Source organism: Phaenicophaeus curvirostris, chromosome 22 (genome assembly GCF_032191515.1).
Source record: "Phaenicophaeus curvirostris isolate KB17595 chromosome 22, BPBGC_Pcur_1.0, whole genome shotgun sequence".
In the NCBI taxonomy this organism is placed as follows: Eukaryota; Metazoa; Chordata; class Aves; order Cuculiformes; family Cuculidae; genus Phaenicophaeus; species Phaenicophaeus curvirostris.
In genome coordinates, this window is record NC_091413.1 from 6,165,775 (window position 1) to 6,298,479 (window position 132,705).

The 132,705-nt window shown below is 54.1% G+C and overlaps 13 protein-coding genes across 18 annotated transcripts in view; 8 read left to right on the top strand and 5 right to left on the bottom strand.

The window, feature by feature from the left end:
- Positions 1-565: 565 nt before the first annotated feature.
- On the top strand, positions 566-14,485 carry LOC138730104 (ATP-dependent RNA helicase DDX19B). Its single transcript, XM_069874938.1, has 12 exons — positions 566-701; positions 1,854-1,902; positions 2,328-2,381; positions 3,813-3,948; positions 5,586-5,678; positions 6,647-6,749; positions 7,477-7,591; positions 7,754-7,931; positions 8,422-8,659; positions 9,893-10,055; positions 11,352-11,543; positions 12,601-14,485. Exons 1-12 carry the CDS (start codon positions 645-647, stop codon positions 12,660-12,662), a joined length of 1,440 nt encoding a protein of 479 aa, XP_069731039.1. The 5' UTR covers positions 566-644; the 3' UTR covers positions 12,663-14,485.
- A 1,166-nt stretch (positions 14,486-15,651) lies between these two features.
- UBXN10 (UBX domain protein 10) lies at positions 15,652-17,248 on the bottom strand. The gene has a single exon (XM_069874505.1). The coding sequence runs from the start codon at positions 17,149-17,151 to the stop codon at positions 16,378-16,380; it is 774 nt and encodes a 257-aa protein (XP_069730606.1). The 5' UTR covers positions 17,152-17,248; the 3' UTR covers positions 15,652-16,377.
- Positions 17,249-22,303: 5,055 nt separating this feature from the next.
- LOC138730033 (phospholipase A2, membrane associated-like) lies at positions 22,304-24,370 on the top strand. The gene is made up of 4 exons (XM_069874745.1): positions 22,304-22,355; positions 22,714-22,858; positions 23,098-23,204; positions 24,080-24,370. Exons 1-4 carry the CDS (start codon positions 22,319-22,321, stop codon positions 24,223-24,225), a joined length of 435 nt encoding a protein of 144 aa, XP_069730846.1. The 5' UTR covers positions 22,304-22,318; the 3' UTR covers positions 24,226-24,370.
- Positions 24,371-27,546: 3,176 nt separating this feature from the next.
- LOC138729915 (basic phospholipase A2 homolog blK-PLA2-like) lies at positions 27,547-28,878 on the top strand. The gene is made up of 4 exons (XM_069874508.1): positions 27,547-27,610; positions 27,888-28,032; positions 28,143-28,249; positions 28,332-28,878. Exons 1-4 carry the CDS (start codon positions 27,571-27,573, stop codon positions 28,454-28,456), a joined length of 417 nt encoding a protein of 138 aa, XP_069730609.1. The 5' UTR covers positions 27,547-27,570; the 3' UTR covers positions 28,457-28,878.
- Positions 28,879-29,065: 187 nt separating this feature from the next.
- LOC138729917 (phospholipase A2 crotoxin basic subunit CBb-like) lies at positions 29,066-31,371 on the top strand. Of its 2 annotated transcripts, none has more exons than XM_069874509.1 (5): positions 29,066-29,158; positions 29,571-29,627; positions 29,832-29,967; positions 30,565-30,671; positions 30,880-31,371. In XM_069874509.1, the coding sequence occupies exons 2-5, from the start codon at positions 29,588-29,590 to the stop codon at positions 31,002-31,004; spliced, it is 408 nt and encodes a 135-aa protein (XP_069730610.1). In that variant the 5' UTR covers positions 29,066-29,158; positions 29,571-29,587; the 3' UTR covers positions 31,005-31,371. The 2 variants fall into 2 exon arrangements, with proteins under 2 accessions (XP_069730610.1, XP_069730611.1); XM_069874510.1 differs by lacking the exon at positions 29,066-29,158 and adding an exon at positions 29,272-29,389.
- A 3,222-nt stretch (positions 31,372-34,593) lies between these two features.
- On the top strand, positions 34,594-43,455 carry PPIH (peptidylprolyl isomerase H). Of its 2 annotated transcripts, XM_069874996.1 has the most exons (10): positions 34,594-34,681; positions 35,163-35,227; positions 35,938-35,961; positions 36,582-36,626; positions 37,038-37,080; positions 38,589-38,681; positions 39,238-39,325; positions 40,864-40,904; positions 42,154-42,240; positions 43,256-43,455. In XM_069874996.1, the coding sequence occupies exons 1-9, from the start codon at positions 34,616-34,618 to the stop codon at positions 42,220-42,222; spliced, it is 534 nt and encodes a 177-aa protein (XP_069731097.1). In that variant the 5' UTR covers positions 34,594-34,615; the 3' UTR covers positions 42,223-42,240; positions 43,256-43,455. The 2 variants fall into 2 exon arrangements, with proteins under 2 accessions (XP_069731097.1, XP_069731098.1); XM_069874997.1 differs by lacking the exon at positions 35,163-35,227 and having other exon boundaries at positions 34,595-34,681.
- A 1,179-nt stretch (positions 43,456-44,634) lies between these two features.
- Positions 44,635-53,832, top strand: YBX1 (Y-box binding protein 1). 2 transcript variants are annotated; one of them, XM_069874965.1, is made up of 8 exons: positions 44,635-44,941; positions 45,574-45,637; positions 48,370-48,403; positions 50,565-50,654; positions 50,880-51,182; positions 51,463-51,545; positions 51,640-51,917; positions 53,454-53,832. In XM_069874965.1, exons 1-7 carry the CDS (start codon positions 44,776-44,778, stop codon positions 51,884-51,886), a joined length of 987 nt encoding a protein of 328 aa, XP_069731066.1. In that variant the 5' UTR covers positions 44,635-44,775; the 3' UTR covers positions 51,887-51,917; positions 53,454-53,832. The 2 variants fall into 2 exon arrangements, with proteins under 2 accessions (XP_069731066.1, XP_069731067.1); XM_069874966.1 differs by having other exon boundaries at positions 44,636-44,941; positions 51,652-51,917.
- A 1,207-nt stretch (positions 53,833-55,039) lies between these two features.
- LOC138730127 (claudin-16-like) lies at positions 55,040-57,478 on the bottom strand. The gene is made up of 5 exons (XM_069874991.1): positions 57,343-57,478; positions 56,978-57,080; positions 56,171-56,335; positions 55,827-56,018; positions 55,040-55,134 (listed from the first exon to the last, which is right to left on the bottom strand). The coding sequence occupies exons 1-5, from the start codon at positions 57,454-57,456 to the stop codon at positions 55,061-55,063; spliced, it is 648 nt and encodes a 215-aa protein (XP_069731092.1). The 5' UTR covers positions 57,457-57,478; the 3' UTR covers positions 55,040-55,060.
- A 3,081-nt stretch (positions 57,479-60,559) lies between these two features.
- CLDN19 (claudin 19) lies at positions 60,560-66,696 on the bottom strand. The gene is made up of 5 exons (XM_069875006.1): positions 66,477-66,696; positions 65,152-65,316; positions 64,864-64,951; positions 63,774-63,920; positions 60,560-60,900 (listed from the first exon to the last, which is right to left on the bottom strand). Exons 1-5 carry the CDS (start codon positions 66,694-66,696, stop codon positions 60,849-60,851), a joined length of 672 nt encoding a protein of 223 aa, XP_069731107.1. The 3' UTR covers positions 60,560-60,848.
- A 4,938-nt stretch (positions 66,697-71,634) lies between these two features.
- P3H1 (prolyl 3-hydroxylase 1) lies at positions 71,635-80,976 on the bottom strand. Its single transcript, XM_069874914.1, has 15 exons — positions 80,531-80,976; positions 78,623-78,775; positions 77,519-77,708; positions 76,900-77,031; positions 76,490-76,629; positions 75,286-75,375; positions 75,123-75,175; positions 74,656-74,777; positions 74,306-74,433; positions 74,106-74,201; positions 73,847-73,997; positions 72,704-72,821; positions 72,446-72,521; positions 72,157-72,297; positions 71,635-72,075 (listed from the first exon to the last, which is right to left on the bottom strand). Exons 1-15 carry the CDS (start codon positions 80,957-80,959, stop codon positions 71,956-71,958), a joined length of 2,139 nt encoding a protein of 712 aa, XP_069731015.1. The 5' UTR covers positions 80,960-80,976; the 3' UTR covers positions 71,635-71,955.
- A 1,203-nt stretch (positions 80,977-82,179) lies between these two features.
- Positions 82,180-87,039, top strand: C22H1orf50 (chromosome 22 C1orf50 homolog). The gene is made up of 4 exons (XM_069874998.1): positions 82,180-82,323; positions 83,200-83,286; positions 85,071-85,202; positions 85,396-87,039. Exons 1-4 carry the CDS (start codon positions 82,201-82,203, stop codon positions 85,573-85,575), a joined length of 522 nt encoding a protein of 173 aa, XP_069731099.1. The 5' UTR covers positions 82,180-82,200; the 3' UTR covers positions 85,576-87,039.
- Positions 87,040-88,685: 1,646 nt separating this feature from the next.
- CDC42 (cell division cycle 42) lies at positions 88,686-111,923 on the top strand. 2 transcript variants are annotated; one of them, XM_069874994.1, is made up of 6 exons: positions 88,686-88,799; positions 102,482-102,623; positions 103,977-104,049; positions 104,613-104,722; positions 104,826-105,023; positions 110,555-111,923. In XM_069874994.1, the coding sequence occupies exons 2-6, from the start codon at positions 102,519-102,521 to the stop codon at positions 110,642-110,644; spliced, it is 576 nt and encodes a 191-aa protein (XP_069731095.1). In that variant the 5' UTR covers positions 88,686-88,799; positions 102,482-102,518; the 3' UTR covers positions 110,645-111,923. The 2 variants fall into 2 exon arrangements, with proteins under 2 accessions (XP_069731095.1, XP_069731096.1); XM_069874995.1 differs by lacking the exon at positions 110,555-111,923 and adding an exon at positions 109,179-109,553.
- A 20,103-nt stretch (positions 111,924-132,026) lies between these two features.
- WNT4 (Wnt family member 4) overlaps positions 132,027-132,705 on the bottom strand; it is a 16,813-nt gene continuing 16,134 nt past the window's right edge. Inside the window, exon 5 of one of the 2 annotated variants that reach the window (XM_069874961.1) lies at positions 132,027-132,689. In XM_069874961.1, the coding sequence (XP_069731062.1) occupies positions 132,222-132,689 (468 nt within the window). In that variant the 3' untranslated portion in view covers positions 132,027-132,221. The remainder of the gene's footprint in view (positions 132,690-132,705) is intronic. The other variant, XM_069874962.1, reaches the window with a different exon arrangement.

A 132,705-nucleotide genomic window follows, 5' to 3' on the forward strand; every position in this document is an offset into this window, starting at 1 on the left:
CCAGCCCCACGCCACATAGGGTCCCAGACCCCAGCCCCACATCATACAGGGAGTCCCCAGCCCCACACCACATAGGGGGCCTGGACCCCAGCCCCACACCATGCAGGGAATCCCCAGCCCCACACCACATAGGTTCCTGGACCCCAGCCTCACACCATACAGGGAACCCCTAGCCCCACACCACATAAGGCCCTGGACCCCAGCTCCACACCACATAGGGGGCCTGGACCCCAGCCCCACACCATACAGGGAATCCCTAGCCCCACACCATACAGAGAGTCCCCAGCCCCACACCACACAGGGTGCCTGGACCCCAGCCCCACACCATGCAGGGAATCCCCAGCTCCACGCCACATAGGTTCCTGGACCCCAGCCCCAAATCATACAGGGAATCCCCAGCCCCACACCACATAGGGGGCCTGGACCCCAGCCCCCAAGCTCGCGGTGCCCCCTTTATCCCCCCACGCCTTCCCGGAACCCTCGTGCCCCGGAACGCTCGGCTCAGGGCGCGGTTTCCGGAGGGGGGTGGTTGGTGTTCGCGGAGGGCGGGGGGGGCGGAGCCCGCGGCGCACGCGCCCTTCCCGCGCGCGGCGCCATTGCGGCGGGGGACGAGGAGGCGGAGGAGGGCGAGCCCCGGCCCGGCCATGGCCACCGACTCCTGGGCCCTGGCCGTGGACGAGCAGGAGGCGGCGGCGGAGTCGGTGAGCGGGGACCGGGGGGAAACCGGGGGCCGCGGCCGCGCTGCCACGTCCTCCTCATCGCCTCCCTCCTCACCTTCTCCTTCTTCCGCCCCCCTCTCCTCCTACTCCCCTGCCTTCCTCCTCCTACCCCCTCTTTCCCTCTCCCCCTCCATCCCATCTCCCCTCTCCCCCTCCATCCCATCTCCCCTCTCCCCCTCCATCCCATCTCCCCTCTCCCCCTCCATCCCATCTCCCCTCTCCCCCTCCATCCCATCTCCCCTCTCCCCCTCCATCCCATCTCCCCTCTCCCCCCAATCTCCCCCCTCTGCCTTCCTCCTCCTCCACTCCTTCTCTCCTCCTCCTCCACTCCCTCTCTCCTCCTCCTCCTCTTTCTTCTCCTGACCCCTCTCTTCTCCTCCTCCTGACCCCTCTCTTCTCCTCCTCCTGACCCCTCTCTTCTCCTCCTCCACTCCCTCTCTCCTCCTCCTCCTGACCCCTCTCTCCTCCTCCTCCTGACCCCTCTCTCCTCCTCCTCCTGACCCCTCTCTCCTCCTCCTCCTCCTGACCCTTCTCTCCTCCTCCTCCTCCTGACCTTTCTCTCCTCCTCCTCTTCCTTCTTCTGATCCCTCTCTCCTCCTTCTTCCTCCTTCTTCTTCCCCCTCTCCTCCTCCTTCTTCTTCTGACCCTTCTCTCCTCGTCTTCCTCCTCCTTCTTCTCAACCCTCAACCCTCCTTCTCCTCCTCCTTCTTCTTCTTCTCCCCCCTCTCCCCTCCTCTTTTTCTTCTTCTCACCCCTCTCCCCTCAACCCTCCTTCTCCTCCTTCTTCTTCTTCTTCTCCCCCCTCTCCCCTCCTGCTCCTTCTCACCTCTCTCTCCTCCTCTTTTTCTTCTTCTCACCCCTCTCCCCCCGCTCCTCTGAAAAACTTTTGAGCAGCCTGATCTAGCGGGAGTGGAACTGGATGGGCTTCAAGGTCCCTTCCAACCCAGACCGTGCCATGATTCTATGAAAACAAATTAATTTTGCTGTCTTCATCTCATTTGCCTTCAAGGACTGGTTTCGCTGCCCAGTAATTTCATCAGCCTTGAGGAAAGCTCGGGTTTTCCCGACTGTCAGTAAAACACAGGTACAGTCACCTTCAGGTGGCCCTGATGTTGTGTTTTTCCTCACTTACAGCTGAGCAGTTTACACCTGAAGGATGAAAAACCCAAACCAGATGCCAATGGTGAGTTCTAGCGCTGAAATGGGGTTAGAAAGGGCATCAGGCATTTCCACTGGGTTGGGAGTGTTGCTGCCAAAGGAAATTCCCATTTAGTTAAAAAAAATCGAGAGAAGGGAAACATAAAGCTGAGATTAAGCAGCAGCGTGGACTAAATATCTGGCTTGTTCACTTGTTCTGCTAGCCTGAGTCTTTGAAATCCCATTTTGCTGCGTTCAAGGAGCAAAATCGATCGTTGGGTTGATAAAACTTTAGTTTAACTTCCCAGAGCAAGCCATAACTTGGGATCCTCTGTGTAACAAAAGAGCAGGGCTGTTCCCATCAGGAAAATGGGCTGTTCTGTAGCTTTTCACACAATATTCAACACCTAAAACTGGGTGGGTGTGAGCTGACCTTCCATCCCACCCCCAAACCTGTTTGTTTTGTTGCAGGTGCTGTTATCAAGGTAGATGACAACGTCGAAAAGACAGAGGATGAGGAGAAGGGTAAGTGCCTTCTGGAAAAATGGTTGGATGATGAATGTTGAGAAGAAAATTCACTTAAAATGAGCCTGCCTTATGTCCCTGGATGGATGACCCTGTATCTCACCCAAAGGACTTAATTGTAAAACGTGTCCTTCCTCCAGTGGGTCCTGTAATAACATGGGAGGCTCCTGATTTAGGGTGGAGAGAAATAAGGAGATAGCAGTATCCTCAAATGCAGAACTGAATACGGAAACAGTTGGATAACCTGGAGCTGGGATTGCTGTAGCACCCAATGTGTTGCCTGTATGAAATGGCTGTGAAGAGGGGGCTCTTAATCCTTCAGAAAGTGGCATTGGAAAACAGATTTATTAGCAGAACCCCAGAGTGCAGTGGTTTAGCTTTTGGATTCGATCTCAATTATCCTCAGCTCCTGCTGCTTTTCAGCTCTGGAATCTTTAAAAGTACCGATTGCCCTCAAACTTGCTTTAAAAAGGAGAACCCTAAATGGTGTCTGCATATGTCAGATTTAAGGGTTGAAAAGGCTTTCAACCCTGTATTGCCTTCCAGGTAGATGCAAAGCTATAATCCCTTAAATAAGAGAAGTTTAGGTCCCCCTTAAAACATTGCTGCCTTCGGTTAGATGTGAATGTCTGGGATATCCTGCTAAGTGTTTCCTTCAGGAAGTTTTGAGCTCTTTTATGACATTGCTCTGTAATAGAGAATTTGGAATTTCATAGAACAGTTAGGTTTGGAAGGGACCTTAAAGATCATCTAGTTCCAACCCCCCTGCCATGGGCAGGGACACCTCCCACTGGATCAGGGGCTCCAAATCCCATCCAGCCTGGCCTTGAACCCCTCCAGGGATGGGGCAGCCACGACTTCCCTGGGCAACCTGGGCCAGGGCCTCCCCACTCTTATAGTGAAGGAATTCTTCCTAATGTCTAGTGTAAACCTGCCCCTCTCCAGTTTATACCCATTCCCCTTTGTCCTATCACCACAAGCCTTTATTAAAAGTCCCTCTCCAGCTTTCTTGTAGCCCTTTTCAGGTACTGGAAGGTCGCTATAAGATCAACAGGTCTCTATAAGGTGAACAAGCACGACTCTCTCAGCCTGTCCTCATACGGGAGGTGCTCCAGCCCTCTGATCATCTTTGTAGCCTCCTCTGGACCTGTTTCCAACAGCTCCGTATCCTTCTTAGGTTGAGATTCCAGAACTGGACACAGTACTCCAGATGAGGCCTCACAGGGGAGGAACAGAGGGGCAGAAACACTTCCCTCCATATGCTGGCCACACTTCTTTTGATGCAGCCCAGGACCCAGTTGGCCTTCTGGGCTGCGAGCGCACATTGCCGGCTCGTGTTGAGCTTCTCATTTGGATTCACCTCATCCTTTGTAACCAGCTTGGTACCGCAACAGGCTGAGATTTATCAGTTTTAACCTCCTTTTCCCCCAGAGGACAGAGCCGCGCAGTCCCTGCTGAACAAGCTAATCCGCAGCAACTTGGTTGACACAACGAATCAAGTGGAGGTGCTGCAGAGGGATCCCACGTCGCCGCTCTACTCCGTGAAGTCTTTCGAGGAGCTGCGGCTGTAAGTCCTCTTCGATTCCCTGGCTGTGTAGGAGGTAGCGCTTAAAAGTGCAGGGGCTTCTGCTTCAAGTCACTGCAAGTTTGTCATTAATTAGTTTATTATTTAAATGCAAGGAGAATTATTTTATCTCAGTGCCTTGTGAAAAATTCTGTCTGAAAGGAGCTGATTTTAAATCCTGTGATGGTTCAGCACCAGCAGTGAACAGCACAAAAGGAAAAGCTTATCTTTTCCCTGCCAGCCAGAGTGGATTTATGTACTGGAGACACTACAGACGCTGGTGTTTTCTGACCCTTCCTATTGAACACCTTTAACTGGGGGGCTTTGAAGCAACAATAGCTGTATTTAAGGCATGATAGATTTATACACAGTTTTGATGTGCTGAAGAGGCTGTTCTGTGTGGATTGTTGGTTGTAATCATGATCCTGAGTTTGTGACTCTTCTGTAAGCCAGGGAGATTGGAACCCATGAGACTTCTCACCCTGAAATGTCAGGATGTCATTTCACTTTGTTGATGTTAGTGGTTGCACATCTGAAAAAAACCCTGAGGTCCTGTAGTGCCTGTTTGACTAATTGCTGTCTTTCAAAAGCCAAACAATCCCAGTGAGTTAATGATGGGGCAGCCAGACTAATTGCATCTTCATATTGTTATGACTCTGTGTATCCTTGGCAACTGGTGCCGAGCTGGGCTTTGTGTGTCCTTGCTTCTGAGCAGCACAAGGTTGCGTTTGCAAAGAGCTTTTGTTCCAGCCGCCATCTGAAAGTAATAGTTGATCTTTAAAAAGTGAACTGTGCTGAATGGGAAGTTCTTAACAGTGGGAAGTGGTGGGTAGGGAACCTGTAACCTGTGCTGAGAGGAAATCCCTTACTGCTAACAACACTCCAGCAGCTCTTGGGAGGTCACTGGCACTGCAGCCTGGATTTTAGGCTCTCCTTGGATATACACAAGTGTCTGCTGGGCTGGGGAAGCTTCCTTGAGGAGAAGCAATCAGCGAGCATTTGAGGACACATGGGGTTGTGACCGTGGATCACTTGGTGATCTGAATTATCAGTTATTTCCAGTTCCGTGCGCTCAGCTGGGTTCGCACTGAAGTTTTAAAGTCTGTGTGTGTCACAGAATTTGTCACAACGCACTGAAGTCCTCTTAATGATTTCAAGCTGGGACACTTCATTCTGTTCCCCGCATACTAGGCTCACTAGGTCCTGTATTTGAGTCTTCAAGGAGTGATAATTTTGGCACCAGGATAAGGTACGGCTGAGGAAAAGGGATTGGCCTAAAGGGCAGGATTAATGCTCTTTGCTCTGGGATTCCTGGGATTGTCTGCAAAGCTGCTTTGGAACCAGCAGCCCTGTGCTGTCCTGGAGCTGCAACACAGGGTTTTCCACGTAGCTGTGAAAAGCAAGGATGCAGGCAGCCGTTCTGAACCAAAGGGGCTGGCAAAGCTCCCTTTCCAGACTTTCTGCTGTCGCTTGTAGCTTCCAGACTCTAATCGCAGTCACCTCACCAGCGCGTCTACAGTGGGTGCACAGAAAGGGGCAGCTCCCGGTCTGGTTGTGGGTTTTTTGCTCACCTTTTTGTACGCAAATGAAAACCAAATGTACTTTAATAGGCCGCGGTATAAAAACTCCTCTGTTTTCAGGAAGCCACAGCTCCTGCAAGGAGTCTACGCCATGGGCTTCAACAGACCATCTAAGATACAAGAGAATGCCCTGCCCATGATGCTTGCTGAACCGTATGTACACACGCTTTCTAATCCCTTCCAGGATAGGAAAGATGCCCTTTCAGAGCTTAAAGGGAGCCTACAGGAAAGCTGGGGAGGGGCTCTTGATCAAGAGTGCAGGGAGAGGATGAGGGGGAGTGATTTTATGCTGAAAGAGGGCAGATTGAGATGAAATCTTATGGAGAAATGTTTTCCTGTGAGGGTGGGGAGGCCCTGGCCCACGTTGGCCAGAGAAGTGGTGGCTGCCCCATCCCTGGAGGTGTTGGAGGTTGGATGGGGCTTGGAGCAACCTCATCGAGCGGGAGGTATCCCTGCCCATGGCAGGGGGTGCAACTGGCTGGGCTTTGAGGTCCTTCCAACCAAAACCATTCCACGATTCTATGATGTGAAGAATTTAGCGTGCTAGAACTGATCTGTAGAGGGAGGATCGTGGTGGGGTGAAGGTTTCTCATGCCACAGTGCTTCTATAGTCACAACCTATGTGACACCAGCCCTGGATTTCTCCTTTTCCCAGGTCTGGTGCTGAACGTGTAGTGCTGCAGCGTTCAGCTGAGGTCAATCCAATTTTCCTAATCGACATAGAGGAGAAATAATAAGGCTGCTGTGGAACCCAGCTCCAGGATACCTGTGAGGGTGGGCATAGTCGAGGTGCTGTATGGCTGGTTTTTGCCTGAGCTGAAATTTGTGGAGTATTAAAACACTTGGAAGAAATGTGCAAAATGGAAAAGTACTGACAGATAATTGCACTTTTCCTTCCCAATCTCCGTAATCAAGAGGTGCTGAAAGAGTTGATAGAGGACAGAAACTTAACTTCTGCCCCGTGGAGCGTAGCTGGTCGAGTTAGGCACCAGTCCAGAGCAGTGGTAAATCTAAAAGGTAGCAAAATGCTACTTGCTGCGTTTTCTCTCTCATTCATCCCCGCGAATGTGTTGTTTAGGTAGTTCCTCTGGTTGTGCTCATGTTTGCTGTATGTTCTGCAGCCCCCAGAACTTGATCGCACAATCTCAGTCTGGTACTGGCAAGACAGCTGCCTTTGTCCTGGCCATGCTCAGTCGCGTTGAACCTGGGAACAAGTATCCACAGGTAACGTTTCTTGGATATAACTGCTTGGGGGAGAGTTACTCGGGGTGCAGGGCCACCAAGTGAAGAGGCTGGGCTTCTCTGACACCTTTGGTAGTAAATTCATAGCTTGATAAAGCCATCTCTGTGATGATGAAGGGCTTCGTAGGTGATTGAGGGATCTATCAAATGCCTTTAATGCCAAAGATGTGGGGTTTTCCCACAACTCGTTCCTGTCAGTCCCTGCATTCTGTCACTCAGGATGCTGTTGCTCTGTGAGGAGTTAAACTGGGGGGGATGTCATTCTGAGAGAGATTAAATCGGAGAAATATTGTGGACTGAAGGGGGTTAAGTGGGATTTGAGCTGGAGGAGAAGTTATCTGTGACAATAGAGCAGACAGCACCTGGAAAGGGGCTTTTTTAACCCAATTTCCTTATCAGATAATTGAACACTTTTACCAAGGCTAGAGTTCTGTCCTTAAAATACACTGTTCGTAACATTTAGTGTAGGCATTAGGTTCTGTGTCGCTGCTGTCCAGAGGTGTCCCCCAGCAGAGTATCTGTGCTCTCAGGGCTGAGGTGCAGGATTGAACACAGCCTGTGTCCTGTCACTGCCCTGGTTTCGGAATGCAGAGCTCCGTGGTTCTTCCTCTCCAGGAAAGCTTCAGTAACAAGGATTTTTAAAAGCAAGTGCGATAGCATTGCCAGGGACACTGGTTTCCTCAAATATGTTATTCTTCTGTCTCTCCAGTGTCTGTGCCTTTCCCCAACGTACGAGCTGGCACTTCAAACAGGAAAAGTGATTGAACAGATGGGAAAGTTTTATCCAGAGCTGAAACTTGCATACGCTGTCCGAGGCAACAAATGTGAGTAATGAGAAATGTTACAAACATGAGATAAATGAGCCAGTGGTGTTCTTCAGGAACAATAGAGCAGTCAGATGGTGAAATAGGCTCATTCAGAGAGGGGCAGAGTGTTTCTTTGCCTGCCCAGCCACCTTATGAAAGCTTTCCCTTCTGTATTGGCAGTGGAGAGAGGGCAGAAGATCTCCGAGCAGATTGTAATCGGCACACCCGGCACTGTGCTGGACTGGTGCTCCAAACTGAAGTTTATAGATCCCAAGAAAATCAAAGTGTTCGTCTTAGATGAGGCTGATGTGATGATAGCGACCCAGGGCCATCAGGACCAGAGCATCCGCATTCAGAGGTGAGGAGTTGGTGGACAGTTTTTCTTTCCATTTTCTTTTTTCTTTCCATTATAGCCATTTTGTAATGTAGGGAGAGCAAGGCTGGATTCTTGACTGGCATCTTGGTCGATAAAGCAACAAGGTGATGATGATCTATTTAGCTCTAATCCCGAGGGTTAATAAAGACTCTGTGCCAGGGGGTGATGAGCAGGTTCATTTTGTTACAAAATTAAAAGCCTGTCCCTGGAGCAGGGTTTATTCATTCTTAAGAATGCCAGTCTGGATGCCACTGGTTCCTGAGGGAAGGATCAGGTGTTGATACGATTAGCATTCATCTCTTCAGCCACTGAAATAACTGGTTCTGAGGCTGTTGATCTGCATTGACTGTGGCGTTAATCCCATGAGGATATCGAGGGTGGCAGCGTTGCGTGGGAATGGACTCGATGATCCGGTGAGTCTCTTCCAACCTGGTTATTCTATGAATGCTCCTCATTTTCCTTTCTCTTGCAGAATGCTCCCCAGGGACTGCCAGATGCTTCTGTTTTCTGCCACTTTCGAGGATTCTGTGTGGAAGTTTGCTCAAAAAGTTGTTCCTGACCCAAATGTTATCAAACTAAAGCGAGAGGAGGAGACACTGGACACTATTAAGCAGTATTATGTTCTGTGCAATAACAGAGACGAGAAGTTCCAGGCGCTCTGCAATATCTATGGCGCCATCACCATTGCCCAGGCCATGATCTTCTGCCATGTGAGTCCTTCCAGAAAACGTTAGTCCTAACAATCCCGTTAGCGTTTGCTAGTGCGAATATCCTGGCCAGGAAGGCTTTTCAGAAACATAGGAAGGACAGGGATCTGTGGAATGAGTCCAGAGGAGGACACGGAGATAATCTGAGGGCTGGAGCACCTCCCCTATGAAGACAGGCCCCATCCGTGGAGGTATTGAAGGCCAGGTTGGATGGGGCTTGGTGCCCCTGATCCAGTGGGAGGTGTCCTTCTCCTGGCAGGGGTGGAACTGGCTGGGCTTTGAGGTCCCTTCCAACCCAAACCATTCTATGATTCAAAACCAAGGACACAAATTGCCCTTTTCTTTGGCTTTTCTGGCTCCTGCTTTGAGCCAAATCATGAGTGCCATGATAGCACTTGCTAGTTTGCATCTCTGAGGTTTTCCTGTCCAAGAGAGCACAACAGTCATTTTTGCTCTTGGATTCCTTTGAAGCAGTGATCAGAGCAATGCACAATTTTCCAAAACAAATTATAATTCAGAATTACTGAAAAAAAAAAACCGAGACATTCCAGCTGAGACTGGAAAATGGATAAAAATAGGGCAGAATGAAGGATGGGGACAGCTTTTAGTTTCTTTAGCTTTCCCTGGGACTCCCGGTTCCCTTGGGTAGTTGGTGATGCACCTCTGGGGTCTCCCTGGGAATTGTATGGAGGCTTCTTTTTATTTCTGGAAGCCAAACCCCAGTGCTGACAGCACCAGAACAGCCAGATAAAGTGAGATCAGGCAAGGCAAAACCTCTGTTTTAGGGTCTGCTTTTGGGCTGTCACAGGAGGTGTTAATATCAAATGTAATTGCTGCTCAGAAAACCATCATAATTGGAAACTCATTCTAGATGCTTAAAGCCTCTGTTGGATTTCACAGCTACATTCAGCTCAAACCCTGACATTTTCCAAGCTGGGAAGTTTTGGTTTCTTGATTTAGCGTCTATGTGTAATCCCTCACATAGTGAAAACTGAGGAGGAGAGCAAGGAAAACACCTACTTTCCTTAAGGCAGGGTTCTTGTGATGGCAGATCCGCACTTTCCTATTCTGGATGGGAGAGCTAGGAGCACAGTTTGTGATGGAACAGGGGTGGACACAGCGCTGAAGCTGTTTCCTAGAAAAACAGAGCAGCCACAGAACTCCCAGTCGACCCCAGAGAGGTTTGTTCCTGCCTTAAAACATCCTCCTAAAGATGGGCCTGGCTTTGTATTTCAGACTCGGAAGACAGCCGGCTGGCTGGCAGCAGAGCTTTCCAAGGAAGGCCATCAGGTGGCATTGCTGAGCGGGGAAATGATGGTGGAACAGAGAGCTGCTGTGATCGATCGCTTCCGAGAGGGCAAGGAGAAGGTGCTGGTGACCACCAACGTCTGTGCCAGAGGTAGGGATGGTGGAGCTGGGCCAGAAACGATGATTTCTCCTTGAATCCTGTGTTCAGTTCTGGGCCCCTCACCACAAGAAAGATGTTGAGGCTCTGGAGCGAGTCCAGAGAAGAGCAACGAAGCTGGTGAGGGGGCTGGAGAACAAGAGGAGTGGCTGAGAGAGCTGGGGGTGTTTAGGCTGGAGAAGAGGAGGCTGAGGGGAGACCTCATTGCTCTCTCCAACTCCCTGAAAGGAGGTTGTGGAGAGGAAGGAGCTGGGCTCTTCTCCCAAGGGACAGGGGACAGGACGAGAGGGAATGGCCTCAAGCTCCACCAGGGGAGGTTCAGGCTGGACATTAGGAAAAAATGTTTCACAGCAAGGGTCCTTGGTCCCTGGCAGAGGCTGCCCAGGGAAGGGGTTGAGTCCCCTTCCCTGGAGGGGTTTAAGGGACAGGTGGACGAGGTGCTGAGGGACGTGGTTTAGTGCTTGATGGGAATGGTTGGACTCGATGATCCTGGGGGTCTTTTCCAACGTGGGGATTCTGTGATTCCTGTGATAATGTGCAGCCAGCCAGCTTCCAGAAAGAATCCGCATCCCCAGGTGTTCCTGTCAGGACAAATTAGGGTCTTTTAAAGTAATTCCTAGACTTGCTTTATGGCTGGACTTGATCGTAAAGGTCTTAAGTGATTCCATGACCATGTCTGTGCATATAAAGATGCCTGTGGACAAACACAGGGCTCCTTGTAAGCTTCCTGCAGCTTGAGATGGAAAAGTGCATCCTGTGGGAATGTTATCTTCCTGGTGCCAAGCGTGGCTTGTCTGGCTGACCCTCGGGGTTTAAAATAAACACATTGTGAAATACGGAAATCTGAAAAGTCCTGAACTCCAGTAGGAATTTGTGTTGCAATTTGATATCCTAGGACAGTTAAGACCGTGTAGTTCTTGGGGAAAAACAAGAGGCCTTTACAGAGAGGAGGGAGTTTCTGAAATAACATCACTGCTGGCTACAGCTGAGCAGCTCCGACTGTTTTTCTCTTCGCTGTTGCAGTGGGATTCTCTGGGGTAACAGCTAGATAGTTTCTATTTCAAAGTATGTTGTAAGGATACTGTGGAAAAGACCCCTTTCAGCATTTTGGACTGGCTATTAACTCCTCTCTCAGTGTGGCCACAGCTCCCTGAAAGCTGTTGAAAATCCTGCTGTTGGAAAACCTGGATATGGGGACCAAACTGCCTGTGGGCCAGGCTGGAGGGGACTGTTCCTACTGCACGGGGGTTTAAAATGTCCTTGTGTAATCGGATCCTTTCTTTTCCTCAGGGATCGATGTCGAGCAGGTCTCTGTTGTTATCAATTTCGATCTCCCTGTGGATAAAGATGGAAATCCAGATAACGAGACCTACTTGCACCGGATCGGGCGCACAGGTCGCTTCGGCAAGCGCGGACTGGCTATCAACATGGTGGACAGCAAGCACAGCATGAATATTCTCAACAGAATCCAGGAGCATTTCAGTATGTACCCGCAGGCTTTCTTCTTCCTCTAAAATTAGGTGTTGTTCCTGCAGGATTTTGACTGGCTGGATACTGAGGAGATCCGTGTAGAGACCTAAACTGGCAGCAGAGAACACATCAGGTGCAGCTTGTATAAAGTCACGTAGGATTCAGAACTGCTGCATATGAGGGGAGCGAGAATCAGTCGTGGTGTCTGCTGGCCACCTGGATAGTCCTTAAAATGGATATTCCAGAGATGGGCAACATTCAGACTAGGAGAAGTCGGGCTGGAAAGCTGCCTGGAGGAGAAGGACCTGGGGGTGTTGGTTGAACATGAGCCAGCAGTGGCCCAGGTGGCCAAGAAGGCCAGTGGCATCTTGGCTTGGATCAGAAACGGCGTGGCCAGCAGGTCCAGGGAGGTTCTTCTCCCTCTGGACTCGGCACTGGTGACACCGCTCCTCGAATCCTGGGGTCAGTTCTGGGCCCCTCACCACGAGAAGGATGTTGAGGCTCTGGAGCGAGTCCAGAGAAGAGCAACGAAGCTGGTGAGGGGGCTGGAGAACAAGAGGAGCAGCTGAGAGAGCTGGGGGTGTTTAGGCTGGAGAAGAGGAGGCTGAGGGGAGACCTCATTGCTCTCTCCAACTCCCTGAAAGGAGGTCGTGGAGAGGAGGGAGCTGGGCTCTTCTCCCAAGGGACAGGGGACAGGACGAGAGGGAATGGCCTCAAGCTCCACCAGGGGACGTTCAGGCTGAACATTAGGAAAAAATTTTTCATGGCAAGGGTCCTTGGTCCCTGGCAGAGGCTGCCCAGGGAGGGGGTTGAGTCCCCTTCCCTGGAGGGGTTTAAGGGGCGGGTGGACGAGGTGCTGAGGGACATGGGTTAGTGGTTGATGGGAATGGTTGGACTTGATGATTCGGTGGGTCTCTTCCAACCTGATGATTCTATGATTCCAGTACCTGGATGAGCTGTGTTACAGTTTTAAAACCTGACTGAATGTTTCACGGATAAACCTGAACTCCACAAAAAGTAGCTTTCCCTTCTCTGCTCTGTTTTACGACTCGTTTCTTCTCTTTCCCAGACAAGAAGATAAACAAATTGGATACAGACGACTTGGATGAAATTGAGAAGATCGCAAACTGAAGCCCAGCTGCTGGAACTGGTGCGGACCCTGCTGTGGAAGCTCTCCCACTCCAATTGGATCAGCGCTCGGATTGGCACGCCTCTCAGCTCGTCCCGAAAAGGACTCTTAAAGCATGAGTACACGAACACAAAAATTACCTCATTTTAACAATCGCAGTTGGACTTCAAATTGTGCAACTATGGGGAGGAAGAGGAAATGTTTACAGAAGCTTTTAACATTTCTTAGTTTAGCCTTAAAATGGGGAAGATCTTTTCAATTATAAGAAATACGCTTGCCAGAAAAAAGGGCAGTATGTGATTAGCTAAAACAAATCTTTTAAAATATAAAACTTTATGACCTTTATTTGGAATCCAATTCAGCATTAAGCTGATCAGTTCAAATTCAACAAACGGATAATGGATGTGAGTAACGAAATAACAAACACAAAACCACCCAAAGGAGGCAGCTGGGTTTTGGCTAAAAACTCAACTTGGACAGAATAGGATGTTATTCCCTTTGATGCTCCCCTGAGCTCTTTAAAACTTATTTCTGGCTTCCTGATGGAGTTGCCCTGCTTTTTCTTACCTAAATTGCCCCAAGGATGATAGCTTCTTCTTGCAAAAGGAGGTGCCGTGTGGCTTTTGCTGGGCAGTGTTTTCTTTTTTGTCCTTGACTTGTTAGAACGGCCACTCTCTGTAAATCAGGGTGGTGGGGATGGTGCTTAACTACACACTTGGACGCTTTTGATTAACTTCCAAACCTTCAGATAAACTTCAAAGCCAAGGGGTACGGTGGGTGGGGAAGGACGGGGTGGGATGAAGGGAGCTGTGCTAATTACTTTTCCAAATCAATTCCCCTCCGTAGAAAGCCGAGGTGGTTCAGTGACAAGTGGAAGAGTTGTTCGGTCACCTTTAGGCAGGCCGTGCCAGTTCTAAACGCTGCTGGGAAGCTCTGCACGAGTAACATAGAGAACCACTGGGCTTCAGTGATCAGTTCTAGAAAAAGGAAGAAAAGAAGAGAAACATAAAGATCATGCTGGCTTGTATTGACAAAAAAAAAAAAAATTATCCCTTTAGACACCAGATTTACCCGTTCCAGTGTGTTTCAGTCCCAGAGTTTTGAGTTAAATTGCTCAGCCAAACCGCAGACGGAAAGTGCTCCACTGTCACGGTGCTCGTGGTGCAGAACAGTCACGAGTCCTTCAGCCCGGAAGGAGGGATTCGCAACTTCTGCCCTCGAGCTTTTTGTTCAATCGGGACCATTCTGGTGCGCAAAGCCTGGGGGTTGCTCCCCCAGCCCGGTTTCCAGAAGGAGGCGGCTCCGGAGCTAGAACAGAGGGTGCACAGCTCTTTTTTGGGGGAAAGGGGACATGCGTGAGCAGCCATTGGTGGACGAATCACTTCAAAACTAATGTACAAATTGTAAATTTACCTAGGAATTCTCTTTGCAATTTTGGCCATCATATTCTGTTCAAAGACAGGAACATGGATCCTTTTACCAAGTAAAAAAAAGGCTCATGTAAAACGTACCTAAAATTTTAGGAAATTGTGCACCCTTTTATCAATTTGTATAAAGGCTTTAGTGAGAAAAACACAAACAAACTGTTAAATTTAAACTTTTTTGTATTCTGGGGTGTATCTATTTTTATTCTGTTGGAAACCTATTTAAAAGTGGCAGGTGAGTGAGTGCTTGCGTGGCGAGTGGAAGAGTTGTTCAATCACCTACTTTAACAGAACAGCTGAGTGACGGCAGAGTCGGGGTGAGTCGTCGTGGACGCTGCTGCTGCTCCTGTGTGCTCTTTCTAATGTACTTTTAATTGGAATAAAGAACACCTACTGAAAAAGCGCTTTTTTTGTGGTGTTTAAAAGCCTCAGGTAAGGATTGAAGGCTGAATTTCTGCAGTCACCCTGCTCTGAAGCGCTTTGTGCTCCGCTGCAAGCTTGTTTTTAACACAGGATGGAGACACAAGCTCTGGGAAGATGGATACAGGATGGGGGGGAGGATAGTTGGCCACCTAAATCTGATCTGGATGGTCCTTGAGGTGTTCGCCACCCAATCAAGTGTGTTCCATGTGGAACACTCAGCTCACAGAAACCACTTTACGGTCGTGTTTCAGCCTAAAAGGTTTTATTGATTGTACCACACAGGATGAAAGCGCTCGGCAACTTGGAAGGCACACGGCATACAGAAAACCAGAGAGGAATCAACCACTTAACACTGAATGAAACCCCAAACGGTTCTGGTTCGTGGAACAAAGTGAAACGCACGCTCCCAGGGAGGTTTGATTAAAAGCACCCAGATGTTTTGGTATCATGGTCTCCCTGAAGACACTGGGATGCAGTTACCCTCGCCTGCAGTGGAAGGTAGATTGAAATATTGCCTTTAAAGAATTTCAATTAGAAACCTAGAAGATAGGTGGTTTTTTTAGCACAAGCACGTTGTTTATCTAAAACCCACCCGGTTACCCTACCGGCCTTTTTTGTGATGGTTTAGTGACTATGGCCCCCAGCCAAATCCAATTAATGTATCTTTATTTAACAATTCCCAAAGCAGCAGCACTTGCTTGGATTAACTTGGTATAAAGGAGTTAAATGGAAGTGCCTTGTGGCATCCTGTTAACTCTTCATCTGTGCTTCCCTGTGGATAAGGTGAGCTAAGTGAGTGGGAACGCTGGCTGGAAAACCCTGCTGCTCATCCATACAGCCAAAATAACGATTATTTGTTGTTAAAAAGACAGTGTAGTCGCTCTCAAAAGTTGGATAACAGGTTACCTGGGGCAAGCCCAGTCCCCACAGGTGGTATCACCATCAGTCTCACAGTTTAATACTCCACAATGATCCATTTCCAGATGGTTATCAGGTTTGATCCCCATTTTGGTCACTGAAGATGCTGTTGTATGGTGATAACCTGCAAATTAGTTCTGTTTCTCCCTTCCCAAATACGTTACTGTGAATCCAAACCCACTCTGGGAAGTGCTAGCTTCCCGAAACAGGGAAAAGAACACGGGGAGAGGTTCACTAGGGGGGTTTCTAAAGCAAGTTCAAATACATCGATGGAGCGAGAACAGCCTTAGAAGGACACTGTTCTGCTTGATGGAACAAAACCGTGGGATGAGAAAGCAAGAAGTCAGTACAAAAACAAAGTACATTTTAACATTGCTTAGGTAAATGTTTTAAATATGTAACTGTTAGCTTTTAGAATGAGAAAGTTATCTCTTGCCTTACCTGCTGACAGTAGTGGGAAAGTACTGAAACGTTTTAAGTAAGCAGTAAATAAGCGCATGATCTGTTAGTTGATTGTTTTACACGTACACACTAACAATTGTGACTGGTTTTAGAGTTATATGATTTGTAGCGAGAAGAATATAACAGGAGTCGGGCTGAGAAGAAAGTTGTCTCGCTCCGCATCCCAGAATGAGTCTGTGCAATTTCAAGAGGCAACAGTTCCCACTTGGAAAGCTCAGTCTTGAATGAAGGAGATCAGCAATTTCAAAACACAAAAAAAGGCTGAAGGCGGGTGGCACACAGGAAACCGTTTGGGATGGCACAGGCAAACACAGATGCTATTTCTGTCACACATGGAATACTGATCAACACATGGACACAAGTCTGCTTCCCAGGGAATTCCTGGAAGATGGCAAAATGAAGAAGTTGGCCAAGGAGACCTCAGAATTTCAGTTTTTCAGAAGCAGCGATGCATCCCACTCAGCAGAAACAACTCAGCGTCTCTGTGCGCTTAAAGATTCACATCGCGCTGCTCCTGTCGGATACACAGCACAGACTTGTGGAGAATCCCACACTCGTGGAGGGACTTTGTAAGGTCAGAGAAATTCCTCCGGGGCACCTCCATCATCTCAACGCTGCAGCATCTGTACTCAGCAGACAATTTCTGTTCTGCTATGGCCAGGACCACCTGGAGAGTGTCTGTGGGCTTGAAGTGGTGCTGAAACCTTCGCCCAGAAGGAGATCGGACAGCAAGCAGCAATTCCGACTCTTCTTTCGGAGCCTCTTCCAAGCTTAACGTCAGCATTGAAGGGCTTTCTTGTCTCATTTTCCTTCCTTGCGTCTCTGGAGGACACGGCACATCTGAGCTGCCTTTGTCGAGGACGTGGGTTTGTGACAACACACCGGCAGATCCTTGTTCTCCAGGAAAAGTCGTGATTTTCCGAGCATCCTCCTGGCCCTCGCTCACTCTCAGCTGGTCGATCTGCTCAGCCACCCCCTCCGCAGCACCGCTCTGGCTGATGGACGGGAGCACCCTGTACTTGTTCAGGGAAGACACGGTCCTCAAAGGAACTCGCTGCAGGAGTTCCAGGATTTCCTCAGGAGACATCTGGCTGGTTGGGAACACCGGTTTCGTGGACGACGCTCTCTGGCTGTTCACTAACCCGTGGGAAGTGGCTGGTGGCAGGGTAGGTGGCACTCTGCAAGGACAGGCTTCCACGCCTGGAGAGTAATCGCAGCGTGGCCTCCTGCGTCCCTTAGCGGATTTTGGCCGCGTGGCGTGCATGGCGAGGGCGGTTTCCTACGAGAAAGCAGCTGCGCTGGAAGGGAAGGCACAGGGAGGTGGTGCTGAGCTCAGAGGAGCCTCTGTGGTCATTGCTTCCTTACCTGCAGACAGAGGGAAAAGTTAGAGGCTGATCTCCCTGCAGCTCCCCCTTCTGTGCTGCGTGTCAATCAATAGTAGCAATAAATCTGGTGTATCCCGGGTAGGGAGGCAGCAATCCCGCAGTTCAGCGACGGTGGAGTCAGAGATAGTGAGATGTGAGCATTTACGGGATCTGGCTTTGTCAGGGACTGTTTAAAACTGTCCCAGGACATCAGGAAGTTGTGCCCTTCCCAACTTAAAGATGGGAAAAGCAGGAACGTTTTTTTTCTGAAGTTAAAACTCAGTGGAAATGGGAGGTGAGTGAACCTCAAAGCACAGATCTGGTCTTTTCGCTGTTCCTACAGTGAAAGGAATGTTCCTGTCGTGGATTTTTGGGTAACACTGACTGCAGTTCACCTTTCAAAGATCTCTGAAGACCACGAAACCAAACATCTGATTCCCTACAGAGAAACCCATTCTGACTTCTGCGATCAACAGCTGCTTAAGAGATCAACGTTAACCTCCCTTAAAGACGAACCCATGTCCTGCTGGGTGTTCCCCAAGTTAAGCTGCACTCAGACCACTCATGCTCCACCAGGACAAAGCTGTCCAAAATCCTGCAAAACCAGGCCACAACCTCCTGAGAACATTTTAGAGAAGGGTGACAGGGTCATGCACCTCTTCATCCTTTCCCGTGCTTGGCATAGCGGGATTCCCAAATCAAGGGAACTGCATATCTCCTCTGGGAAGAGCTGTACACACCCAGCAATTTGACAAGGTAACACTGTCACCCAATTCTTGTACCAACCACAGATACATATCTTGATCTCAGGCAATTATAACAATATCAGCTATTAGAATCACAGAATCATAGAATAACCAGGTTGGAAGAGACCCACCGCATCGTTGAGTCCAACCATTCCTATCAAACACTAAACCATGTCCCTCAGCACCTCGTCCACCCGTCCCTTAAACCCCTCCAGGGAAGGGGACTCAACCCCCTCCCTGGCAGCCTCTGCCAGGGACCAATGACCCTTTCTGTGAAGAATTTTTTTTTTTTTTTTTTTTTAGAATCAATCCTGGTGGATTCTTCATCTTATTGTTGTTGTAGTCTCAACTTTAGGGGCCCTAGAAGTTCAGGGGTCCAATGTGTTTTTGGAGCCCCAGCTCCCTAACTCAGCCCCACAGCTGAGCGCTGGTCCTGACCCCTAACCCAGCCCCACAGGTGAGCCTGGCTCCCTGGCCCCTCACCACAAGGATGTTGAGGCTCTGGAGCAAGTCCAGAGAAGAGCAACGAAGCTGGTGAGGGGGCTGGAGAACAAGAGGAGCAGCTGAGAGAGCTGGGGGTGTTTATCCTGGAGAAGAGGAGGCTGAGGGGAGACCTCATTGCTCTCTCTAACTCCCTGAGAGGAGGTTGTGGAGAGGAGGGAGCTGGGCTCTTCTCCCAAGTGACAGGAGACAGGACGAGAGGGAATGGCCTCAAGCTCCACCAGGGGAGGTTCAGGCTGGGCATTAGGAATGAATTTTTCATGGAAAGGGTCATTGGTCCCTGGCAGAGGCTGCCCAGGGAGGGGGTTGAGTCCCCTTCCCTGGAGGGGTTTAAGGCACGGGTGGATGAGGCGCTGAGGGACACGGGTTAGTGTTTGATGGGAATCGTTGGACTCGATGATCCAGTGGGTCTCTTCCAACTTGGTGATTCTATGACCCCTAACCTGGCCGCACAGCCTCAGGCTCAACCCCAGCCCCTTAACCCATCCCCACAGCCAGTCCCCCACCCTCAGCCCCTTCACTAAGCCCCACAGCCCAGCCGGCCCCTCAGCCCCGGCCCCATCCCCGTCTCTCCCCTCACCTCCGCCGCTGCCGCCGGCAAACGGCGCCGCGTTGCCATGGCGACCGCCCCGCTTCCGGTCGCGCGACGCGGCTCGCCCCGCAACCACCGAGACGCCCGGCCGGAGCGCCCCCCTCCTTCCCCCGCCCCGGGGTCCTCCAGCCTCCCCCTCATCGAGGTCCCCCTGGCTCCGCGCCTGGGCAGCGGGGTGGCCCCGGCTGGTACCAGGCTGGGTTTTACAGCCTCGCGGAGCCTCATGCAGCTTTTCCGGGGTCTCTGAGCTCCCTGCGTGCCGGGAGAGCCGCACACCCGAGCTGTGTGCGAAGACAGACCCTGAATCACTCCTCCTTGAGGGAACACAGGCCCTGAGCCCATTTTCCATGTGGGAACACAGACCCCGAGTCCCTTTTCCTTCTGGGAACACAGGCCCTGAGTCTCTTTTTCCTTGTGGGATCACAGACCCTGAGCCCATTTTCCTCATGAGAACATGGACCCTGAGCCCCTTTTCCTTGTGGGATCACAGGCCCTGGAGCTCCTTTTCCTTCTAGAGTCACAGACCCCAAGACTCTTTTCCTTGTAGGAACACAGACCCTGAGCTCCTTGTGGGTTCACAGACCCTGAACCCCTTTTCCTTGCGAAGACACAGACCCTGAGTCTCTTTTCCTGGTGGGATCACAGACCCTGAGCCCATTTTCCTCATGAGAACATGGACCCTGAGTCCCTTTTCCTTGTGGGATCACAGACCCTGAGCCCCTTTTCCTTGTAGGAACACAGGCCCTGAGCAGCTTTTCCTTGTGGGATCACAGACCCTGAGCCCATTTTCCTCATTAGAACATGGATCCTGAGTCTCTTTTCCTTGTGGGATCACAGACCCTGAGCCCCTTTTCCTTGTGGGAACACAGGCCCTGAGCTCCTTTTCCTTCTAGAATCACAGACCCCAAGACTCTTTTCCTTGTGGGATCACAGACCCTGAACCCCTTTTCCTTGCGAAGACACAGACCCCGAGTCCCTTTTCCATATGGGAATGCAACGCATGCCTCTGGCCTTCCCACCTCCCCCCTCAATCCCTTCTTTATCCTTCCTTGAGTTAACCAGGTGCCTCTAACAGCCAGAAAGGAGCAATGAATAACCATCGATAACCTATCTCCCACCGAATCGGGGCTGGGGTGGAGATCAAGGGGCACCGGCACAGTGGGAATGTCGGAAAACCATGGCATATCAGCTCATCGTGTCCACTGGAGACACGGACCCAGCAGATCAAAGCACTGGGCTGGGTGACGTTTCAGTACATCCCTGACCAAGAATGCCAAGTTGGAAGGGACCTCAAGGATCACCTGGTCCAACCTTTTTAGGTGATGGATAGTTCAAACGAGATGGCTCAGCCTTAAAATTGTTCGGGTAGAGGAATCTACCGCTTCCCTGGGGAGATGGTTCTGATGTTTAACTGTTCTCATGGTGAAACATTTTCCTCTGGAATCCAATTGGAATCTGCCCAGGAGCAACTTATCCCCATTACCTCTTATCTTTTCCATGTGATTCCTTGTGAAAAAGGAATCTCCACCCTCTTGGTAGACAACATTTGTGTACTATGTCCAGAAGTACTATATACCTAATTATCTTTATGTTCTATGTACAGATGCACGGGTTGATATCCCTCTTGGTTTGCTCCATCAGAAGGCCACAAAATTCCCTATTTCCAATGGGATCATAACTTCCACAGGCGGTTTTTCAGCCCTCGGGTTTGTGGCTTGATCAAAGAGAAGGTTTAGCTTCCCTTGAGATTCTCTGCAGGGAGGGAGGGCTTAGAATGAAGGGATTTGGTTAAAGCCACCCACGGGTTCCAAGTCAGCATGATCCCAGCCCTCTGCTCTCCCTTTAGGCTCTCAGACGGTGCTTTTCACACAGTTTTAGACAAACTCCAACAAAAAAAAAAAAAACAAACCAGGGAGGTGATGAAATCATAGAATCATGGAATGGTTTGGGTTGGAGGGGGCCCTAAAGCCCATCCAGTTCCAACCCCCCTGCCATGGGAATTCCCTTCCCTAGCAGTGTGGTTAATTGCTGAGGGTGGAGCCCCCCTACCTGAGTCCCTGCATTTCTGTCCCTGTTTGCTTTCTGCCTCTTTAGTTTCACAGGAGAGATAGCAGCTTTTGTTTCTTATCTCCTGCGGCTTTCTGCCTGCCTTGTGCCTTTGTATCCCATCTCAGTTATGGTCCTTAAATAAACTGTAATCAAAATGCATTCCAAATGGGGATTCCATGGCATTTCCAGCCTTCTCTGCTGATGATTTAGTTTCACTGACCCCTTCCCCAGCACTCCTGGGATCTCCCCATGCCCTGAGGGCAGGACAGAAGAACTTCAGACCCACAAAATGAGAGCACAGTGTTCAGCATCCCTCCCTTCACCACCCCTTGCTGCTTGTTGTGGCTGCATTTGGATGTCGACATGGATTTGGGAGGACAGCTTAAAGGGAAAACCCCAAAAGAAGCCACCTCTGAGGCTGCGGGCTATGAGATGGCAAAACCAATGACACAGAGGCCAACGTGTCTCCTCTGCAGCTGGAACAAGGACACCAGCTCTGCACCTCCCGGGTGTAAATCCCTTTGGTCCCGTCTCTCCAGCCACCGAATCTCATGGCTTTTAAAACCACAGCCAAGCTCTTGATTGGCCTCATCCAGCAGCTGCATCACCTTGAGATGGAGATAGCTTTGTGCCCAGCTGATGAGAAGAAGCGAGATGGCAGTGGGAGCATCACGGTGGACGCACAACCAGCACATGGCTGTGATGAAACTCATGTTGGATGAAGGATGGGATCGTTCTCCTTTGCCGAGGGGCCATCAGCAAGACCTGGCCTGCGATGAGTAGTGGAGATAGAGGAGGGGTTGGACCTCACGTCTATATAAACCAAACCCACTAAGCCAGCAGTCTCGGACCTGTGAAACCAGGCAGGGTGAGGAAAGCAGGGATTTATTGCCCTCTTGTTTCATCAGCCAGCGTGGAGGGCGATGGGGGGAGGCTTGCAGGCACGAGACCTGGGCAAGACAATCACTGTGTCCCTGTACACATCCCTGCCAAGCGCTGTGTCTCGAAACCAGAGCCTACAGACCCCGTTGGGCATCAGTGATGTGTGCTTGGGCATGGGAATATCTTCATTACAGCAACAAACATCACATGCCTTTGGTGTGGGAGCAGCATCCCTCCTGCTAGAGGTGCTGCTCATCACGCACCATTGCCGTTTCCTCCCCCAGGACCAGCCTGAAGATGAAGAATCTCCTCTTTGCCGTGCTCCTGGCTTGTGGTAAGTGCTTGTTTCCCTGAGACGGGCTGGGATCTTCTCTGCCTGACAAAAAAAAGACATAAAACTCCAGAACCTTTGTGCCTAGTTCAGGTTTTTGTTTGAATTTTGCAGTTTCCCTCCCATGCTCTGTGTAGCTCTGCTGTAGTCCAGGAGGTCTTTGTGATGGTGAGGCTTTGGGATGCTCCGATCCATATTTTGATAGGAATGGTTGGACTCGATGATCCAGTGGGTCTCTTCCAACCTGGTGATTCTATGATTCTATGATTCTATGATTCTATGATTCTATGATTCTCTGACCAGTGCGAGGAACGCTGCCTGCCTCCTTGCTCCATGAGCCCATCCCTCTGCCCCTCTGCAGGGCTGCTCCCGGCTCACAGCAGCGTTTTGGAGCTGGAGCGGATGATCAAATCGGCCACGGGGAAAAGCGCCCTGCTCTCCTACAGCTGGTACGGGTGTTTCTGCGGCATCGGCGGCAGAGGGACCCCGGTGGACTCCACAGACCAGTGAGTACCTGGTAAAGCATCGTCACTCACTGCCCTGGCACAGGATGTGTGGCAATCCCTAAAAATCCTCCTTGCTGGGACTGACGTGCTCCGAGAGGGGCTTTTGAACTGTTCACCAGCCGCGTCTTGCTGCCGCCTCATCATCCCCTCACCTTAAATTTGAGGCTGAACCTTCCTTTCCCTTCCAAGCGTGGAAGGGGAGGGCTGGGGAGCAGCAGATTGAGGTGGTGTCCCTGCAGGTGCTGCCGTGCCCATGACTGCTGCTACAGGAAGCTGAGAGAGAACAGCTGCCACCCCCTGATAACCCCCTACGACTTTGCCGTCAGCGATGGAGACATCATCTGCAGTGAGTAACCACTGAGTGGGACACCCCACAGAAATGGGGAACCAGCACCACTTTCCACGACACCCCAGTCCTACAGGAATCCCCTAGGATGAAACCAGTGGGTCATAGAATCATAGAATCACCAGGTTGGAAAAGACCCCCAGGATCATCAAGTCCAACCATTCCCATCAATCACTAAACCATGTCCCTCAGCACCTCGTCCACCCGTCCCTTAAACCCCTCCAGGGAAGGTGACTCAATCCCCTCCCTGGGCAGCCTCTGCCAGGGACCAATGACCCTTTCTGTGAAAAATTTTTTCCTAATGTTCAGCCTAAACCTCCCCTGGTGGAGCTTGAGGCCATTCCCTCTCGTCCTGTCCCCTGTCCCTTGGGAGAAGAGCCCAGCTCCCTCCTCTCCACAACCTCCTTTCAGGCAGTTGGAGAGAGCAATGAGGTCTCCCCTCAGCCTCCTCTTCTCCAGGATAAACACCCCCAGCTCTCTCAGCTGCTCCTCTTGTTCTCCAGCCCCTTCCCCAGCTTCGTTGCTCTTCTCTGGACTCGCTCCAGAGCCTCAACATCCTTCTTGTAGTGAGGGGCCCAGAACTGACCCCAGGATTCGAGGAGCGGTATGGGAGGATGCAGCATCCAATAACTAAACAGGTGTTTCAAGGGATGCTGCCGAGGTGGAGAAGATGAGCACCACGTCCTCTTAGCATCCTGACCCAGTGGAAGGTGTCCCTGCCCGTCACAGGGGATTGGATGAGCTTTAAGTTCCCTTCCAACCCAACCCAACCCAACCCCTTCCATGATTCTATGATTCTTCCTGTGCTTCCCCAGGCAGCTCCGAGCACTGGTGGGGCTCCGAGACTCTGCAGAACTCAGTGTTTTTCCCCACAGGTAATGAGCAGAGCTGGTGCAGGAGAGAGACCTGCCTCTGCGATAGGGCGGTGGCTTCGTGCTTCGCCCGTGCTTTGCCGTCCTACAATGAATCCTACCGCTTCTATTTCAAGCTGAAATGCCGAGGCAGTAAGCTCCAGTGCTGAGGAGAAGGAAGCTGCACCCGAGTTTGTGGATATTGACTGGCTTTCCCCATCGCTGCGGCAAGAAAAGCCTGATGGGGGGTGCTAAAAAAGAGCCATGAGGTGATAAGGGGGCTGAACAGAGCTGCAAGGTGATGCTCAGGGTGAGGAAGGGCCCGCACACGTTGTGGATGGAGATCCCCCAGCTCCCATGCAGCCACCTCAGCTCCCATTTTTCATCCCTTCCTCCTCTCTTTTCACCTTTGATTTCATTTCCCATTGAAGATCATTAAAGAAAAGGTATTCAAAATGATTTTTGGTGGTTGTTTTGTGTAAGAGCCACTGAGGTTGAGGTGCTGTAATGGTGGCGTCTGGGCTGCCAAGCCTGGGGAGCACTTTTGCATCTCACTCTAGCTTCTTGACAGCCCAATAATTCCATGGTCCCCGCAGCAGCTCAAAAAATCCAAAGGTCTAACAGCAGCTGGACCCTTTTAGAGACCCCAGGACCCGTCTAGGACCACCATGACCCCTCTAGAGCCCCTCGGGACCCTTCTAGGATCACCAGGAACCCTCTAGGCCCCCCTCTGGGGCCCCCAGGATCCCTCTAGAGTCCCCCAGACTCATCTAGAACCCTCAAGAGCCCTCTAGGATCCCTCCCGGACACATCTGGGGACCCTCAGGACTTCTCTAGAGCCACCTAGGACCCCTCTAGGACATCCAGAATCCCTCTAGGACCCCCAAAACCCCTAGAAGACCCCCCCAGGACCTCTCAATGGACACACAGTACCCCTCTAGGATCCCCCAGGACCCCTTTAGGGACTCCCAGGACCCATCTAGAGCCCCCCGAGGCCCTTTGGGGACCACCAGGAACCCTCTAGAGCCCCCAAGGATCCTTATACAGCCCCCAAAGACCTGTCTAGGACCCCTAGGACAACTTTAGGGATGCCCAGGAGCCCTCAAGAGATCCCCAGAACCTCTTTAGGGACCCTCAGGATGCCTCTAGGAACAACAGGACCCCTTTAGGGAGCCCAAGGACCCCTCTAGGGACACCCAAAACCCTCCTAGGACCCCTCAGAATGCCTCTAGGACCCCCAGGACCCATCTAGAGGCCCCCTGGACTCTTATAGGATCCCTAGGACCCCTTTAGGGACCCCCAGGACCCATTTAGGGACCCACATGAGCCCTCTAGGGACCCCCAGGACTCCTCGAGAGCACTGCAGGATGTCTCTAGGGACCCCCAAGGCCCCTCTAGGACTCCAATGATCCATCTAGGGACCCGCAGAATCACTCTAGGGACCCCCAGAACCTCTTGAGGGACACCCTGGACCCCACTAGAGTCCCTCAGGACCACTATAGGGATACGCAGGGCCCCTGATCCAGTGGGAGGTATCCCTGACCATGGCTTGGGATGGAACTGGATGGGCTTTGAGGTCCTTTCCAGCCCAAACCATTCCACGATTCAATGATTTCAAAGCCTTGTCCATCATCCTGGGCAGTTAAGTTGGTGACGAAATAGTTTCTTTGCATAGTTCTGCGCAGTGACTGCAATCAGGAGGTGGAACAAACCACACGGAGAAGTAAAGGGAAGTTGCGTTCGCTCATCCCAAAGCACCCGGTTTGCTTCATTCTCCTCTCACGGTGGGTGGGTGTTGAGTCACCCAATCTCTGCACACCCCCCTGTTCCTGGGAGCTGCGTGTTTAGAGATGTTTTTATTGTTGCCCAGATGCTTTTCCCACAGAAACAATAATTCACCCTCAAATGCCTTCACAGCATCATAGAGGGATGGTTCCCAGACTGCTTGACCCCTTGAAAACCCCAAACCTGTTTTATTCTCGGCTGCTTTGATGCAAAAGCTGAATCAGGGTCATCTTTTTTCCCCAAAAAGGCACCACGATGCTAGGAAGGGAAGAGAAAATGAGCCATTTGACATCTCTGGCTACGGGCAGGGAGTGCTGGCTTCCTCCTCAAGCTGGAAATGCTGCTGCTTCATGTGCAAACCTCATGAGGTTCAATAAGGCGAAGTGCAAGGTCCTAGAGCTGGGTCGGGGCAATCCTCGGTTTCAATACAGGACAGGGGTTGATGTGATTGAGAACAGCCCCGCAGAGAAGGCCTTGGGGTGCTGGGGGATGAGAAGCTTGACATGAGCCAGCAACGTGTGCTCGCAGCCCAGAAACCAACCGTGTCCTGGGCTGCATCCAAAGCAGCGTGGGCAGCAGGGTGAGGGAGGGGATTCTATCCCTCTCTTCCTCTCTTGTGAGGCCTCATCTGGAGTGTTGTGCCCAGTTCTGGAATCCTCAACGTAAGAAGGAGATGAAGCCGTTGGAACGGGTCAAAAAGAGGCTAGAAGGATGATCTGAGGGCTGGAGCACCTTCCGTATGAAGACAGGCTGAGAGAGTTGGGGTTGTTCAGCCTGGAGATGAGAAGACTCCAAGGAGACCTTCTAGTGACCTTCCAGTAGATGAAGGGGCTACAAGAAAGCTGGGGAGGGACTGTTCACAAACGCTTGTGGTGATGGGACGAAGGGGAATGGGTATAAACTGGAGAGGGGCAGATTTAGACTGGACATAAAGAGGAATTTCTTCTCTATGAGAGTGGGGAGGCACTGGAACAGGTTGCCCAGGGATGTTGTGGCTGCCCCATCCCTGGACGTGTTCAAGACCAGGTTGGATGGGGCTTGGGCAGCCTGATCCAGTGGAATGCCCCTGTCCATGGATGATCTTTAAGGTCCCTTCCAACCCAATCTGTTCTATGATTCTATGATTCTATGGTTCTATGATTCACCAGCTCACCCCAGCCCACGTGGGGGTTATGGAGAGGGGGTGTTGGGGGCAGTTTCTTGTGTTCCTGTAAAAGGGAAGGACAGCATCTTCTCCTGTACAGAAAAGCCTCGTCAGCAGGTTCTGGGGGAAATAAGCATCTGAGAGCAAGGAGCAAACACTATATAAAGGAAGCCCTGCTGGCTGCAGGGTCCCACAAGCAAGAGGCAGCTTTCCCGAGGTAAGTGGGGATGGAGGAATGCTTTCCTTCTCTTTCCTGCACCACAGTACAAGGAGGGAGTGAGGTTGGTGCTGGGAAAGCAGGAACAAAGGAGAGGCTGCCTGAAGTGCCATCCCAGAGGCTGGGAGCATCCTTTGAGAGGTGGCAATTCCTCCAGCTTTTCTTCCTTTTCCTTCATTTTGCATTTTCCCACCTCTCCGCCATCAGATTCCCATCCCTGAAGTGATGGGTGCATCCTCGCCCCCCTCTTCTCTGCTGATCCCCAGAGCCGGGGAGCATCGCTGTCCTCGGACAAGGGGGGAAGTAAAGAAGGTATTGGTTGGTATAATGGGGAAATGATTTGGTTCCCTCTCCCAGGACACCAGGAAGATGAACTCTCTCCTCGCTTGCGTTGTGCTGCTTGCTTGGGGTAAGTATCCGCGCTCACACTGGTCCCACGCCCCTCCGCGCAGAAATATCCATGGAAATTAGGACCAGGCTGGTGGTTTCTTAACCTTTCCCCATTGCCTCCTCTCCCAAACACACAGAAACTCTTCTGCATTGAGCTGGGGATGTTTCTTTTCTATTGCAGCTCCTCATTTCTTAGATACCACCAGCCTGGTACCAGTTTGGGGGGCTGGAGGGATGGGGATGCAGCTGGGGAGCGGGGCATCAGTGTGTTTCTCATCACTGATTTTCCCCCCCAGGGTTGTCCCCGGCTGGTGGGAGCCTTTGGGAGCTGCAGAAGATGATCACGGAGGCGACGGGGAAGAAATCCTGGCTGCATTACTCCTTCTACGGCTGCTACTGTGGCTTGGGAGGCAAAGGGAATCCCAAGGATGCCACGGACAGGTAAGCACCCACTTAAAAGTCTCCCTGCTCGAACGTATCATTGCACAGTGTCAAAGCTTGAGGGGAGGGGGGAAAATAACCCCATCCCTCAAAGTTGAGCTCCCCTACAGATGCTGCCAGGTGCACGATGCCTGCTACGGCAGCCTCTTGGGGTACCACTGCGATGCCAAGAAGCAGCGATTCCACTACAGCTGGAGCGGCAACAGCCTCTCCTGTAGTAAGTAGGACTCTGCAAAAAAAAGGGGTGTCCCTGAGTCCCTCAAAGCCAGGGCTGACGCTGGGCTCCCCTCTGCCTGCAGGGAACGACTTTTGGTGCGCCCAGAACTCCTGTGAGTGCGACCGCAGCCTGGCGCTTTGCCTGAAGCGAAGCGTTCGGAGCTACAGCAAACGGTACCTCTTCTACCCCAAGCACCGGTGTCGGTGATGGGACACGAGATGCGTCGCTGGAGCGAACACACGGATTCTGCATCCCCATACGCCCCACGCACAAACCACATTAGAATCATAGAATCATAGAATCACCAGGTTGGAAAAGACCCACCGGATCATCGAGTCCAACCATTCCTATCAAATATTAAACCGTGTCCCTCAATGCCTCGTCCACCCGTCCCTTAAACCCCTCCAGGGAAGGGGACTCAACCCCCTCCCTGGGCAGCCTCTGACAGGGACCAATGACCCTTTCTGTGAAAAATTTGTTCCTAATGTTCAGCCTGAACCTCCCCTGGTGGAGCTTGAGGCCATTCCCTCTCGTCCTGTCCCCTGTCACTTGAGAGAAGAGGCCAGCTCCCTCCTCTCCACAACAAAAAGTTAGCGCTGCTGTAAATTAAATCAATGTGCAAATAAACAATGGGCTTAAACCACTCTGGTCTTTTCTGAGCTCCGGCAGGGCAGAGAGAGAAATCCCCTTTGATATTCGACATCATCCTCCCCAAACTTTCCAACACTCAGTCCCGGCCCCTGCGTCACTCCTGGCTGCAGCCCATGGGGAAGGGAGAGGGGAGGTTGGCCGGCGATTGAAGGGGCGTAGCAGAAAGCATTTTTGGGACAGACGAGTTATTTCAGCATTTCCAGTTCAGAGCCCACGCGCGGGCTGGCAGTGAGGAATCGGAGTCGGAGCGAATCCCAGGTGAGCAGCTCCCACCCTCGCCCTGCTGCCGCGATGGGGTGGTTGTGTGGAAGGAAAATATAGGGGGATGTTGGGAGGAGGCGAGCTGCTTTCGGCTGGTTTCCGTGCCAGTAGATAAAGCATCGCGGCTTTCAGATAAGAACTCAGTGAGTCGGGAAGTTGTAGCTCCAGGGAGAGAGCTGCACCACTGCTGCAATTCACACCCTGGGCACCAAACCTTTGGGGCAGGAGGTAGGAGATGCTTGCGTGGTGGGACAGCTTCTTGCTTTCAGCCAAGTGGCACCAACGTGGACGGGAGGGACCCCAGCTGCCTCATTTCCTGGTTTTGGGTCAATTTGAGCTGCTTTTGGAGAGATAAAGTTTGCGAAGAAGCGCTGCTGAGTGGCTGAGTGTGCTGTGCTGCTTCTCCCAGGCACGGGTGCGAGGAAGATGAAGGTCTTGCCGGCGCTGGTGATGCTGTTCGCCTGCAGTAAGTGCAGCCGTTCCCCACCCCACGGATGGGGATGTGGGGAGCAAATCCAACCCTCCCAACCCTCACTCCAGAGGAAGACTCCAGCAAAGCCTTCCTCTCCCCTTTCCCGGGTTCCTCAGACCTCATTTCTGCATAGGACTTGGGGGGAAAATAAAAATAATAAAAATTTTTTTTAAAAATCACATTTTCTGGTCAATTTAGGTGTGTTCACAACTCGTGGGAAGCTCCCGCACACATTCAAACCAGGACTCGAGGGAAGCACCGTAGGAAATCTGACTGCCCATGGATGCTACTCGGGATGGCGCGGCAGCGGCGCATCAAGGGCTTTGATGGACCGGTACAGGGAATGCTGCCTGGGAGGGCTAACACTGGCCCTGGGAGGGCTAATGCTGGCCCTGGGATGGCTAACACTGGCCCTGGGAGGGCTAAAGCTGGCCAGGATGGCTAATGCTGGCCCTGGGATGGCTAACAGTGGCCCCAGGGTAATCCCAGGGCTTATGGTCAAGCCCAGCAGCACCCTCTGAAGCTTTGCAAAATGCAGCACAGGCAGCGGGTGGCAACGGGAAAAGGGAACAGGTTTTAGGGAAGGGGGAAAGCAGAGCAGCGTTCACCCCCAATTCCTGCCCTGTAGCCCATAGGGTCATGCCAGTGACCTGAAGAGAAGGAGATGGCACCAGAGGAGAGGGATGGTCCTGAAACCGGGGTGCACACGGGCTTGTAGAGCTGGACAAGGGTTGCAAAGGGAGACAGAGAAGACGCTCAGGGTGCGGACAGGCTGGAAAGAGCAGCTTCTAAATGAGCTTCTGGACCGGTACATTTAGAGCAGGAGGAGGATGCAGACACTTCCCAGCCAGCTTGCAGAGCCTGTTTCAGGTAGGTTGCAGGCAGCTGGTGACACTTTTCAGATGAAGCCAGGCTCTCCTTCTCCCTGCAGGTGCTGCCTGCTGCGCTCCTGCTGTTACGCCAAGCTGGCTGCACGACGGTGCCGCGTGGGACCGATCCAACCCCTCTTGGCTCCCCAGGCAGGAATCCCCACTTGCAGTGAGTCCTCTCAGTTGCCATTTGAGATCATAGAACCTTAGAATCAATCACCAGGTTGGAAAAGACCCACTGGATCATGAAGTCCAACCATTCCTATCAATCACTACGCCTCTTCCCAGCCCATCTCCCTCCTTTCCGGTGCCCCTTTTCAAGTCAGCATCCCAAAAAAAAAAGGTCTCAGATGTGTTTTTCTCTCTGGTTGCTGCAGGGTCCGGGACCTGGTGCCAGAGAGGAGCCTGCAGATGTGAGCGGGCAGCCTGGCTCTGCCGAATGCGGGGCTGGGGGCTGTCCCGGCGTCGCAGCAAGTGCCGGGGACGAGCCGGACGGTGTTGAAGCCAAAGGGCTTTTCTTGCCAAACCATCTCCAAGCTCATAAGAAAAGGGATGGAGGCGGGTCTCCTCCCTTGGGGCTTATTTTTTTGGCTTTGACGCGGAGGACACCATCCCTCTCGTGAAGCTGCATCATCACACACTGGGTTTGAGGAAGGAGAACAGCACAGACGCGATGTTTCAGCCCAAATAAACAAGGGCAGGGTGGACACCTGCGCGTTGTCCCTGCGAAAGGCGAGATGGAAACCAGCTTGAGCCTCTCCAACTGATGCTCATTTCCCCTTGGCAGCCTGTCAGCTCCCTCTGCCTTTTGCTTCACTGTAGATTCTCTTCTGTTGCTCTAAAATAAAAGCAGAGAGTGTAAATCATCAGTCCTCGGTGTGATGCGATTCAGTTGAGCTCAGCCACCACCCCGTGCAGCCAGAGGGGAGAAGCCAACCTCTCAGCTAGGTTTCCCATTGCAAAGTAACACCTGAGAGGTGATGCATCTCCTACCAAAGTGCATTTGCACCCCTGAACTTTCCCCCTCACGAAGCCCTGAGTCTTCAGGCTCTGGAATTTTGCAGTTGCTCCAAGATAGAGAAAACAAAGCTGGTGAAAAGGGCTATGGGGAGGCGCGATGCTGTGGGAGGGCTGAGCACTGATGACGTTTGTTGCAATGGGGTAACCAGGAGCTCCACCTTACCTCACGCCCAACACAGAACAAAACAGATTTCTCACCAGAAAAGAATGTTTCTGTTGTTCTGCAACAAACCCTTGCACATCCCCAAGGAAAAGGCAGTTCAGGCACTGGCAGTTCCCCCCACCCTAGCTCTGTAGCATCCCCACAGTTCAGGTTTTCTGCCCTGCAGTCCAATTCAACAGGGTTGACCCCTGGGAGATCTCAGTTCTGCAAACCCCTGTGGGGCTCGGCAATGAAAATACGCTTACAGAAACAGCAACAAAACGCAGTTTCTCCAGGGGCTGATGGAGCCGGAATTCCCACCCTGGCTTGCCCCAAAGCTGAAGTCAACAGGCCCAGGAGATTACAGAATCACAGAATGGGTTGGGTTGGAAGGGACCTCAAAGCCCAGCAAGTTCCAACCCCTCTGCCATGGGCAGGGACACCTCCCACTGGATCAGGGGCTCCAAGCCCCATCCAACCTGGCCTTGAACCCCTCCAGGGATGGGGCAGCCACCACTTCCCTGGGCAACCTGGGCCAGGGCCTCCCCACCCTCACTGGGAAAACATTTCTTCCTTAGATCTCATCTCAATCTCCCCTCTTTCAGCTTCAAACCCTTCCCCCTCATCCTCTCCCTGCCCTCCCTGATCAAGAGCCCCTCCCCAGCTTTCCTGGAGCCCCTTTCAGTACTGGAAGGTGCTCTAAGGTCTGGGCACAAAGTTGTTCACACAATCACAGCAGGGTCAGGGCCGGAAAGACCCAGTCTGGAGCTCCTCCAGTGCAAACTTTCTGCTAAAGCAGGGTCACCCTGAGCAGTTGTACAGGAAACAAGTTTTTCCTCATGTTCATATGGAACTTCCCATGTTCCAGTTTGTGCCTGTTGCCCTAAGTGTGACCGTGCACCCCAGGGAGTGTGGTGAACAGTTAAATCCAGTTGGTAGCTGGTCACAAGCGGTGACCCCAGGGCTCAGTGCTGGTGCCAGTTCTGTTTAATCCTTTATCCGTGATCCGGATCAAGTGCTCCCTCAGTCCATTTGCAGACAACACCAAGCTGGGTGGGAGTGTGGATCTGCCAGAGGGCAGGAGGCTCTGCAGAGGGACCTGGACAGCCTGGATCCATGAGCTGAGCCCAACGGGATGGGGTTCAACAAGGCTCAGTGCCGGGTCCTGCTCTTGGGTCACAACAACCCCAGGCAGCTCCAGGCTTGGGGAAGAGCGGCTGGAAAGCTGCAGGTGGAAAAGGCCCTGGGGGTGCTGGGTGACAGCGGGTAAAGACGAGCCAGCAGTGGCCCAGGGGGGCAAGAAGGCCACCAGCATCCTGGCTTGGATCAGCCATGGGGTGGCCAGCAGGAGCAGGGAAGTCCCGCTGGTCTCAGCACTGGTGAAGCTGCGCCTCAAATCCTGGGTTCAGTTTTGGGTTCCTCACTCCAAGAAGGACCTTGAGGGGTTGGAGTGCGTCTGGAGAAGGGAACGGAGCTGGGGAAGGGTCTGGAGAACAGGGGTTCTGGGAGTGTCTGAGGGCCTGGGGCTGTTTAGCCTGGAGAAGAGGAGGCTGAGGGGAGACCTCGTCGCTCTTTGCAGCTCCCAGAAAGGACGTTGTGGTGAGGTGGGTGCTGGGCTCTGCTCCCAAATGACAAGGGATAAGATCAGAAGAAATGGCCAGGGAAAAGGCTGTGGGTGTATCTTCTTGGACTTCAGTAAAGCCTTTGACACAGTTTCTCACAGCGTTCTGCTTCAGAAACCTTCAGCCTCTGGCCTGGCCAGGCGCACACTCTCCTGGGTGGAAAACTGGTTGGCTGGAGGGCCCAGAGAGTGGTGGGAAATGGAGTTAACTCCAGCTGGAGGCCAGTGACAAGTGGTGTCCCCAGGGCTCAGGGCTGGGTCCAGCCCTGTTCAGTGTCTTTATCAATGACCTGGATGAAGGCACCGAGTGCACCCTGAGCAAGTTTGCAGATGACACTGAGCTGGGTGGAAGCTGGATCTGCTGGAGGGTCAGGAGGCTCCAAAGGGATCTGAACAGGCTGGATCCATGGGCTGAGACCAACGGGATGAGGTTTAACAAGACCAAATGCCGGGTCCTGCGCTTGGGGCACAACAACCCTGAGCAGCTCCAGGCTAGGAGAAGTCTGGCTGGAAAGTGCCTGGAGGAGAAGGACCTGGAGGGGTTGGTGACAGCGACTGACCATGAGCCAGCAGTGGCCCAGGTGGCCAAGAAGGCCAATGGCATCTTGGCTTGGATCAGACACGGTGTGACCAGCAGGGCCAGGGAGGTTCTTCTCCCTCTGGACTCGGCCCTGGTGAGACCACTCCTCGAATCCTGGGGTCAGTTCTGGGCCCCTCACCACAAGAAGGATGTTGAGGCTCTGGAGCGAGTCCAGAGAAGAGCAACGAAGCTAGGGAAGGGGCTGGAGAACAAGAGGAGCGGCTGAGAGAGCTGGGGGTGTTTAGCCTGGAGAAGAGGAGGCTGAGGGGAGACCTCATTGCTCTCTCCAACTCCCTGAAAGGAGGTTGTGGAGAGGGGGGAGCTGGGCTCTTCTCCCAAGTGACAGGTGATAGGGCAAGAGGGAATGGCCTCAAGCTCCACCAGGGGCGGGTCCGGCTGGACATTAGGAATTAATTTTTCCCGGAAAGGGTCATTGGTCCCTGGCAGAGGCTGCCCAGGGAGGGGGTTGAGTCCCCTTCCCTGGAGGGGTTTAAGGGACGGGTGGACGAGGTGCTGAGGGACATGGGTTAGTGATTGATGGGAATGGTTGGACTCGATGATCCGGTGGGTCTCTTCCAACCTGGTGATTCTATGATTCTCTGAGAGGGAGGAAGGCGAGAGGGGTGGAAAGGAAAGGGATGGAAGGACAGGGACGACAGAGAGGGCAGCGATAAACACCGGCCGCCTCGCTTCCGGACCCGCCACTTCCGCTTCCGCTGCCGCTTCCTGTTCCGGTTGGAGGCGGCCGGGATGGCGGTGCTGGCGGCGAACCCCAACAACCCCGTGGTCTTCTTCGATGTCACCATCGGCGGGCAGGTGCCCGGGGGTTTGGGGTCCTGGAGGAGGGGGCTTGGGGTCCCGGGGGAAAGGAGGGGGTTGGGGTTCTGGGGGAGAGAAGGGGTTTGGGGTCCCACGGGGAGGAGGAGGAGGGGGTTTGGGGTTCTACAGGGAGGAAGAGGAGGGGGTTTGGGGTCCTGAGGGGAGGAGAAGGAGGAGGGGGTTTAGGGTCCTGAGGGGAGGAGAAGGAGGAGGGGGTTTAGGGTCCTACAGGGAGGAAGAGGAGGGAGTTTGGGGTCCTGAGGGGAGGAGGAGGAGGAGGGGGTTTAGGGTCCTACAGGGAGGAAGAGGAGGGGGTTTGGGGTCCTGAGGGGAAAGGAGGGGGTTTAGGGTCCCACGGGGAGGAGGAGGGGGTTTGGGGTTCTGGGAGGGAGAAGGGGTTTGGGGTCCTGGGGGAAAGGAGGGGGTTTGGAGGCCCCAGGGTGGGGGCCCAGCAGCTGAGGCACCACACTCCCCGCAGGAGGTTGGCCGCATGAAGATCGAGCTTTTTGCCGACGTCGTTCCCAAAACAGCTGAGAATTTCAGGTACGGAGCAGCTGGCATTGCAGAAAAGCTGGGGAGGGGCTCCTGATCAGGGAGGGCAGGTACAGGGCGAGGGGGAACGGTATTAAAGTGGAAGGGGGAAGATTTAGATTAGGCCTTAGGAAGAAACTCCTCACTGTGAGGGTGGGGAGGCCTAGGTAGCCTAGGGAAGCTGTGGCTGCCCCATCCCTGGAGGGGTTCAAGGCCAGGTTGGATGGGGCTTGGAGCCCCTGATCTAGTGGGAGGTGTCCCTGCCCATGGCAGGGGGTAGAACTTGCTGGGCTTTGGGCTCCCTTCCAAGCCAAACCATTCTGTGGCTCCCATCCCTCTCTGCTCCCCTGCCCAGTGTGGTTATAAAGGCAGAGCTTTATCACCACGGTAGAGGCCTCCTCGTTCTCTGCTGCCCCCTGAAGGATGCTCTGCTTGGACATCCCATTCCCACAGGAGACGTGGACGTTCCCTGTGACATGTGGTGTCTGCTCCACATTCACCATCTCTCCCGAGCTCGGTGTTCCCTGCCTGCCCTGCTCAGCTGCAGGAGGGGCAGAGATCTGCTCGGCAAAGGGAGTGGGAGCAGGGACTGCCAGTTCCTGCTTGCCGGTGGGGAAGGAAAAGAATTCCTGCACCGAGTCCATGTGTGTTGGCTGAATGCAGCCCTCTGGCTCCTCAGATGTCACATGTGGCTCACACTCTGCTCTTTTTTTGTTTCCCAGGCAGTTTTGCACGGGTGAATTCAGGTGAGTGGGTTACAGGGACCTTTGATGTAGCCTGCGCAGAGGAGTTGGGCTCTGGGTGGTGGGATTCTCACGGTCACGTTACAAAACAAGAGTTACAGAGCTCTGCTCTGGAGAAACAGCCCTGGGTTTGTCTGGGCACAGAGCCAGCAGACCCCCGAGTCCTACCACAAACCCCACCCTGGGGACCCCTAATCCCCCAGTCCTGCCACAAACCCAACCCTGGGGACCCCTAACCCCCCAGTCCTGCCACAAACCCAACCCTGGGGACCCCTAACCCCCCAGTCCTGCCGCAAACCCCACCCTGGGGACCCCTAACCCCCCAGTCCTGCCGCAAACCCCACCCTGGGGACCCCTAACCCCCCAGTCCTGCCGCAAACCCCACCCTGGGGACCCCTAACCTCCCAGTCCTGCTGCAAACCCCATCCTGGGCACCCCTAACCCCCCAGTCCTGCTGCAAACCCCACCCTGGGGACCCCCAGGGTCCCTGTCCTGTCACAAACCCTGATCCAGTGGGAGGTGTCCCTGCTCATGGCAGGGAGGTGGGACTGAATGGGTTTTGAGGTCCCTCCCAACCCAACCCTTTCCATGATTCTATGATTTTCCTTTCCACTCCCTTGCAGGAAAGATGGTGTTCCCATCGGTTACAAAGGAAGCACTTTCCACAGGTAACTCTGCTTTTGTTGAGGCTCTTAAGTAGCAGTTGGAGCCAGGTGTGGTTTTGAGACCGGCCTCAGAAGCATTAACACTCTGGAGGCATTCATAGGTCATGACTGATCTCCTCCTCTGTGGATCTGGGGAGTTTTCATTGCGTACACAAGGGTCCCTGTGAGGGATTCCAGTTCCTTGTGTGCTGGGTGGGAAATAATTTCCTGGCATCTGTCACCTAATGCCTGTCCCTGCTTGAACAGCAGCGGGTCCCAAATTACCTGAGAGCACCCAGCACTTCATGTTTATTGCAGGTTTTGGACTGCATCGGTCCTAGCCCTTGGTAACTGCTGCTGTGCTCTGTGTTATCACACATGGAGCTCCCAGAGGCATTTATTTCCTGAGAACTAAGCGTTGTTTTACTTCTTTAGGGTGATAAAGGATTTCATGATCCAAGGAGGTGACTTTGTAAACGTACGTACTTCTGTATTCCTTTTGTACTTTTCCTACATGGTGCAATGTGCGACTGTTCCCAGGCCCCGAGGAGAAGGGCTTGAGGTGTTGGGGGATGAGAAGCTCAACATGAGCCAGCAACGTGTGCTCACAGCCCAGAAACCAACCGTGTCCTGGGCTGCATCCAGAGCACGGGGACCAGCAGGACCAGGGAGGGGATTCTGCCCCTCTGCTCTGCTCTGGTGAGACCCACGTAGAGTTCTGTGTCCAGTTCTGGAGTCCTGAGCACAGGAAGGACATGGAGCTGTTGGAGCGAGTCCAGAGGAGGACACGGAGATGATCAGAGGGCTGGAGCACCTCCCATACAAGAACAGGCTGGGAGAGTTTTGGTTGTCCAGCTTGGAGAAGGCTGCAGGGAGACCTTAGAGCACTTTCCAGTAGTGAAAGGGGCTCCAGGGAAGCTGGAGAGGAGCTTTTTACAAGGGCGTGGAGTGATAGCATGAGGAGGAATGGTTTTAAATTGGAAAGGTGAAGATGGAGATGAGATCTTAGGAAGAAATTCTTCACGATGAGGGTGGAGAGGCCCTAGCCCAGGTTGCACAGGGGAGTGGTGGCTGCCCCATCCCTGGAGGTGTTCAAGGCCAGGTTGGATGGGGCTTGGAGCCCCTGATCCAGTGGGAGGTGTCCCTGCCCATGGGAGGGGATGGAACTGCATGGGCCGATAACACTACATAGCCTCCATCTCACTCTGGGAGGCTTAGACTCAATCTTTACAATCCTTGCGGGTTTCTGCTGACACACGGATGGCAGACGATGTGCTGTGTTGTTGGAAACCAGTCCCCGTTCCTCCTCAAATGTGAGTCACAGAATGGTTTGAGGTTGAAGGGACCTCAAAGCCCATCTGGTTCCACCCCCCGCCATGGGCAGGGACACCTCTAACTAGATTAGGTTGCTCCAAGCCCCATCCAACCTGGCCTTGAACTCCTCCAGGGATGGGGCAGCCACCACTGCTCTGGGCAACCTGGGCCAGGGCCTCCCCACCCTGGGCGTGAAGAATTTCTTCGTAAGGTCTTGTCTACATCTTCCCCCATCGCTCCATGCCCATGTAAAATGTCCCTCCCCAGCATCCCTGGAGCCCCTTTCCATACTGGTAGTTGCTCTAAGGTCTCTGTGGTGCCTTCTCTTCTCCAGGCCGGACAACGCCAACTCTTCCAGCCTGTCCTCATACGGGAGGTTCTCCAGCCCTCAGATCACCTCCGTGGCCTCCTCGGGACTGACTCCAACAACTCCATGTCCTTCCTGGGCTGAGGTCTCCAGAGCTGGACATAGGACTCCAGGTGGGGTCTCACGAGAGAGGAACTGATGGGGAGAATCACAGACGTTGGGGGTGTTTGCTGCTGATGTAGAAATGGTAGCACAGCATCTGTTGGGGCTGAGCTGGGTTTTACATTTGATCTTTAAATGGAATTATTTGGTAGCAGTCGCTGCGGAACAGGCGCGTTGGCTGACCAGGCACCTCTCTCGCACAGGGGGACGGCACTGGGGTAGCCAGTATTTACAGAGGCCCTTTCGCAGATGAAAACTTCAAGCTGAAACACTCTGCGCCCGGGCTGCTCTCTATGGTGAGTGTGAAATAACGACATTGTGAGACCGAAAAGCTTTTGGTGCTTTCTCTGTGCCCTTTCCCTCAGTGTATAAATTATTGCTGCCAGGGTGATCCTTACCTGTCTCATCCTGATCATCAGCACAGACACCTGGGGTTTTATTCTGAAGAAACCTTCCAAAGAGCAGAAATTGGCTGCTTTTTTTTCTGCCCTGGTTCCTGGCTTTCCATTTTCTCCAGGACAATCCTACAGCAGTGAATGTTCCTCACCCAGGATTTCAGCCCTTTCTCAGAACTGGATTTCAGCAAAGTTTTATGCTTCCTAGAAGCATAATGAGAAGTTGGTGGTGTGGCTTTTGCGCACGCTGGCACGACCAGGCTGGTGGTGTGCCACGTCCGGCACTGAGCACTCTCCTGAAGATGTGCCTCATGCTTCTTTGGTTTCTATGGCCCTAAGCTAGAAATAAGCCAGGCTGGGGCTTGAGCAGCAGCGCTTTCCTATGCGAGATGCATCTGCCTTCGGTTTTGGGAAGTCCTAATCCATACGCTTTTCATGTTTTCATTTCAATCGCCAGGCAAACAGCGGTCCCAGCACCAATGGCTGCCAGTTCTTCATTACGTGCTCCAAATGTGACTGGTTGGATGGCAAACACGTGGTGTTCGGTGAGTAGTCGCAGTGGTGGCCCTGGCGTCCCAGCCCATGGACTCTCCACAGCCTTGGGCTGCTTGTTCTTCCCTCTCACTTGTGCCAGAGACTGAGATGGAGCAGTGTTGACACAAAATGCTTTTCCCAGGCTAGCTTTAATCCAGATGCTGAGACCGCTCCTTGAATCCTGTGTTCATTGCTGGGCCCCTCACCACAAGAAGGATGTTGAGGCTCTGGAGCAAGTCCAGAGAAGAGCAACGAAGATGGTGAAGGGGCTGGAGAACGGACCTTATGAAGAATGGCTGAGAGAGCTGGGGGTGTTTAGCCTGGAGAAGAGGAGGCTGAGGGGAGACCTCATTGCTCTCTACAACTATCTGAAAGGAGGTTGTGGAGAGGAGGGAGCTGGGCTCTTCTCCCAGGGGACAGGGGACAGGATGAGAGGGAATGGCCTCAAGCTCCACCAGGGGAGGTTCAGGCTGAACATTAGGAAAAAATTCTTCACAGAAATGGTCACTGGGCACTGGCAGAAGCTGCCCAGGGAGGGCGTTGAGTCACCTTCCCTTCCCTGGAGGGATTTAAGGGACGGGTGGACAAGATGCTGAGGGACATGGTTTAGTGATTGATGGGAATGGTTGGACTTGATGATCTGGTGGGTCTCTTCCAACCTGGTTTTTCTATTATTCTATGATTCTCTAACTGGTGCATCACTACATACATCCTTACGCTGGTACAGACTGAGCAGAGAGGTGTGATGAGACACCGTGCTTCTCTGCTTTCAGAGAGCAGCACCGAGCTCGCAGGAGTGTTTCTAGATGTAACTCTATGAGAACCCATCTGCTGACTCCCTGTGCTGCTACTCTAGATGTAGGATCGACCCAGCCTTTGAGCTGCTGTCCTGCTTGCTGGTCCCTCTGATTCTTAAGTAGCACTGACATCATTCATTGCTGGTTTTTCACCTCCTTACAAAAGCTGTGCTGCCAGCTAGGTGGTTCTTGCTGAATTGTAGCTGGAACTTCAAAACCTGGCTTTCTACACGTGCTGCCCCTGCGACGGGAAACACGCTTAATCTGTTCTGAACGTGGAAATGTTCTAAGAGGGATTTTTTCTTTTATCAGTTTAGAGAGTAATAATGAACCCTGAGGTGCCTGGTAGCTCCGCGCTTCACGAAACTGTTTGGGAGGAACAAAAATGCCTGAACGTGTGATGAGTCGGGGGAGCAAAGGGGAAAAAATGTCCATGTTGAAGACACATATGGACTCAAACATGACCATATTAAAGAATAGCTTTAAATTGAACAGGGGAATATTTAGAGTAGATCTTGGGAAGAAATTCTTCACAATGAGGGTGGGGAGGCCCAGGTTGCCCAGGGAAACTGTGGCTGCCCCATCCCTGGAGGGGTTCAAGGCCAGGTTGGATGGGGCTTGGAGCAACCTGATTTAGTTAGAGGTGTCCCTGCCCATGGCAGAGGATGAAACTGGTTGGGCTTTGGTGTCCCTTGAGAGCCAAACCATTCCATGATTCTGTGATTCTAAGTAAGTGAATTTTCTCATTCCAGGTAAAATTGTTGATGGGCTGCTGGTGATGAGAAAAATTGAAGTAAGTTGAATCTGCCTGTTTCTCTGTGAATGTCCACATTGTGAAGTCACGTAGGGCAGTAATACGGGTCGTTCTGTGCTCTCCTGCTGCCTGTTTACAGGATGCCAGGGAGCACCAGTCCTGGTAACTGGAATTAGCAGTTGTCATTGTTATAAAATAGCAGGAAATCTGTTGAAGCAAAGGCTGCTGGGTAGATTGACTTTGGAATGCTGCACTCTTGTGCTGTGGTCTGTGAGCGGGGATTGTGTCCTCGTGGCTTTATTTGCAGCGTTCAGGGAGCTGAGTTGAAAAGCTGTTCCACATCAGCAGCTCAGCTGGGAGTGTGAAGCGGATCACAGCTCTGCCGCTGCCTGGGATTAGTCAGTGGCTGCTGAATCATCAGCTCTGCTGATCCCTGATCTGCGCGTTTAATGAGGAAAAATCAAACTGCTCTCCTGACGGGCTTTCAGAAGCTGAGGATAAACACGCTCGGGGTGGTGGTTTCTCCCAGCTCGGTGTTAGGGCCGAACAATGAGGAGGTTTAACCAACAGCCTGGAGTTCTACCAGGCAGCCGACAAGGACTTTGTGGCACACTCGTGGGATCGTGGCCACGAGGGCCTCTGCCATCAGCGAATTCAAAAACGGGGCACAAACAGAGCCGAGAAGTCTTGGGCACTGAGAAAAAGTTGTGTGCAAGGAGCTGCACAGCATGATAGAACCCGTATGTTGCTCTCCCTCCTCACCAGAAGCACTGGTGGAAGGGTCACGGTGCTTTGTGTGTCGCTGCAGCAAGGGGCGAGTTAAAGGAAATAAGAGACTCATGAGAGAGCAGGCGAGTCCAGCAGAACGAGGGGTTCAGAATGAAGGTCGCTTTGCGACCACCTCGTACCTGGGTTCTCCATCTCTACAAATACAAGATTACTTTGCGTGTTGCAGCTGTAACTCATAACACTAAAGATTCCAGCCAGAGCAGGCTCGAGTGATGTGGTGCCTGATGTCCTGAGGGGCTCTACAGGGTTTGCTCTGTTCCTCCCCTCCCATTTAAAGGAGCAGGGCCTGGGCTGGACCCCAAACTTCTGTGCAGAGATAGTTCAGCGGTCAAGTCTGTTGCTGGAATGTGTTCCAGTGCTGCCATGTTCCTCAGAGCCTGTTCAGATCTCCCTGTTCCTGATGGTGCAGGCATCTCTCACCCAGTCTTCACATCCGTGTTGCTCGCTGGCTCTGCTGTGCCTTCATGAAGTTTAATGTGTTTTATTTATTTGTCCCCAGAACGTGCCTACGGGTCCAAATAACAAACCTAAGCTGCCGGTTGTGATCTCTCAGTGTGGGGAAATGTAAAGCAGGGAAACGAATGCGGTAAGTCTCCGTCTCCACAGGCACCCAGCACAATTAACTCTGGGCTGCTCTGGTCCTTAATTTTCTCCTGAGTTATTTTCTCATTCATTTGAGGCTGCAGAGCTGACTCAGCTCAGGACAACACCAGAAATTGTTTCTCTGACAGCATGAGTGTTTTGCCAGCTCAACTCCCTGAACTGGCTTCCCCCCAGGCTACAGGAGCATCCAAGGCAGCGCCAGAGGGATGAGATTTTGCAGATGCAGTCAGAGGGAAGATGAGATTGTGGGCTTTGGAGGGTGTTAGCCTGCTAGAGAAAGTAGTGGGTGAAAGGGGACTGAGACCAGCAGGTCCAGGAACTCTCTGCTGGCCACGGAAAGCAGAGGATCCATCTAGGGAGCAGGCAGGGATCAAGGAAAGAAAAGGAGGTGGAGAGAACTGGAGCCTCTGTGCCACTGGGCTTCCACCACTGGAGGGCCAAGGAATTACCATGCTGTGTAGTCCTACCTGAACTAAGAAACACACCTTGTCCTCATCCCAAGGGAGGCGTTTCCAGCATTCACTGTTATCTAGGCTTCTTTGTTAAACCAGGAGGCTCAAGACAGAGCTCAGGCCAATGCACAGTGTTCTGTTTCCATTTCTCCGCCTGCTTCACTATAAAAACCAAGCGTTTACACGAAGCTGTCTGGATTTTTGTGTCTCGGGCTGCAGCCAGTCTCAAAGTGGCTGTAGGAGCCTCTTGGCTGCAGTTTCAAATTGCAGCAGGCAGACGTAAAATAAATTGTATAAAATAGAAAAGCAAATCCCCACAATTTTTGACCTTCCTTTAAATAAAGAGACATGTGGAATAGATGCAACTGTCTGGCACGGAGCTGCAGGAACTCCTGGTTCTTTGCTCCAGGCTGGTGTCCCCGCATAGGAATGGTTGGACTTGATGATCCAGTGGGTCCTTTCCAACCTAGTGATTCTATGGTTCTGCTGTGGGATGAGTTGGGAATGACTGTCCAGTGTTTTGGACCTGTTTCTTCTTCGTTGCAGTGTTCCCTCTCCGGTGGTCAGGCCTGCGCTGGCTCCACACAGTTCCAGCTCCAGCCAGTTCACATGCTGCCCCAGTCCTCTCTGCAGGCAGACCCACGCTTTAGACATTCTCCTGAAGCTATTTAATAGTCGGCATAGTGGTTTTTTATGATTTGAAATGTAAATAAAGAATTTTGTTAATACGTGTGCGGTGCAGATCAGTTCACGTGCTTGAGAATGGATTCTTGAGGGAAGAAGGGCTACAGTCTGGCTGGAAAGCTGCCTGGAGGAGAAGGACCTGGGGGTGTTGGTGACAGCGACTGACCATGAGCCAGCAGTGGCCCAGATGGCCAAGAAGGCCAATGGCATCTTGGCTTGGATCAGACACGGCGTGGCCAGCAGGGCCAGGGAGGTTCTTCTCCCTCTGGACTCGGCACTGGTGAGACCGCTCCTCGAATCCTGGGGTCAGTTCTGGGCCCCTCACCACAAGAAGGATGTTGAGGCTCTGGAGCGAGTCCAGAGAAGAGCAACGAAGCTGGTGAGGGGGCTGGAGAACAAGAGGAGCGTCTGAGAGAGCTGGGGGTGTTTATCCTGGAGAAGAGGAGGCTGAGGGGAGACCTCATTGCTCTCTCCAACTGCCTGAAAGGAGGTTGTGGAGAGGAGGGAGCTGGGCTCTTCTCCCAAGGGACAGGGGACAGGACGAGAGGGAATGGCCTCAAGCTCCACCAGGGGAGGTTCAGGCTGAACATTAGGAAGAAATTTTTCGCAGAAAGGGTCCTTGGTCCCTGTCAGAGGCTGCCCAGGGAGGGGGTTGAGTCCCCTTCCCTGGAGGGGTTTAAGGGACGGGTGGACGAGGTGCTGAGGGACACGGTTTAGTGACTGATGGGAATGGTTGGACTCGATGATCCGGTGGGTCCTTTCCAACTTAGTGATTCTGTGATTCTCAGCAGCCCCGGGGCTGCCGGCCCGGTGATCCCCTGGAGCCCCGGAGCCGCCACACGGGCCTCGCGCGCTTCCCCGCCGGGGCCGGCGCCGCCCAATGAGAGCGCGGGGGCGGGGCCAACGGGCCAATGGGCGGGCGGGGGGGCAGCCAATGGGCGCGCGGCAGGGGGCGGGGCCAGCGCTGCGCTGAGCTAATAGGATCGCGCGCCGCCTAACGGGCGCGGGGCGCGGCCAATGGGCGCGCGGCGGGGGGCGGGGCCAGCGCGGCGTTCCGCCAATAGGACGGGGAGGGGTTTAACGGGCGCGGGGCGCGGCCAATGGGCGCGCGGCGGGGGGGCGGGGCCTGAGCCGCGCTCGGCCAATGGGAACGCGCGGTACTTAACGGGCGCGGCGCGCGGCCAATCGCGAGGCGCGAGGGCGGGGCGCGCGAGGTGGGCAGCCGGTGCGCGCCGCCATTGTGGCCAGTTCGATCGGTATCGGGAGCGGAGAGCGGAGCTCAGCGAGCCCGGAGCAGGGAGCAGCCCCCCCCCCCCCCCGGCCTCAGTCACCATCACCACGCGGGAGGCGGCGCGCAGCCAGTCACCACCACCGTCCGCACCATGAGCAGCGAGGCCGAGACCCAGCCGACCGCCGCCCCCGTCCCCGCCGCGGCCCCCGCCGCCGCCCCCGCCGCCGCCGACTCCAAGCCTAACGGTGGCGCCGGGAACGGAAGCGGCGGCCTGGCCTCGGCGGCGCCTCCCGCCGGCGGGGACAAGAAGGTCATCGGTGAGGTTGGGTTTGAGGCGGGGGGGGTGCGGTTGGGCCCCGCCATGGCTGAGGCGGCGCGCGAGGTCCCCCCCCGCCACCACCCCCTTCCTTCCATTTCCTGGCGCGCGCTCCTCCCTCATTTCCACCCCCCGCCCATCCCGGCGCGCGCCCCCTTATCCCCCCCACCTCACAGCGCCCCCCCCCCCCCACAGCGCCCCCCCCCCCCTTCACAGTGCGCGCTCCACCCCGCCCCCCCCCCAGCGCGCGCTCCTCGCTCCCCCCCCCCCCCCAAGCGCGCGCCTGTCGGGCTGGTCCCCCCCCCAATCCCTTCCGGCGCGCGCGCGCGCCCGTTACGCTCCCCGTTCAATCCGTTCCGCGCCCGCCTCCCCCCGCCGCCTCCCGTTGAGCGCTCCTCCTCCTCGGTGCCCCCCGCTCACCCACCCACCCCCACCACCCCCCCCCACACACCGAATCCCCTCCGCCGTTCCCCCCCGGTTCGCCCCGGGCCCCGCGGGCGGTGGTGGGGGCGGGGCGGGGCAAGATGTCCGCCGCGCGGGGCCTTTGTGCGCGCGCCGCCCGCCACGTGCGCGCTGACCGCGCCGCTTCCCCCCCCCCCCCTCCCCGCCCTCCCTTTCCCTCCCCTCCGGCAGCAACGAAGGTTTTGGGCACAGTGAAATGGTTCAACGTGAGGAACGGGTACGGCTTCATCAACAGGTGAGAGGGCGTCGCGGGGGGATGGTTTGAGCTGAAAGAGGGGAGGTTGAGATGAGATCTTAAGGAGAAATGTTTTGCTGGGAGGGTGGGGAGGCCCTGGCCCGGGTTGCCCAGAGCAGGGGTGGCTGCCCCATCCCTGGAGGTGTTCAAGGCCAGCTTGGATGGGGCTTGGAGCCCCTGATCCAGTGGGAGGTGTCCCTGCCCATGCCACGAAATGGGACTGGATGGGCTTTCAGGTCCTTTCCAACCCAAACCGTTCCAAACCAATGGTTCTATTCTATGATTTCCACACAGCAAAATTAATTTCTGTCACAAGAGCAGAGCACGTGGAAGGGTCTGGGGAAACAAGGGCCTGGAAAATTCGCTGTGTGACAGCCGTTGATTTGAAAGATAAATGTGAACACTCGGCACTGTGTAAATACCTGAAACTGGCACAGAGGGGGGCTCTGCGGCAGCAGAGGTGTTCTGGAATGGCTGTGCATGCTGCTCCAAGTGGAGATATTTGTGCTTTTTTAGGGCCTTTTCTTAGGCTTGCCTTAAATGCTGCATGGTTTTTAGCTGTCTGTTACTTTATGGCCCAGTTTTAATTGTCTACTGAGTCCCTTAACTGTTTTATTGTCTGCAACTTCAATAACTTGACTCCATGTCTGCCCAGTTTGTCTCCTCCATGTACGACTTAACGTTCAGTGCCAAGTAGTTGTAAGCGTTAGCGTCTTTGGCTGTTGTAAACGTGTATAAAGTCATAGGCCGCAAACTCTCCCTCTAGGGAAGGCTTTTTTCCTGTTTCCCTTAGCAGTGGAAATGCTCGGTGATGTGAGTCAAGCAGGGAAGCGGGAGCAGCTAGTTGAGACATCCGAATGGCTTCCCCAGTCATTAATTTGGCAGCTGTTTAATCCCTGCGGTTGCCATTTTTAATGAGAAACCCAGCATGATCTCATGTTATCAAGAGATTAGAGCTGCAGGCTGAGAACGGGAGGACATTTCCTCAACTGTAGAATCTCCATGGCGTGCTACAAGGGGAACTTTGCAAGAGCTGCTGCCCTTCTTGTCTTTGCTTCAGCAGGGTCTGCTTGTGACTAAAATTAGCTCTGGAACTAAGATTTAGCTTTGAGTAGGTGCATATCAACGTCAGGTATCCTCTGTGCTCATTTAATGTGCAAAGTGCATTTCTGGTCTGAAATATCAGTTTTGGGCCTGTCAGTGGTTCTTCAGAACTGTCAGAATGACAAATGGATGCGCAGCCTCAGACGTGGCGTAACTGGAGCTGCAGGTGGAAACCTGTCTCTGTGTCACCAGCTCCACTGGCCCCGGCAGCTTCATCTGCTTCTCTGATGACTTTTCTGATTTGGGAGGTTAAAGTTGTCGAGGGGAGAATCTTGTGCTGCTCGGGTGAGGCTGGTCAGGCCCTCGGACGGTGATTTCTCTTGAACCCATCAAGGTTCCTTTGAAAAAGCAATCCCTCCTACTGTCCCACCGTCCAGGAGGCAGCAGGCTTGGCACTTGCTAGAAGACACTGTCAGGAACCACGTGGCCGGCACTGGGCTTCCCTACTGACCTGTTTTTTTTCTTGCCCGTGCGTGCCCCTTCGAGCTGTGTCTGTGTCACCGAGTCAGCTGTTGGTCTGAACGACCCACGTCCCCTGAAATGGAAACTGCGTCCTCAGAAGGACTTAGAGGACAGGCAGCTGGTGTGGTTGCCCAGAATCAAACTTGGGAAAGTGCAGAGCGTCCTCCCTTGCCAAGCAGAGATGATGATGAGCAGTTCCTACCACCAGTTACCAGTTGAGAGTGAGGGGATGGGCAGTGCCTTTTAATTTTTTATGGAGGCTCTTGGGAGAGTTTTTCAGGTTTTGGAGCATTCGTGAGAGATCTCGTGTGGTGAAAGCTCAGGCTTTGCAGCGGCTTCTAGCTGCTGTGGCATGGGGCCCTTGAGGTGGGCTGCCTCGTGAGGGTCAGAGGCTTGGCCTTGCTTGCCTTCTGACTGCCTTTTCCCAGTGACTTGGGGCTTGCAGGCACCAATTCCATCTGGAAACGAAGTGACTTTATTTTCAGTGGTACTGAAAATAGGATAAGTTGGGATGAGGTTTTGGAAGAGTCTTGGTTCTCATCATCGCATTCTAAAGCCAGTGGTGAGGAACCCGGCTTTATCTCTAATGCCCAGGAGAATTCCTGATGCTGTCAGCCGTACCCATAAACTCCCCAGTGCTCAGCGCGCTTTCTTTCCCACAAGCCTGCTTTGCTGTGTCCTTAACCAGCCATTCTAGGAAGCAAAAGCCACCATTCCAGAGACCACGGCACTTTCAGTGCTGCCGAGGTATGGGTGGCAGCGTGCGAGCCTGTGGGTTTGTGAGAAGTGGCACATAGAATCATAGAATCATAGAATCATAGAATAACCAGGTTGGAAGAGACCCACCAGATCATCAAGTCCAACCATTCCTATCAAACATACAGCGCTCAGACCAGCACGTAGCCTGTGCCTCTGAATTGCAGCACAGGAACTTGCTACCTGCTCAGCTTGTGAGGTTGCTCCTTAAATGAAGGAAATGCCAAGGCAGAGAGGATACAGCTCTGGAGAAGCCACACCAGGCTCAAGTGGTGCTGTCAGCGATCTCCTGTGTTGTGGGAATTGGCTCCTGTCTTCATAGTTCACTGTTTTGTCCCCACCTTAAACAACTGCATTTGTATTTTCCTGTGCATTTCGTGCATAATTTTCAATTTCCCATTGTCTTGCAGGAATGACACCAAGGAAGATGTGTTTGTCCATCAGGTAAGAGCTCCTTGACGCTGTAACGGGCTGCGTCTCTGAATCGTGCTGTGCGTGGCCTGTGTGAGTAGGACTGAGGTTGGGAAAGAGCCTCCCACCTTCCGAGAGCTGTCACTGGAACACAAACAGCTGCTCCTCGCTCTTGGGTTGCAAGCAGAGCCTGCTCATGCTCAGGGCTGTGCGTATCCACACACGTCTGTTGTTGGGATATGGGATTCATGGGCAGTGAGGAGAACGGCACCTGCTCTAGGTGCGCACTGTTGGCTCAGGAATAACTGTTTGAATTCCAGTTAAATTGCCCTGCTGGATTCATGTAGTTGTTAGTAAGGATACGGAAATGAGGTTAAATGAGAAGCAATTAATTGGGCTGCAATGGGGCTGAAGTGCCAGGGAAGGTTTTTATTTTAGGCAAAACTTTTATGGAATTCATGGCTCCAGGCTTTCAGTGAAAGCCTGCAAACATTTTAATAGATACTTTTTCAATTAAGCAGAGACGGACACTTAAATATAATCTCTTGGGAGTGTGTAAACCACTGGGAACTGGGCCAGTGAGGCTGCGTAACGCACCTGTGGCTCATACCAGGGAGCAGGTTGGCCTCGGTTTGGTCCCTTGTGCCTGACACTTACACCTGTGTGATCAGAGGTGACGTTTTTACCCTTTCTGTTTGCGGATCTCCTGTGGGAAGCAGCTCACAGAGAGCTCTTAGTTGAGCTTGGCTTGTTTCTGGCACTTAGGAGTCCCTGGATTCTTCCTTTATTTTGAGTTAAGGATGGTGTCATAAACAATGGGAGGGAAAAGGAACCCCTTGAAAGTGTTTTGACTGGAATTTATTTGCCATCTCTCCTGTTCACGCTGTGTCTCAGTTACCCACTATTAAAATGTAGAGGCATTTGTTTATAGCCAGTTGTTCTGCAGTGGGCAGTGGAGAAAGGCCAGGTGGCTCCGCTGTGTTTGCCGAGGCAGGAATACAGGAATACGTACCCTGAAGGGAAGTGCTGGGACTTGATTGCTTGGTTTGCGAGTAGGGTGACCTGTGAGTGACCTTGGCTGATGCTGGTTTTCAGGCCTTGCCGTAACCTCAGTCTGTTTCTGGAAGCACAGTTTGGCAGTGATCTGGTTTAACATAATAATTTTCACAATGAAACAGTTTCAGGGGCGCAGTCTGAAAGGAACAGGCTTGGTTTAGGAGTCCTGGCTGTGTGCGCTCTTTCTGATCCCCTTTGTCAGGCTTAGGTTTTGTGAAGAGTTGTTGCGCTTGGCTGCTGTTGTCATAAGATTTCTGCTTTATGGGCTGAGGGTCATGGCCACATTCTTCCATAGATTTTGTTCCACTTAGGGGAAAAGAAATTAGCCACGTTCTGTACTTTTCATAAAGTTGTTACACTTGTATTGCTTTGCACTTATTGTTAGTGAAACGTGGCTCAGCATGATGCATATTGAATAAGTCATCTGTCAAAAGTTTAATGAACAGGACAGAAAAGCCAGTGCTTTCCAGTAAAACCATTTACTGTTCAGGCAGCGACGCAAAGGGTTGTCTGGGGCTGATGCTTTGGACGGCCTGGTCCCGGGTGTGCCAGGTGCACCCAGAGTGGAGTTGTGGTGAAGTGACTGCTTGGGCTGAAGTGCTGCTGTGGGAAGCCTCTAAGAAAGGAGTCTCTAGGTTTCTGGCTGTCGCTGTGTTTCTATAGCTTGGGACAGCCTCGCTAGCACATGGTGCAGGAGGGGTTGGGGCTGGAAATGTGAGTGTGTATCGAGGTGCTTCAAGGCAGGCGTGTGTGGGGGTGTAGGAACTGCAGGGAACCACTAAGAACTGTGGGGTGTTCAGTGCCAAACTCCAGTTCAGAATGCTCTGGCCAGTCTATTCGGGGGTTCTTTGTTTTCAAACTGCTTTTCCAGCCAGCAGGCAGCGCACTGACAGAGGCTTCCAGTCAATGGTAATGCTGTTGAACATTTCAGATAGGCTAGAACTGTGGCAATACAGGTAAATTTTATGTCTTCCTGGATTTTCATGAAGGTTTAACCACTTGTCAGGCAGACAAGTCTTCCCTCTAAGATGCTAAATACTCAAATCCCTTAATCTTTGGGGGAAAAAAAAAACGGTCCTGAGGTATGTTAAGCAGTGTTCTGCGCTGTAAATGTAACTGCGCTGTGTTCTGTTGTCAGACTGCCATAAAGAAGAATAACCCCAGGAAGTACCTCCGCAGCGTAGGAGATGGAGAGACCGTGGAGTTTGATGTGGTTGAAGGAGAGAAGGTAAACACGCCTTGGTGCTGGAGTACGAGTGGAGAACTGGGTCTGCAGGCTCTGGTGTGGTTGGTGCCTGCGGTTTGAGTTGGTGCCTGATGACACCTGGGAGATGAATGGTTTCTCGTTGCTTTACAATGTGGATGTAAATCCTTGCTCAGCGCCAAATTGCTTTGTGCTGTAACTGGTTTGTTGACAACCGTTCTCCTGCCTAATGCTGTCTGTGTTCCTCAGGGTGCGGAGGCAGCCAACGTGACAGGACCTGGTGGAGTTCCAGTGCAAGGCAGTAAATATGCAGCAGACCGTAACCATTACAGACGATACCCACGTCGCAGGGGTCCTCCACGCAACTACCAGCAAAACTACCAGAACAGTGAGAGTGGGGAAAAGAACGAGGGAGCAGAGAACATACCAGAAGGCCAAGCCCAGCAACGCCGTCCTTATCGCAGGCGGCGGTACCCACCTTACTATATGCGTAGGCCCTACGGGCGTCGACCACAATATTCCAACCCTCCCGTGCAGGGAGAGATCGTGGAGGTAACGCTTGGAGCGCGGTGCTGAGCAGGCTGGGGTTGGCGCAGGGGAGGTAGTCAAGGTGGGGTTTGTGTGGTTTGGCCACGAGATGAAACGTTGGAGCAGATGTTGATAAGCTGGAAGTCTTAATGCTGCAGCTAGTAAAACACAAAGCATGTTAAAATCTATATAACTTTCAATACAATTAACGGGAATAAGCGCTAAGGGTGCTCTGGGACCGCTGGCCACTGTCACCTTTGGGCTTTGCGTGTGGCTGAGGGGGCTGTTTTGTCATCTCTTGCAGGGTGCTGACAACCAGGGTGCAGGAGAACAGGGAAGACCCGTCAGGCAGAACATGTATCGAGGCTATCGACCACGGTTCCGCAGGTACGCTGCACGCCCGCTTCCCTGTTCTCACCTTGCCCTCTGGCAACAGAGGCAGAACATGGCCGTGGTCAGATGCTGCATCGTTAAAGCCCAGCTTGACTTTCAGGGGTCCTCCTCGTCAGAGACAGCCTAGAGAGGATGGGAACGAAGAAGATAAAGAGAACCAAGGGGATGAGACTCAAAGTCAGCAGCCTCCTCAACGTCGGTACCGCCGTAACTTCAACTACCGACGCAGACGCCCAGAGAACCCTAAACCACAAGATGGCAAAGAGACGAAGGCAGCCGAACCACCAGCTGAGAACACGTCCGCTCCCGAGGCCGAGCAGGGCGGGGCTGAGTAAATACCGGCTTACCATCTCTACCATCATCCGGGTGCGTGTCTGCAGGCGCTCGGGGACGTGATCCCGTGACTGGCTTTCTGGCTTTTGACGCTTTCCTTTGATTTTTGCCTTGAAAGTTTGGGGTTGTATTGCTCGTGTGTGACTGCTGCAGTTAGCGTGCTCGCTGAAGTGTGAACCAAGCTGTGTGAGGGTGCTGGTGGGTTGGGAAGACGTGGTTACAGGCTTTTAGTTTTCATTGATGGGGGGGATCTGCCTAGAACCCCATTAGTCTTAGCCTCAGTTGTGCTCAGTAGCTCAGACTCCCAGCAGGCTTTGCTCACCCAGGAACAGTAGTTCCCACAGTGTGGGTGACTTGAAAGTAGCCAGGAGAAGTGATTTCTGGGATTTACTCCCTCTGTGTAGGCATCAACTTCTGTCGATCCAGATACCATTAAGGTCTCTGGGCGTTAGTTTCAAACAGTTGGTGCAGAATTTGCAGGAGCATCTCAGTGGCAGCTTCTTATCTAAGCAAACGACGCGCTGGAGGACAGGTAGAGACGATCCTTTCCATGGAGCATTTGGGGTGTCTGGGGCAGCTTTGCTGCTGGAGAATTGCAAAAGGGGTCAGTGTTGGAGCATCAGGTTGTTGTAGGGTGGGCTGGCTGTGGTTTGGTGCTTGGTCAGTGCTGTCTTCTGATAGACAGTTTTTCTAATTTGGGAATTTGCTCATTGCTAGGACTGTCCTACTTGTTCTGCTTATTTTTCTGGCACCTTGTCTGTTCTCCCTCGCTTTCTCTGGCTTCCCTCTCACCAGCATTCCTGCCCCATCCCTATTGTGTCCCTCACTGCTCCTTGCCTAGAGGGCAGGCACGCGGAGAGGTGCATTTGGGCTCTGGTGGGGTGGAAAGGAATGGTCTCGCACGGATGGGATGAGCAGGGAACACAGTGTTAGAGTGTGGAGAGGAGTTTGGTGTCAGCAGCTGCCCTCTCCTGGCTACAAGTGCTTAGGGACACGTTCTCAAAGAACTGTATTTGTTGTATGGAGGGGTTACTGATACCTCCTCAAGCCTCGCTGTGGTGAGCTTGATGTGAACCTTTGTGTTATCCTGGGGTTCATCCTAGCGGTGACCACAAGGTGGAGGAATCCTTAATGCCCTGGGGTTCAGAGCAGAGCCAAGGTGACCCTGGCTGCTCTTCCCATCTGTTGGGAGCGCTGGGGAATAGGAGCTGTGGTTTGTGTGGCTCCCAGCTGTACAAATCTGCCTTCCTGCTCGCTTCCGAACCCTTCAGGGATCCTCGTGCCTCCCCGGGGCAGCGCAGGGCTGTGTCCGCAGAGCCGGGAGGTGGCGAGGGGAGAGGTGTAGGCAGGATTGCCACGGGGTCGGATTCTGTGTCTCCTGAGTTCAAAACCTCCTTGTGCTGGTTTTGTGATGGATTTTTGTGCTGTCGCTGATGTAGACGGCTGAATCGCTGCAGCCGATGAGGTTTGTGTGTGGGAGCTCAGCAGGGTGCGAGTCGAGAGCCCCGTGGCCGGCCCTGCTGTGCGGCCCTGATGCTGCTTGACCGTCCTTTCTGTTCTCTTTTACAGTTTAGTCATCAAAGAAAAGACATAAGAAATGAAGAAGAAAAGAAAACGAAATTCCAGCAATAAGAAATGAACAGAAGAATTGGAACTGAAGACCTTAAGTGCTTGCTTTTTGCTGTTGACCAGATTACTCGAACTATCTGCATTATCTATGCAGCATGGGGTTTTTATTATTTTTACCTAAAGAGTCTCCTTTTGGAAATGATAAACACGTTTTTTAAAAGCCTGTTTTTTCTCAATATACCTTTAAAAGTTTTTAAATTGTTTCATATCTGGTCAAGTTGAGATTTTTAAGAACCTCATTTTTAATTTGTATGAAATATACACCTGATTTTTTCAAGTCAAACTGCAAGCATCTGTTAATAAAGGTCTTAAAGAATTACTTGATGTGCCCAGTTGTTTTACGCCGCACGGGGACTTCAGAGACCACTGGTCTGACCTCCTGAGAGTCCCTGTGGGAGCTGTGGCTGTGTCATTCTTGATGTGGGGGACAGGGAATCAAGGAAAGACCTGGAGAAAATGCAGGTGCCCTGTTAACTGCCTGAGATCGGGTGTTGGGCTCTGGGGAGGCTCTGCTGGTGCTGCTGCCGCTCTCTCCCTCTCCCTTCCTTTGCTGGGACTTTGTGGCCCTGCAGTAGCGTCTGCTCGGGCCCGGGGCTCGGTCTGCTGCCTTTCCAGGTCAGAGAATCCTGGAATAATTGCTGTTGGAAAAGCCCTCTCAGCCCATCCAGTCCAACCATCAGCCCCACCCCACTGTGCCTGCTGAACCATGTCCCCAGGTGCCACGGCCACATGGTTTTTGAACCCTTCCAGGGATGGAAACTCCACCACTGCCCTGGGCAGCCTCTGCCAGGGCTTCACTGCTCAGTCAGGAAAGACTTTTCCCAGTATCCAATATCCCTTCCCTGCTCCTGCTGGCCACCCCATGGCTGATCCGAGCCAGGATGCTGCTGGCTCATGTTCTGAAGCCCCTGCAGGTGCTTTCTGCCCAGCTCCCCTGCACTCGGATGGGGAACAGGGGAATAAGGACAACAACCAAACAGTCAGTGGCTGCTTTGTGTGGTTTGCAATGATCTGTAAGTGCTGATGGGTGAGAATCCACTTGGAAAACAGAATTCCCTTTTCGTATGGGCTCCAGCCACCAACTGACCTTATGCCTGACGTGGATGGCTACACCCTCCCTCCAACATCACCCTCAGTGACGTTCGTGCTCCGGTTGTTCAACGCGAAGCTGGTGCTGCTGGATTTCTGGGGGCGGGTTTGATTCCCTGCAGGTTGGGGGCCGCGTGGAGTCAGTGTTGTTCTGTGCAGGAGACGCTTCCACCCAACCCCTCCAGAGCAGCCGAGTGATAGCAGAGCAGCTCCTCTGCCCTCGCTGTCTCAACAGCTTCCCCAGGGGAAGCTTTTTTTCTCAAAAAACGCTTTTCTGGTGTTTATTTTCATGAAACCTGGCTGGAAGTGGGGAATGAAATCCCTCCCCTGCTGTTGGCTTTGGCAGCAGCCTCGCGCCGTCCCTGCAGTCGCGCCCTTGTGGAGATGTCCCAGTCCTCCCAGTCCGGGTGCTGGAGCTTTGCTGGTGGAGGGGTTTTGGGCAGAGGTGCTGCTGCTCGTCACACGAGGGATTTCATCGCATACATCTTGTGGGGCTGGGGACAGCTCGGGGGGTGCCGGCGGCTGCTGGGGGCTGCTGGGGGATGGAGAAATCATGGAATGGGTTGAAGTCTAATTCCAACCCCCCTGCTACGGGCAGGGACACCTCCCACTGGATCAGGGTGACCCAAGCCCCATCCAACCTGGCCTTGAACCCCTCCAGGGGTGGAGAAGCCACAACTTCCCTGGGCAAACTGTTCCAGGGCCTCATTGTGAAGAAATTATATCAAGTCTAAATCTGCCCCTCTCCAGTTTATCCCCATTGCCCCTCATCCTATCACCACAAGCGTTTGTGAACAGTCCCTCTCAGCTTTCTTGTAGCCCCTTCAGCTACTGGAAGGTCACTATAAGATCTCGGAGCCTTCTCTTCTCCAGGCTGAACAACCCCAACTCTTTGTTTAGTGTTTGATTGGGATGGTTGGACTCGATGTTCCGGTGGGTCTCTTCCAACCTGGTTATTCTATGATTCTATGATTTGCCTGGTCGGACACAGCTCCAGCTTTGGGTAGAGGTCAATTCACCTTCACCAGGACCTCGAGATCCCCGAGGAGCATTTCTTCACCCTTCCATGCCTGTAAGGGGCTCACGGCGCCCTCAGCCAGCTCAGTCCTGCCCGGCGCGCCCCATCCTCCCCATCAAAGCTGCAAAGATCTTCCCCTTGGACCCTGTGCCCCCACCCTCCGTGTTTCTCCTTCGCCCCACGAGGAGGGGACGGGGCAGACCGACCTGTGCGGGTGTGGAGGCAGCAGGTGAGCAGGATGGATGCTGCCAGGCAGCCCGTGGAGCCGGCCATCCCCAGCCAGCACGACCACCCGAAGTCGTAGTGGACCCCCAGGAATATGTTGTGTGACACCAACATGGCCCTCTCCACGTAGACGTCCACCGCGTACCACACGGAGCCCACGAGGCCCAGGATGCCTAAGGAAAACAGGGATGGTTAAGGAATGAACCGTAGAAACCCCTCCCACACACACCCCAAGACCCATATTGGGGTGTCTAAGCTCTCAGCATCCCCCCTGCTCCCTGTGGGACACCAGATCCGTCTTTCCCAACCTCTCCAGACCACTCACTGCTGATGCCGAGGATGATGCCTGCCCCGTAACACATCTTCAGCTTGACACAAGGATCTTCCTTGAGGAACTTGATGCAGTCAAGCCCGAGGAGCAGTGTGGTCAGAGCCAGGCCGGCCAGGAGGTCGGCTGCGATCAGCAGGGTCCGTGTCACCACGATCTTCACTGGGCAGGGGAGGAAAAACAGCAGAAAGGAGACTGAGGAGCAGTCGGATGGTTGGGAACAGCCCTGAGGAGAAGGACTTGGCGTGCTGGGGGAGGAGAAGCTCAACATGAGCCGGCAACGTGTGCTCACAGCCCAGAAACCAACCGTGTCTGGGCTGCATCCAGAGCAGCGGGACCAGCAGGGACAGGGAGGGGATTCTGCCCCTCTGCTCCGCTCTGGTGAGACCAAACCTGGAGCCCTGTGTCCCGTTTTGGAGTACTCAGCCCAGGTAGGACATGGAGCTATTGGAGCAAGTCCCGAGGAGGCCACGGAGATGATCAAAGACTGGAGAGTTGGGGTTGTTCAGGCTGGAGAAGAGAAGGCTGCAGGACACCTTCTAGCGACCTTACAGGAGCTGCACCTGGGCTCTGGGTGCAGGGCACCTTTGTTGAGGGGTGACAGAACTTCACAGCCTCTCTCCTGCTTGGTGACCCCCTTGGCTAAGACCTCCTGACCCAAACTGTGCAGGTGGGGCAGGAGATCAGGAGAACCCTGGACCTTTCCTCCCAGCCCGTTGCAGCAAGGATCATCTTCTTGAAAAGGGAGGACAGGAAACTCTTAGCTGTGAGCTTAACAGGTGTCTCCGGGCCACGCCACCTCACCTGGATGGTCGGCCAAGATAGAGTCGTACTGGTCACAGGTCCTGACCCCGTCCTGCATGTTGGTGACACACTCCCTCCAAAGGCCTCGGCATTTGTGACTCACCTGGAGCAAAAAAGCATCAAGAAGCTCCCCAGAGACGTTCCAGGCTCCCACCACTCCGGCTAGACACATCCCGGTGACCCCCTTCCCATGCCTTGCTCTCTTTCTCCTCCTCCAGCATGTCCCTGCTTCTCTTCTCCTCCAACTCATGCAGAAAGGGGTGGATTTGTCCTTCCACGACCCCTTTCCAAGCCCGTGGAGACATGGTGGGAGCCCATAGATATCAAGGTTCCCAGATAAACTTGAAGGTGGTTGCTCCGCTCACCTCCAAGCTGTCGTCAGCGTTCACCATCCAGCAGTCGGTGCACGTGGCGAGGACCAGGAAGAGGGTCGAGAGAAGAGCAAGACCAAACGCTGTCGTTTGCAAGGCTGCACTCATGAGGTCACCTGCAAGCGCAGAGAAATATCTGCTTCTGCTCTGGCCACCTCCAAGGTACCTGATCCACCAAGGACAAGGTGTCCTCTGGACCCATCTCAGGGTCCTCAGTGCCTCCAAAATGCTCTGATACCCTTATCCAAGCTCGGGACACCAGGTTTGCATGACTGGGACATCAGGAGAGACAAATTTTGCAGTGGAGACGCCCACACCGGGCTGCTCCCCAGGTGGTTTCTCTTCGGAAGTTTCCAACTGGCCCTTTGGGAATCAAGAGCTGCTGGAAATCGTGGTCAAATGACTCCTGATGCCAAACCCTGTGATCTCTGCATGTGCCTCCTGATATCCTCAAGTTTCTCTTGATGCCTCCATCCCCACGTCCACGTGATTCCCTGGGAAGGTCACCTGCTTTTTATGGTTTGGTTTTGGGGTTTTTGAAGAAAATTGAGGGAAGGGAAGGAAGGGAAGGGAAGGGAAGGGGAAGGGAAGGGAAGGGAAGGGAAGGAAGGGAAGGGAAGGGAAGGGAAGGGAAGGGAAGGGAAGGAAGGGAAGGGAAGGGAAGGGAAGGGAAGGGGAAGGGAAGGGAAGGAAGGGAAGGGAAGGGAAGGGAAGGGAAGGGAAGGGAAGGGAAGGAAGGGAAGGGAAGGGAAGGGAAGGGAAGGGAAGGGAAGGGAAGGAAGGGAAGGGAAGGGAAGGGAAGGGAAGGGAAGGGAAGGGAAGGGAAGGGAAGGGAAGGGAAGGGAAGGGAAGGGAAGGGAAGGGAAGGGAAGGAAGGGAAGGGAAGGGAAGGGAAGGGAAGGGAAAGGGAAGGGAAGGGAAGGGAAGGGAAGGAGAAGGGGAAGGGAAGGGAAGGGAAAGACAAGGGGCTCAGGGGCAGCGGTACCTTCACTTCAGCTCATCACTGGAGCAGAACGATGGCCAAGCTCTTCGTCAACGATGGCTGGGGCTGGGGTTGTGGGTCTTGAAGGCTTTCAGGTGCCGATGGGGTTTAATCCTGACCCACCTGCGGGAGTTGAGGCAATGCAGCGCCAGACGGAGCTTGCGCTGGGCTATTTAAGGTTTTTCCAGGGCACGTCAGATGGGGTTTGCATTCCCTGGCATGATGGGCATCCCTGCCGTGAAAGTGGTCAGAGGTTGGAATGGAACCTCCTCAAAACACATCATGTGGGGAAACCTGCGGGAACCCGCTGGGAATGCTCCCTGGGTGGGGGACGCTGTGTCCCGGGCAAATATCCCACAATTTTCAATTAGACCTTTTAATTACTGCCTATTGCAAGTGGCCTGAGAGATGCTGGGACCCCACAACTGGTGCAGGAGAGCCGGAGGAGTGCAGGTGGCCGAAGCAAAAAAGCTGAAATGCAAGAAGAAATATAAAACCCTTCGGCAGGGCCAACGCTTGGGTGAAACCATCCAGGAGGGGTTGGATTCCTTCAGTTCCCAATGAAAAATCATGGTACTTGGACATCCATGATACTGGTAAAATCCTGGTATGACCCCAGGTGATGCAAAACTGCAGCTACGTGCCCTGGCAGCACCTCTACGAGAGGTTTCTTTTGATTTTCTGCTCATTGAAACAATCAGTTTCTTTTTTATATACATATGTATACAAATATATATAAAATAATTAACCTGCTTTGTCCATTCCCACCTGAAAACCTTTGGAGGGGTGAGAAGGTGTGGGCAGGGGGTTAGATCTACCAGCCAGTGAAAATCAAACCTTGTGACCCTCAAGGAAGTTAAAACTCATTTCTTTTAATAAATGATGCTGCAAGGAGACCCAAACCTTCGTGGTTTAGCACATACTGTGCAGGATAAATCTGCGGTGGCTGGAAGGGAAAATAAAGAAATTAAGTTGTTTTCATTGCCTGGAAGATCTCGCGGAGGCCGGGAGGGCTCTGCGGATGCCCTTGGGGCAGGGCAGAAAGTAAAAATGAACTAAAATGGATAAAAATGGATAAAAAACACCATAGAACAAAACCAGTCATAGCTCAGGGGCGTGAGAAACGCTGCTTTGCATGTGGAGCGGCTGCAGGCACCCAGCCAAGGGAACTTCTTGGTGCTATAAACCCTCACAGCAAAACATTTCTCCTAAGATCTCATCTCAATCTCCCCTCTTGCAGCTCAAAACCCTTCCTTCTCATCCTCTCCCTGCACTCCCTGATCCAGAGCCCCTTCCCAGCTTTCCTGGAGCCCCTTTCAGCCCTGGAAGCTGCTCTAAGATCTCCCCACAGCCTTTTCTTCTCCAGGCTGAACAACCCCAACTCTCAGTCCATCCTCATTTGGGAGACGCTCCAGCTCTTCGATCATCTCCGTGGCCTCCTCCGGCCCCGTTCCAACCGTCCCATGTCCACGTTCCCATATTTTATCACGCTTTGCCCTGTGCGGAACACACGAGGGATTGTCTGGAGGACAGTGGGGGCTTTTGTACTCCCCAAACACGTTAACGCAGCTCAGCTATTATTTTTCCCCACCCTGCTCCCCACCCTCGACGTGATTCCAGGCTGGGAGCCCTTGGGTGACCCACGGAGCTGTCACGGGAGCCACCGAGGGCCCCAAATCCTCGTTGCTGGAGGTGGGATGCGGTGTATCCGTGGACCAGACAAGGATGCTGAGATAAGACATCACCCATGTGAAAACTGAGGTGTGAAGCATCATCCCCCCAAGGAAAACCAGACACGGCCCCACGAGGAGTGGTCCTGCCCCCTTGCCACCAGAAAAAATCAGCTCTAATTAGCAAAGTGCTCAATTAGGCACAAGCTAGCTCTGAGTTGATAGAAAATAAGGGAGACGCCAGCTTTGAGGGTCCCTGCGAGGGGACCAGGCCCGCGATGTTGGGTGCAGCGATGCTGTGGGGGATATCTGGGCTCTTCTTTGAGCTCAGCCTTAAATCCAGCACTTTTTAAAGCTAAATTCCCTCCCTTGAGAGATACACCTAGCAAAAAACTTGAGTTTTTTAGCCAGGGAGGCAGAAAACGTTGAGGATGGAGAGAATCCCCTGCCCTGACGATGCTGCAGGAGATGCTTCAGCTTGTGAGGACTTGGGAGAAGAGAGAACAAAGAGGCGATTCCAGCAAGATGACCACGATCAGAAATATTTTAATACCACTGAGTCACAATTTTTAGTACAAACAAACAAAAAAAAAGCATTTAAAACCCCCACCCGGCCCCGTTCCCACCGCGCACCCGGAGGGGAGTTAATGCAATTTTATAGGAAAAGAATAAAAATGGGGTTTTTTTCCCCTGCAGCACGCAGGGCTTGATATAAAAACACCTTTGGGGTGGGTTTTTAAAAAAAGCACGAGGTTCCTTTCCAATCCTCACACGGGAGATTTAGGAGGGGGTTTTGGGACCCCCATCACTTGGATGCAGCCGCCCCAGCACCCATGGGAGAAGCCAGGCTACAGGTGCTGCTCTGCCCTGAGGGGTGAAGGAGGCTTTTTGACAGAGGGTCTGCGATTTAAAAAGAGAAAAGAGGGGCTGTCAGCCTGCGGGAGAGAGAGAAATCACCCCCCGGCCCCGAGGGAGAAACAGCATCGCTGCCCGTCCAGCAGGATCCGACCCAAAGCAGCGCATGAGCAGAGAATAAAACAGGGGGAAAGGAGGTAAAAGAGGGGAAAACGGAGACAAAAGTGGGGGAAAGTGAGGCAAAAGTGGGGGAATTATAGAATCATAGAATAGAATCATAGAATAACCAGGATGGAAGAGACCCACCAGATCATCGAGCCCAACCATTCCCATCAATCACTAACCCATGTCCCTCAGCACCTCGCCCACCCATCCCTTAAACCCCTCCAGGGAAGGGGACTCAACCCCCTCCCTGGGCAGCCTCTGACAGGGACCAAGGACCCTTTCCATGAAAAATTTTTTCCTAATGTCCAGCCTGAACCTTCCCTGGTGGAACTTGAGGCCATTCCCTCTCGTCCTGTCTCCTGTCACTTGGGAGAAGAGCCCAGCTCCCTCCTCTCCACAACCTCCTTTCAGGCAGTTGGAGAGAGCAATGAGGTCTCCCCTCAGCCTCCTCTTCTCCAGGATAAACACCCCCAGCTCTCTCAGACGCTCCTCTTGTTCTCCAGCCCCCTCACCAGCTTCGTTGCTCTTCTCTGGACTCGCTCCAGAGCCTCAACATCCTTCTTGTGGTGAGGGGCCAGAACTGACCCCAGGATTCGAGGAGCGGTCTCACCAGGGCCGAGTCCAGAGGGAGAAGAACCTCCCTGGCCCTGCTGGCCACGCCGTTTCTGATACAAGCCAAGATGCCATTGGCCTTCTTGGCCACCTGGGCCCCTGCTGGCTCATGGTCAGTCGCTGTCACCAACACCCCCAGGTCCTTCTCCTCCAGGCACTTTCCAGCCAGACTTCTCCTAGTCTGGAGCTGCTCAGGGTTGTTGTGCCCCAAGTGCAGGACCCGGCATTTGGCCTTGTTAAACCTCATCCCGTTGGTCTCAGCCCATGGATCCGGCCTGTTCAGATCCCTTTGGAGCCTCCCGACCCTCCCGCAGATCGACACTTCCACCCAGCTCAGTGTCATCTCCAAACTTACTCAGGGTGCACTTGGTGCCTTCATCCAGGTCATTGATGAAGACATTGAACAGGGCTGGACCCAGCCCTGAGCCCTGGGGACACCACTTGTCACTGGCCTCCAGCTGGAGTTAACTCCATTTCCCACCACTCTCTGGGCCCTCCAGCCAACCAGTTTTCCACCCAGGAGAGTGTGCGCCTGGCCAGGCCAGAGGTGACAGTTTCTCAAGCAGAATGCTGGGAGAAACTGTGTCAAAGGCTTTACTGAAGTCCAGGAAGATACATCCACAGCCTTTCCCTCATCCAGCATCCGAGTCACTTTGTCATAGAAGGTGACCAGGTTAGTTTGGCAAGACCTGCCTTTTGTGAACCCATGTTGACTGGGCCTGATCACCCAGTTCTCTTGCATGTGCTTCATGATAGCACTCAAGATAACCCGCTCCTAAAAGAGGGGGAAGCTGAGGTAAAAACATAGAATCATAGATTTAGCGTGGAAGGGACCTTAAAACCCATCCAGTTCCATCCCCTGCCATGGGCAGGGACACTTCCCACTGGATCAGGGGCTCCAAGCCCCATCCAACCTGGCCTTGAACCCCTCCAGCGGTGCAAAAGCCACCACTGCTCTGCGCAACCTGTTCCAGGGTCTTGCCACCCTCACAGCAAAACATTTCTCCCTAAGATTTCATCTCAATCTCCCCTCTTTCAGCTTAAACATCAGCTACTTCAGCTCACTGGGATTAGAAAATACTAAAATATCAATATTCAGGCTGTTTGGGTCATTCCTGCTCTTTTTCCCTGCAGGACACCTGTCCCAGGACATGGAATATGGACAGACAGAGAGAGGTTCAGCAGGGCTGGGGGGATTTACAGAGTAAATCAGGGCTCTGGTGCTCAAAGAACCGTTAGTAATGGTCCAGGCGAGGTACAAGGAGGTGGAGGCAATTAGAACATCAGCGTTTGGAGACTTCACCACCCACCCCAGGGGATCCTGTCATGGGAAGAGGGATGTGGACCCAGCGGGGAGGCATCAAAACCTTTGGCTCAGTCCATCTGCTACCTGGAACAGCCACGCTGGGCATCAAAAGTGAAAACAAACCATGGCTTAGTGCTCCAAGCCCCTTCTTTCCCTGCTTTAATTTGCCCCACAGCACTTCTTCTTCTTCCTAACAAGGTCACATATTTGTGCCTGGGGAGAAATGAGCTCCGGGCAGGTTTTAGCTCAGCTGGATCCCAGCAATCGGGCTCCAATTGAGAAGAAATCACAAATTAAAAATCGCTGCGTTTGGGTAGCAGGGAGGGGAGGGCCTCGCACAATGATGGTCTCAGCCAAGGCTGAGCTGGCTCTGATGGAGCTGGGCGCTGCTTCATCCCGGGAAAACCAAGCGTCAGCTTCGTTCCCTGCATGCTCCCCAAGCCAGGGCTGCGGGGACGCAGAGGAAGACAGCACAAAGCGCCTCTGTGCCGCCCACCCCCGCGGCATCGGCATCGTGCCCCCGCGGGAGCGCAGCGCCCGGGCGCTCCACAGCATCCATGTGATGGATGGACACGGTCCAACCACCCACATCCCCGGCCACCCTCGGTGAGGGGGACCCACGGGGCTTGGGGCAGCCTGGCAGGGATGGATACGGGAGCTACAACCCCCCAAATCCCTTATTTTAGAGGCTGGTGCTGCAGGCAGCACGGCAACCTGGAAGCTGAGGAGGAGCAGAAAGGTCTGGGGCATCCAGAGATGGGATGCGCTGGGGTCTTGATGGGTTTTGGGAGGGAAGGGAGCGCTGGGCAGCGGGAGGGGAAGGGGTCAGACGTACTCGCGAGCCGTGGAAGGCTGCGACTGGCGGTAGTACGGCTGCGCTCGCCGCTCCTTGGCGGGGCAGGAGCAGCAGAGCAGGGCCCCGCCAAGAACGCTGAGGCTGGCGGCACCCCAGCCGATGAAGAGAGCGGAGCCGAACTCGTACCTGCGGGGAGAGAGGGGAGCGTCAGGGAGAGCAAACCGAGACAGGGACAGGGAATGCCTGAAGCCTTAACAAGGGGATGTTGGGGCAGAGGTTGAGTCTACTTCGCTCTGTCAGTCCTCATCCTTCACGCTGATCCAGCAATTAGGTTTAATCCTTCCTTGCTCTGAAACTCATGGAATCACAGAATCATGGAACGGTTTGGGTTGGAAGGGACATCAAAGCCCATCCAGTTCCAACCCCCATGCCATGAGCAGGGGACACCTCCCACTGCATCAGGGGCTCCAAGCCCCATCCAACCTGGCCTTGAACCCCTCCACGGATGGAGCAGCCCCCACTGTTCTCAGCAACCTTGTCCAGGGCCTCCCCACCCTCACAGCAAAACCTTTCTCCTAAGATCTCACCTCAATCTCCCCTCTTTCAGCTCAAAACCATTCCCCCTCATCCTATCCCTGCACTCCCTGATCCAGAGCCCTTTCCCAGCTTTCCTGGAGCCCCTTTCAGCACTGGAAGATGCTCTAAGGTCTTCCCGCAGCCTTCTCTTCTCCAGAACAACCCCAGCTCTCAGCCTGTCCTTGTATGGGAGATGCTCCAGCTCTCGGATCTTCTCCATGGCCTCCTCTGGGCTTGCTCCAACAGCTCCATGTCCTCCCTGTGCCGAGGACTCCAGAACTGGACACAGGGATCCAGGTGGGGTGTCACCAGAGCAGAGGAGCAGAATCCTCTCCCTGGCCCTGCTGGTCCCACGGCCCCGGATGCAGCCCAGGACACGGTTGGTTTCTGGACTCCTCGTGAACCCTCTCACTTTGTCCCAGCGTAAACTGATGGGTGGTACCAACTGAAGCATCAGGGAGATCTAAAACAGCAGCTGTTGGTGACACAGGTCCCAGAGAGGGAAGGTCCTATGGGATTCAGATAAAGAGCATCCCCCAAGCAGGGCTCTTACCTGGCATTCTTGGGGACACTGCTGTTTACGAAGAACTCGTGAGTCACTCTCGCTGCATACATGGACACGGCTGTCAACGTGCACAAACCTGGACATAGAATCATGGAACGGTTTGGGTTGGAAGGGACCTTAAAGGTCATTTAGACCACACACCCTCCACTTCTATGATTAAACGAGCAGTTCCACCAGGCATCAGCAACACCCAGCCCACCACCTCCTTCCATCAAACAACTCAAAAGGTGTTTGAGGTCTTTTGCGTGAGAGGTGCAAGGGTTGGAGCTGCCTTACCGGAGAGGATGAAGAAGATACCACCAGCAACAGCGATGCGGCTCTTGGTCACGGGATCGTCTTCGCCGACTTTGGTGCATTTCATGCCCACCACGCTCACCACGATGCCGAAGAAACCCAGGAGGAGAGAAATAACCATGAGAGCCCGGGTGATCTGGATGTGAACTACAAAGGTGAGGGAGAAAAGCCGCTCACCGGCGTGCGGGCGGTTGGCCACGGCCGGTCTCTCTCAAAGCAAGGTCACCTCAACCCACGCTGGGGATGAACCTGTCCCTAACCCCATCCTCGCTGCTGGGCTCCGGTGTCACCCACGCAGCTGGTGGGGAACCCTCAGCACAAGCCAGGACGCTGCTCCCAGTGCCCTCCTCGCCCTTCTTCCCCGTCACACTCCTCTTTGCTGTGATTTCCCAAGCTGGGAAACCCCTTGCCCGCGGCGGTTGCCACGGTTCATAGATGCCACAGGGGTGACGCAAAGTCCCGGGGCTGCCGCATGTCCCCCATGAGGCTCTGTCTGTCCCCAAAATGTGATGCCCAGCCTGGAGCTCAGACCCACGGGGACATGCGAAGGGGCTCAGGGCCATGGGATGGGTGGTGTCAGACCCACAGAAGGGCTCAGACTCATAGGATGGGGGGGTGTCAGACCCACAGAGGGGCTCAGACCCACAGAAGGGCTCAGAATCATAGGATGGGGGTGGTGTCAGACCCACAGAGGGGCTCAGACCCATAGGAGGGGGAGGTGTCAGACCCACTGAGGGGCTCAGACTCATAGGATAGGGTGGGTTCAAACCCATAGAGGGGCTCAGACCCGTAGGAGGGGGGGTGTCAGACCCACAGAGGGGCTCAGACCCATAGGAGGGGAGGGTATCAGATCCACAGAGGGGCTCAGACCCATAGGAGGGGAGGGTGTCAGACCCACAGAGGGGCTCAGACCCACAGAGGGGCTCAGACCCATAGGAGGGGGAGGTGTCAGACCCACTGAGGGGCTCAGACTCATAGGATAGGGTGGGTTCAAACCCATAGAGGGGCTCAGACCCATAGGAGGGGAGGGTGTCAGATCCACAGAAGGGATCAGACCCATAGGATGAGGGGGGTGTCGGACCCACAGAAGGGCTCAGACCTATAGAAGGGCTCAGACCTATAGAAGGGGAGGTGTCAGACCCACAGAGGGGCTCAGACCCATAGGAGGGGAGGGTGTCAGACCCACAGAGGGGCTCAGACCCATAGGAGGGGAGGGTGTCCGACCCACAGAGGGGCTCAGACCCGCAGGGGGGTTCGGACCCAGCTGTCCCCTGCCCCTGCCCGGGCGGAGCTGCCCCCGTACCCACCGTCGAGGTTGAGGAGCGACTCGTGGAGACGGCACTGGACCTGCCCGGTGCTCTGCGCGGCGCAGCTCATCCACAGCCCCTGGTGCAGCCCCACGGCCGTGATGATGGCGTCCCCGGCGTACGAGCTCTGCCTCCAGTGGGGCAGCACGGCGGCCGCCAGCGCCGACACCCACCCGCCCAGCGCCGCCAGGTACCCGGCCAGCTCCCGCACCGCGCCCATCACCCGCAGACCCCGCACCGACCGAGCAGACCCCGCACGGACCCCGCACCCGACAGCCCCGACCCCGCAAGGAACGCGCTGCCCCGGACAGGGACAAGCCCCGCCCCTTATCCAGCCTGGCCACGCCCACAAGCCAACATGACCACGCCCCGTCCAGGCCACGCCCACAAACCAGACAGGCCACGCCCCCATTCATCGTAGCCCCCATAGGCTGGCCACGCCCCCATACGGCCAGGCCACGCCCCCATACAGCCAGGTCATGTCCACACAGAGCCAGGCCACGCCCCCAAAGAACAGGCCACGCCCCCAGAGATCAGGCCGCGCCCTCTACACAGCCAGGCCACGCCCCCACAGGGCAGGCCACGCCCCCTCAGAGCAGGCTACGCCCCCAAAGAGCAGGCCACGCCCCCAAAGAGCAGGCCGCGCCCCCACTAGCCAGGCCACGCCCCCACAGAGCAGGCCACGCCTCCACAGATCAGGCCACGCCCCCACAGAGCAGGCCACGTCCTCTACACAACCAGGCCACGCCCCCACAGAGCCAGACCACGCCCACACAGTCAGACCACGCCCCCCCGAGCCAGGCCATGCCCCCCCCCAGCCACACCACAATCCCACACAGCCAGGCCACCCCCCCCCCAGCCTGACCCTGTCCCGTTCAACATAACCACGCCCCCATCCTTCAGGCCACGCCCCAACCCAGCGTGGCCACGCCCCCCAGCCAGCCTGACCACGCCCCCATCCGACATGGCTTTGCCCTATCCAACATGTCTATGCCCCCACCCAGCCAGGCCGTGCCCCCATCCCCACGTGACAGCGCCTCATTCAACAGAGCCACGTCCCTTCCAGTCTGGCCACGCCCCTTCCAGCCTGGGATCCGCCCCATCTAGCGTGACCACGCCCCCAAGCCAACCTGGCCATGCCCCATCCCCAAATGACAATGGATCATTCAATATAGCTCCGCCCCAATCCAGGTTAGCCATGCCCCAATCCAGCCTGGCCACGCCCCCTTCCAGCCTGGCCCCGCCCCATCCCGTCTGACCACGCCCCCTTTCACCTGGCCACGCCCCCAGGACATGGAGTCAGGGTCCCAAGTGGAGGGCATAGGGGGCATGCAGGAGGATCCTGGAAGGGGGAGGATTTGGGGCCTTGGGGGAGATGGAGGGCTTGTGGGGAGGAGATGAGGAATGGAGGGGAGACTTGGGTGGGAGTGGGGGGAGCCTGGGGTCCTGGGGCAGATTTAGGTGGGGGTGGACATTTGGGAGAGAACTTGGGGAGGGGGGATTGTTATCCTGGGGGGAGCCTGGGGTCCAAGCTGGGGGAGATGTGGGGTCTGAGGAGGGAGATTTGGGACCTAAAGGGGAGACCGAGATCTTGGGGGTGATGTGAGGCCCAGGGGGAGGTGTAATTTGGGGACCTAGAGTGAGGATTTGAGTCTGGGGGTAGAGATTTGGGGCCTGGGTGGGTGTGACTGGATGATTTGAGTCAAGGAGGCAGGAGATTTGGGGCCTTAGGGTGAGGCTGGGGTCCTGGAGGAGGTTGGGGGGAGCACAGATTTGGTTTGAGGGGGTGATTTGGGGTTTGGGGGGGAATTGGGTACTGGGAAGAATTCTGGGGTCCAAGGAGGGGGGTGATTGATAGGAATGGTTGGACTCGATGACCCGGGGGGTCTCTTCCAACCTGGTGATTCTATGATTCTATGATTCTATGATTTTGGGCTGAGCAGGGAGATTTGGGATGGAGAGGAGGCTGGATCTGGGATTATGTGGTTATTGGGGGAGTATTTGGGTCTGAGGAGGGAAATTAGGGATCTAGAGGAGGACTTGGAGTGGGAATTGGGCTGGGGAGGGGGGAAGATTTGGAGTGGAGTTTGTCATTCGGGTCCTGGGGGGGGATATGGGTTTGGGGTGGGTTGTGGGGAGGCCTGGAAGGGGGTGTGATTTGGGTCTGGAGGTGAAGATTTGGGGCTTGGAAGGAGATTTAGGTCCAGAGGGGGAGGTTTGGAGCTCAAGGGTGGGTGTGGGGAGCTGTGTCTGGGGGGGGGGGTTGTTTTTGGGACCAGGGAGGGGAGATTTGGGTCTTGGGGCAGACGAGGTGACAGTTGAAGAAGATGGGGGTCCCCAGGGGAGGGGTGGCCACACTCCATCCATGGTTCATGTGCCCCTTGCTGTGGGCTGGGACCTCCCCTCTGGCTTCAGAGGCCACAGGAGTGGGGAGGGGGTCATGGCCCTCCCATCACCACCTCCTGGCTAAGGACAACACCCCAGCATCAACAAGAGGCGCCATTGATGGCAGCGTCGCCCCCGTAGGACGGGGCCACGGGGCGTAGGGGGACACACACACGTGCCACCGCCTTGGTGACACTGAGCGAGTGGCAGCCCTAGGACCTGGCAATCGTTAACGAACCCAACCTCATCAGCAATCTGCTCACGAACGCGGCCACCCGGGGTCGGACACAGGGATGGTGGGCGATCCCTGGTGGGACCATCCATTCCTCCTGGAGAAAGTGTCCCCCCAAGACCCCCATTCCACGTCGGTGAGGAACGAGCGCTGCCCTGCGCCCTCTCTCTCCATGTTGGGGGTGCTGGGCTCGGGCAGGATTCATTTACTCGCATTCCCTGCGTGGTTATGGAAATGGCTCCCACAGGAACAATTCCGTGCCCTGTCCGGGGGTGCCCTGGCACTCAATGTCCTTCTTGTTCAAGGACAGTTCCCTCTTTCCCGCAAGCGTGGGGCCCTTCCCACATGGGGGTCAGGGATGCTGGGGGGCTGATGGAGGAGGTGAAGCACACACGGGACCTGCTCACCCCTCAAAAAGACCCCTTTCCCCCTCAGAAAGATCCCCTTTCCCCTCAAGAAGACCCCTTTTCCCCTCAAAAATAACCCTTTTCCCCTTAAAAAGATCCCTTTTCCCCTCAAAAAGACCCCTTTGCCTCAAAAAGACCCACCTTTCTCTCAAAAAGACCCCCTTCCCCTCAAAAAGACCCTTTTTCCCTTCAAAAATACCCTTTTCCTCTCAGAAAGACCCCTTCACCCCTCAAAAAAACCCCTTCACCCCTCAAAAAGACCCCTTTACCCTCAAAAAGATCCCTTTTCCGCTCAAGAAGACCCCTTTGCCCCTCAAAAATAACCCTTTTCCCCTCAAAAAGATCCCTTTTCCGCTCAAGAAGACCCCTTTGCCCCTCAAAAATAACCCTTTTCCCCTTAAAAAGATCCCTTTTCCCCTCAAAAAGACCCCTTTGCCTCAAAAAGACCCCTCTTTCCCTCAAAAAGACCCCTTTTCCTTCAAAAAGATCCCCTTTCCCCTCAAAAAGACCCCTTTCCCCCTCAAAAAGATCCCCTTTCCCCTCAAGAAGACCCCTTTTCCCCTCAAAAAGATCCCCTTTCCCCTCAAGAAGACCCCTTTTCCCCTCAAAAATAACCCTTTTCCCCTTAAAAAGATCCCTTTTCCCCTCAAAAAGACCCCTTTGCCTCAAAAAGACCCCTTTCCCTCAAAAAGACCCCTTTTCCTTCAAAAAAGATCCCCTTTCCCCTCAAAAAGATCCCCTTTCCCCTCAAAGAGACCCCTTTTCCCTTCAAAAAGACCCTTTTCCCCTCAAAAAGACCCCTTTGCCTCAAAAAGACCCCTTTTCCCTTCAAAAAGACCCTTTTCCCCTCAAAAAGACCCCTTTTCCTCTCAAAAAAACCCCTTCACCCCTCAAAAAGACTCCTTTTCTCCTCAAAAAGACCCCTTTGCCCCCCAAAAGGGCAGCCTGGTCTAGCGGGATGTCCCTGCCCATGGTGGGGGCGGCTTGGAACTAAATGATCTTTAAGGTCCCTTCCAACCCAAACTATTCTATGATTCAAAAACACCTTCCTGGGGTTGCATGGCTGCAAAACCCTAGGCTAAATGTAGAATCATGGAATCACAGACCACTTTGGATGATGGGGCATCCCTGGTTCCTCTGGGAAATTCATCCAGTGTCTCCTCAACTCCATTGTAAAATACTTCTTCCTTATCTCCAATCTAAAAGATCTGCCTTTTGGTTTCAAATCTCTGCCCTGGCCCTGTCTCTGCAGGCCTGGGTTTAAAGTCTCTCACTCTCTCTTTCGTATGAACCTCCTTTCAGCACTGGAAGCTGCTCTAAGGTCTCCCCCTCGCCTTCTCTTCTCCAGGCTGAACAACCCCAGCTCTCCTCTTCTCAAGGGTGTCCAGGTCCCTCTGGGTCCATCACTTCCCTCCAGCAAATTATCTGCACCACTCATGGAATAATAGAACATCCCAAGTTGGAAGGGTCGCACAGGGATCATTGAGTCCAACTCCTGTCCCTGCACAGGACACTCCAACACTCACATTGTGGGGCTGAGGGTGTTGGCCAAATGCTTCTGGAATATTGTCAGGCTTGGTCAGGCTGAGGGGAGACCTCATTGCTCTCTCCAGCTACCTGAAAGGAGGTTGTGGAGAGGAGGGAGCTGGGCTCTTCTCCCAAGTGACAGGGAAAGGATGAGAGGGAACGGCCTCAAGCTCCACCAGGGGAGCTTCAGGAAAAAATATTTCATAGAAAGAGTCATTGGGCACTGGCAGAGGCTGCCCAGGGAGGGGGTTGAGTCCCCTTCCCTGAAGGTGTTTAAGGGACGGGTGGATGAGGTGCTGAGGGACATGGTTTAGTGATTGATGGGAATGGGTGGACTTGATTATCCGGTGGGTCCTTCCCAACCTAGTGATTCTGTGTCCAGGGAAGCTGTGGCTGCTCCATCCCTGGAGGCGTTCAAGGCCAGGTTGGATGGGGCTTTCAGCAACCTGATCCAATGGGAGGTGTCCCTGCCCGTACCAGGGCCCTGCAGGCTCGTGTTCCATTTGCCATCGAGGCATGTTCACAAGGAGGGAATTATGTGTCCCACGACTGGAGAGCAGCCACATAGAGGACAGCAGCCTCCAACCGCTGCTCAGCAAGGAACAGCTTAGAAAAATCTCACCTTTATTCACCCATTTTCTGCAGAAGGCACTTAAATAGCGGCAGCCTGAGCCGAGGGGAAGGCACAGCACCGAGCCCTCACCCTCAGAGAACATCCCTCCCTCATTCCCGTGTCCCCACCCTAGAGTCTCTGTGACACCCCATGTCAAGTGGCAGCTCCAGAAGACGATGCTGGATGTAGGGGTGGTGCAGGGCACCCCCAGTTCCCCATCCCTGAGGAGGTGGCATCGAGCAGCTCGACAGCCTCCTGAAGCCACGATGCTGGTGTTGCTGGTCCCAGTAGGGATGTCCTGGTCCCTGTGGGACATCACAGCTCGTCCTTCTCCACCACAACAGCAACCGGTGGTTTGTGCTCCAGCTCCTGCAGCAAATCCCCCTCTTCCATGCCAAAAAGCATCTTCACCAGCTCGTCCGCCTGCACGCGCTCCTGTGGGGCAGCCCCAGGGGGTTAAGTGCGGCCACCATCCCCCCTCAAAGCCACCCATCCGCTGCCGGGGAGGGAGCTTACCCGCTCACCGTGGCGAGGGTCCAGGGTGAACCAGAGGGCGATGGCACAGCGCTGGCCTTTGGTCACAGCTTTCACCCCGTGGGGGTTCTCCGAGCCAGAGGAGAAGCCCACAGCACGGCCACACTGGGGTTGCACCTTGGCCTGAGGTGGATGGGAGACCCCGGTCAGGATGCAGCCAGTGGCAGTGGGTATGAGTTGGGCCCCTCAACCCACCAACCCAACCACATTCACAAGGGTAGGAGCTGGGTTTGGGGCTGCACGTGGATCCTCAAGGAGCTGAGCTACTTACAGTCTCTGTCTTGGCATCCAGCTCGGTGAAGTAGAAAGCTCCTCCTTCGAAGTCCCCGTTGAGGTAGAGGATGGCACTAAAAGAAGGGGACAAGCACGCATGACAATCATCACCACTAGTCCAGCAATCAGGTAAGTCTGGAGCTCTCTCAACACCACAACAAGAGCCAGAGGTAGGAACCCACGCTGGGTTCTCCTCTCACCCTGCTCCTCCCATCCCAAGCCACGGTGCCCTCAGGCTGACAGCCACCACCAGTACCTGTAATCCCGGAAAGTGTAGGCTGGAGGTTCTTTCACACACACCAGAGCCTCCGCGTTGAGGATGCAGTTGTCCACGTGCACCTCGTGGCTGTTGTCACTCCGGCCTTCTTGCTTCTCTAGGGAATGAGACCTCCCGCATCAGGATCCCTTTGTCCCTCCAGGGCTGGGGTCTGTCCCCAAATGCCACATTCTTGGAGGTGACAAGATAGTCACCTGTAGCATAAACCCCTTCCGCTGGCTGCAGCGTGGACCATAAGAGGGCGGCACAAGCCTCCACTGACTCGTCCCACAGCATTTCCATGACCCTCCAGACACAGTCTATCCCAGCACCCAATCCCAAAAGCTTCCAGGTGCTGAAACCCAGTATGGCATGAAGCCACCTGTCCCACTGGAGGCAGCCACAAAAGCTGCTCATCTTCTCCCTCTGGACTCGGCCCTGATGAGACCGCTCCTCGAATCCTGGGGTCAGTTCTGGGCCCCTCACCACAAGAAGGATGTTGAGGCTCTGGAGTGAGTCCAGAGAAGAGCAACGAAGCTGGTGAGGGGGCTGGAGAACAAGAGGAGCAGCTGAAAGAGCTGGCGGTGTTTATCCTGGAGAAGAGGAGGCTGAGGGGAGACCTCATTGCTCTCTCCAACTGCCTGAAAGGAGGTTGTGGAGAGGAGGGAGCTGGGCTCTTCTCCCAAGTGACGGGGGACAGCATGAAAGGGAATGGCCTCAAGCTCCACCAGCGGAGGTTTAGGCTGAACATTAGGAAAAAATTCTTCACAGAACTGGTCACAGGTCCCTGGCAGAAGCTGCCCAGGGAGGGCGTTGAGTCACCTTCCCTTCCCTGGAGGGGTTTAAGGGACGGGTGGACGAGATGCCGAGGGACATGGTTTAGTGATTGATGGGAATGGTTGGACTCGATGAGCCGATGGGTCTTTTCCAACCTGGTGATTCTATGATTCCCAAACCAGGCTTAGGGACAAGCTCCCCACACCTTCCTTTTGGGAACAGGAGACGGTTAGCGAGCAGTGAGGAGATCTCCAAGGAAAGGTCCAAGGCCAGCCCACCCCAGCTGCTGGAGGGGACCCAAACAGGATGAGAGGCTGGAGGAGACTCATTTCTCCTCGGGTTGTGCTCCTCCAAGACCGTGCTCACCATCGATGGCCGTGCGGCACACCAGGTGGGAGTAGGAGAAGTGGAGCGGGACCTCCAGACGGAAGTAGGACTCCATCATGTGCCGCACCTTCTCCGTCACGTTGTAGTAGAGGTAGGCACTCCGCAGGGGCACCTTGCCCTCCTGGCCCAGCTGTGGGGACGGATGGGACATCAGCTCAGCCCTACACAGTCACCTGCATCCCAAGCCCCATCCCTGTTCTCCACAGCGTTCCTGTCCCCTCCCCACAGCCATGCCAACCTTGAGGGCCTTGAGGACAGTCACGCCATAGAAGGTCTCGCTGGGGGTATGAGGAGACGTCTTCCCGCGATAACCATCCCCGGCTGAGGCAGCCGCCTGCAAAACGCAACTGGTGTCACTGGTTCTTCTGAGCTGCAGGATGGGACCCTTCTGCCTCCCCCCCGAGCCCGTCCCTGGTCCCCCCCAATCCCCACGCTCACATTGGTGAGTCTCTGCAGCTCCCGGCACTCCTCGTCAGAGAGGACCCCGTCCACCACGACGCGCTGGGAGCCGTTCAGGGCTTTGGAGTTCATGGTGACGCTGGCTCCTTTGTACACCAAGGGGCCACCTGCAGGACAAAGGATAGGAATGGTTGGACTCGATGATCCGCTGGGTCTTTTCCAACCTTGTGATTCTATGATTCTATGAGAGAGGATCAGGAGGACACAGGGATGGGTGCCACCAACCCTGAGGGAAGCTGAGCTCCTGCCACCACCCGTGTGGAGGGACTGTGAGCTTGCAGCGGGGACATGGAGGTTCCCATCCCACCTCCCCTTCCAGCCCTTCCCACCTTCTCGGATGAACTTGCTCATATCAGCAGACTCCTTGGCCTTTTCCTCCACCAGCGTCTCGATCTCCTTCATGAGGTTCCCGATCTCCTCCGAGATGCGTGCTGCTGTCTCCCGCTCCACCCTGGACACGTGGCAGCCATCAGCTCCACCGCCCCACGAGTTCCCATGTCAGGAACGAGGGACAACAGGACAAGGACAAGGTGCCTCCAGGGGCCAGCGACAAAGCCCAAGGCTTTGAGAGTCATCTCAGTGCATCCCACTCCCCAAGCTTCTTGGCACGTCCTACCTGTTATCATCCCAAAGGATGCATGGGGAGCAAAGCTCTGCTCTCCAGCAGCCTCTCACAACCCCAAACATCCTCTCTGGAAGCAGCTCCGGGGCCTCTGGCCCAAACCCCGGGGTGGAGGAGAGGAACGACCCACCAGCCCCACCTTTGGTTTGGCTCCCAGCTTGGGAGAGCACTCACTTCTGTTTCTCTCGTAGCCTTTTTGGTATCACCTCCTCGGGTGTCCACGTGTCCTGTGGCCAAAAGAACATCCTCAGGAGCTGGACAAGGATCTGACTGGGATGCTGATGCCTCATCCCTTCCCATCTGCGCGCTGTGTCCAGCCCAGCCCAGCACCACTCACTGGGTCCACAAAGGGGATGCCAAAGACATCGTAGCTGAAGAAGAGCAGCTCCTTCTCCATGAGGCTTCGCTGGTGGTACGCCCGGATCTCCTGTGGGGAGGGGCAGAAGAATGGGGTCTGGGCATGGCACGAGGGCTCTGGATCTGCCCCGAGTGAGGCCAGGGAGGTACAGGGTCTAACACCATCCCCGTAGTCCTTGCTCCAGACCCACAACCCTGGTTTCCCAGTCCCTCTGGCAGCCAAGGAAGCAAGAGCTTTCCCCATCCTGCATGAATTTCCCAGTTGCATGTGGATGAGTCCTGGGGAGAGGATGGAGGACACAGAGGCACAGGCTCTGCAAGAAGCTCTTTGGAAGCAGAACCCTTCCCTGCTCCCACTGATGTGGGGCAGATGACTCCATCCCTTCCCACCACTGCCCAGACAGCACTTAACCCAGATATTTTGAGGTCAGTTCCTCTCCTTTTTAAGGTTTCACTTCACCTGGAGAAGTCAGAGGAGGCTCAGATACTCCTAAAGAGCCTGCCTGCCTCTCCCAGACCTCTTCCACAGGAGCCGCTCCAACTATGCAAGCCATCAAGCCTTCACTTGGCAAAAGACCCTTCACCAGTGATCACAGAATCTTAGAATCAACAGGTTGGAAGAGACCCACAGGATCATCGAGTCCAACCATTCCCATCAATCACTAAACCATGTCCCTCAGCACCTTGTCCACCCATCCCTTAAACCCCTCCAGGGAAGGGGACTCAACCTCCTCCCTGGGCAGCCTGTTCCAGTGCCCAATGACCCTTTCTGTGAAATATTTTTTCCTGATGTCCAGCCTGAACCTTCCCTGGCGCAGCTTGAGGCCATTCCCTCTCGTCCTGTCCCCTGTCCCTTGGGAGAAGAGCCCAGCTCCCTCCTCTCCACAACCTCCTCTCAGGGAGTTGGAGAGAGCAATGAGGTCTCCCCTCAGCCTCCTCTTCTCCAGGCTAAACACCCCCAGCTCTCTCAGCCGCTCCTCATAAAGCCTGTTCTCCAGCCCCTTCACCAACTTCATTGCTCAGTCTCTCAGCTCTTTTCCACCTGTTGTGTCCTGCATCCATCTGTTCCTCCCTACCCCGTCGCTGACGAATGGCTGGAGCAGAGCAGACCTCAAAAGCTCTGCAAGAAGCCCCAGGAGTGGAGAAGACGTCCCTGCAATGGCTCATCCCAGCCACTCGCTCACCTCTCGGGGTTGAATGGGTCCTGCCAGGTTTTCCCCCAGGACGGCGGTGTAATAGGCCAAATTCTGGTTCATCACTTCATCCTTTGGGAAGAAGAGCAGGTAGGTCTTGGCGCATTCAATGGCTTTTTCGTAATTCCCATCTGCAAAGAGAAACGGGGCTGTGACGGAGCACGCACGGAGTAGACAGAATCATGGGATGGTTGAGGTTGGAAGGGACGTGTCTCAGACCAGGTTGGATGAGGCTTTGAGCAAACTGATCCAGTGGGAGGCGTCCCTGCCTCTTGGGTTGGACTAGATGACCTTTGAAGGTCCCTTTCCAACCCAAATCATGAGTCGATGCTTTCTGCCCATGAACAAAGCTTTATGCAGAGCATGATGTCCAATGGAAGAGAAGGCAAAGAGGCACTTACTGTTGTAGTAGGCAAACTGGAGGTAGTTGAAGTGCGAGGGCAGGAAATCTTCCAAGGGCTTCTCCCTGCTGGGCTCAGAGGCCAGCTCCGTCACGCAGCCCTGCTTGCAGCTTAGCACCTGCATGTAGTGATCTGGAGGAGAAAACACCCCTGTCACTGCTCATGGCCACCCAAAAGCCGGCAGACAGGACCTTGAGGTGCCTCTTCTCCAACCTCCTGCTCCCGGTAGAGCTGCTGCCAGCTGGAAACCCTCAATTATGATGGTTTTCCCACTTCTGTGCGATTGGTAGTGGGGCTGTGCCGCTCTCTGGAGGCAGAATGGCCATGCCCAGCCTCTTATCTTTGTGTCCTGGTGACCCTCTGCCAGCTCCTCTCCTATTTCTCCATATCCCTTTGGAATCTGGGAGATTCCTGGACATCATGCCCCGTACCAACCATGGGGAAACATCTTCTGCCACTTACTGGCCAAAGAGAAACCTAGGATGGGCTTTAAACTCTTTGGTGACCCACTATCCCCCAGATCTTCAGAGACTCACCACCCCCTGGGTCTTTGGGGACATTCTGGGGACTACCACCCTCCACAGCCCTTGAGGTGGGATGCAGCTCGTGTGGCTCCCACCTGTGATGGCCTGGAAAAGGTCCGCATTGTACTCCAAGTAGTTGTAGCCCTCGTAGTCGTAGGGTCCCTCGCAGAGAGCGCGGCACTCGACATCTGCCACAAAATACTCCTCCAACGCCTTCTCCAGGTGCAGGATGGCTGCAGCCGGCTGCTCCTCCGAGTAAAACCGGACGCCGAGCCGGAATTCCGTCTATGAAGGAAGGAGAAACAATAGGGTGGGATCAAGACTCTGCTCCCTGTGACAGAGCACTCAGTGTGCCTTGTCCTCACGGGCTGCCCCATCCCTGGAGGTGTTCAAGGCCAGGTTGGATGAGGTGTTGGTCAACCTCATCCAGTGGGAGGTGTCTCTCCCCGTGGCAGGGAGGTGGAACTGGATGGGCTTTGAGCTCCTTTCCAACCTAAACCATTCCATGGTTCTGTGATTTTATGATCTTGAGGGAATGGCCTCTTGCCAGGGGAGATTCAGGCTTGACATCATGAAAAAATTTTTCACAGAAAGGGTCATTGGGCACCGGCAGAGGCTGCTGAGGGAGGGGGTTGAGTCCCCTTCCCTGGAGGGGTTTAAGGGACGGGTGGACAAGGTGCTGAGGGACATGGTTTAAGTGATTGATGGGAATGGTTGGACTCGATGATCCTGTGGGTCCTTTCCAACCTGGTGATTCTATGATCTCCACCTCCATAAGGCTTTGCAAGCTCTGTGTCAAGCGATGTCACCTGGGCTCTGGCTGAGAGGCAGAACTGTTCGCTTCCATCTTTTTTGCAAGTGTGGAAACGTTAGATTTGATTTTCAGGTCTTGGATGACGCAAACAGAGATGTTCATCTGCACCACGTGGTCTGCAACCTCGTGAAGAAGCCAGGGAATGTTTCTTGCATGCAAAGGCAGTAGGGCAGCCAGCGATACTTCTCCATCCTGTCTCCCCAGGTGAGTGAGAACAGCCCAAACCAAAGCATGGAAGGAAAGACCAAACCGTTCTGTGATTCTGTGACGGGGATAGACCTGAGCACCAAGGTGGCACCTCCTGAGCTTGCGAAGCCAACTGCTGTGGTGGGACCTGCCCAGGTCTGGCAGTGGAGGGATGTTTTGGGCGAGTCGGGGCTCTCACCAGGTGGGGTTTGGCCTCCAGGTCGGTGAAGTCCCCCTCGCGGACGCCCGCCATGGCTTGGTAGTACTCGAGGTTCTGCCGCATCTCCTGGTGCCCGGGGTTGGCCATGAAGAAGGTGTGTGCGGCCGCGGCCGCCTGCGCTGGACGGTTCATCTGGGGGGGATGAGACCAGGGGGTGAGGCTGCGGCCACCCCACAGCGTTGGGACCCCAGGAACAGAGGGGACCTCAGGAGCAGAGGGAGACCCTGGGAACGGAGGGGTCCCTAAAGGGGGGCACAGGAGGGACCCCCAGGAGCAGAGGGAGAACCTTGGGTGCAGAGGGGACCCTGGGGACAGAGGGGACCCTAAAGAGCAGCAGCAGGGAACCCCAGAAGTGGGACATTGGGGACCCTCAGAAGCAGAGGGGAACCCTGGAGAGTGGAGAGGGACCTTAAAGAGGGGCACTGGGGCCCCTGGAGAGTGGAGGGGAACCCTGGGGACAGAGGGGACCCTAAAGAAGGACAGGAGGGATCCCCAGGAGCAGAGAGGGACCTTGGGGAGGGGGACCCTAAAGTGGGGCATTGGGGACCCTGAGGTGCGGAGGGGGATGCCTGGGGACAGAGGGGACCCTAAAGAAGGACAGCAGGGATCCCCAGGAGCAGAGGGGGACCCTGGGGAGTGGAGGGTGACGCTTGGGAGCAGAAGGGGGACCCTAAAGTGGGGCACTGGGGACCCTTGGGAGCAGAGGAAGACCGTGGGGACAGAGGGGGGACCCTAAAGAAAGGCAGGAGGGACCCTCTGGAGCATTGGGGACCCTGGGGAGCAGAGGGGGATGCCTGGGGACAGAGGGGACCCTAAAGAGAGACAGCAGGGATCCCCAGGAGCAGAGGGGGATGCTGGGGAGTGCAGGGTGACCCTTGGGAGCAGAAGGGGGACCTTAGGGACAAAGAGAGGACCCTAGAGCGGGGCGTTGGGGACCCCGAGAGCAGAGGGGTCCCCAGGCGGGGCAGGGGGGGGCTCCGGTACCGGGCCGGGGGCGGGGCTGGGGGCGGCCCCGGCGAGGACCGACGTGGCACTGGAGCGGGATGAGGGGGGGGAGCAGGGAGGGGCCGAGGCCGCCGTCCCAACCTCGTCCCCGGGACAGAGAGAAGCGGGTCCCGGGCTCCCCCGACCGCCCGGTGCCACCAATCACCAAAGCGCCCCCGGGACCCCACCGGGCATCACCCCCCCCACCCCCCCCCCCCCCGGCTCCCGCTGCACCGGGACAAGCCCCGTCCCGTCCCGGGAGCCCTCCCCGTTGTCCCCGCTGCATTCCCGGTCCCGGTGGATCCAGACACCCCTCTACCGCTCTCCCGGTACCGGCCTCACAGATCCCCAGACCCCCCATCCCCTGCATCTTTCCCGGTCCCGGTGCCCCCCCTGCATCTCTCCCGGTCCCGGTGACTCCTCCTGCATCTCTCCCGGTCCCGGTGACTCCTCCTGCATCTCTCCCGGTCCCGGTGACCCCTCCTGCATCTCTCCCCGTCCCGGTGACCCCCCTGCATCTTCCCCGGTCCCGGTGCCCTCCCTGCATCTCTCCCGGTCCCGGTGACCCCCCCTTGCACCTCTCCCGGTCCCAGTGACCCCCCTCTGCATCTCTCCTTGTCCCGGTGACCCCTCCCCTGCCCCTCTCCCGGTCCCGGTGATCCCCTGAAGCTCTCCCGATGCCGGTGCCGTTCCCGGGCCCCCGGTCCATTGCCCCGGGACACTCCTGCACCTCGCCCGGTCCCGGTGCCTGCCCTCCCCCCCCCGGTCCCGGTGCCCCCCCTGCATCTCTCCCGGTCCCGGTAGCTCCCTGCTACCCTCCAGGTGCCGGTGCCCCCCGGTGTCCCCCTGCCCCTCTCCCGGTCCCGGTTCCCCCTCCCCACGCCGCTCTCCCGGTGCCGCTACCTTGAAGTAGGCGACCTGCAGGTAGTTGTAGGGGCTGCGCTTGTCGAACTCCCGCTGCAGCTCCTCTCCCAGCCGGTACCGGGAGGGCGCCCCGCAGGCTCGCAGGCAGGCGGCGCGGCGGAGCAGCCCGCGGAAGAAAAGCAAATCCCGGAGCACGGGCTCCATTTGGGGCTCGGCGAAGGGCTCGGCACCCGCCGTGGCGTTCGCGCAGCGCAGGCGGCAGCGGACGGAGCGGGAGCGCAGGGCGGCGCGGGCCCGCAGCGCCCGCTCCATGTGCAGCACCACGGCCGCCCAGTCCCCCCGCGAGTACGCGTCCGTCCCCGCCGCGAACAGCGCGTCCGGGGGCTGCGACGGCAGCGGGGGATCCACCGGCTCCGGGGCCGCTCGGGACAGCAGGGACAGCAGCGCCAGCAGCGCCAGCAGCGCCATGGCCCAGCCTGGCGGGGGCAGCGGGCCCCGGGCCCGCCCCGGGGGAAGACACGCCCCCTAAGCGCCGCCGGCCAATCAGGGGCCGCCGCTCCGCCCGAGGACACGCCCCTTAAGGGCCTGCGGCCAATCAGCGCGTTCCATCCCACGTAAGCCACCGGTCCTGATGCCCCGCCCCCTTAAGGAGCGATGGCCAATCAGAGCGCCACGCCCTGCTAGAGGCCCCGCCCCCTAAGGAGGGATGGCCAATCAGAACGCCCTGCCACGCTCGAGGCCACGCCCCCTAAGGAGCGATGGCCAATCAGCACGCCTGGTCCCGACAGAGAACACGCCCCCTAAGGAGCGATGGCCAATCAGCGTGCCCCTGTCCGCTCTCGGCCCCGCCCCTTAAGGGCTTTCGGCCAATCGGCGCGTTCCATCCGACGTAGGCCATGCTCCTTAAGGGCCGCTGGCTAATCAGCGTGACCCTCCGCTCCCGATGCCCCGCCCCTTAAGGAGCGATGGCCAATCAGAGCACCCCGCCCTTGCTAGAGGCCCCGCCCCTTAAGGACTGATGGCCAATCAGCGCGCCCTGCCCTAGGCCCCGCCCCTTAGAGAATACTGGCTAACCAGCACGCCCCACCACTCTCGAGGCCACGCCCCCTAAGGACCGATGGCCAATCAGAACGCCCTGCCGCGCTCGAGGCCACGCCCCTTAAGGACCGATGGCCAATCAGAACGCCCTGCCGCGCTCGAGGCCACGCCCCTTAAGGAGCGATGGCCAATCAGCGTGCCCCTCTGCTCCCTGCCCGAGGCCCCGCCCCTTTCCGACAACAGGTTAATCTGCGTGCTGCACTAGGCCACGCCCTAAGGACCGCCAGCCAATCAGAATGCACCGCCCTGCCCGAGGCCACGCCCCTTAAGGACCGATGGCCAATCAGCGTGCCCCTACCCGCCCCAGGCCCCGCCCCTTTCCGACAACAGGTTAATTAATGCACGCTGCGCTAGGCCCCGCCCCTTCCGGACCACCTGCCAATCAGCGCCCTCTGCCCCTTCCGAGGCCCCGTCCCCTAAGGCCCGCCGGCCAATCAGAATGCACCGCCCCGCCCAAGGCCCCGCCCCTTCCCCACCTCGGCCAATCAGCTCCCGCAGCCTCGCCACGCACCGCCGGTAGCCCCGTCCACCTGCCAATCATCGCTCGCGGCCCCGCCCATCGGCGGAAGTCCCGCCCCCGCGCCGGAAGGGTCGGGGCGCGGCGGGCGGTTATGGCGGAGGAAGGAGGATGCGAGGCGCCTGGTGGCGGCTGTGGGTTTGCCCTGGTGGAGCGCAGGGGCCGCGGCGCCGCCCAGCCCGCCGACTTGGTGGCCCTGGCCCAGCAGGTGCAGCAGGTGAGGCGCGGGGGCCGCCGCCCCGGGGTGCTCCCGGCGGGGTCCCCCCAGGCGGGGTCCCGGTGCGGCCCCCGTGCCTCCCGCAGCACCGCGCCTGGGCCGCCCCGGTGACCCCCAGCACCTTCCCTTGTCCACCAGTGCGCTGCCTCCAGCACCCCCCGTTGTGTCTGGCGGCTCTCCAGTGTCGCCCAGTACATCCCACTAGGCTCCTGCTCTTTCCCAGTACGCCCTGCTGCTTCCCAGTACATCCCACTACTTTAAAGCCACCTGAGTGTTTCCAGATTTGTCCTGGCACCCTCTCTCTGTCCATTCCAGCACCCCCTGACGTGCCCTGTTTGATCTTCAATGCCTTCCAGCCCATCCCACTTCCTTCTGATACATCCCACTGCCATTCCCAGTGCCTCCCAGCCCATCCCAGTGCCTTTCAGCCCACGCCAGTCTCTCCTGATAGGTCATAGTGCCTTTCCCAGTGTCTCCCAGTCCATCCCAGTGCCTTTCAGCCCCACCCAGTGCCTCTCAGTCCACCCCAGGCCCTCTTGATAGGTCCTGCTGCTGTTCCCAGTGCCTCCCAGTTTATTTTGTTACCCCCTCAGAGCCTCCGAGCACATCCCAGTACCACGTCCAAGCCCACTGTGACTCCCTAGAGCTTCTCAGTCCACCCGAGTGCCTCCTCCCAGTAGGTTCCAGTGCCCCAGTTCTGTACCTCCCAGTAGGTCCAGGCTGGCAACTCTTGTGCCCGCTCCCAGCCTGTCCCCCTGGGGGTACAGTGGCCGCTTCAACCGCACACGGAGCGGCTTCCATGCCACCCACATCCCTGTGAAGTCGGAAAAGCCGTGGGTCTTCCTCGTCCTTCTCAAACCCTCTTTTACCTCGCAGGCGGACGACTTCATCCGAGCCAACGCTTGTAACAAACTCACTGTCATCGCCGAGCAGATCCGGTACCTGCAGGAGCAGGCTCGGAAGGTGAGGATGAATCCACGAGCTGGGTGGAAGGCTCCTTGCCTCGTGCTTGCGAGGGGACATCAGAGTCCGTCTTCAACCGCCAGAGGATTGGGAAGAGCTGTGGCTTGGATGAGAATAGTGGCCAGGAGCCAAGAGGAGGAGGTTCCCTGGGAAAATAGGGAAGGTTTGTTGTCTGGTGGCAGCTGGGGACGAGGCTGGTGATGTTGGCGCTTCCCGGAGTCTGCTGCGAGGGCAGCTGGTCAAGAACAGCTCAGGTGTTGAGAAGGACGGGGAGGGGACGCTGGCTTTGCGATGACAACTCCTGTCACCGGGACGTGGACACTGCTCCCAGGAGGACTCAGTGCAGTGGGGGGACAATGTAGCTCCAGCTGGATCGGAGCCCCTGGAAGCAGATGAGTTGTTACCTGTCCCCGGGCTCTGCTTTCCAGCTTCAGAGAACCGTGGAGTCTAGGTTGGAAAAGACTTCTGAGATCATGGAGTCCAACTGTGCCTGTCCACTACTGAATCATCCCTGAGCACCTCATCCACCTGTCTTTTAAGCCCCTCCAGGGATGGAGACTCCCCCACCTCCCTGGGCAGCCTCTGACAGTGCCCGAGAACCCTTTTGGTGAAGAAATTTTTCCTGTTATCCAATCTAAACCTGCCCTGGTGCAGCTTGAGGCCATTCCCTCTCATCCTATTGCCTGTCACTTGGGAGAAGAGACCAACGCCCACCTCACTACCACCTCCTTTCCTTGTCCCAGTGTCCCTGCAGTGAGCCTGGTGGGGCTTAGCTGTCCTCTTCAATGCTGGTTTCATCCCTGGGGGTGCAGTCCCAGGGCCTGAGTGGGGAAGGATCTGCCAGTCCCTGCGACTGGCTCGCTGCCACCACGGCCACCACGTCACATCATTGTTAGCTGGTGGAGCCGGAGCTGTGGAGATGAATTCCCCTTTGTCTGCTGTCCCTTGTCTGGGGAACAGGAGCAGGGAAGCCAGGAAGCCCCCGGGGTCTGGCAGCTGAGTACGGAGGTAAGAGAAGAGCAACGAAGCTGGTGAGGGAGATGGAGAACAGAGTAGGAGGAGTGGCTGAGAGAGCTGGGGGTGTTTAGCCTGGAGAAGAGGAGGCTGAGGGGAGACCTCATTGCTCTCTACAACTACCTGAAAGGAGGTTGTGGAGAGGAGGGAGCTGGGCTCTTCTCCCAAGGGACAGGAGACAGGACGAGAGGGAATGGCCTCAAGCTCCACCAGGGGAGGTTCAGGCTGGACATTAGGAAAAAATTCTTCACAGAAAGGGTCCTTGGTCCCTGTCAGAGGCTGCCCAGGGAGGGGGTTGAGTCCCCTTCCCTGGAGGGGTTTAAGGGACGGGTGGATGAGGTGCTGAGGGACATGGGTTAGCGCTGGCTGCTTCCTCCCTGGAGGTGTTCAAGGCCAGGTTGGATGGGGCTTGGAGCCCTCTGATCCAGTGAGAGGTTTCTCTGCTCGTGACAGGTGTGTGGAACTGGATGGGCTTTGAGGTCCCTTCCAACCCAAACCATTCCATGATTCTGTGATTCTGTGATCTTTACCCCGATGGGTGTAGGAGTTCCAAGGCCCAACTGGTGGGAAACTTGGAGAAAACTTTCTCTCTTTGGTAAATATCTGCCTCCTGGGTGAAGTAAAGATGTGCCACGTGAAGCCAGATGTGCTGAGGAGGATGAGGCTTTGCAAGCTCTGTGTCAAGCGATGTCACCTGGGCTTTGGCTGAGAGGCAGAACCATTCGCTGCCACCTTTTTTCAGCTGTTGAAAGGTTAAATTTGATTTTCAGGTCTTGGACGAAGCGAACAGAGATGCTGATCTGCACCGTGTGGCCTGCAACCTCGTGAAGAAGCCAGGGAACGTTTATTACATGTACAGGCGAGAGAGCGGCCAGCGATACTTCTCCATCCTGTCTCCCCAGGTGGGTGGGAACAGCCCCCAAGGAAGCAGAGAGGGAAAGAAATGTGTTTGTGGGGCTTGGGTGCTTCTGGACCTCAGTCAAAAGGCCCAACTTGATGGTTGGACTGGATGAGCCTAGAGGTCCTTTCCAACCTCAACGATTCCACAATTCTATGAAAATTTGCAGCAATTCCAGTGTCTCCTTTCTCCTCCAGGAATGGGGGACCAGTCCCCACGAATTTCTCGGTGCCTACAAGCTCCAGCATGACCTTTCCTGGACTCCTTTTGAGGACATCGAGAGACGAGATGCTGAAATAAACGTCCTGGATAAGCTGCTGAGCCGGCAGGCAGCGCTGCCACCCTGTACGGAGCCCAATTTCCAAGGCCTCACCTAGTGACAGGAATGACCATCTGGGAGCCCTGCGCAGAGTCCCTGCGTCAGGGACAAGAAAGAGACCAAGAAACAGAAACGCTGATGCTGCCAGTTTTACTCTGTGCTTTAATGAGACTTTAATTCTGCATTCAGTCCTACTGGATTTTCTCGTAATCAAGTAATTTATTTCTTTGACTCATGCTGAGCTGTAGCCGATAAAATCAAGTGGAGTCGATGCCAAGAGGGCTTGGGGCAAGAAGCAGAAATGCTCGGGGCAGATGTGATAACACTATAAAATACGTCCAGCCTGTCCGGCTCCGATGCCTCATTGTGCTTGGCAATGAGTTCAGGGCTGGATTCTTCCCCTGCTTAAAATGCTCGTGTTTAGGAAGCTCCGTGGCCTGGGAAGAGCGGTTGGAAGCCCACACAGAAGGGGCTGTAGAGGCTGGAGTCTGCTGGTCTCTGTCAAATGCACCTCTGAGACCCCTGTGTCCTGTCTGCGTGGCAAGCATCCCGCTGGCTTTTCCAGGGAGACTCGCTGGGGTGTGGGACTAGTAGGACATCTCCAGCCCTTCTTTTTCCACCAAGAACTGGGAGAGGCAAAGGTCAGAGCTGGTGAGATGTCCTCCCACTGCCCAGTGTGCAGAGCTCCTCCAGGAGTTCACCTGCTCCTCTGTGAGGAGCCAAGGTGGGAATGAAGAAGATGTCCAGGTTGGATGTAATGTCAGATCTGATCAGATCCGACTCCCCCCTGGAAGAGCCGTGGCAGAGGGTTGGGAGGTTTGAGACAGCTCCGGGATGTTATTGTCCTAGATTTTCTTCATGCTGCTCAGTAGCTTAGCCCCATCCTGGCATGGCTGAGCCTCTGGCTGGCAGAAACCTGGTCATGGAATCACAGAACCATGGAGTGGTTTGGGTTGGAAGGGACCTCAAAGCCCATCCAGTTCCACTCCTGTCCCATGGGAAGAGACACCTCCCACTGGATCAGGGGCTCCAAGCCCCATCCAACGTGGCCTTGAACATCTACAGGGATGGGGCAGCCACCACTGCTCTGGGCAACCTGTTCCAGGGCCTCCCCACCCTCACAGCAAAACGTTTCTCCCTAAGATCTCATCTCAATCTCCCCTGTTTCTGATTGAAACTGTTCTCCCTCATCCTCTCCTTGCTCTCCCTGATCAAGAACCCTTCCCCAGCTTTTCTGGAGCCCCTTTTGGCACTGGAAGCTGCTCTAAGGTCACCCTGAAGCCTCCTCCAGGCTGAACAACCCAAACTCTCAGCCTGTCCTCATATGCGAGGTGCACCAGCCCTTGGATCATCTCCATGGCCTCCTCTGGATTCTCTCCAGCAGCTCCATGTCCTTCCTGGTCCTTGAAGTCAATGTGAGACACTTCAAACACCTTTTCCCAACTTGCCCTCCCTCCCTCGGAGCACAAGGGCAGGCTAAAAGTGATGTGTTGTTATTATTAGACCAAGGTGTAATTAATTCCTTATCGAGTCACAAGTGTCTAATTTGATGGGGGTTTTTCCTGCTTGTTTCTTCGCCCCAGGTTGGATTTTGCTGCACGTTATTAAATCTTAACTTGGAAGGGGGGAAAGTTAATTACTGCATGGGCTTTGCTGTGGTGCTAATTACAGCAGCATCAGAGATCTTCACGTGTTGATTTATGCTCTTCTGGGAAGAGGGGATTCCTGACCCAGTTTTATCCCAGTTTCCCATTGTTACAATCTGTACGATGTTATGTGCGAGGGGATCGGGGTCTTCACAGACCTCCAGGTTTGTGATTCCATGTGGGGTTTCTCATGAGCTTTCCCGCATCTCCAGCAACCCCACCTGATGCTCCATACCCCATAACTCCCCGTATCCTGCAGTTCCTCTGGGCGCTGGCAAGGCTTTTTCTTGGATTTGCTCCAAAAATAAAAGAGCAAAACCACTTTGGAGGCAGCTTTGTATGGGGACACACAGAAGGTATCAAGAGGGAAGAGATGGAGGTGGTGGGCTCGTGTTCCTCGGTCCTCTTGGCACCTGGGCCAAGGTGAATTGGAGCCTCCTGCAGAGCTGAGCAGCCATGGAAATGGGTAAGGATGGTGTGGAGGCAGGAGGATGAGCTGGAGCCTCCTGCAGTGCATGCAGCAAGGCTGTTTCTGGGGAAGTGGTGCTCAGTGGAGGATCCTTAAGTCCCTTGAGGCTCACGATTCCATCTGCTCATCTCAGCCTCTACTGAGCTGTTGCCGTTATGGGTTTTTGGTTTGGTGGAGCAAGGATTGCATCCAAAAACCAGCTGGGAATCATAGAATCATAGAATAACCAGGTTGGAAGAGACCCACCGGATCATTGAGTCCAACCATTCCTATCAAAGGAATGGTCAAATGGGAAGGGTCAGCAGGACACGGTGCTGGAAGGTGGAGGAGGTACAGGCCATGAAGTGTTGGTTGACAGCGACTGACCATGAGCCAGCAGAGGCCCAGGTGGCCAAGAAGGCCAAGGGCATCTTGGCTTGGATCAGAAACGGCGTGGCCAGCAGGTCCAGGGAGGTTCTTCTCCCTCTGGACTCGGCACTGGTGAGACCGCTCCTCGAATCCTGGGGTCAGTTCTGGGCCCCTCACCACAAGAAGGATGTTGAGGCTCTGGAGCGAGTCCAGAGAAGAGCAACGAAGCTGGTGAGGGGGCTGGAGAACAAGAGGAGCGTCCGAGAGAGCTGGGGGTGTTTATCCTGGAGAAGAGGAGGCTGAGGGGAGACCTCATTGCTCTCTCCAACTCCCTGAAAGGAGGTTGTGGAGAGCTCAAGCTCCGCCAGGGGAGGGTCAGGCTGGACACTAGGAAAACGTTTTTCCTGGAAAGGGTGATTGGTCCCTGGAAGAGGCTGCCCAGGGAGGGGGTTGAGTCACCTTCCCTGGAGGGTTTAAGGGACGGGTGGACGAGGTGCTGAGGGACATGGGTTAGTGATTGATGGGAATGGTTGGACTCGATGATCCGGTGGGTCCTTCAACCTGGTGACTCTGTGATCCCATCTCTTGCTCCCACTCCCTTTCCCGCTCCCCCCCTCCCCTCTCCCCGCTGGGCGGGGCTTCGAGCCCTCCGTGCCTGCCTCGCTCCTCCCCCGCCCCGTGCGCGATGACGTCAGGCGGCGTGCTCCGTGCGCGATGACGTCAGGCGGCGTGCTCCGTGCGCGATGACGTCAGGCTGCGTGCCCCTGCGCCGCAGCCGAGGAGACCCCGCAGCGCTGCCAACGCCCGGCGGAGGCTGAGGTGAGCGGCGGGTTGGGGGGGGCGGAACGGGGCTGACCGCAGGCACCGGCCTCGGCGGGGAGACCCGGCCCCGGTGCCTGTGGAGGCTGGGGCAGGGTGGGGGGGAGCAGGGCCTGGCGATGAGGGGGACTCGGTTGGGGCTAGGGGTCCGTTGGGGCGCGGGGGCTCGGATGCCGGTGCCTGAGGGCGGGGTGGGTTCGGCCCCCGCCCCGGTGTCTGTGGAGGCGGGGGCTTAGTTAGGCTTGGGGACTCCGGGCCCCGGTGCCCGAGGAGGTGGGGGGGCTATGAAGCTCGGTCCCGGTTCCCGTGGGAGGCGGGGGCTCGGTTGGGGCCCTGGTGCCTGAGGATTCGGGGGGGGGGGGGGTTGGTTGGGGCGGGGGTTCAGGCCCTGGTGCCCCTGTAGAGGGGACTCGGTCCCGGTGCTGAGGTCCCCGTGAAGGCGGGGGCTCGGATGGGGCAGCGGGGTTGGGGCCCGGAGGTCCGGGAGGTTCTGGTCCCGGCGCCCGTGGATGAGGAGGGGCGCCGGGTCCCGGGGCTTGAGGACGAGGGGTCTCGGCCCTCGCCCCGGTGCCCGTTGGGGCGGGGCGGCTCAGTGTCCCGGGGTGGGGGTGGAGGATGGGGATCCAGGCCCCTGTGCCCCGGGGGTCCCAGTCGCTGCGGGGCGGCGGTGCCGGTTCCACAGCGCCTTCTTCCTCCCCCCCTCTTCCTCCCCGGCTTCCCGGGGCGGCTCCGGGGCTCCTCCCCGCCGGGGCACCCCGGGGGCCTCTGGGTTCCCCGGGTCTGGGAACCCTGACTTGTGTGGGGACGCTTGCTCGAAGTGGTGATGATGCTGGGTAAGAGCTTCGAGGGCCGGCGTTGATACCCATTTCTTTTTCTCCTCACAAACCGCCGTGTGTCTGTGCTGCAGCAGCGCCTGCTCAGCTGTATTTAAAGGTCTGGCCCAGCCAGCGGGGCTCTTCAGCAGTGTTTTTGCTTTATAAGCGGGTGGCGATGCTCATGTAGTTGGGAAGCTGCGAGCAGAGCAGCCCACGTTGTGAAATTTGTGCTGAATGAAGGAATTGTGAAATGAGCCCTATGCCTCTTGCCCCGTCCGTGTGGGTCCTGCAGCTGATGGAGCTGGGGCAGCTTTGCTTTGTGACAAAAACCCAGGGAAGACGGGGCCTGGGCGAGGAGGCCATGTTAGATGAGAACTGTGCTCAGGAGTGGTTCCGTCTGGCCATCTGTGATGGGCTTTGTCTCGTGTTCATCTGTGCTGCTCCTCTTGGAAAAGAGGTGTGAGCTCTCTTCATCCGAAGTGTTGGATCGTGGTGCCTCACATGCCTGTTTCTTCAGAAGGGTGTTTAAAACCTGGTTCAGGCTCCTCAAATTGCTGATTGGGACAACTCAGGAAAGCACTTCTCTCTCTCAGCCAGCAAAAGGGGTTTATGCGAAACCAACTTCAGATAGAAAGCCTTTGTGTTCAGCAAATGATATGTGGGGAATCCGTTGTTCTGCTCTGTAAACTGCTCCTCCTTGTTGGAGTGGGATTATGGGGAAGCAGCAGGGGCAGATGCATGTTTGAAACAGGCGTGACAGTCGCGCGTCGTACTGGAATCCAAACATGGGAAGGGTAGGAACGATTCTGTGTGAGAAGTGTTCACTCCTGTGCGTTGGTAACAATGAAGAGAGGGACTTCTAAGCCTTGGCAAGGAATAAAAATGACTGGCGTGCAAGATAAAACATGTTTGCAGTTTGGTAACGTGTTGTAGGCAGAAATTTTAATCATTCAATTTGCATACTTTGAACTCGGTTATTCCTGACCTGCAACTGATGCTCCTCATTCACTATGTGCCCTGCTTTGGGGTTGTTTGTTTGCCTGGAACCAATGGTAACTTCTGGGAAGTTTATGGTGTTTTGACTGTTTAATAGAAAAGATCTGCAAGTCCTGGAGCATTGGGAGTATCGAAAATGGAAGCTGTAGCTCTGCTGGCAGAGCAATAGTAAAGAGCGGTGGAGCCCCTCTGAAGCTCGCAGGGATTTCCCTGCTGAGTGTGCAGCCGTGCTTTTCTTACTTTCTTGTAAATCACACCGCAGGCTGATGTGAAGGGCAGCGTGAAGCTGAGCGCTGGACCTGATGTAAGAGTTCCTTCTGGTTAAACTGCAGCTGCAGCACTAAAATTTCCAAGCCTCGTGTGTGTGGACGGCCAAGCATCTTAATTAAATCTCAACAGCTCTCTGTTACCTTTTGAGCCTCAAAGTTTCTTGTTGTTGCTGGGTTCCAGCCCTGCCCCTCAGAACCTGTACAATAAAGGAATGCACGTAACAGTCGAGGCGTGTGATTCTTTTTACGCTATAGTGAGTGCTCTCTGCTTTTAAATCATCTGAGGGCCTGTGTATCTCAGCCCTCTCCTTCCTCTACCTGCCCTTTGTAGTCTGTCGAGCTCTCACCCTGTTGTAAGGCTTAATCATATGAATTTCAGCACTCTGAGCCTTTGGAGTAAAAGCCTGTAAGGAGGAATTGTAGGGGGTGCTGTTATCCTCACTCTTGAGGCTCTGTGCTTCAGGGAAGAACACCACATTTTTGTGTAGCAGATGGAGGTGCTGCCAAATTAAATGGAAAATTAATTCTTGGTGCTCCAGTAGCAAGAAGCTCTAACTACTTAGCACATCATAGACCTTTGCTTTGGCTTCTGACACCCATTTATGCTCAGTGCAGGTGAACCCCCTTTTTTTTTAGTATTTCATATATGACAAATGAAACAACATTTCGACTAGATGAGCTTTTATACTGAAATTTTAAAGAAATTTGAAGTATGTTTACACTTCTCCAGCCTGTCAGCATTTAACTCGGGGAGCTTCCTCCAAGCATTATTGAAAGTTGCTTCCTCTAGCTAAGGGGCCCATCACAAGGGATTGCTCCTGGAAGTGGCACATGAAACCCTTCCACTGGGGCCTGGCTGAGCAAACTCTCCTGGCTTCGTGGCCGTCTGTGCACAGGGGCTGCTGCTTCGCACAACCCCGGACGTGTCCCTGTGATGGTGTGCAGGTAGGTGACAAAAATGACATCAAGGCAAGGGAGTCCCAGCTTCTGGTGGGGGATCCTTGGGATGGATCCTTGTGATTGTTGTTGGATGGGAGAACTGGGTTTGTTTATCCAGCCCTGAGTGTGCAGCGAACTTAAAATAGCGAGCACAAGCAGCAGGGTTCCAGTGTTGGTGCCATGTTGTTATACTTTACGATCTTCCATTTGAATTTCAGATGGCAACTTCTGTTTTAATGAATTTTATGAAGCTTCAGAGCACTGTTTGGCTGGTTTTCTCCTCAGTAAACCTGCTGACCTTTCCTTGAGATGTGCTGGCTTTCCTTTTAAACAAGTGACACTTTGTAAAGAGAAAACGAAGAGTTAGTTCTGCAAAGCTTTTAAAACCCCCTTGTTCTGTTTAAGCGCCTGTGCTGTGAATTCACCCCATTCCTTTTGAATGTTAAGGTCTAATTCCTGGCATGGGAGCTGTTCTGTGTGCTGTTCCCTGCCCTCTGAAAAACCAACCCGAACCGAAGTAGTGTGGGGGCTTCCTCTGAGCCTTTTCATCTGGAGGGGGTGTGTGGATAGCGGATCATCTGGACAGAGACTTGTGTGCCGGTGATCAGATTGGTGCATGCTGAAAGCAAACTTTGGGAGGATGGAGGCTTTCACTGAGCTAATAGAGTGTCAGAGGAATCTTGAGCTGCATGGTTGAGGCCAGCGGCAGACACACAGCGAGAGAACGGCTGTCACTTGTGGTGCCAGGCTCCCAGCAAGAGCCACGGCTGCTGGAATTGTCTCGGGTTCGAGCAAGCTGGTTTGAATTACTCAGCTCTCAAGTTGAAAGATGCTGTGCTGTGTGTTTGGCCAATGATGAATGTTCTGTTTTGGAACAAAAATGACCCAAATGCTCCTGCAGCTTTGGCTGTAAAGGAAAAAGGTGGCATCGGGCCCTTGATAAGGCGATGTGGCTGTGTGTGTAGCTGGCTGAGGTCACTAACCAGCTGAAGGCAGGAGGGGTGGCCGTGGGAGGGTGGCGTGCTGGGCTGGCTGCAGGCGTACTCTGGTTGTGGTTCACCTTGGTGCATTGAAGCAGTTAGCTCGACTTCAGCGATGTTTATTCTAGTGCTCATGAAATGTTGCTGAGTTAAAGCCTTAGTTCCGCTCTGAAGGATCCTCCTCTTCCATATCTTGGAGTGGGGGCTGGTACTCCTTGAGTATCTTCCGCATCTCTGGTCCTGCTGCCTCAGCCGTGGCGCCGCACGGGGCTTGGCTTCTGCTGGGGTTCCAGCTGCTCTGGTGCCTTCCACTGGTGCGTGCCTGCTGGAAAACCTCTCTCGCTTAAGTCCTGCTGTTAGTGAGCCTTCCAGCTACTTTGTTAGCTTTCATAGGAACACCAAGGTAGTTCAGTGGCTAGGAAAGCTTCCTACTAGCCAAAAATGTGCTTCCAAACAGAGGAACTACCACCAGGGTCTGGTTTTCCTCTGTGAAATGTGGTGGCCGTGGGTATGGGGAGAGAAATCTTGAGGCTGCTGTGCGCCATGAGTCTGTTTGAACAGGAGCTTGGGTACGGCTCGTGGTTTTGAGCGCCGACTGTATGAAAGCAAGCTGATAAAGGTAGGATTTTAATGTGATGTTAAAATACTTGAAAAGGTTACATGGTGCAGTACAACAGATCCTGTGGAGTGTGGAAGTGAAGAGGAATAATGTCAGGTTAAAATGTGTTTGACAGAGAAGGACTCGGAGTAAGCCCACACGTGTCCCACTGCTTCACTGGGATGTGGATGGCTGGGTTTGTCAGTGGAACCTTAACCCAAATGATGACAGAACTTGACAATTTTGCTTTTTTCTGTTGAGTTTGTAATAATGGTGAGAGAGTTTGAGCTGTGCAGTGGGATGGGTCAGCAGCTCTGGCGCTGAGGCGAGCAGAGGTGGGCATGGCTGCACCGCACCAGCCGGGGTGTCTGCAGGGCCTGCTGAGCCCCCCTCTGTTTGACTGGGCTGCAGGGGCAGCTCTTGGTTTGAATTTATGACTAAAATGGGCCAACACGGGTTTCCCCTCCTTTTTTTGAAGTCGTAGAGCTTGACATATGTTACAGGACTGCTGGTAGCTTAGATTGTGGCCTTTAAAATTCCCCCACTCTGCTGCTTCACTTCCCATTTGAGCGTGTCTCTGCTTCACCAGTTTGTTGCGAGGAGCCTTTGCGGAGATGTGAGAAGCTGCCAGTTCTTGCAGAACTAGCAAAAGAAAGCGTCATGAAGTGTAGACAATTCAAGCTGGTCTCAGACAGATGCATTTTGAGAAGAAATCTCTTACTTTTTCGTCTGTAATTCACAGTAACTTGTTTAGAAAGGGGCGCTTCAACACCACAGTGGCGTGTGCGTGCACGCGCTCCCGAGTGGAAGCCTTAGGGATGCTCCAGGATCCCAGTCACCAGCTTTGTTTCAGACAAGGATTCCCATAATCAGAGCAGTTGAGCATTTCAAGCACATCATTGACCTGAGCGCTACAGCGGGTCCATCACGCTGGTGATGGTGATCCTGTCTCTCTTCACTCAGCTTGTTTCTGTGGGTCTGCAGCGTGGAGGCCTGCTGGCTACAGATGTGGAGCTTTACTCCAGTTCTTGTGTTTGCCCTGGCACCAGCTTAGCACAACAAGGCTTTTCTTGGCTGTGTGTCTTGTGTGTGGCCAGCAGGACGAGGGAGGGGATTCTACTCTTTTCTCGTAAGACCCCACCTGGAGTCTTGTGTCCAGTTCTGGAGTCCTCAGCACAGGAAGGACATGGAGCTGTTGAAGCAAGGCCAGAGGAGGCCACGGAGATAATTCGAGGGCTGGAGCATCTCCTGTACAAGGACAGACTGAGAGTTGGGGTTGTTCACCCTGGAGAACGGAAGGCTGTGAGGAGACCTTAGAGCAGCTTCTGATATGGAAAGGGGCTTCAGGGAAGCTGGGAATGGGCTGTTCATAAGGGCAAAGAATGATAGGGTGAGGGGGAATGGCTTTAAATTGGAAGGGGGAAGATTTAGACTAGATGTAAGGAAGAAATTCTTCGTGATGAAGGTGGGGAGGCCCTGGCCCAGGTTGCACAGCATAGTGGTGGCTGCCCCATCCCTAGTTCAAGGCCAGGTTGGATGGGGCTTGGAGCCCCTGATCCAGTGGGAGGTGTCCCTGCCCCTGACAGGGGGATGGAACAGGATGGGCTTTGATCTCCCTTCTGAGCCAAAGCATCCTGTGACTCTGTGATAACGAGACACCTTCCACACAAACCAAATAGCAGCACTCTTCTGGGATGGTTCTGCCTTGTGGAGAGCAAGTTCTGAGGCAGCATTTAAAGGAATGTCTGCACTGTTAGTGGCAGTTAAAAAACCCCAAGCAGTGCTTACGAAGAAAGATGTCTTTGTCAGGATCCTGAACTGATGTGGTACAGTATTTTCTCAAGTCGGTCCCTTCTGCTCTGCAGGCTTTGCTTTGGACTTGGTGATTGCTGGGTTTGGGTTCTTAGGGAGCATAGCTGCTGTGTAAGCAGGCAGTTCAACAGCCTTTAAGGTCTATTTAAGAAACTGAACACCCTGGCCTTATGCTCAGCTTGGCCCCCTTGGGAGCAGATGCGCTTGTGGATGGAGCTGATGTACCTGCAGTCTGAGCCGTGGGCAGGACAGTTGAGTTAAAGCATAATACGTGCTTTTAAACTTCATTTACCCCATGGGTAGCGTGGAAGTGGTGACTGTGTTTAGTTGTGGGGCAAGATCATGATGCAGGAGATTCTTAGTAATCTTCAGGGTGGGCTTTGGGCTGGAGGATGTGGGTAATGCCTGTAAATGGCTGCTGTGCACCTGCAGAGGAGAGCACTGGCCATGGGAATCCTGCTTGGGAAACCAGTTTTGCCTTCTGTGTCTGCCTGTCTTCTTGGAGTGCGGCTTCTGTGGGTGTTTTGCATCGTAGGTTTGTGGCACTATCAGTGTGCCAAGAGGTCCAAGGTCTCTAAACTGACAACTGAACTTGTGTGGTCTTTTCATTAGTGGTTTGCAATCTTTACGGAGAACTGGTGTTGTGTGTGGCGATTCCTGTGATGGGAGCGTTCGTTGTGCTGGGTTTGTAACACCAGAATGCGACTGGTACCTCCTCCATTGAGTTCTGATGGGCATCTCTGGTCAGGGAGGCCTGATTGCTTAGATCATAGGAGCTGGATATTGCTTTGGTGGCCCTGATTTGGGAGACTGATGGCTTTGGAAAGCAAGGGGAGAGGTCCAGAGGGACTCAACAGGCTGGATCCATGGCTGAGGCTGATTGCATGAGGTTGGACAAGGGTGCAGCACTCCAGGCTTGCAGAGGAGTGGCTGGAAAGCTGTATGGGGAGCAGGACCTGGGGGTGTTGGTTGACTGGCTGAACTTGAGCCAGCAGTGGTCCAGGTGGCCAAGAAGATCAACGGCATCTTGGCTTGGATCAGCTATGGTGTGGCCAGCAGTAGGGAAGGTTTTGTCCCCCTGCACTTGGCACTGGTGAGGCTGCACCTCAAATCCTGGATTCAGTGTTGGATCCCTCACTCCAAGAAGGACATTGGGATGCTGAAGCCTGTCCAGAGAAGGGGAGTGGAGCTGGGGAAGGGTTTGAAGCTCAAACCTCATGAGGAGTGGCTGAGGGGGCTGGGTTTGTTCAGCCTGGAGAAAGGGAGTCTGAAGGGGAGACCTCATTGCTCTCTACAACTGCCTGAAAGAAGGTTGTAGTGAGGTGGGGTTTGGTCTCTTCTCCCTGGTAGCCAGTGACAAGGCAATGGCCTCAAGATGCACTAGGGGAGATTTAGATTGGCTATCAGGAGGAATTTCTTTACTGAAAGGGTTCTTGGGCACTGGCAGAGGCTGCCCAGGGAGTCCCCATCCTGGGAGAGGTTTAAAAGATGAGTAGATCTCATACTTAGGACATGGTCTGGTGGCGGTCTTAAACAGGTCTGGATCAATGGTTGGACTCGAGGATCTTAAAGGTCTTCTCCAACAGAAACCATTCTGTCATTCTGTGAAAAGTCTTGGTTTGTAGTAGGGGTGGAGGAGGTGGCAGACAGTGAGGCCCATGCAATGGATGTGATTAATCTGGGAACAAATTATCAAATACAAATACTTTGTAGAAATGTGTGGGTTTTGTAAGATTGGAAATGACATTCATGTGGAAGCATAGAAGTGGTTAACAGAGATGAGCACAAGTGAAATGCTGTGAATGTTGTTTCTTTCACTGTGGACTCCTGAGTGCTCTGACCCCACAGATAACCTGTCTACTGTAAAATGACATGGTTTAGGGCAAAAAAACCTCTGTGGTCTTAGTGTTTGGGGCTGTGCTTGTCATCTTGCAGCATGGAACGGGCTTTCCAGCAGGGTCAGGAAGCTGTGGTGGGCTCGTTAAGCCTCGATCCATGAGTTAATGGCGTGTGCTGCAGAGCGTCCTGAAATGGTTCTTGGCCATGGGCTGCAGCCGCTTGCAGGAAGCTGCCAGGAGCCGGTACCTGTGATGAAATGGCAGCAGTTTCAGTCCCGCCTGAAAGAGGAAGCTGCGGGGCTGCCGAGGCTCCGCAGGAAGCTGGTGCCGGATGTGTAGACAGATTTGACAGCTCCGTTTCCTCTGGCTGGGAGAATGTACGCGTTTTAACCTGAAAACAGACTTCAGCAGCTTAAAAATAAGAAGAATCTTAATGAGCTTGAAGGCTTGTGGCTTCTACTTCAAATTGCAGGTACAGCAAGAGTGAAGGCAAGACTGCAGATTCTGACCTCTTGGTGCAAAGATCCACAAAATCTCTCTTAATTCTTCCCAGCCTGGAATAAACCACAGCTACTCTGATTTACGGGCAGTTTTTAAACGGCTCCATAGTGACACTGCATTTAATGTGACTAAGATGGGAATGTCAGGCTGGCACAGGAGGGGTTGTGGCCCTTGGTGTCGAGTGCCTTTGGGACAGCATTCCTTGCAACTTGTGCTTTAAAGTGGGAATGTGCTATAGGCACCGTGGATTTCTTCAGCCTTTGTGATCTGTCAGAGTCTCCAGGTCTGCGAACAGGCCTGTGAGGAGGCAGCACAGCATTCCAGCTGTTCTTCGCACTGGAGAGGATTTTTTGTCTGCACAGCATCCCATGGAGGCTGTAGTTAGTCTTTCAATGCTTCCTTCTGTGCTCTTTGGGTAAATCCGAAATGCAGATCAGTGTCTGTCTTAGAGGCCTAACTGAGCTGTAAAGCAAAACTCTGACATGGGCTGTTCAGCCTGGAACAGGGACATCTGATGGCCTTGGCAAAGCTTCCAAGGCTTTGTAATCCACAGTTCCCAGGATTCTGTATCCTAGTTTTCCAGGATACTTTTAGAGTTCTGTGCAGTCCTGATGGTGTGATCGAGTGTAAATCCCCCAAAATTACAAGTATGATCAGATAATGTGGACTGTACTGAGACATTTATGGTTTTTACAGTGCAGAGAGCTGTGAGAAGTTTATATCAGTTCAGAGCTGGGGCCAGGGGGGCTTAAGAGGGCTTTTGATCCTGTTGAACAGAACAGAGTCGCATTGCCTGGCATCACATTCCCATCTATTGGCTGCCCTCTCTGGGCTTGGCTAGGTGGCTCATGATTGCATGGCTCAAAATCCACTCCCTGCTCTCCGACTGGGATGACTTCTACACTTTCAGTTCCCTCAGATATTTAAAGCTGTGTTTTCTGGCCGCTCTCTCTGTACTGTGTACGTCGTCTTCCTGTCCTTCAGCTGCTTCCGAGGGGAACAAACCCATTCCCTTGTCTGGGCTTTGCTTCTTCCTGCCTCAGCATTGCCCTCTGGGAGGGATTGTTTTCCAGTTGTATCTCAGATTGGACTGAATCACTTCTCAACCACAGTCAGTGATGTCTGTGTCTAAAGTTTTCCCTATGGAAGAGTGGATCCCAGGATGGTGCATCCCAGCTCCCTCAAACCAAACTCTCAGCTGTGTCTGTGGGTCTCTTCAAAGTGGAGAACAAAGGAGCTTATCCAGCTGATCAAGAAGGCTGCCTAATCCAAGTAAAACAACTTCTTTAACAGTTCCACTTTCCTGCCGGTGAGACTGGGTAGGCCTGTGCTTGAGACTCTAAATCTGTTTAAAACTCAGGCCGTCTGATTTCAGTATTTAAAGGTAAAGTTCTATTTCTGTACCTGAAGATGAGCTTGAACATGGTTTGCTCCTTTAAAGGCTTGTTTGGGAGGATTGGGTTTAAACAACAGTGAGAGAGACATGGGTGTCCCTTGGTCCACAAATGCCTTCCAGTGGCTGTTTCAGTGTTTTCATGGTGAATTTTGTTGATGTGTCCCTTTAGAAAGGATAAAAGAACCACCCTGCCCTGCTCAGACTTTTCCAGGCCCCTGTTGTGCAGTTCGGGCTCTGCCTTGTGCTCCAGGGCAGGGCTTTGGGGTGTTTGCGCTCTGTTCTGTTCCTGCTGCTAGAAAACCTCAAGGATGGGATCAGCCACTAGGAAAAGGCAGTTTTGAGTTCGGAGCCTTTGCCTCGCGCTCACCCCTAGTGCAGGGTGGTCTGGGGCTCAGGGACTTTAAGGGTCATTGGGCACTGGAACAGGCTGCCCAGGGAGGTGATTGAGTCCCCTTCCCTGGAGGTGTTTAAGGCACAGGTGGATGAGGTGCTAAGGGACATGGTTTAGTGTTTAATAGGAATGGTTGGACTCGATGATCCGGTGGGTCTCTTCCAACCTGGTTGTTCTATGATTCTATGACACCCAGCTCTGCTTGAGGAGTGAGTTGGAGGTGCAGGGTGGGAGTAGGCAGGGCTTCTGTGGGAAGTGCTCTGAATTTAAGCTGCAGGGGCTCTCTGAGAGCTGTAGTGTAGGTAAAGCTGATCGTTTGCTGGGAGAGTTGGACTGTACGGGAGTAACGCAGTCTGTGTGGGAGGAGTGTGTACAGCGTGTGCTCCACCTTCACTGGAAGCTTTGACCTGAGCCCCTGCGGAGCACAGCAGATTCTTTCCCAGCACTGGCATGGGGACCTAGTGGTGGGCCAGAACAGCGTGGAAGCCTTGGAGGTGGAAGCACAGTCCTGTGACTTGATGCACGTTCTGGTTCGTCTCATTGCTTGCTTGATGCCCTCTGGAGCACCGAGTTTTAAAAAGGAATGCTAAACACAGCCATTCTGTTTTTCACAAAGGCACAGGTGAGCTTTCCTTGTCCGAGTGCATGTGCAGAACGCTCAGATTTGGAGTTACTCAGTTTGGGATGTTGCAATGCATGGGAAGGGCTTCAGAGCATGGACTTGCCTGTAGTCTGCTCCACAGGTTCTGGAAAGGCTGTCTGGAAGCAGTGGTGTAACCTGCACGTTATGGGTAAACAAGGAAATAGGAATCTGCTTGCAGGAGGTGGAGCAGGCAGGGAGGGGAGGAACATGGAGAGGAGGTGGTGTCCACAGGGACGTGGTGGGAAGTGAGATGAGATTTGCGTGAGGCTGTGAGCTTGGAGCTGGGTGGGCTTGGCACTGGGGGGCAAGCAAGCACAGCCAGAGCCGGGGTTTTGGAGTCTTGGGTGGGCAGCGCAATGAATTCCAGCTGGAACTGGAAAAGCATCCAGCGGGTGGCTGGGAAACCCAGTGTGGAGAGTTGTTCTGTACTGCGTTTATTGGCTCTGAAGGGAGTTCACGAAGGCTGCTGCCTGTGCTTTGCAGTGACAAAAGGCAGATGACGCTGCCTGACTGCACAGAGGGGGCTGGCCAAAGCAGTGAGGCTTGCCAGTAACTGAGGTGCTCGTTCTGGTTGGAGTGTGCTTGAGTTGGATAGCAAGGCCTCTTTTGATGTGTTTTCCTCTTAAAATCTACTTAACGAGTGACTCATCCCTTCCCACCTTTGCTTTGAGATTGAAGCCTCTGTTAACGTGGGGCTGGGCTGCTCAGTACCATTGCCTGCTTGCTTTCTGGTGGATTTTTTTAATCCTAAATGTGATGTTTCCTTTCTGACTGGTGTCACCAGCACGTTGAGATGGAACTACAGCAGCGCCTCAGCAGCTGGGGCAATAGTGGCTGGTATCAGTGGGATTTAAACGATTAGGCTGACCTGGACACAGAAACCGTCATTTGAAATGGAAACAATTGCTTTGTCCTTCGGGGTAAACATGTTTGTGTTAGGGCTGCAATTCAGAGCTTTCTGTGGTGTTAATGCATCTGCAGGAGGGAATGGAGCTGGGGAAGGGTCTGGAAATCAGGGGTTCTGGGAATGGCTGAGTGCCCTGTGGCTGTTTAACCTGGAGAAGAGGAGGCTGAGGGGAGACCTCATCACTCTCTGCAGCTCCTGGAAAGGAGGTTGTGGTGAGGTGGGTGCTGGTCTCTTCTCCCATGTAACAAGTGATAAGATTCAAGGACATGGCCTCAAATTGCAGCAGGGGAGTCTTGGATTGGAGATTAGGGAAAATATCTTCACTGAAAGGTAGTGAAGCCCTGGCAGAGGCTGCCCAGGGCAGTGGTTGAGTCTGCGTCCCTGAAGAGGTTCAAAAACCACGCGGCTGTGGCACTTGGGGGTATGGATTAGCAAGCACGGTGGGGCTGGGCTGATGGTTGGACTGGATGAGCTGAGAGGTTGTTTTCAACCTTAATCATTCTGTGATTCTTCATATTAACTGCATATGGATCTGTCTGTGGCTTGTGGGAACAGCAGGGATTAATATTCCCCTACCAGGGCTGATTTGGGGAACTTTTGAGGGTGTTCATTCTGAGGGCAGCTGGCCTTGCCTACAGCTTTGAGCTACCAATGCAAGGTTTATTATGAGTTGCTAGCTCCATGTGTGGATGAATGGTGAAGGATCTGGTGTCTTTCTAATTTAAGTGATATATTAACGAAGGGCAGCTCTGCCTGGCACTGGAGGAACCTGTCTGGTGTTTGCAGGAGGTATTGATGGCAAATATTGATTTGAGTCACGTGCTAAAGTCTGTGCTGGGACAGAGCTGAAGTAGCAGGGTCCCTCATGGTTGTGTTGTGCCTGGAGAGCAGTGGGGTGGCTCTCTGGGACTCTGGTGCCCCACTGGGCTGTTCAGTGCTGTTACCCGCTTCAAAGTATGTTCTCAGCAGTGCCTTTAACCAAAAGAGTGGGGACTGTGCTTGGGCTTTAAAAAGGATAAAGGGAGGAGGAATTAATCATGTTTATTTGTCTGTACTTGCTTATATTTTTCCCATAAACTGGCTTCAGAGCTCACACTGCTGTGTTTCCTGCTGAGCTCTGTGCTGAAGGTCTCTTGCAAGGCTTGTGTTGCCCAGCAGCTGCCAAGGCCCACTTGGCATTTGGTGCATCGAAGGCTGGGTACTTCCATGCATTAAAAACAGTCTGTAAAGGCCTTAAGACCCTTTTTCCTTACTTGTAGGTAAAAATCACACTGGATTTATTTAGTCCTTCATGCCAGGGTAGGAAAGTGACCCTGCCAAGCATTGTCGTGGGTGCTGTTTGTTGATGATATGTGGTGGGAGGGGCCTGGCTGCAGGGAGGAGGTGTTTGCATGTATGAAAATGAGCAGTTTCCTCTCTTGGGAGAGCGAATCTGTCTGCTCATCTGGGGACATCTCCTCTGAATCTACCTGCTCATCTGGGGACATCTTGCTCTCGGCTCCTGCAAGTGCCGTCAGTGCTTTGGGATCCATCAGTGACATGTTCTGCTATCGAGTAACAATGAGAAACCTCTAAATGTGTGTGTCTTTTCTTTCAGGTTCTCTTTGGAGTCGCTGTTCTCGTAGCCTTCAGCCATGCAGACGATCAAGTGTGTAGTTGTGGGCGATGGCGCTGTTGGTAAAACCTGTCTCTTAATTTCTTACACAACAAATAAATTCCCATCGGAATACGTACCAACGGTAAGTGGCAGAACGGCTCCAGTTATTCTTTGGGCACAAGGTGGGAGGGCAGCAAGAGTTTCCTTCCTAACCTTTGTGGCCTGCGTGCCTTGATTCTTGTTCTTACGCCCTGCTTCCCTGTTGGAGGCTGAAGGACATGCCATGGGAGAGCAGTGGCCGGTGTTTGCTGCACTGCTGCTGTCTCTGCATTATCTGGCGGTGCTGGGATGCCTTTCCCATGTCCGGTTCCTGCTGCCTGAGAGCTCTCCAAGATCTGGGATTCTCTGTTGATACCACCAGCTGGATTCTGGGAACAAGGTTCTTTGCTGTTGTCAGGACTGAGCGAGAAGTTGGTAGCAGAATGCCCGCTGAGCTCTTGCCACAGCTTCGTCTTTAGTGGTGTTAGTGCTGTGTATTGCTGGAACGGTCTGAGTACAGGTGACGTTTGCTGATGCTCAGTTTTGTTGTGCAGTGACCTATAGAGAGTGGCTTGGTGTTTCTCTCATGCTTGGCCGAGGTCAGGTTTGGCTCTAGACAATACAGTCTCATTCAAGTTGTACTTCTAAACATTTACCAACTCTGTGTGGTCCTGGACTACTAGAGAATCATAGAATAACCAGGTTGGAAGAGACCCGCCGGATCATCAAGAATTTGTGTGGCACTGTGGGAAATCTCTTTGCAGTCACAGGCAAGAGCTGTTGCAGGTGTTATGCTCAGTGGCTTTTTACCCTGTTGCCTGCACTGGTATCTCTGTGCTCTGGGTACCTCGTGAAAACAGCACCTGCATCTCTGTTCCAAACTGAGTTGAGCCCCTCACTACAAATAGGACTGTGTCCAGAGAAGGGGAATGGAGCTGGGGAAGGGTCTGGAGAACAAGGGTTATGAGAGCTGGCTGAGGGACTTGGGGTTGTTTAGCCCAGAGAAGAGGAGGCTGAGGGGAGACCTCATTGCTCTCTGCAGCTCCTGGAAAGGAGGTTGTGGTGAGGTGGGTGTTGGTCTCTTCTCCCAGATGTCAGGCGATAGGATGAGAGGGAATGGCCTCAAGTTGTGCCAGGTCAGGTTTAGATTGGACATCAGGAAAAATTTCTTCACCAAAAGGGTTCTTGGGCACTGGCAGGGGCTGCCCAGGGAGGTGGTGGAGTCACCATCCCTGGAGGAGTTTAAAAGCCAGGCAGATGAGGTGCTCAGGGATGCTTTAGTAGTGGACTCTATCTCAAAGGTCTTTTCCAACTAAAGGATTCTGTGATCTCTGTCAGCCCCTGTAAGCCCCATGGCTTCTGCTCTCCTATGCAGACGCATCTTGTACAGATTGGAACAGGTTGATGGTTTGAACCTTGGTGTATTCACCTCCTTTAAATGTGTTTCTCTTCACAGGTTTTCGACAACTATGCTGTAACAGTGATGATTGGAGGAGAGCCTTACACCCTAGGCCTCTTTGACACCGCAGGTGAGAGATCGACTGCTTGTGCCCCTGTAACTGCTCAGGGTTTGGTTGATGTTGAATGTGGAGACACACAGCTGATTCCTTTTCTAAACTGTTCTTGTGAAAGCGAAAACTCTTCCTTATTTTTTCATTCCTGAGCTCTGGGGAATTGCTAGATTGAATTTATTTAAACAAAATCCCAATCAACCAAACCAAGAAGCCCTTCCACTTCTATTAGAGCCGTTTTAATTTGTGACACAGCAGTCCTCTCCTTCTGCTTCTTGTTACAATTGAGGAAAGTCTTACGCAGTCTGAAGGTGTTTGATATAAGAATGTATTCCAGTGAGCTCCCATTGAGTGCCCAGCTCGCCTGTGACTTTAAGCAGCTCTTTGTTACGTAGCAACTGAATGAATTCTGGATTTGTAAACTCAGATCCCAGTGTTTGGGTTCAGGGCATGTGTATTTGCTTAAGAGCTGGGATTAGTCACAGTAATGCTATTGTGCTGGAATATGTGTCCTAACCACCCATAAAGAGCTGTGTTCCATCATCTGGGTCTAATCCTGTGTTAATTTTCTCCTCCTCCAGGTCAGGAAGACTATGATAGATTACGACCCCTCAGCTACCCGCAGACAGATGTCTTTCTGGTCTGTTTTTCAGTGGTGTCTCCTTCTTCATTTGAAAATGTGAAAGAAAAGGTTGGTTGAACTTTGCTCAGACGGGAGCTGCTGCAGTGATTTTGGACGTGTTGGGAGTTATTTTGGTTGCTTAGTTGACAAATCTTGTGTCTTTTCTCTTTAGTGGGTACCTGAAATCACTCACCACTGTCCAAAGACTCCTTTCCTGCTTGTTGGGACCCAGATTGATCTAAGAGATGATCCTTCAACAATTGAGAAACTTGCCAAGAACAAGCAGAAGCCCATAACTCCAGAGACGGCTGAAAAACTGGCCCGGGACCTGAAGGCCGTCAAATACGTGGAGTGCTCTGCGCTTACGCAGGTAAGAGATGGTCTTTGACCAGTTTTGATTGTTTACATTCCATACTTCTTTCAGTTATGGGGAAAACCGGCTCAATATGGATGTAGAAGGGTATAAGCTCTGCTTCTTCTGTCGACACTGTGGCTTTCTTTGTCCTGCTGTTCTGAAGTGCAAGGAGTTGGCAGTGGCACAAAGAATGGGGCTGTGAAGATGAGCTGTAGCGCAGAGGGGTGATGGAGGAGGATGCGTTTGCTTTTGGGTTGGAGGAGAAAGCTACTGCAAACCTCAAAGGTGTATTGTGAAGAGGGTTAGGACACAGAATGCAGCTCATTGCTGAGGAGAGCAGGCAGAGAAAAACCTCTCGGAAAAGGCAGTTCTGGGGCCTGTGGGGCTGGAAGCCTTTGGAGTCGAGAGTTGCTTCCTCTTCCTGTGTTGCTGTGGTGAGCTGTTTCCTGTGCCTGCCTTGAGATGGAAGCAATGTTGAAACAGAAAATAACAATGAAATAGTTCCTCAGACGTAAACATGGTGATGTGGGGTGAACTGACTGATGAGCATGAGTCTAAAGCCAACTAATCCATCTGATTTGAGGTCAGGGAACCCAATTATCCTTTCCCTTTAAGTCAGGAATACTCATTGGGCTGGGACCCACTGGCTTGCTGGTGCCTTGCCTTGACCTTGGAGGCCCTGGGAACTTAATCTTGTGTTCCTACTTTATGGAATTGACTACAACTCTTTTAACAATTTCCTTAGTGCCACTGTGTCCCTCCTGATAGACATGGACCGAGGGGTGCACAGTGTCGAGTCCTCACTCCTATCAGTTCTGCTGTGCTTCTTCTCAAGTACCTTGCATACAAAGCTTTGTCGCTGAACTCTGTGAAGCCTGAAGTTCTGCTCATCTTGCACCTTTTGCCCAGATTCCATGTTAACTCTTCCATTTGATATGCTGAGGATTCTTTGTAACAAAGCTTTGCCTGAGTGTCTGCTGAGAAGAGGCCCTGGAATTGTGCCGGACACTGAGGCACATTCCCTGAATCCTGGGAATCCCTGATCAAGAGGTGGTCTCGGCTGCCCTTCCTTGCTGCCCACACACAAGCTGAGGGTTCTTTGTGCTTAGTCTGTAGTTCTTAGATCCATTTTAGATGATGTGTGGTGCATGGCAAATGCTGCTGCTGACTCGGCTGTAGAACCTTTTAGCAGGTTAAATACCTACCAGGGTTTTGTCCCGGATCTCTCACCAAGAGCCTTTCCTCTGTAGGTTTATACTCGCCCTGTTTAGTGTGCTCAGATTGCATGAAAGCACTTAGAATTCCCTGAGTGAGAGTTGTTACGATTAAACATGTCAGTGTTTATCCACTTTTTCTGTTTCCAGATAGACTAAGCTGTATCTGTTGCAGAGAACAGCTTTGTGCCCTTGGAAGCTCAGCCTGAATTCCTTCCAGAGCTCTAGTGCTTTGTACCCATGGATGGTTTTAAGAGTCAGGAATAACCTGGAAAGAGGGCTCGGAAGCCCTGTGACCTGAAGACCAGTCGGTTTGCATCTGCTCTGTTCTTCTTTTCTTTGTTGTTGACTACCCCCGTGCCCCAAACACCTTTTTCCTCTGTCAGTAACAGCTGCCCACAGAAAGGTGGATCATCTGCAGGGGTGGTTTGAACTTCCCGGCAGCGATCCAGCTGGCACTTGCTAAACATGGGGGTGGCTGGTTGTCCTGGCTGGGAAGGCTGTTTTCCTGCCTGCAAGGCTGTGCTGTAGTAGCCGATTTCCACTGAACTGAGGCTCTTCTGGGAAGTTCAGACTCTTTTTGCTTCAGCTTCTGTCTCTGCACTCTGGCTCTGGAGTGTACAATGTGTTTTTTTTTTTTTTACTTTCCAACAATTAGTTGGAAATGACTTTGACAGCACAGTATCATGAAATCCTGGAGCCAGAGCATGCTTTTCTTTTCCTGGAAAGAAGAATTTTTTTTTTCTGTGGAAGTGTCCATGTTCTGAAAGTACTGGGTGAGCCGTAAGGGGCTGAGTCTGAGCCTTTCCTGTAAGGATGGAATATCTGCTCCTCCCTGAGTCTGGATGGCTCCGCAGTGCCAAGGAATCTGTTCTGTCCCTTTTCCTCAGGCTGGGGAATCCCTTTTGTGTAATGAAGGCGCTTCCAGTGTGTGTCTGCAACTCCCAAAACTGCTGTAAAAGTGGAGGGCGCTCACAGGAAAGGGCAACTGATACGGATTACAACTAAAATCTCTATTGCTTCTGTTGCTTTTGGGAGTTAAATGTCTGAGTGGACTCTGAAGCTCAGTGCTTGTGCCTGACACAACAGGGAACTTTACAAGGGAAAAAGCACAGAATTCAATGCTGGGCTGACAGTTCTGCTCGCAGTTGTAAAGTGTCTTAAACTGGATGTGAACAGAGAGGGTAAAGGCAGCCTGAGCTCAGCCTGTTCCCCAGGGCAGCACAGGAGCCAGATTGCTTTATCTGCACTGCGGAGGCCGTGTGCCAGTGGTACCGAACCCCACTCCCTTTGTGGGCTTCCTCTCGTGTCACTCTGGCCCTTTTCCACAACCGTTTTGTCCCTGTCCTGTTATTCCCTCCTCTTCTGTCATCCCAGTTTTTTGCTAGGTCCTTCAAAGCAAATCCCGTTCTCTTGAACGAATGAATTTCTTCTGCGCAATAGGAGAAGAGAAGAGAAGTCCCCGTGCAGGAGAATTAAGGAAGCGTGTATTCCTAGCTCTTGCCCTGCCTGGTTCTTTATCTGACAGCATGTAATTGAGTTTATACCACAGCCTTGTTCTCCCAGAGAAGGAAAATCTCATTAGCACTCAGGCTTCATACAAGCATTCGTTATTTGAGGTCTGTATTTTCTGGCAGCCTCGGCTGCAACTCATTTAAAACAAAAGTCACTGGGGAGGCTGTGCAGAGCGATCGCACATGGGGATTCCCTTCACTTCTGCTCTTTCAAGTATGATCTCGCGTGTAACGTGATGGACTTGAACACTTCCAGATGGAATTGCCTTAGAGATCTCCCATGTCTGTGCTTCAGGAAAACAAGATTAAAGCCCTTCTGAAAGGGGTGTATCCAATCTGACCTGTGAGGGAGAAACCAGCTACATCTGAACAATGTAAAATAAAACAGGGCTTCATTCTGCAAAGACTGCAGTTGTTTACAGGGACTGAACAAGCTTTGCTGTTTCTCTGTGCTGGGGATGAAACAGTTCTTGGAGGTTTCTGAAGCTCATGACAGTAGATTTAGGCGAGTCCAGTTAGCTCAACCAGAGCCAGGTTTCCCTGCTGGTGTGCACGGTGACTTGGCAGAGCCATGCAGGAATGGGAGCTGCAGCATTCCCGTTCTGCTTACAGCAAATGCAGCGTATGCCTTGTGCTCTGGTGTAACCCCTGCCGCTCTGTGACTGCCTGTCTGGTGTTGGATCTGGGTTATCCCTGTCCTAACACCATTCCTGTCTCCCTGTGGTTGTACTTGCTTTGGGGACTGAACTGAATAACTGAAACGTGCTGTCTCCATGCTGGCTCTGGGTGTCAAACAGCAGCCCTGGTATGGTGTGGCATCGCTGCTTGGAGACAGATAGCCAGCATCTGAGGATGCCAGTGGCACTGTTTCCATCCCACACCCCGCTTTCGCGGCCATCTGGAGTCCTTCAGTTATTCAGGGGCTGAATTCACGAAGCAGAGGGGGTTGTTGGAGCCTTTGCTCTGGACTCGCTGCCACCAGCTGGGAGCTGTGAGTCTGTGCCTCTGAGGTGCTTGCTCCTCCCCAGCCGGTGATGACAAAAGGTTTCCCTGACCTTTTGGACCCCTGTGGTGTGGGGTGAGCTGCTCTCCACTCTGTTTATCCCCCAGAAACTCCCATGTGTGCATCCGCACTTCAGAGGAAACCACCGCCCCGTGTGCAGCCCTTCCCACCCCCTGTTCCCTGTGTGTTTGCCGTTGCCCTCCTGCGTGTTTGGTTTGTCTAATGTGGTCCCTCCCGTGCTCGTGCTCTGTCTCCGACACTGACTTCTGGGCCATCCGAATGAGGTTTCCTCCTGGGATCTACTTTGTTTTGCAAAGTAGATATGGTCACTGAGTCTGTGAGTTCAGCCTGCTCTATCCTGACTGCTCTTTGTATCTGCTTGTTTTTCTCTAACCCTCTAACCTGGCTGCTGTTTTCTCTCCTCCCCTCTGTCTTGTAGAGAGGTCTGAAGAATGTGTTTGATGAGGCTATCCTAGCTGCCCTCGAGCCTCCGGAAACTCAGCCCAAAAGGAAGTGCTGTATATTCTAAACTTTCTCCTTCCCCTCTTGCTGCTGCTTCCTCTGTCCCACTGCTGTAGAAACCTGGTTAAAACTGAATAAACCCACCTTGACTGAAAGCTGTTGTGTCTGCTTCCCATCCCAGAGCAACCTCTGTATTGGCTCCTGGACTGAAAACAATCCCTTTAGCCAAACCTTGTGACCGTGGAACATGAACTGGACTCGCTTAACTCTCTGCTGCTTGGGTTGCCAGATGTGGGTAGCGTTATAATTCAGGCTATTGTGGGAAAGGGTCTGGGTACATCAGCGTTTAAAAGAAAGATCAAAAGAATAAGACGTGATGTTTGATCTTCCCAACACCGGAAGAACCGTTGGGTGTGTGTTCGATTCCTCTTTGTGACTCTGTTAACTGTATCTGCATGACCAAGTACGCGAGACGGTGCCGCTGTAATGTGAGGGTTCCTGGTTCTCCTTTGTGCAGTGAGAAGTTGTGCTGTTGCTGTCGCTTTGGCTGTCTGTGCTGTGGTGGAGTATTTGTCGGTCCTGGGGGGAAGAAAATATCGATGTACTTGCTACTGCTTTCTGAACTGTTAACCCGCTTTCACTAACATGGTAGAGCTCTTCATTTCAACACTAGATCCTTAGAGCCTGTTTCTGTAAGATGTAAAGCTGCTGCTTACGATCATGCTTCTGATTTTTATTGTTTTAAGGAGAAAACATCAATTGTAGCTTGTCTTTCAATTTTGAAATTAAAAGTCGCCGTTGTTTGTATCAGTGACTGATGGAGCTTTATTCCGGTGTGCACCTCCTGGCCGCAGTCTCTCACCTCACGCCGCCTACGGCACCTGCTTCGTCCTCCTCTGACACCGCGTGCGGCCGCTGGGCCTTACCTGCCTGCTTCTACCGCTGGGTGGTGGGGCCGGGAGCCAAACCGGAGCGTGTGCTGCCCTGGTTCATCCCTGCATGCCTGCCTTGTCCCCCCCAGCACCCAGGCCAAGCATTTCCCTCGGAATGCAGCGCCTTCTGCTTTGCCGTTCGCATGTGGGGTGTGTTGGTGGCCAACTAACCGTACAGGTTGCCTTCAGGAAGCGACTCTGAGACGCGTGTCCTGCTTCTCGTGGAATCCACTGCTCCTGAAGGATCCCCGCTCCCATTCGGACAATCCAAAAGAACCGCTAACACGGCAGCGCGGCTGGGGCTCTGGGCGCTGCGGCTGGCAAACCTCGCCTCGCCGGTGGAGGGGTTTGTGGCTCTCGGTGGGGTTTGTGTGAACACTCAGAAATCAGCCTGCCCCTCTCTCTCTTTGCCCCTTTCCAGAAAGGCCTAAAGAATGTATTTGACGAAGCGATATTGGCTGCCCTGGAGCCTCCGGAGCCGAAGAAGACTCGCAGGTGTGTGCTGCTATGAGCGTCCCTCCAGAGCCCCTTCCGCAGAGCTGGTGTTTGATGTCGTACTAAAAGCAATGTTTAAATCAAACTAAAGATACCAATTTTAAGATTTGTTTTTGCAATAATGACGAACACCCTGCACTCCCGTCTGCCCACACGGCCCCTGTGTGAGATGAGAATGTTAGTGTCTTCCCCGATGCCCCCAGTTCAGTTAAACTAGTTAATTTTGAGTAATTATGTCTTACCAGGAAACACTGATCAGTACTAGGTTTTTATTTTGTTTACTGTTTCTAATGTTTTGGTTTAAAATCCAGGCATGCTTGTGCTGACTTTTCTGTAACAGACTAATTCCAAGCTGGTTTACTGCAGCCTTGGCCCTCGCACCAGTCTGGCCAGACTGGGTTCTGGTTTCCAGAGCTGCTGGGGCTGCTCTGAGCCAGCCGGCAGCCTGGGTGTGGGCAAAACCAGCACAGAGACAAACAGAGGCAAAGAAAACATCCTCACCTGGTGCTCCTCTAAGAAGGAGCATGCAAAAGCGATCAGCGTCTCCTCTGAAGTTGCCTTGTATCTCTTCCCCTGGCTTTCCACCGTGCAGGTCAGAAATTCCTGCCCCATCCTCTAAATTATGAAGCCTTAGAAACAGGAGAATCCTTTTCTCTGGGTGCACCATCTGACTTGAAATGAGCTTGCCAGTCTCTTCCTTCATCTTGGCAGCAGAAGCTGTTGTCACGCAGTGGAGGCAAGTGAAGCACACCCGACTTGAGTCGGTGGGCTGTGAACAAATCCATCTTCTGCCAGTCCTTAATCATTAGAGATACGTTCACAGTGAGGAGCACCTATGCTGCTGTTTGGATGCTCTGAAAGGACCCGGTGCACGTTAGGATGAGTTCTGGAGCTGGTGCTGGTGGTGCATCCCTTGCTGGATGGCCGGTAGGGGTGGAAAGACCAACCTGTGTCCGTGGGAGCCGCGGGGAGGGGTTCTGGTGGTGATTGAGGCACCACACAGGGCCCAGGGAAGGGAATCCCCTTCTTGTAAGTCACCCTGCAGCGTGGGATGGGCTTGTGCCTGTGGAGAGCTGGGGATGGGGCCTTCCTGGAGCTGACGGCAGCGTCGGAGGGGTTGTACCAAAACCAGAGTTTGGCTTGCAAATTCAAAGTTTTTTAAGACTTAATCTTCTCCACCTTCCAAAATTCCAATTCCTTGTAGACTCATTAGTGTCAAACCAATGCTTTTCCGTGTCTAAGTTCTTTGTATATGCATTCTTTTCAGATGTATTAAACATAAAGTATCTTCACAAGCCTGCCTGTGGGTAGTTATTTCCCTTGTCCTCCTTCTGAGGGTGAAGGACCCGCTTTGCTCCTTGCAAGTTTGAGTCTTTCCTCGATGCTTAGTCCTGTTGGTTCCCATCTTCCCTCATCTCTCCTGGTTGGGTGCTGCTGATCTTTGCTGCAGAGCCTTTTCAGGGTTGCGTATGACAGCAGAGAGGGCACAGTGGTTCCTAACGAAGGGAATGATCCATGTGCCTGTTCCCCAATATTAGATATTGGCTTGTGGCACTTTTGGGCTCCGGCATCTCCCCTGCTGAGGTTCTGTGGAAGTTCCCTGTTCACGGGCAGAAAGCAGAAACTGCAAAGGGACAAACAATGTCCTACCTGTCTCCCTCCCCAAAATGCACTGGATTTATTACCCCTTGCTGTTAATTCTCTGAAGAAACAGAGAAGTCTTACATGGGTGATGCGTACTTAATTACTAAACCACATTCCCAAGAGCCTTATTAAAGGTCACTTAAGAAGCTGACTTGTGGGTGCTGTGATCCAAAAGCTCAGTTAAAATGTGTGCTCTTCATTTTTTGTAGTACTCAGCGCTACTGTTCCACAGTGCAGTTCAGTTTTTGATCACTGTCTTCAGTGAGAGGATGGGGTCTGTGGGTACTGGGCTTCTCTCAAACAGGGAGGGAGACGAAGCAGAGATGTTTAATGCTTTCTTCGCCTCACTCTTCAACACTGATGATGGTCTTGGGGGTGGAGGACATCGACTGCAAGCAGTAAACTCCCAACCACCCTGAACTTGGGTGGGATTTGCTGCTCTAGCTGCATCCCTGTAAGGCCTGATGGGGTTCATCTGAGGGTACTTAAAGAGCTAGCTGAGCTCAGAACGAAGCATCTCTCAATGATTTTCCAGTGCTCTTGGGAATCTGGAGAGGTACCAGTTGACTGGAAGCTGGCAAATGCGGTCTCTGTCTTCAAGAAGGGCAGCAGGGATGAGCCTGGTAGCTCCAGGCCTGTCGGTGTCATTCCAATGCCTGGGAAGATCATGGAGAAGATTCATAGAATCATAGAATTACCAGGTTGGAAAAGACCCATCGGATCATCAACTCCAACCATAATTGATTCTTCTGGGAGCCACTGAAAACCACCTAAAAGACAACACAGTCCTTAGTCCCTGCCAGCACAGGGTCACAAGGGGAGGGTCCTGCCTGACAAACTCATTCCTCTCTCTGAGAACATCACCCAGCCAGCTGAGCAAGGGCAGCTGGGTGGTGGAACCTTTTTGGATTTCAGCAGAGCTCTCCATCCTGTCTCTCACAGCATCCTCCTGAACTAAGCGTACAGCACCCAGCTGGACAAACACACGATGCGATGGGTGAGCACTTGGCTGAGAGGCTGGGCTCTACATTTCACTGTAAATAGGGTCACATTGGGGTGGTGACAGCCCCTAGTGGGGTTAGACCGGGATAAAAAACCTGGATAAAAAAGACATTTGCTTTAGTTTGGGCAGAAAAGCCTGGATGAGGGGCAGGGGAATGAGATTCCTGATGTCCTGCCTGATTCTGAGGACTCTGGGGTGGCGGTGTAGTATTATTTCAGACCCAGCCTCTTGCTGCTGCCCTCTGCCTGCTGCTCAGCTGTGTGGAGGCTGAGAGTAACAAGGGCAGTGTTTGTTGGATCTTTCTGATCTCATGAGACTTCACCTGGAATCCCAGGTCCAGTTCTGGAATCCCCAGAATAAGAAGGACATGGATCTGTTGGAGTGAGTCCAGAGGAGGCCACTGAGATGATCCGAGGGCTGGAGAACCTCCTGTACGAGGCCAGGCTGAGAGAGTTGGGGTTGTTCAGCCTGGAGAAGAGAAGGCTGGGGGGGACCTTAGAGCAGCTTCCAGTGCTGAAAGGAAAGGTGGGGAGGAGCTCTTGATCAGGGAGTGCAGGGATAAGATGAAGGGGAATGGCTTTAAACTGGAGAGGGGAAGATTTAGACTAGACCTTAGGAAGAAATTCTTTGCAATTAGGGTGGGGAGGCCCTGGAGCAGGTTGCTCAGGGAAGTGGTGGCTGCCCCATCCCTGGAGGGGTTCAAGGCTGGGTTGGATGGTGTTTGGAGCCCCTGATCCAGTGGGAGGTGTCTGTGCACATGGCAAGGGATGGAACTAGATGGGCTTTAAGGTCCCTTCCAGCCCAAACCATTCCACGATTCTGTGATCCCTTGGAAGCAGGCAGAGTCTTTTCCTTATGTCAAGGAGCTCCTGAGCCTGAATTGTCGAAGTCGGCGTCAGTGCTAAGGACCGAATCGATGCAGACTCCGTGGTGGGTGCTGGCTGGGGCTCTGCGCAGGCAAGAGATTTTCCCTGGGTGCTCATCCCATCACGGCCAGGGGTGCAGTGTGTGGTGGGGCACCCCTCGCCGTGGGGCAGCTGCTGGGCTCAGAAACATTGTCCGTGTTTGCATTTCCATCTGCCCTCTGGTGGTTTCGTACAGGACTGAGATGAACGATCTGCCTGCGTTGTTGACGTCAGCCGCTCTCGTAAGAGCCCGTGCCGCGAACTGGACTGGGTGTTCTCACACCACACCCAGGAGCTTCCGGAGCTGAGCTGCGCTCCGAGCAGGAGATGGTGGGGTGGGACACGGTGGATTCGGCTCCAACGGCCTCCGGGTCGCTGCGCAGTGATGCCTGGGTTATGGGTGAGCTGACTGGGTGTTCCAGATGAAGTGCCGGATACGGAATCAGGCTGAAAGCCTTATGGCAGCTCCTTCAGGGCTTCTGATAAAGGAAGGGCTTGAGCTGTAGAGCGCAGGTTCGCAATCACCTTTAATCATAGAATCATAGAATGGTTTGGGTTGGAAGAGACCGTGAAGGCCAAACAGTCCAACCCCCCTGTCATCACAGAATCACTAGGTTGGAAAGGACCCACTGGATCATCAAGTCCAACCATTCCTATCAACCACTAAACCATGTCCCTCAGGTGGGCTCTTCTGAGTTGTTTGCTGTCCCAGTTCTGGGCTGGGCACCTTCCTTACATCCAAGGGTTGGCGCAGAGTGAGACTCAATTCCTTTTAAATGCAACTGCGGGCAGAGAGCGCAGCTAGTGCAGGCAAAGCCAGGAGCATCGGACAGTGGCTGGAAGCAGGCAACAAGCACCTTCCTGTGTAAAATAGGAACTGGTTTCTTCCAAGTGAGGTAAGTGACTACTCTGGCCCTCAAGGAGTGTTTCATCCCTCTGTACTTGGCACTGGTGAGACCACTCCTCGAATCCTGGGGTCAGTTCTGGGCCCCTCACCACAAGAAGGATGTTGAGGCTCTGGAGCGAGTCCAGAGAAGAGCAACGAAGCTGGTGAGGGGGCTGGAGAACAAGAGGAGCGTCTGAGAGAGCTGGGGGTGTTTATCCTGGAGAAGAGGAGGCTGAGGGGAGACCTCATTGCTCTCTCCAACTCCCTGAGAGGAGGTTGTGGAGAGGAGGGAGCTGGGCTCTTCTCCCAAGGGACAGGGGACAGGACGAGAGGGAATGGCCTCAAGCTGCACCAGGGGAGGTTCAGACTGGACATTAGGAAAAAATTTTTCCCGGAAAGGGTCCTTGGGCACTGTCAGAGGCTGCCCAGGGAGGGGGTTGAGTCCCCTTCCCTGGAGGGGTTTAAGGGCCGGGTGGATGAGGTGCTGAGGGACATGGTTTAGTGATTGATGGGAATGGTTGGACTTGATGATCCGGTGGGTCTTTTCCAACCTGGTGATTCTATGATTCTATGATCCTTCTTCTCCTTCCTTGTGCCCTGCACGGGCTGAGTGTGTTCTGGGTGTGGAGGGGATGCTTGAATGTATATAGGAGCCAAGAGCACGTGAAAGGCTTGCCCTGTAAATACACTCTGGCTGCTTCCTTTTTCCTGGGAGTGTCTGACCCGGGCACTGCCTTTAGAAACTGCTGAGACATCGTCCTGGCAGCCGAGAGCCCATTCCTTGTTTCCTGCATGGGACGGGTCTCCAGCACATGGAACAGGTCTCCAGCGCACGCCTGTGCTGCCAGGGAGATCCTGCTGTGCCCAAGCCATGTGGCTGCGGAGGAAAAGCCGCTGCGCTTTCTGAGCAGCAGAAGCGGGAAGAGGCAGAGGGACTGCTGGTCGTGTGGTCACAGCTCTCTGGTTGTCTTCAGAGTTGGGTTTTAAAAGGCTCAACCCACAGCACAACATCGCTGGCTTCATCCCAAGCAGTGGCAGTGTTGGTGGCTGCTGAAGTCACCGCTGGTGGCGAAGGATCCTTGGCAGTCCCAGAGGTGTGTGCGGCCACCCCCTGCAGCTTTCAGCCCTGCTGAGGAGCTGAGGCTCCTGGGCCAGCAGAGGGTGAGCAAACGAGAATTGATTCAGCTGGGAATTTGTCCTGGGTCTGGGCTGTGTCCTGCTGGGCTGAGCTCTCCAGCGATGTGTAGCAGGAACTGGGAAGAGTGGCTCGTGTAGAGCCTCCCATCCTTGGAGGGGTTCAAGGCCAGGTTGGGTGGGACTTTGGGCTCCCTGATCCATGGGCAGGTGTCCCTGCCCCTGGCACCTGGAGCCCTGCATCCAGTTCTGGAGTCCTCAGCACAGGAAGGACATGGAGTTGTTGGAGCGAGTCCAGAGGAGGTCATGGAGATGATCCAAGGGCTGGAGCACCTCCCGTATGAGGACAGGCTGAGAGAGTTGAGGTTGTTCAGCCTGGAGAAGAGAATGGAGATCTTAGAGCAGCTTCCAGTGCTGAAAGGGGCTCCAGGAAAGCTGGGGGAGGGCTCTTGATCAGGGAGAGCAGGGATAGGATGAAAGGAAGGGTTTTCAGCTGAAAAAGGGGACATTGAGGTGAGATCTTGGGGATAAATGTTTTGCTGTGAGGGTGGAGAGGCCCTGGCCCAGGTTGCCCAGAGCAGGGGTGGCTGCCCCATCCCTGGAGGGGTTCAAGGCCAGTCTGGATGGGGCTTGGAGCCCCTGATCCAGTGGGAGGTGTCCCTGCCCATGGCAGGGGGTGGAACTGGATGGTCTTGGAGGTCCCTTATGAACCAAACCATTCCATGTTTCCGTGATTCCCTTCTTTGTGGTACCTCAAATGCCTCCAGCTCTTTTGTATCCTCTGCAACCTCTCCCTTTCCATCTTTCTCTCCCCCTACAGGTTCCTCCTCCTTCCCCCTTCTCCCTTTTTGCCTTCTGTCCTTTTGAGCCCTCCCTTCTCAGTGCCCCCTTCCCACATTTATGGAGCCATGTGGAGAGATGCTGTCAGGAGCTGGGTCCAGGCAGCAGATCCTGTGTTCTCAAGGCTTGATGCAGACATTGTGGTGTGTTGTAGGACCTGCTGGCACATCTTCATCCGATTCCCATGGATTCATGGGGCGCTGAAGCCTTTGGGGAGGATTAAAAGGTGCTGCTGGAGCTGGGCTGGCCGTGCTGCTGCCTCCTGAGCCGGTGTGGGGAGAGCAGACCCCAATTTTCATGCCGGGGGAAGTGGCATCAGCCCTTTGGAGCTTCAGGGGCCGGGAACTGGTGCTGTGAGGTTCTTTTTCCAGCTGTGATGCTCCCGTAGAGCCTTCTCCAAGAGGCAAAGCAGAAGTGATTAGTGTTGTGTTTGCTCAACCTTAGCTACAGCTGAACAAACTTTGTTTTTCCTCCTTAGGAATTCTCATACGGCGAAAATCAAAACAGTTTACTTGTTAGTGCTGTTACGTAGCGCCCTGTGTTTTTCTTTCTTTTGATGTCCCCTTTTCTTTATGATCCCAAGGACGCTCTGGTGGTCACTGGGGCAGCAGCCCCATGGGTCCAAACAGCCCAAAGGAGGTTTGATGGAGCCAGTAGCCAGGCTGGTGAGGAGCATGGTGGAACTGTGAAGCCCCTTTCCCTTAAAACTGCTTATTTCCCATGGGCAGGGACACCTCCCACTGCATCAGGTTGACCAAAGCCCCATCCAACCTGGCCTTGAACCCCTCCAGGGATGGGGCAGCCACCACTGCTCTGGGCAACCTGGGCCAGGGCCTCCCCACCCTCTTCTCCCTAAGATCTCATCTCAAACTCCCCTCTTTCAGACTAAAACCATTCCCCTCACCCTATCCCCGCACTCCCTGATCAAGAGCCCCTCCCCAGCTTTCCTGGAGCCCCTTGCAGCACTGGAAGTTGAACAACCCCAACTCTCCCAGCCTGTCCTGGTACATGAGGTGCTCCAGCCCTCAGATCATCTCCGTGTCCTCCTCTGGACTCGCTCCAACAGCTCCATGTCCTTCCTGTGCTGAGGACTCCAGAACTGGACACAGAACTCTAGGTGGGTCTCACCAGAGCAGAGCAGAGGGGCAGAATCCCCTCCCTGTCCCTGCTGGTCCCCCTGCTCTGGATGCAGCCCAGGACACGGTTGGTTTCTGGGCTGCAAGCACACGTTGCCGGCTCATGTTGAGTTTCTCATCCCCCAGCACCTCAAGTCCTTCTCCTCGGGGCTGCTCCCAATCGTGTCACCCTGCTGGTCCCACTTCTGATGAAGCCCAGGAAGATTCTTTGCAAGGTCGTGGTCCACCCCCTAACCCCAACACCACAGCAGAGCATCCCTGGGAAGCCTGGGAGCCCCGCAGAGCTGCCTTGGCCCCATGGTGAGGATTGATGCCCCTGTGCAGGCTTTCCCAAGCCCACTAGATGGCAAACACGTAAAAGCTTTGCTGCCACGTTCCTGTTCCCAGGAACATCCAGTCGTGGCCCTGGCTGGACGTGCAGGAGAACATTAACGTGATGCTTGAGCATCGATTTTGTGCTTCCTGGGACCCCTGCCTTGGTCCCTGCCTTGCTGCGCGCTATGGGCTTTGATTCCTCCCTCATTTTCAGTGTCTGCCCTTGGATTTCCTTCCCGGCGAGGCTGCAGCCTGGCTCCAGCGTGGGTTAATCTGTCAAAACTGTTTGTGACAAACCCACCTGGACAACGAGCCATCTCTGAGATCTCTGCCTCCTCCTCTGGCGGCAGTTTGGGTTGGAAAACAATGGTCCTGGTCTCCCAAGCCTGATTTGAGTCTCTGGGGAGATTGCAGCTTTGGTTGCTAAAGATAACGGAGTTTATGTGGTTGATATCAAGGCTCCAGCTCTGCAAAAGATTCCCTTTATTATCACAGTGTTTAAAACTTAGCAGAGTGCGCGGCAAACCCAGTGCTTGTGTCCCATAGGGGAGAGGAGCCAAAGGGAGCAGGGGATGCGGGGAGGGCCATCCCTGCTCCTGGGGGTTTTGGCTGCTCTTCCCAAAGGGCAGAGCCTCAGGGCACCACCTCGACGTGGGAAAGGGGATGGAGCAGCATCCATCTCCGCCCTGAGGAGCTCCAAGGTGATGGCAGCCTCTGAAATCCCAGTGGTGATGTCCAGCACCCTTGTGCGGAAGGACTGGAGGGGCTCAAAAACCATGTGGCTATGGCACCTGGGGACATGGTTTAGCAAGCACGGTGGGGTTGGGCTGATGGTTGGACTGGATGAGCTGAGAGATCTTTTCCGACATTAACAATTAACGATTCTAAGTGATCTCTGTACAGCAGCGCTGGCATTGCTCCGATGGGATAGGTGCCCTCATTGCTGCCCCGGGAGGCAGCAGGCTTCCTTTTTATTTCCTTTGAATTAAACGAAGAGTGCCCCATCCCCAGAGGTGTCCAAGGACAGGCTGGATGGGGTCCGGCACGGGGACGCCTGGCCAAGATCACAGGACGGCTTAAGGGGTTAAACAGATAGGAGGCTTAATAGCTTGACCCCGAGCCCTCCTCACTGAACTCAGAGCGTGTGGGAACGTGTCTAGAGGCAGGCATCACTCCGCTGGGGTAGGTAGAATCATAGAATCATAGAATCACCAGGTTGGAAAAGACTAACCAGATCATCGAGTCCTGGAGGAGAGGAGGCTGAGACCTCATTGCTCTCTCCAACTCCCTGAAAGGAGGTTGTGGAGAGGAGGGAGCTGGGCTCTTCTCCCAAGGGACAGGGGACAGGACGAGAGGGAATGGCCTCAAGCTCCGCCGGGGGACGTTCAGGCTGGACATCAGGATAAGATTTTTCATGGAAAGGTTCATTGGTCCCTGGCAGAGGCTGCCCAGGGAGGGGGTTGAGTCCCCTTCCCTGGAGGGGTTTAAGGGACGGGTGGATGAGGTGCTGAGGGACATGGGTTAGTGATTGATGGGAATGGTTGGACTCGATGATCCTGTGGGTCCTTTCCAAACTAGTGATTCTATGATTCTGTGGAGCTGATGCTCAGTGACACAATAACACAACTCCCATCTCCTCTAGTGGGTGCTCCCAGCACTATCCCATCCATGTCCTGGCATGGATAATGGATAGAAGAATCACATCCCAAGATTCAGGAGCAGTGAATGCTGAGCAGGACCTGGCCCACTGGAGTCTCTCTTATGCCACCTGGAATACTCAGTACACATTGCTCCTGGGCCAGACGCTGCTCAGTGCTGCTGTAACCCCACCTGCTGCTCTCCTGCACCGTTTGGGTGGACGAGGCGCTGAGGGACATGGTTTAGTATTTGATAGGAATGGTTGGACTCGATGATCCAGTGGGTCTCTTCCAACCTGGTGATTCCATGATTCCATGATTCCATGATTCTGACGCATCTCCTTGCATGCCAGCTCTGATGGGTGCCTGGCGGCTGCCCGAGGGCTGCCTGGGCTTGCACACGGCGGGCAGCCCTGACCTGCTCAGAGCTGCGTGGGTGGCAGCGCGATGCCCTGTGCCGAAGGGGAGGGAGGATCTGCTGCCGTCCCCACTCCTGTCTGCGTCTATCAGTGGGTTTGTCTCCTGGAGAGCAGCCTGGGTCCCTTCCTTGTCACAAGATGTGTCCTGCAGTCTCTCCTTGTAGAGACGGGTCTGACAATGACAATGAGGAAGACCTCATTGTTCTCTATAACTACCTGGAGGAAGGTTGTGGAGAGGAGGGAGCTGGGCTCTTCTCCCAAGTGACAGGGGAAAGGACGAGAGGGAATGGCCTCAAGCTCCACCAGGGGAGGTTCAGGCTGGACATCAGGAAAAAATTTTTCATGGAAAGGGTCCTTGGGCACTGGCAGAGGCTGCCCAGGGAGGGGGTTGAGTCCCCTTCCCTGGAGGGGTTTAAGGGACGGGTGGACGAGGTGCTGAGGGACATGGTTTAGTGTTTGATAGGAACGGTTGGACTTGATGATCCGGTGGGTCTTTTCCAACCTGGTGATTCTATGATTCTATGATTTTAACTCGGCAAACCCATTGCACCCAAAATCACAGGTTGCCTCAGAAAAACCTGGCAGCCCTGCCTGCGCTGCAGCGTCCTGAGGTTCAAACAGGAGAAGGAGCCTGTGGGTGAGTCTCAAAGCCCTGCCAGGGGCTGTCACCCAGCCCAGGAACATTCCTGGCTCCAGAAGGCGTGTCCATGGTGACCCATCACCCTGCATCCCAGCAGTGCCCGAGCTGAGCAGCAGGGACCAGCAGCATATTCCCCCACCCCCCTTTCCCCAAGTTGTTATTTCAGCTGTGGGAGCCTCCACCGGGCTGACAAACACCCTGCAGGTGCTGTTTGCAAGTACCCTCTCCCCCCAAACTCCTTGCTCCGTGCTTCGGGACTCCCTCGTTGCTCGCCCCAGCCCTCGCACCTCTCCCTCTTGGCCCCCTGGGACAAGCTCTGCATACACGAATCCTTGTTGCCTGCCTCCATCCTGACCCGAGCTGTAACAGAGGCTGCTTTTCTGCTGGCTGCGGAGCCGGCGGCAGCGCACACAGCCCTGGCCACCAAGCTCCAGCCCTCCAGGGCTGCCTCTTAACCCGGAGAAGCAGCGGGTTATTTGTGTTGCTCTTGGCAGGGATGCCCTGGCCCTCCGAAACAGAGGTGAATGCGCGCGGAGGTGTGGGGCGCGGGCCAGCGTGCCCTGTTTGTGTTGGACCCACCATGCAGGGAATTAGTTCAACTCGGCTGTTAATTGCTCCTGAAGTGCGGGGCTCCGTCGAACGGAGGCAAACGCGGGACGGGGATGGGGAGGAGAGCTGGCCCTGCGCTACTTTGCTCTCAAGACCTCGATATTGTCCCTCTCCTGGCTCTATCAGCCCCATGTGATCGGCAGGGAACAGAGGGATTTTGGCTGTGCCCTAGTTGCTCAGGAGCCCTGGGACTGAGATACTCTGGTTTTGGTGGAGAAGGAGCAACCAGAATCATAGAATCACAGAATCATAGAATCATGTGGTTGGAAAAGACCTTTGAGGTCGTTGAGTCCAACCGTACCTGTCCACTACTAAACTGGATCATTAAGCATATCATCAACTTGTCTTTTAAATGCCTCCAGGGATGGTGACTCCACCACCTCCCTGGGCAGCCTCTGCCAGTGCCCGAGAACCCTTTTGGTGAAGAAATTTTTCCTGATGTCCGATCTAAACCTGTCCTGGTGCAGCTTGAGGCCATTCCCTATCATCCTATCGCCCATCACTTGGGAGCAGAGCCATCACCCACCTCGCTACAACCTCCTTTCGGGCAGTTGGAGACAGTGATGTGGTGTCCAGGCTAAACAACCCCAGGTCCCTCAGCCATCTCTCCTAACCCTTGGTCTCCAGGCCCTTCCTGAGCTCCTTTCCCCTCTCTAGATCTGTTCCAGCCCCTTAAAGTCCTTCTTGTAGTGAGGGGCCCAAAACTGACCCCAGGATTCGAGCTGCAGCCTCACCAGTGCCGAGTCCAGGGACACAATCCCTTCCCTGCTCTGGTTGGCCACCCTGTTTCTGATCCAAGCCAAGATGCCATTGGTCTTCTTGGCCAGCTGGGTCACTGCTCACTCATATTCAGCCACTGACAACCAACACCCGCAGGTCCTTCTCTGCCAGGCAGCTTTCTAGCAGCTCTTCCCCAAGCCTGGAACGCTGCACGGGGTCATTGTGCCCCAAGGACTCGGCACTTGACCTCATTGAACCTCATCCCGTTGGTCTCACCCCATCGATCCAGCCTGTCCAGATCCCTTTGCAGAGCCTCCTACCCTACCTCCCTGCTCACATCCCTGCTGGATGCTGCTGCTTGGCTCGCTGTGCTGTCGGTCTCCGTCTTCTGATCCTGCTTGCGTCCTCTCCCACCCCTCGCTGCTCCCCTCCCTCCCCTGCTTTCCTTTAGTAGTTGTCCTTTCAAAGCCTGGACGCCCATTGTCCAAACGGGGATTAAACACCATCTGTGCAAACTTTGAGGCCATTTTCGGCGATGGGGAGGAAACGGATGACTCAGAGAACCATTGCGACACAGATCGGCCTTGACCCCGGCCGAGCGGGTGGATCTCCATGGAGCAGCCCTGTTAACCCAGGCACCTCCCGACAGGCTTTTGGGGCTCCTGGCACCAGCGCCAGCAGCAGATTTTGTAGAGCTGTGGAGTCCCATCTGAAGTGTAAGGTGTTTCTGACCAGTGGTGACTCATGTCTGGATAGAGAATGGCTTGGGAGCAGCCCTGAGGAGAAGGACTTGGGGTGCTGGGGGATGAAAAGCTCGATATGAGCCGGCAACGTGTGCTCGCAGCCCAGAAACCAGCCGTGTCCTGGGCTGCATCCAGAGCAGGGGGACCAGCAGGACCAGGGAGGGGATTCTACCCCTCTGCTTTGCTCTCTGAGACCTACCTGGAGCCCTGAGTCCAGTTCAGGAGTCCTCAGCACAGAAGGACGTGGATCTGTTGGAGCGAGTCCAGAGGAGGCTATGGAGATGATCAAAGACTGGAGCACCTCCCATACTGAGAGAGTTGGGGTTGTTCAGCCTGGAGACGAGAAGGCTGCAGGGAGACCTTAAAGCAGCTTCCAGTGCTGAAAGGGGCTCCAGGAGAGCTGAAGAGGGGCTCTTGATGAGCAGGGATAGGATGAGAGGAATGGTTTTCAGCTGCAAGAGGAGAGACTGAGATGGGATCTTAGGGATAAATGTTTTGCTGTGAGGGTGGGGAGGCCCTGGCCCAGGTTGCCCAGAGCAGTGGTGGCTGCCCCATCCCTGGAGGGGTTCAAGGCCAGGTTGGATGGGGCTTGGAGCCCCCGATCCAGTGGGAGGTGTCCCTGCCCATGGCAGGGGTGGGACTGGATGGGCTTTGAGGTTCCTTCCAATCCAAACCATTTCATGATGCTATGTTTGGGGCAGGACATAAGAAGCCTTCAACAAAGAGCTGCGATGAAGACTGTGAGTCCAGCCTGAACAGCTACCCCAGAAAGTGGTGAGATTCTTAGGCAGGTTATTCTATGATTCTATGATTAAGTAAAATGATCTGAAGACATCGCTGAGACAGGTGAGAGTTTGCTTGGCTTAACACACAGAACAGAGAAGAAAAGGAGAGGGAAGAATTTCCCCTGTGAAATTCTCGCCTGGTTCGATTGCCAGCGACAGTCAAAGAGTTAAAGTGATGTGTTGGGAGTTCTGAGTGTTTATCTAAAAGAAAAGTGGCAGGTGAAGGGGATAAAATAACACAGTTTGTAAAGCAATGCAATATGTTCGAATTATCCAAGGATCAGAGCTGGAATTTGGAAGGTAATATTGGATAGAGGGAAATGGGAGATGGAGACAGAAATAGGATGGGGGAAAAAACAGCTCGAGGTGACTTCTCCATTGGTTCCTACAGAGGAGAACAAAGGGGTTGGCATTGTTAAGACCATTGTGAAGTTGCTTATTAGAGGGGATTTTAATTGTGCTTTCAGAATTAAGCTCAGGGCTTCTGCTGTATTGGTGCAGAACGGACCCTCCCGAGCTGGATAAACACAAGCAGAGCCTGTTCCTGGGCTTGAGAACATCCCTGGAAACAGCGGCTGAGCTCAGATGACCTGGAAAACACCCACTGCCAGCCTTGAGCGAGCGCTGGGACCCTTCCCTCCCTCCTCTGGGTCTCAGCCCCGTAGCACAACTGGGTTCTCCCCAGCTGTCCTCAACCAAATTCCTACTTCTGCTCCGTAGCGCTGGGGCACCTTCTTCATGGGAAGCACACAGGCTGGGGGGGTCTTGGCACCAGAGGAAGATGTGGGACATGCAGGTGGGAATCTGCTCTGCTAGGGCTCCTCCAAAGAGCTCTGCTTAAAAGACGACAGAGCCATGCAGGAGGATCCCAGGTAAATTGGCTTTTACAACCTCGGCTTTATCGGCTCTCCAGGCACCATCTCGCTGGTCCAGAGCTCAGCTTCTGCAGGGCTGTTTGCCTGGATCTGGGAAGTTTCCAGCTCATGCTGGCAGTGAACTCGGAGGGGGCTTGGAGAAGTTGTAGCACCTCCACCACTGCCTTTGCCCTCAGCCTTCTGCCTGCACAGGTGCCCCAGCTCCAAAACCTCCGTTTGCCACCACATCCACATCTCTGTCCTGACCTCTGCTCCTCCAGGTGCTGTGTGGTCACCTCCAGCATCTCCTTCAGAGAAATTGAGGTTTTGAGACTGGAAATTGTCAGGTTTTGAGGGTTTCTTTGGTGGAAACTGTAGATAAAAGCAAAGATGCAGGAGCACTTCTGGTGTCCTATGTCCTTTCTTGGCCACGGCAATTTTCTGAACAATTCCTTGATGTGTGGTGGGAACACGTGGTGCATCTCGTGTGTCTGGACCAGCAAGGCAATGCTGATATGTCGATGTGGTTGAAATCATCTTGCAGGCAAAACAATGGGGACTGGAGAAGTGAACGGCTTCTTGGGTTGTGGTGTGGGGAAGAAGTTATGGTTCTGCTGAGCTCCTACTTGCTGACCAGTGGTCCTGCTCTGGCAAAGAGACCGTAAGTCCACCTTCTGGGCATCTGATAAGGCAGGTGAAGAGAGGTGACCAACCGTCATGGTTTTAAGTCCTGGTCTGTACACCAGGAGTCACTTTTGAAGGGAGTTTATCTAACTGTTGGTTGCCTGTGTTGTAATCTTTGCAGCTTGTTGCTTGACAACCTTCTTTTGGAGCCGCCTGGAGGCAGTCATCCTAGAATCATGGAATGGTTGGGGTTGGAAAGGACCTCGAAGCCCACCTCAAAGATCACTTCCCACTGGATGATGGTGCTCCCAGCCCCATCCAACCTGGCCTTGAACACCTCCAGGGCTGGGGAACACCTCCAGGGCTGAGACATTCTGTACCTAATTCAGCTACCACCCAGCTCAGGGAGGCTGGGACACCTGGAGAAACAGGACGTTGCATTTTCCAACCCCTTGCTGTAACATCTCTCCGTTGTGATGTGTGTGGAGGAGATGTTTCTGTGCTGTTGAGCCTCAGCTTTACCTGACCATGGTTGCAGGGTCAAAGCTGCCATGATGCAATAACTGTCCTAGACCAGAGCTAGAGGAACAAGTGGGTTCAACAGCAACTCAGGGGTTTGAGTGTTTTTTTTTTACACTGTTGATTCTAGAGTTTGTGCTTTTGGAGGTCTGCAAGGACCCTTGATGTGTGATTTGGTGGCTTTGGACCAAGCATCTGGCGTTGAAGCACCGCGTGGGGTGGGTTGGGGATTCTCTGTGGTGCTGAGCATCTTCACAACCATCCAGGCAACGAGCCTTGCTCCAAGAAATACGAATGGTCAGATTTGGGATGTCCTGCCAGGTTGGGTGGCCAGTCTACAGAAGCTTGTGGCTCCAGAGCTCTGAGCACAAGGATGAAGCTTGTGTGTGGCCCCCGAGGAGGGGCTTTGCAGCTGCAGAAACATCCTGGGAAACCTGCAAGAGATGAGGAGGAGACGGAACGCCTCGTGCAAGCCGCTCAAGCACCAGATGTGAGCGTGGTCCAGTCTAAATGCTGACACGCGGGGCCTGATCCTCAGCCCAGCTCCTGCCCCTTCCTCCCCCTCCATCTGACGGGGTGTAACCACCCAGGCCTGGGAAGGTTGCACAATTTATTTTCCTGTACTTAAAGCAGGATTTTGGCAGTCAGGGGAGAGAGGCCTCTCTGAGGAGCACTGGCTGGGCGCCCTCCCGCTGTCACGGGATCGTGCTGCTGTCAAAGGCTCCGGTCTGCCGGGTGTCCTTCAGCGTGGCCTTCACTGCGGCTTCAGGGCTGATGGGGACAGGGCCGGGGTGGCCGAGAAACCATCAACATCTTCAACAAGTGGAGGTGGGAGCAGCGGCCACCCCTACATGGGTGCTCTTATGCCAGACCGAGCTGAAACCCATCATTTCCAGTTCCCACGGTGTGGGATCTATCAGGAGGACTCAGCCCTGGTGAGACCGCTCCTCGAATCCTGGGGTCAGTTCTGGGCCCCTCACCACAAGAAGGATGTTGAGGCTCTGGAGCGAGTCCAGAGAAGAGCAACGAAGCTGGTGAGGGGGCTGGAGAACAAGAGGAGCGGCTGAGAGAGCTGGGGGTGTTTATCCTGGAGAAGAGGAGGCTGAGGGGAGACCTCATTGCTCTCTCCAACTGCCTGAAAGGAGGTTGTGGAGAGGAGGGAGCTGGGCTCTTCTCCCAAGGGACAGGGGACAGGACGAGAGGGAATGGCCTCAAGCTCCACCAGGGGAGGTTTAGGCTGGACATTAGGAAAAAATTTTTCATGGCAAGGGCCATTGGTCCCTGTCAGAGGCTGCCCAGGGAGGGGGTTGAGTCCCCTTCCCTGGAGGGGTTTCAAAGACGGGTGGATGAGGTGCTGAGGGACATGGTTTAGTATTTGATGGGAATGGTTGGACTTGATGATCATAGAATCATAAAGCCACCAGGTTGGAAAAGACCATCAAGTCCCATCTGGTGGGTCTTTTCCAATCTGGTGATTCTATGATCAGAGACACACCATCCCATCCTTAAAGCAGGAAACGGCCTCAAGTTGCACAGGGGAGGTTTAGATTGGATATTAGGAAGAATTCCATCACTAAAAGAGAGGTGAAGCCCTGGCGGAGGCCGCCTGGGGCAGTGGTGGAGTCTCCATCTCTGGAGGGGTTCAAACACTGTGTAGACATTGCACTTTGGGATGTGGTTTAGCAGGTACAGTGGGGTTGGGCTGGTGGTTGGACTAGATGAGCTGAGAGGGCTTTTCAATCCTCAATGATTCTATGAATCTCTGATCTCAGAGCGGCCCCAGGCTCTCGGTTCCTGCTGTCTCCATCACCTGGCTTCCCTACAGCCAGCTGGCAAATCCATGTGGATAAAGAGAGAGTAGGATTTGCTACTGCGTTTGCTGATGGCGCAAGGAAGGGAAAGACTGCGAGTGCTAATTCATGCTCTGCGTGAGCGCTGTTAATGATCATTTACCATGGTGACTTAATTGCTTTGCTAGGCAAGCAGCGGGTGAGGCTGAGCCTGCCCCGCGAGGGAGGATGAGATAGTTGGGAGTGATGGAAGTGTTCGTGGCCAAGAAAGGGCATGAGGGTGATGTGGCCAAAACAGCTGGAGAGAAATATCAGCTCTGCCCAGGCGCTGTGCTCAGCTCGGAGGGTGGAGAGGTGCAAACATGGAGCCCAGAGCATGGAGTAGATGTGGTTGAAGGTGTGTGACACACGGAGTGAGTTTTCCATGAGATGAGGCTGAAGGTACACGATACGTAGAGTGGGTTTTCCAGGAGAAAAGGTGGAAAAAAAGAAGGTGCAGGAGAAAAGTTGAAAAAAAAGAAGGTGCGGAAGATGGTGGTGAAGTTGGGAGCCCAGGGAGTGGTTGCCCCTCTGCTGCAGCAGAGTGGGGAGGACTTGGAGAGGATGTCCTGGTTTTACCACGATGATCTTGAGTTGGCAGTGGGACATCCAGGAAGGTTTATGAGTGGGAGAGGCCGGGTGGAGACATTGGCTTGGGAGTCTTAGAGGAGGGATGACCTCACCGGGAAGAGGATGTCAAGGGGGCCAAGCAGGAGCACTGAGAGCCAAGATTGTGGGGCTGGCATGGAGGGGAGCATGTGGAGGGTTGTGATGGTGGGGATGGGCTTAGCAAGATGTTCTCAGATACTTAGGGATTGTAGAGGACAGGCTGAGCGGTGGGATGCACTGGAGGAGGAGGGGAACGTGAATGTCTTCTCTGAGTAGAACTGCAGAGGAACTGGTGTCTCCCTGCACCTTGTTTCAGCACAAGGGTTCACGTCTTCATTTCAGCACAGCGCTGGGAGGACTAGGGGGAATGGAGACCATCCCTCACCAGGGCTGAAGCTGGAGATGGGAGGGGAAGGGATGGCACTGGGAGGCTTGTGGGGTGGGATCCACCAGGGCAAGAGAGGAGCTGCTTTGAAGGAAGGTTTTTTTTTTGAGGCTCAGGGCTCTTTTTCTCCCATCCCACCATCCAATTTCTGCAACAACGGTTCTAAGCAGATAAATATCGATGCCCTCTCGACAGGAGGAAGTCTCAGACTTACTAAAATCAAAGAAAAGTGACCTCTTAAGCCAGCAGTGGGTCAAGCGGTTAAGGCAGAAGATTAGCGAGCAAGCTCTCCTTCCACTGATGGGAAAGCAGGGATGAAGCCTGTGGTCCGAACATCAGCATCTTCCGAGAAGAGACAGGAGAAGGGACAAGGACACCTCAGTGTGTCCTTTATACTGTTAAAAGGCACCACCTGGGCACCTCTCCCACCAGCTCAGGTCTCTCAGGAGGAGACCAGCAATGGTTGGGTGTTTGCAGCATGTGCCTGGTGGAGTCTGATTACTGGGAGAAGCAAATCCCACGCCTCATTCAGCAAAACTTCATTTTTTTAACAAAATACATAGGAAAAAAAGGCATTTTCCTCACTCTGGTGCTGAAATTTCCAGCGGTGAGAAGAGCCGGAGCGCTGCAGAGCCACGGTATCTCTGGGTGACATTTATAGGGCTCAGCTTTCATCACAGCTTCAAAAAACTCCCTTGCACAGAGATTATCTCCCCACTGATCTGGATTGTCTTGTTCAGCTTTGGCCCTCGTCCTAGATGGACAACAGGCAGAAAGCTTGGCCAGTGGCCTGAGGTCTGTGACCTCCTCTGCGTGAGCTGGGGAGGGGTGGGTCAGTCTTTAAGGTATTTGGGAACTTGCAGCCTTTGAGGGGTGAAAGAGATGGAACTGGTAGGGGCAAAGCTCAGTTCCTCTCCTGAGGCTTTAAAACCACATGCTCAGCCAACCGAGCCACTGAGAGCTGCGATGCCTGCTCCGGGGGGGAGATCATAGAATCATGGAATGGTTTGGGTTGGAAGGGACCTCAAAGCTCAACCAGTTCCACTCCCATCCCATGGGAAGAGACACCTCCCACTGGATCAGGGGCTCCAAGCCCCATCCAACCTGGCCTGGAACACCTCCAGGGATGGGGCAGCCACCCCTGCTCTGGGCAACCTGGGCCAGGGCCTCCCCACCCTCACAGCAAAACATTTCTTCCCAAGATCTCATCTCAATCTCCTACCTTCCAGCTGAAAAACCATTCTGTCTTATCCTTTCCCTGCACCCCCTGATCACGAGCCCCTCCCCAGCTCTCCTGGAGCCCCTTTCCATACTGGAAGCTGCTCTAAGGTCTCCCTGCAGCCTTCTCTTCTCCAGGCTGAACAACCTCAACTCTCTCAGCTTGTCCTCGTATGGGAGGCGCTCCAGCCCTCAAATCTCTGGTTTCCATTGAAATGGATCAACTCCCATGGGCTGCACCTCAGGGTCTCCCCTGGTGTCAGTCCCCCCACCACCCGACACCCTTTGCTGAGGGGTTTTTGGAGCTGGGGTCAGGTAGGCAGGAGGAGAAGGACATCCAGGGCAGACTTGGGGTGCTGCCTCGGTGCAAACCTCCCTCACCCTGTGCAGCTTCGTGTTGATTTTCAGCAGCTTTCCAGCCGGACGGTGTCTGGAGACCTTCCAGCCACCACAGGCTCTCCCCCAGCCCATCACTGCCACAGCGCAGACAGGATTTAATGTATGTCTGTGCCTCCCCCCAACCTTTCCCCTCTCAAGACGAAGCAAAGAAGAAAAACACGAGCGCAGGTTTGCAAAGACACCCCCCAGCCCAGGGGTGATGCCTCTAAACCACGCAGGGAGCTCCCAGTTTGCCCCAGAGGGCTCACAAAGCCACCCCACGCCGACTCCTCGCTGCAGGCAGATGGTCCTGTTGGCTCAAGGTGCCACTTTGAGGTTTTTCTCTGCCCCTCTTTCGCTTCTCGACTCGCAGACAAGTGGGTGAGGGAGAGAGGAACCGGTTCCCTTTCCACCTCCCCTCGCAGTGCCCCTCTGCTTATTAGTTCTCCAAATATTTCGTCCCGCAGCCCGGCAGCGAGGACTCTGCTCTAACCCCAGCGCCGGCAGAGGGGAAGCCGGAGCGGGTAGGACAGCGCGTTATCCTCGTGGCATCGCTCCAGGACACCCTGCGGGGTGGGAGACAGGGCAGCTGGGGCCCTGCTGCATTAAATTCCAGGGTTTTGGGGTGCGCACGGCAGCATCCCTCAGGCTCAGCCCCCCTCTCCTGCTACCCAAGGGAAACAGCAGAGCAGGAGCATTGCTTTTTCCCCCACCACCATCTCTCCCCAACCCTAAGCGACTCCTCCACTTTATCATTATGTTTTTCTCAGCAGCTGATGGGATGGGGATTGAGCCCAGAGCCCACAGTGGACATGAGGAACCAGCACGTGGAAGAAGAAGAGACTTGGTGGTGGGATGTAGTTATGGGACAGAGGAAAATAAATTCCATGAGATTTCCTCCCGCCAGCTCGCTTTAGAGGCATTGGATTGCAGGTACTGTGGCCTCGCTGGACCCTCTTCATAGTGTCCAGCTGAAAAAAAATGCTGGAGAATTGAGGAGGAAAGGGGGCTTGCAAGGAGAAGGGGAGCGTGGTGGGAACATTGTGTCCTCCAGCAGCCCAGGGCAGCTGCTGAGGAGCTTCTGTAAATCAGAGTGGCCACTGGAGCTGCTCCAAAATCCATCCAGCGCCCAGGAGGCCGCTAGGCATCCCACAAAAAGGGGATGCAAGAGTGATCCGTGAGCTCTTCATGTCCTGAGCACCCTTGGCTGGGGTCTCCCTGCATTGAACTGAACCCTGGGGTCACGGCCATCCCGTCACCATCTGCCATACTCCGCAGGGCACCTGGCTGCGCGCTCTGGCTGCGCTCCATCCCCTCCTGAGGCTCAGCCAAGGCAAGCAGCGTGCTGGGATGCTCAGCGCATGCCTTAAACAAAAATAACTGTGGCAGAAGCTACTGAGCGCCTAACACACGCCTCGGCTTAAACACCTCCTGTGTGCAACGCTCCGGAGCCAGCAGGAGCTCATCCGATGAGAGCAGGCATCGCGCAGGTCCCCAGCCAGACACGTCCCCGCTGGCACAGGACCCCGAGGCTCAGCGTGAAATAAAGTAAACAAAGCAAAAAAAGCCAACAACGATCGATTTTTTTTTTTTTTTGAAACTTTAAATATTTTCTTTTCTTTAAAATCTGCTTTCCTCTGGGGCTCTGTCTCTGTGCTCTCCCTGCAGCGTCTGGGTTACTTCCTCAGTCCTGGCCGTGGGCAAAGGGAGAAGCAGGGTCAGTTAGAGAGGGGGGACGGATGGATGCTCTCCGCTGCTGCATCACCGGCACGTGTGGATTTCCACCACCCGATGGCAGGGTTTGCACTTGACGGAGCAGCACCAGTGGAATTTGCAACTGCACCTTTCCACAACCTCCACCTCGTCCGTATGAAAGCCCCGGCCGCAGCACATCAGCTCGCAGCCGTCGATGGCCTTGGAGGTCTTGTTGCACTGCCGGCCGCTGGTGCCCAGCACCCCATTCTTGAGGTCGTGGTCACAGAAGTCAGGACTGGAGTCCAGGTACACGAGGTCCTCGTCCGTGTGTGGCTTGAACTGGGAGTTTTTGGGCACCAGCACTTTGGTGGATCCGATCTCGCTCTGCTCCACCTCCGTGGCGCCGTCGAATTTCTCCTTGAGGACGTTCCCCACTTTGCGGAAGGGGGGCATGGCTTTCCAGCATGTCTTGAACTCGCACGAGCCTGACACGCCGTGGCACTTGCACTCCACCCGCATGTTGTTCAGGATCGCCTGGAGGAACAGACGC

Excerpts from the sequence above, each read along its gene's own strand:
- LOC138730104 (XM_069874938.1), top strand. The coding sequence starts at position 645 with ATGGCCACCGACTCCTGGGCCCTGGCCGTGGACGAGCAGGAGGCGGCG. Across the intron at positions 7,592-7,753 it reads CGCTGTCCGAGGCAACAAAT|TGGAGAGAGGGCAGAAGATC; the intron begins GTGAGTAATGAG and ends CTGTATTGGCAG. Across the intron at positions 10,056-11,351 it reads CACCAACGTCTGTGCCAGAG|GGATCGATGTCGAGCAGGTC; the intron begins GTAGGGATGGTG and ends TCTTTTCCTCAG.
- UBXN10 (XM_069874505.1), bottom strand. The coding sequence starts at position 17,151 with ATGCACGCCACGCGGCCAAAATCCGCTAAGGGACGCAGGAGGCCACGC.
- LOC138730033 (XM_069874745.1), top strand. The coding sequence starts at position 22,319 with ATGAAGAATCTCCTCTTTGCCGTGCTCCTGGCTTGTG. Across the intron at positions 22,356-22,713 it reads TGCCGTGCTCCTGGCTTGTG|GGCTGCTCCCGGCTCACAGC; the intron begins GTAAGTGCTTGT and ends GCCCCTCTGCAG. Across the intron at positions 22,859-23,097 it reads CCGGTGGACTCCACAGACCA|GTGCTGCCGTGCCCATGACT; the intron begins GTGAGTACCTGG and ends GTGTCCCTGCAG.
- LOC138729915 (XM_069874508.1), top strand. The coding sequence starts at position 27,571 with ATGAACTCTCTCCTCGCTTGCGTTGTGCTGCTTGCTTGGG. Across the intron at positions 27,611-27,887 it reads CGTTGTGCTGCTTGCTTGGG|GGTTGTCCCCGGCTGGTGGG; the intron begins GTAAGTATCCGC and ends TTTCCCCCCCAG. Across the intron at positions 28,250-28,331 it reads CGGCAACAGCCTCTCCTGTA|GGAACGACTTTTGGTGCGCC; the intron begins GTAAGTAGGACT and ends CTCTGCCTGCAG.
- LOC138729917 (XM_069874509.1), top strand. The coding sequence starts at position 29,588 with ATGAAGGTCTTGCCGGCGCTGGTGATGCTGTTCGCCTGCA. Across the intron at positions 29,968-30,564 it reads TCAAGGGCTTTGATGGACCG|GTGCTGCCTGCTGCGCTCCT; the intron begins GTACAGGGAATG and ends TTCTCCCTGCAG. Across the intron at positions 30,672-30,879 it reads GGCAGGAATCCCCACTTGCA|GGTCCGGGACCTGGTGCCAG; the intron begins GTGAGTCCTCTC and ends TGGTTGCTGCAG.
- PPIH (XM_069874996.1), top strand. The coding sequence starts at position 34,616 with ATGGCGGTGCTGGCGGCGAACCCCAACAACCCCGTGGTCTTCTTCGAT. Across the intron at positions 34,682-35,162 it reads ATGTCACCATCGGCGGGCAG|GAGGTTGGCCGCATGAAGAT; the intron begins GTGCCCGGGGGT and ends CACTCCCCGCAG. Across the intron at positions 35,228-35,937 it reads AAAACAGCTGAGAATTTCAG|GCAGTTTTGCACGGGTGAAT; the intron begins GTACGGAGCAGC and ends TTTGTTTCCCAG.
- YBX1 (XM_069874965.1), top strand. The coding sequence starts at position 44,776 with ATGAGCAGCGAGGCCGAGACCCAGCCGACCGCCGCCCCCGTCCCCGCC. Across the intron at positions 45,638-48,369 it reads GGGTACGGCTTCATCAACAG|GAATGACACCAAGGAAGATG; the intron begins GTGAGAGGGCGT and ends ATTGTCTTGCAG. Across the intron at positions 50,655-50,879 it reads ATGTGGTTGAAGGAGAGAAG|GGTGCGGAGGCAGCCAACGT; the intron begins GTAAACACGCCT and ends TGTGTTCCTCAG.
- LOC138730127 (XM_069874991.1), bottom strand. The coding sequence starts at position 57,456 with ATGAGTGCAGCCTTGCAAACGACAGCGTTTGGTCTTGCTCTTCTCTCG. Across the intron at positions 57,081-57,342 it reads ACGCTGACGACAGCTTGGAG|GTGAGTCACAAATGCCGAGG; the intron begins GTGAGCGGAGCA and ends TTTTTGCTCCAG. Across the intron at positions 56,336-56,977 it reads TATCTTGGCCGACCATCCAG|TGAAGATCGTGGTGACACGG; the intron begins GTGAGGTGGCGT and ends TCCCCTGCCCAG.
- CLDN19 (XM_069875006.1), bottom strand. The coding sequence starts at position 66,696 with ATGGGCGCGGTGCGGGAGCTGGCCGGGTACCTGGCGGCGCTGGGCGGG. Across the intron at positions 65,317-66,476 it reads GTCGCTCCTCAACCTCGACG|TTCACATCCAGATCACCCGG; the intron begins GTGGGTACGGGG and ends TCACCTTTGTAG. Across the intron at positions 60,901-63,773 it reads CAGCCTTCCACGGCTCGCGA|ACCCTCTGTCAAAAAGCCTC; the intron begins GTACGTCTGACC and ends TTTAAATCGCAG.
- P3H1 (XM_069874914.1), bottom strand. The coding sequence starts at position 80,959 with ATGGCGCTGCTGGCGCTGCTGGCGCTGCTGTCCCTGCTGTCCCGAGCG. Across the intron at positions 77,032-77,518 it reads CCTTTTCCAGGCCATCACAG|ATCACTACATGCAGGTGCTA; the intron begins GTGGGAGCCACA and ends TTTCTCCTCCAG. Across the intron at positions 74,778-75,122 it reads AGGCTACGAGAGAAACAGAA|GGTGGAGCGGGAGACAGCAG; the intron begins GTGAGTGCTCTC and ends CCACGTGTCCAG.
- C22H1orf50 (XM_069874998.1), top strand. The coding sequence starts at position 82,201 with ATGGCGGAGGAAGGAGGATGCGAGGCGCCTGGTGGCGGCTGTGGGTTT. Across the intron at positions 83,287-85,070 it reads TGCAGGAGCAGGCTCGGAAG|GTCTTGGACGAAGCGAACAG; the intron begins GTGAGGATGAAT and ends TTTGATTTTCAG. Across the intron at positions 85,203-85,395 it reads TCTCCATCCTGTCTCCCCAG|GAATGGGGGACCAGTCCCCA; the intron begins GTGGGTGGGAAC and ends TTTCTCCTCCAG.
- CDC42 (XM_069874994.1), top strand. The coding sequence starts at position 102,519 with ATGCAGACGATCAAGTGTGTAGTTGTGGGCGATGGCGCTGTTGGTAAA. Across the intron at positions 104,723-104,825 it reads TTGAAAATGTGAAAGAAAAG|TGGGTACCTGAAATCACTCA; the intron begins GTTGGTTGAACT and ends TTTTCTCTTTAG. Across the intron at positions 105,024-110,554 it reads AGTGCTCTGCGCTTACGCAG|AAAGGCCTAAAGAATGTATT; the intron begins GTAAGAGATGGT and ends GCCCCTTTCCAG.